At 41.7% G+C, this 144,179-nt stretch overlaps 2 protein-coding genes across 3 annotated transcripts; one reads left to right on the top strand and one right to left on the bottom strand.

Moving 5' to 3' along the window:
• The first annotated feature begins 7,583 nt into the window (after positions 1-7,583).
• CYP1B1 (cytochrome P450 family 1 subfamily B member 1) lies at positions 7,584-11,755 on the top strand. The gene is made up of 3 exons (XM_068409215.1): positions 7,584-7,603; positions 8,413-9,426; positions 11,139-11,755. The coding sequence occupies exons 1-3, from the start codon at positions 7,584-7,586 to the stop codon at positions 11,749-11,751; spliced, it is 1,647 nt and encodes a 548-aa protein (XP_068265316.1). The 3' UTR covers positions 11,752-11,755.
• A 24,886-nt stretch (positions 11,756-36,641) lies between these two features.
• Positions 36,642-93,639, bottom strand: RMDN2 (regulator of microtubule dynamics 2). 2 transcript variants are annotated; one of them, XM_068414158.1, is made up of 11 exons: positions 93,537-93,639; positions 92,522-92,988; positions 84,755-84,947; positions 83,703-83,805; positions 81,540-81,600; positions 59,544-59,619; positions 57,755-57,832; positions 49,875-49,973; positions 47,853-47,906; positions 47,684-47,764; positions 36,642-37,376 (listed from the first exon to the last, which is right to left on the bottom strand). In XM_068414158.1, the coding sequence occupies exons 2-11, from the start codon at positions 92,974-92,976 to the stop codon at positions 37,323-37,325; spliced, it is 1,254 nt and encodes a 417-aa protein (XP_068270259.1). In that variant the 5' UTR covers positions 92,977-92,988; positions 93,537-93,639; the 3' UTR covers positions 36,642-37,322. The 2 variants fall into 2 exon arrangements, with proteins under 2 accessions (XP_068270259.1, XP_068270269.1); XM_068414168.1 differs by lacking the exon at positions 93,537-93,639 and adding an exon at positions 93,287-93,384.
• Positions 93,640-144,179: the final 50,540 nt, after the last annotated feature.

The raw sequence follows: 144,179 nt of genomic DNA, 5'->3' as shown, positions 1-144,179 counted from the left end.
GTTTGAATATACTTTCTCGAAGTCTTTCTTCAAATTAAAAAATGTTCAAATAAACAACTCCCATTTCCCATCCCCCGGGGAAGAGCATGAATAATTTTATAAGCTAGAGTATTACCCACATACATCCCAGTCCCTCGAATTTGAGTCATTTCATTTACCACTGAAATGCAGTTACCGCTGGAGGCAAATACACGAAACCCTTGCACAACAGAGCAGAGGAAGCCAAGAATGCCCTGCTGCAGAGGGATGTGCAACTGTTTCCTCAGCAGAGCTTCAGCAACCAAATCACTGAAGGTCCTGGTTTGCATTCACATGTTTCCATCTGACAGGACACTTCAGCAAAGACAATGGAACCAGAACCACTGTTTCTGGCAGAAAATCTATCACTCTGCAGCTTCTTCACAAATACTATTCACTGTTTTATTGACCTGCAGTAATGGAAGGGAGAAGGGGGGTGAGAATGTTCCCTGGCTCATTTGAGGGAACAAATGTCACCTATCTAAGGGGTGACATTTACAAGCAACTCCTTGACTGGCATTCGATTTCTTAGGTCTGTTACATGAATCTGCCTTTTCCGCTCGGCACTATGCTTCAGCAACAGTCCTAGTGTGACTCCAAAAGAGAAAGCATATATATATATATATGTACACACACTACATTAGATCCCTGGCATCACTTTCTGAAGTACTCTTAGATGTTTGCAGCTCAGTCCAAGAACCCCCCTAAGCAGCAAGATTGGAGGTATCATAACAGGGCACAAAGTAATACTCACACCTCTGTGCGGCTCCCTTGCCTAGATCAGACCTGCATCTCCCTTGCCTAGATCAGACCTGCATCTCCCACTACATAACCAGATTTATTCTCTGAAGGAATGAGAATTCTGAAATTCAACTTGGATTGCTCTAGAGGCTACTAGATTGAAATTGTATTGCTTATTTTAACATTTTGATGAGTTGTTCTGCTGTCAAGGCACCAAAGAATGGTACACATGCAGTACAAACTGAAGAACCCAAATGACCAATATTTGTATATGGGAAATTATTGCTTGGGAAGTGATGAGCTGAACATTCATAGGCTGGGCTAATCAATGGCTAGGACACCTATGACACAAGATAGGAAAAGCCATGTTCTCATCAAAGAACTGTACGTTTCTTCATTCCATCTATCTTCTCTCTCTGTGCAGAAGAGTCATGGTGTCTACTTGCACAGTGTTCCCTTAGCTGGAAACTCCAGGTCCTCCATTACTTATAACTTTGTCCAACTTTAATCATCTGGTCTGAAATTTTCTACCCCCAAAAAATCCATAGTTTACATTGTAATTTTTAGAAATGTTCAGTCCAAAACCAGTTGAATCCACCTATGAGAACAAGGAAAATAAATGTTCCTGTTAAACAGGGTGGTGGCTTTTTCTCTGAAAAGCTTTGTAGCCTCAAGCTCTAAAGTAGGGACTTGACATTCGTCTGGGTAATGTCTTTTCTCCCACATTTGTGTCTTTTGCTCTTCCCTTGACAATTCACTCAAATTTGGACAAATTTCCAAACTCAAAAAAATCATATTTTGCACATCTGTAGTAAAGACTTTATAGACATCCAAGGTAAATCTTCAAAACCTTCACCCCTACAGAATATGCTTCTGCCTGTCAGTGAAGTAGACTTTGCTTTGAGCTGTAGCCCAGGGCTGTTTTGAGCTAGCATCCATCACTACACTGAGCATACAAGTGTGCTGGTATTTTCTAAAATGGCGAATACCAAAATCTTAGAGTTAATAAAGCAATTGCACTACAAAGTTTGTATCACCACTACTAATACAACACCCGACAAAGTCTGGAAAACAAATGAGCAATATAATATTACTGCTTGTTAATGTGTTAACAATATTGGCCCTAAGCAATGTTATCATTTTTAAGCTTTGGAGTGACCTTGCACATCATACAGGCTGTAAGTTTTCTATACTTCAAAATAAAGATGGACCTTGGCAACGCAGCTCTTGGTTCTGCAAACCTCAGAAACAGCGTGAGGATGCAAAGCTGCCAGATGCCCCAGGGAGCCCTTTTGCTGAAGAGGGAGAGTAAGCAGGCACAACAGTTTGCCCATGCATCATATGCTGGGCACAGATACAATAACACATATCTTGAGCAGTGTCTAGACTTTCCTAAATGTTGTCATTTTGTCCGTCTTCTTCAGAGTACTTCTTTCAGAGTACTTTAGTTAAGAGCATTTGTGTAACATAAACACAAAGACAGACACACACAAAACACCACGGATGAGTGCCTAACAGTGTGTAAATTAGATTTTGCTCTTTTGCCTCATAGCAGAAGGCAGTTTAAAAAGGCTGCTCAAAAGGTAGCCACAAAGGGATCAGTTTTCCTCTCAAGAAAGACTTAGCTATGTGGTTTCATCTAATACTGCCAAGAAAAGACAGCAAACTTTGGAAAGAAATATTGTAGGAATTTGGCAATGCAAAATTAAAACAGTTTCATAATCAAGTTTGATGTCTGAATTAAGCGTAATGCTATGTCCTCATTTTCTGTAGTCATACCTGTGTGTTACCTGTGTGGAAGCAGACCACAATATATGCCTTTAATTGGCAAGTAACATGAAAAATGCAAACAGACGGGGAGGCCACAATTCAGACTAGCACTGAGCTGAGCCCCAGCAAGTACTGGGAGGTTTCTTGCCTTCCCACAGCAGCTGAGGGAATTTGGCTTGGAATCGGGAGCCCAATTTAGGCTCTTCAATAGCAAGGGAGAATTGAAAATGTGAGCTGGGAAGTCAGTGGGAATGCAGGGAAGAGTGAAAGTCCAAGGAAAGCTGCAAGTTAATGAAAGTTAAGAATGCGATACGTAACCACAAATACAAATGCTTTAAAAAGCATACTGCAAAAGCTTTATTTTAGGCCACAGTGAGCGGCCTAAATAAATAACCCTGAATAAGGGAGCTGCAGCCGGCTCCTATGTATGCCTGGCACTCTGGGTAGCCATGAGGATGTGGCTCTATATTTTACTTATATCTCATGCCTGGCATGACAGGAAAGCTGCCAAACTGAGCAAAACCAGGAACCTTCATCAGGCATGATCTCATTATCATCCACACTTGTGGTACCCCAGTCTCAAGTTAGTTTTAACTCTGAACAACTCAGTATCGTGTAGATAAGCCCGAGCAAGCAGGCACATCCATACAGTGCAGAGCAGCAAGCGCAGATGGTGGTTGTGGAGCTGGATGCCCCGGGATGGCTCTGTGTCTGGACTGAGTGCCTGGTGCAGATCTTCTGCTCCTGGATCTGAAATTACCTGAAGTGTAGTGGTAACTCGGCATCATGCTGGAGTGCAGTGTAAACATAATCTGGGTGAATTGTTGTAAACGCAGAGGTTTACAGATTCTAATTCTGATTGTGATCTGATTGTTTTAATGGTGATTTTCCTGACTTACAACAGTATTGTTGAGATTAGAGTCAAACTCCAGAGGTACGTAAGAACACCTGTAAAATTGTAAGCAGCCTGAAACAATAGGATATTGCATTTGTTCAACTTCCCAAGTGATTTGTGTTTTACAGTTACACTGCTTGTTTCTTCATCTTATACAGTATTGTGCAACAGTCAGAGACAATCAGAAACAACATTTCCAAGGGATTATTTAATGAAGAATGGCTTGGATCACCTTATAAACTGTAAACAATTTGTACAAGCTCTGTACTGAAGCAACCCCAGCATAAAACATTGCTCAACTGTCATATAATCCACCTTGAGATTTTGTAAAATTAAGAAAGGAGGAAAAGATACATAGTCCCAAATATAAGAAAGAGACAGAGAGACCCAGTGTGGGAGGGCTCTCCATGGAAAGCTGCAAAAGGAAGAGGTAAGGAAAGAAATTGGGACAAGGTCAAGCCCTTGAGAAATTCCAGTTGCTGCTCATCAGAATTTATGAGCACTTTGCCAGTGTCCAAAAGAGAAGTCAACGGCTGCCATAGTTAGAAGAAAAACTAAGAACTGAGTCTGCAAATCCTTATTTAGGTAAGTAATTCTTAACACTTGCAAAAAGTCTCTTAGTGGTTAAGGGGTTTTCTTGGAAAAGGGAGGACTGTGGCAGAGAGCTAAAAACTTCCTCTCAAAGGGCAAATGAAGACTCTCCAGGTTGTGTAATTCCTCCTCCTTTATCACATGTTTATCCTCACAATAAGGACTCTTGTCCATATACATAAAGCACCTTCATTCAGAGTTGCAGAGGTACTGATGTCCCCACAGACTCTGCCAGCCCCTTGCATCTTGCATTCCTGTCAAATCAATCAGGATTTCTAACAGATTAGGCTGAAATTCCTTTCCCTTAATCCCAAACCCACCCACTTCTGCCCCTCCAACTCATTTTCTCTTCCATATCTTACATCAAGTAGGGTTTTCTAGGCCTCAGAAATAATTCATTTTAGGCGGTGTACATTTTCAGTGACTTAGTCTTTGATGCCTAACAAAACTAACTCCGCCTCAGGAGTTTGGGACTGGCTTCAATAGGACCTGCGTCTGAATTAAGTCCCCAGAACTGGGAAAAAAGAAACATGCATTGTCTAAGAGCAATTCAGAACTTCTATGCTTCTAGAAACAAAAGGGAGAAGAGTAATAAAGAGGTAGGCAGGAGGGCAATTTGTGGAATATAACGGAGACCAAGGGTCTGATCATCCATTGCCTGCCTTTTGTACCACACTAATCCATTGGTGCGATAAAATGTTTCACCCAGGCTATGCTTGGTTGTAAGGGAGGTCACACAGAATCAGAGCCTAGAAAATTGGGTGAACATTCATTGCATACAGTCAAAATAATACTCAGGCTGTAAGAGATGCAATAGTAAGCCAAGACTGTAAATGTCCTGGTTGTACAGCACATAGTGCAGGGGAATCAGCTCGTACTACCACAATAGAATAAAACATCTAAAATAGATTTTTCTTTCTCTCCTGTCTAATAGCAACAGAACTCCAAAGAGAAGTGCAAAAAAAGAGAGAAATTAATGTTTTCTTATAGCATAAAAAAAATGCACCAGGACTTGTAATTCCTGGGCTCATGCCTTAAACTCTGAATCTGCAGCTCGACATTCCACGACAGTGGAAATGTGCTCCCTCCTCTGCACTGCCTGCTAGCAGCCAGGGAGCAATCCCACTTGCAGTATGATGTTGAGAAGAAACGTAAGTAGGATGCAAAGCATATAGTGCACTGGACCCATGCTCCCTCACTGCATGGATGAGGAACAGCGAGGTGGGTGCAGGACCACTTGCAACAGAGGTAAGAAATGGCACAGCATGTCACCTCTGGCAACCCCATGCTGAGGTGTTCTTCCTCCTATCAATTGCAAGCAGAATTGGGCCACCTTGAGGACACTATTTCTTTATAAATTCAGATTTACATGGGAGCTGGAATGGAATCTGTTCTGCTTGCTCCAAAGTAAATAGCAATCTCTCACTTTGATTGCAATACAACTAGTTTAAGTGCTGCATCGAATAAAGGACCTAGGGTCTTACTAACAAGAGCTGTAATGCCTGGGCTTTAAGCAACTGGTTACCACGGTCACCAGGAAAAAGGCCAATTTACCTGCTGGCAATGGAAAATGCCCAGCACTGTAATCCAGAGCTCAGGTAAGTGATCCAAGCTAGTCCTTAGCACCCAGATACAACGCCAAGAACACTCTTTGCAGGGAGAAGCCCGTGTCTCTTCTTTGACACGTGACTGACGAAAGAGGGAAGGGTGGCCGTCAGGGTGGGACAGGCCACTAAGCCACAGCTGAGTGGCTACAGCATGTGAAACTGGATTTCAACCTTATGATGGCGATGGAGAGATCAAACTGCCTAGTCTCTCTCCAAGCTTGCCCTAACCTTAATGCCGTAGGGATAGAGCTGTCTCTGCGATGGAGAGATCAAACTGCCTAGTCTCTCTCCAAGCTTGCCCTAACCTTAATGCCGTAGGGATAGAGCTGTCTCTGCTCCTCTTTGAAGCTGGGCCATGTGCTGGGCTAGACTGCAGGATCCTTCCAGCTCACCCCAGAGATGGGGCTGAGAGAAGGGAAGCTCGCTTTTTCTGGCACTGATTGGAAAACTTGGTTTTGACAACTCTGTCACTTGGCAATGGCAGGAAGAAGCACAGGGCGCTCTGAGGCACACAGAAAGATTCAGCTGATGCTAGTCTGAGCAAGAGGAGGACTGGAGGGGCCCAGGACAGTGACAACAGCCAGGATTGCACTTCTTGGTACAGACAGAAGCAGCAGCCAGGCCAGGCCTGGGATCACACCTGGAGCTGTGCTGGCTCCCAGCATCTAATTTTGTCTAATCCCTAAATGCCACCAAAACACCTTCTTTTCTTCTCACAACATTACTGTAGAGAATCTGAAATAAATGTATTTTTAAATTTTGCTTGGTACAGCAAAAACGACCTCCTGATTTCCTGGGGAACGGTTTCCTTGATGCCTGGGGGGTTTGCAGCCCCGGTTCCCCCGGGATTCCAGAAAGCCCGAGGGGGGTGGGGGTGGAGGGAAGGTTGGAGCGCGGCACCCGCGCACCCCTCGCCAGCCCTCCCGGGGCGGGCAGAGGTGCCAGATTTAAGACTAAAAAAGCGCCGTAAACGGGAGAGAAGCGAGCGCAGGGCGGGGGCGAGGCTGGAGGGCAGCGGGGCCGGCCGGAGTGCGAGCTGCCCAGCGCTTCCCTGCCTCCTTCCCCCCCGAGCCGGTGTCAGGTATTGCGAGGAGGGGTAGGGGCCCGGGGAGGAGATGGCTGGAGGCTTTCCAGCCCCGGCTCACGCAATGCAAACTCCGCACGCAACGGGGAGGCGGCAGGCGGAGGAGGGGAAGCTCTCCGGCTTCCTCAGCCCCCAAGATGCAGGCGAGACTTTGCCTCCCGACAGGGAGGGCTGCGAGCCCGCCCGCCACCCCGCTCCCCTCCCGGCACCTCCTCCGCCAAAACTTTTGGCCCCAGCCATAAAAGCCTCCGCGGCTCAGCCGCTCCACTTGGCGAGGGCCCAAGGGCAGCTGGCAAATAGCTGCGACCCCTCAAGCCAGGGGAAGGGCCGGGCAGCCGGCGATTTGTCAGCTGGGCTAACTGCGGCACGCCCGCACCGCACCGCGCCGCGCACCGCGGCTGCCGGCGGATTTAAAGCCGCGAGTGCCAATGCCCGGCGCCCGGATGCGGCTGCTCCGGCTCCGGCTGGGGGCAGCGGGTCGTCCTCCCCGCGCTCTCTGAGCCGCCCGCCTTCGCTCCCTGCAGCGGGCTGGGGTGGCCCCGTCCCGTCCCCGCAGCCCAGCAGCCGGGTGGGAGGGAGAGGGCGGCAGCCCGCTTGCCCCCGGTCCGTGGGGCTGCACCGGCAGGTGGCTGCCGGCCGGGCGAGCTCCGAGGGGTTAAAGCGCGGGGAAGGTGATAATAACTCTACGCTGGGATCGGGTGCAATTGGCATTTGCCCGCACGTGGCCTGCCCAGCTCCGGGTGACGGGAACCGGGGCTCCTAATGAGCTTCCCCGAGGCTGGGATCTGAACGTCGCCGTCGCCGCTCTCCTCCCGGGGCTGCCCGTTAGAGCCGCCGCCGGCTGCCCGGCTCCTCTCCATCGTCCCCGAGGTCTCGGATGGAAGCAGCGTGCAACAGGTCAGTGCTGCTACAGGCGCCCGAGGTGGCCGTTTATTTCACCCCTTCTTCCCCTCGCCGCTTCAGAAAGGCGGGAGAAAACGGTAGGAGCGGGTGGTCCCCGGGAGCGGGGATGGGAAGCGGGGTCAGGCAGTTCTGCCACGCCGGCATCTCAGGCATCCTCCGCAGCCCATCCCCGGGGCTGCCCGCCGGCAGCCTGCGCCGCCGCGACGGGCACGAAGGTGTGGGGAGGAGGGAAGGGCTCGGGACAGAGAGGGGCTCCGTGGTCATGGGAGGAGGTTGCCTCTCCGGAGCAGCGGGAAGCTCCGACGGCGGCTCGGGGAATCCGTTTCTCGCAGGGGCTCTTCGGCCGGGAGGAGCGATGTGCAGCTTTGCCGGGATGAACCTGTCTGCAGCGCACGGCGGCTGCGGGAGGCTCGTCAGGCGAGAGCATCCTCCTGCCTCCCTTTCTGCCACTCTCAGCCGTCACCTTCTGCATCTCCCTCTGCAAATTTTCCCTACCCGGGGCGGCGGGGCGGGGGGGGAGATAGCAGCGGCCCCGCCGCCAAATATGATTTTGATCCCTTATCGAGCGCTTGCCACTTGATTATCTATTATCCCTTGTTTTTCGCGCAGGATGCGGGCGGGCTTTAGGCACACGAGGAGCGCATAGCAAGGACGCACTCTGACTCCGAGCACCGAGACTCTGCCAGCTGCCAGCTCTCCCCCGTCCCCTCGCCCGTCCAGGCTTCTCCTTGCCTGCGAGCGACAGGAGCTCCCCAGCCTTCCCGCAGGGTGGCTGCCCGCTGACCTTTCCCTTTCCCTTGCAGCATGGCCCTCGAGAGGCTCGGGGAAGCCCTGCGCGGCATCCCCCCCTTGCAAAGCTCCCTGCTGCTCCTCCTCTGCTTGCTCGCCGCCATCCACCTGGGCAAGCTCCTCAAGCAGCAGCAGCGCCGGCGGCAGGGCCAGCGCCGGGCGCCGCCGGGCCCTTTCCCCTGGCCCTTGATCGGCAACGCGGCGCAGCTGGGCAGCGCCCCGCACCTCTCCTTCGCCCGCCTGGCCAGCACCTACGGCGCCGTCTTCCAGCTGCGCCTGGGGCGCTGGCCCGTGGTGGTGCTGAACGGGGAGCGCGCCATCCGCCAGGCCCTCGTCCGCCAGGGGGCCGCCTTCGCCGGCCGCCCGCCCTTCCCCTCCTTCCGGCTGGTGTCGGGCGGGCTCAGCCTGGCCTTCGGCGGCTACTCCGAGCTCTGGAAGCTGCACCGCCGGGCGGCGCAGGCCACGGTCCGCGCCTTCTCCACCGGCAGCCCGGCCACCCGCCGCCTGCTGGAGCGGCACCTGGTGGGCGAGGCGCGGGCGCTGGTGGCGCTGCTGGTGCGCGGCAGCGCCGGCGGCGCCTTCCTCGACCCCACGCGCGTCCTGGTGGTGGCCGTGGCCAACGTGATGAGCGCCCTGTGCTTCGGCCGCCGCTACAGCCACGGCGACGGCGAGTTCCTGCGCCTGGTGGGGCGCAACGAGCAGTTCGGGCGGGCGGTGGGCGCCGGCAGCCTGGTGGACGCGCTGCCCTGGCTCCAGCGCTTCCCCAGCCCCGTGCGCGCCGCGTACCGCGCCTTCCGCGACCTCAACCGCGACTTCTACGGCTTCGTCCGCGGCAAGTTCCTGCAGCACCAGCGCAGCCTGCGCCCAGGGGCCGCCCCCCGCGACATGATGGACGCCTTCATCCGCCTGCAGCGGGAGCAGCCGCGGCTGCAGCTCGAGCACGTGCCCGCCACCGTCACCGACATCTTCGGCGCCAGCCAGGACACCCTCTCCACCGCCCTTCAGTGGCTCCTCATCTTCCTCATCAGGTGGGTGCCGGCGGGGCGGGCCCTCCCCGCCTCCGAGGCCGGGGCGCCCCACCTGCCCTGCGGAGGGAGGCGGCGGTCAGCCGGGGGACGAGCGCCGACCTCGGGGGATCCTTGTTTGAACGGCGCTGCACGGGCAAAATCGCTCGGGAAGGCTCCCTCGGCGGTAAAAGCCGGCCCAAACGAGCGCTTGGACCGCTCGGTCCGGGGGGAGCCGGGGAGCGGCGCCGCCGGGGACCCGCCGCCAGCGGCCGCCGTTGGGGCGGGGGTCTGGGGACCGGCCAGCCCCGGTGGTGCCGGGGTACCGCAGCGGCTTCCTATTGACTAATACGGAAGCTCGGGGAGACCTGCCAGAAAAAGACAAGAAAGGAAAAAAAAAAAAAAATGCCCTACTCCGGCGGTCGGGTAACGGTGCATAAAGAGACGCTGGCACAAAGGCAGCCGAATAAAACCTGAAAGTAACAGATTTTACCAGGTCAAGACCAAGGAGATCGTAGGAACAGGATAACAACTGCTTAAGCAAGATATAGAGTTCGTGCACTGGTTTACAGACCCGCTATTATGTTAATTTGCCAGCAGTGTGTGCCTTGGGGAACCCCACCACCAGCCCCCAAAGGCAGACCCGGTGGGCAGCCGGTGGGTGCAGGCACGTCCCCTCTGTGCGCTGCCCTGGCACCAGCTCTTCGAGGGGGGAAAATCTCAGCTAGGGGAGGTGGTTTAATAAAGAAGGCATAACACTGATTTTCTTACCTGTCCCAGCTTTTTCTTTCATTATCTGCATAATCTGTAGGTTTATGCAAACTTCATCGGCTCGGCTGCTTCTTGAAAAATGGACAAATACTTAATGCTTTGAGCTAAGGGTACAATGCCCAGTGTTCACAACCTCTTGGGTTTCTCCCCGTTTCTTACATTTGCCCAGTATTTGATGGGCAGACCTGCTGCAGGAGGAAAAGGCAAGGGCACAGAAGCCAAACTTGAATACTTGAAAAAGCAAATAAAGGCTCCTTTGAGGAATGTGTGCTTTTAGACAAGCAAAAGAAAATAAGAAAAACTTATTCACATTTTGATCATTTAGTTACTGCGTAGTCTTCCACACTATCCAGACTTAAAGACAGTGGTCTTAAAATACATTATAAAGAAAACATATTTTGATATTAATTAGAAAAAGTATATACAAACTACGAGTGGGATGTTCATAAAGCTATTCTGACAATTATTAGCAGGGATTTTTTCAGTTTAAAAACATGCAGACTTTTATATGTATGCAGTATGTCTAGGGACAACAAACTCCATGCTAATACTTAGAAGTCGTAGACATAGCTGGAAAACCAAATTCTCTTTCCCACGGAAAGACCAGTATTTACAAGAGACAAGTAATTTTAGTTGAAATGAATTTTCAGAATTAGATCAGAATATTCAGTTTCAGCACACTTAAAGTTAGTTTCATTTTTTTTGTTGAGAATGAGTTACATGGGATATTAAAGTGAAACTTGAGCAAATCTAAAACAACACCGTTGCATAGGAAGTTTGGATTTTTCTTTCAAAGTTTTCCATCAAGGTCTACATGTTCCTGCAATATATTTAAACTTTGCTCAAACTGCATTATTTAGGGTAAGGGTGAGGTTCTGTGAAAAATGTTTACAGCAAGGATTGTTTTTAAGAAAATCTTTTAAAAAAGTGTTATGTACATACACACATCTTACTTTAAATGACAGGTATCCGAATGTGCAGGCTAAAATGCAAGAAGAAGTGGACAGGATTGTTGGAAGAGACCGTCTGCCATGTGCTGAAGATCAGCCTCACTTGCCTTATATCATGGCTTTCTTGTATGAATCCATGCGTTTCAGCAGCTTCGTGCCTGTTACTATCCCACATGCCACCACAACCAACACCTTCATAATGGGCTACCTCATTCCCAAGGACACAGTGATATTTGTTAATCAGTGGTCAGTGAATCACGATCCAGCAAAATGGTCCAACCCAGAGGATTTTGATCCAACAAGATTCCTGGATGAGAACGGATTCATCAATAAAGATCTTACTAGCAGTGTGATGATTTTCTCATTGGGAAAACGTCGGTGTATCGGAGAGGAGTTATCCAAGGTGCAGCTGTTTCTCTTTATCTCCATACTGGTGCATCAGTGCAATTTTACTGCTAATCCAAATGAGGACCCTAAAATGGACTTTACCTATGGGTTGACCATTAAACCTAAGCCATTTACCTTGAATGTTACACTTAGAGATACTATGGATTTGCTCGATCAGGCTGTCCAAAGACTGCAAGCAGAGAAAGCAGGCAATGAAAATCCGCCGTCAACAAATGCCTAAGCAACAAACCTTCATCTAAAGATAATCTCTCTCCCTCTTTTTAGACTTAAATAAGTTATAGTTTGTTCTGGTTATCTTTTTGGAAAATAGCCAATATTACAAGTTACAAGAGCAGGAAGGAAAACTGCACAACGTATAATTCAGTCCTGTCTTTAATTCTAGAAGGAGAGCCAGGAGAACAATTTAATGTATTAAATGGTAAAACATATGCAATTTGAAAGTAAGACTTTTCTAGCTTGTTCACAGAAGTCACCATTGTAAAGTGCGTTTTATCTACTGACTGGTTGGAGCATCTCCGGGAACTGTTTGTGCAATCCTTTCCATGTCTCCATGCGCTATGCCTTAACTCTAAGGTCGCCTTCGGTGACTCCACATCCCAAAGTGAAATCTCTTGTTTAAAAAGAAAAAAAGAAAAAAAAAAGGTTGCTCAGAACACTGTAGCCTGCCTCTGAATTCGCTCTGCTGGAAACTGCCATAGGCACGTGGCATCTCCTGTGTTGTGACTGCTGGGATGTACATTAATGCCTCAGTAATAAATGTTCAAATGATTTTTGGTAAAATGACAATGTAAAGTCTTGCCTTTAGTATTCCAAAGTGTTTACATAAATGGCTTAAAAAAATAGAGTTGGTTATAAGCAGGTTTGAAAATAAAATTCATATTTTATATGTGAATGGACAGGATGTCCTAATGTAACTTTTCATTAAGTTTTGAAAAATCAGATTTGATATGTCACCAAATGGCAAGGGTGATACAAACCATATGCTAATATGTTCATTAGCATATTCATGAACAAAATAGATATTTTAATTAGAAAGGTTTATAAAGGTATAGCTGAACTTTGTACTTCTCTAGTAAAGAGTTAATATCCCTGTCCCTAGGCACATAAGTAAGTCCAGTAAAATCCACATGGGCTGAGGTATTTAGAAGTGAAAATTTGGAGGTTTTATATTGAAACTTTCATGCCGCAAGCCTCAAGTAAAGCATACAGCAAATACACCCCTGCTCACTAGTCGTTCTGTTAGGTTGAGTTAAATAGTATATCCAAAAATCAACTATGTACTTTTAGCATGATTTGCTTGGAACAGAGTCTCAGAAGGAAAACTAACATTGCATGTCCTAATTAATGTACCCATTAACTGAAAAAAAGTACTTTTAAAATTTTTGTGAGGCAAAGGACATAAAATTAAAAAAAAAACCAACCCAAAACTATTATTTTAAAGTAAACTACACATGTGAAACTTTATGGCCTTGAACGTTTGGCTAATGTTTGCGTACACAAAGCAGCATATATTTCTCTAAAGAGCAAACAACCCTATGTTTTTACGCCTGATTTTGAGCAGTGTTGGGCACTTGTTTGGAGCTGCAGATGACCTTCAATCACATATGAAATCCATCACAAATGAGAGTACCTCACACGATTTGCTCAGTTCAGCCTAGTACTAAATAAGGTATTAGTAGAGCTAGAAAAAGAAGGGTGCAATGCTACACATTGAGGTAGCTCTGCTGAGACCTAAGCAAGTAAAGATTTGCACTGGGTCTTCTGATAGATGGCCGGTCTTAATCCCGTCGGCAGCAGCGACAGAACTCATACTGACATTGGTAAGAGCTGGGTTAATGACACAGTCCTGATCCTCTTAAGTAGAAGCTTCGCTACTGATTTTAATAACCTGAATCAAGCCTGAAAGTGCTGCTCCGTAACCCCACGCAGCAGTAATGTGCCTGTTTAAAGTCTCTGACTTCATTATGGCATCTATCTTCTTTCAGAGCTAAAAAAGCTTTCTGTTACATACACAAGGAGTAACCTCAGGTGTTTTTCTGAATTACGTATGAGTTGTTTGTGATATCCCAGAACTTAGCCTATACCTGTGAAAAGCTTTATAAGATACTCAGCATTTTCATATGGAGATCTACATTAGATCAAATGCTAGCAAGACAATTTTCCTTGTACCTTTGTAAGTATTGTTATTAAAAAAAATATAAAGGATGTAACCTACGACTGAATAGTTATTCTAACGCAAGGATCACCGATTCATATTTTAATAAAAATGGCTTTTGCAATTTTGTACTCTTCCAAAAGCTTTAACTATGCATTGGCTACTAATGCAACTGCTATTCATGCTGCTCATGTCTGTCAGGAGGTCACACACTATATAGCTGTTGGTCAAATCATGCCTCGTATAATCTGTAAAGTTACTCAAATTTAGTAGCACCCATTTAGAATGTGTGCGGTTGTTCAGCGAGCTAACTTTTATGGTCATTTTGAGATGTATCATTGTGTTACCAAATACTAAATAAAATTATTCTTACACTGCCTTTGCTTAGTTTACATATGGCTTTCTAACATCAAGATAAACAAAAATTATTATTTCTGATTTGGAAAGTATTATTATTTTAGATATTTGTTCATACACTTTTCACCTTCTTCCCACTTCTGGATTTTAAGGTTTTTCTCCATCCTGCCCTCACAGCTTCTCAGGTCTGCCTGCTTGTTTACACCTTGTCATCTGTGTTCACCTTCCTCATGTTCCTTGCTGAGAACATTCCCTGCTGCTCGTCTCAGCATCGATCTGAATTCTCTCATGTCTTTTGCTTTCTTCTGATACCTGTTAATCTCTCCTCAGCCTGCACAATCTCCTATACTATGTTCTTCCCTCTGGCATTTCAGTATACTTCCACCTCCCATAATTTCAAGCCCACAGACTGCTTTTCCTTTCTCTTTTTCCCTCCTCTGTTTAGTGCTGGCATCTCTGTGCTCCTGGTACTGGATCCCCACCATTGCCCTTGGGACTAATTTGTGCTGTTTTGGCCTTGGTGTATAGTCAGGAGTGCCAGGAAGGAAATCTCAGGGTCAAACAGGCCTTCACGTGCCCTTGCAGAGCAACCTCTCACAAAATCAAGGCAATCCTGTGGTGAAGGTGGCCGTTATTGCATATATAAAACATTTTGTCATGATGCAGCAGCTCCCTTCCCCCATGCTTTGTCTTCTTTTCCCCAGTTGCTACACAAGCCTGCTTCCTTCAGAGCTGTCTTAGAAAAGACCTTCACATTTTCCCTAGCCCCAAGTAAGTGGAACAGAAGCTGTGAGGGACAGAAGGCTGGGCAGACTGACTGGCAGTAGTTCCCACCTGATCTGGGATATTTTCAGCTGGAGTTTTGCTCTGAGGGGGGCAGGTTTCAAAGTACAGGCTGAGTTGGTGAAGTCAGAAGGAGCACAAGTTGAAGACAACTCACAAAGATCCCTAGAAGTAGCTCAGGACCTGTGGAGTAGGTAGAGTGTCCAAAGATACCCCATGCAGTGCATACGTGTCTGGGGCTGACCAGTGGGACACAGCGTGGATACAGAGCAGGTGTCCTCCCTGGGTAAAACCTAAGAACAGCTTCCTACAGTCAAGAGATGCTGCCATGCTGTCCCTGCTTCCTGTTAATTTCTAGGTATTTTTCTGCTTTAACAACTGTCTACAGCTGAAGTCTAGACTCCCTCTTCAGTGTTGACAGGCACATTTTTATAGCAAGACCTGCTACCTTAGTGCCGAAAGATGCCCTGCAGATGCAGCCAGAAGTTGGCATGAAGAAGGCATTCTTGGAGAGATTCTTGGAGATCACTACAAATACAATATATAGCAGTTGAGTAGGGAACTGAAAGTTTCTGATTGCCTACTGTAAACCGATACCAAGTGTTAAGAAAATAGAATAGGACTAACTCAGCAAATTGGCTTGCATTTTTTTTCATTATTCTGTATTTCCATTTTCTATCTGTTTCATTGGAACAGTTGGTAGAAAAAAACATCATTTTCAAAACTGGGCAAGGTCACACTTAACAGCAAGTCATGCACATCTCATGAGATTTTGTGTTTTCACTGTCACTGTCTCCCTCACCAACCTGTGACTGAATGTCGCCATAGACAACTAGACAAATACATGTTGTTCTTTCTTCATGGAACAAAGCACAAAGAACTTAAGCAGCTGTATTCAAGACAAGATTTTTCCTTTAAAATCTTCATGCCCAGGTTGTAGTGATTTCAGTGAGTTAGGAAAGCCACCTGTCATCTCATGCTTGGTTTCTCTGTGTATATGCGCGCGCACACACACTTAGTCCATCTCCCAGAATTTTAGTAACATCTTTCATTCAAGTGAAGATAAGTGATTAAAGAAATGCAAATCAAACCAAAACCAACCCCCAGAAACCAGGAAGCACAGGGAGAATCTAGGACAGGCATATGTTTCTTGGAAAACCAATAGCTGTCAGACCACCCCACTCCATAATAAGGAGGGGAAGCAAGTAGGCTGAGCTAGCAGAATTGATACAGAGTATGTTTATACTATTCCAGTGTACCATTCCATTCCTTGTGAAGCCAATAGTCAGCCTTGCTGGCTTCAGCAGGAGTCAGTTCAGAGCTGCTGAAATAAATAGCAATAATAGAACAATAAGGAACAAGACTCAACAGAACCTAAGAAACAACCACTGCTAGAAAGAGGAGAGAGGGGTCAGTCCAGGATCTGTGCAACAGCTACCACTACCAGCACAGTCATGGCACAATGTAACTAAATGCGAATTCACAGCAACAAATTCCAACTAGTTTTCCCAGTGTGTTTTTGTGAGTGGCAGGGACTGACACGTAGGTCTGTCTGTAGGAAATTGGTTCAGATTATCCACGCAGAGCAACCAGAGACTGGGCAATTGGGAGCTGACATTTTATCTGAGAAAAGTTGAGGAACTAGCCATGGAAAGTGAACAGTTAACATTTGCCTTTGCTGCATCTTTAGCTTGGTTAAATTTTACTCAGACCTCTCATTTGTCCACACAACAAATTTAATGGGATAACACTGAAGGTGCATCTGGCATTTTTGTGGATGAAGGGCTGGATTCTGAACGGTGCCATTATGTTGGTATACAGTGCCACACAGATACAGTGATGCAGGTTTCAACAACTTCTGTGCTGTTTACCACCCTGCACTTTTGCACCCGAGTTTTCTCATGTTCCAGTCACTTGTACTCAGACCAGGCCAACTCACTTAATTACCAGGTGAAAACAAGCTTAAGTGTTACGCACAAACAGCCTGGAGCATTTAAGATGGCTGTAGTCGATACTTTGATAGCCCTCCTGTGGGGCTTTTGCCAGCTTCTCAGACAGCTCCACTAACCAAAAACTTGTCTGTTTGTTAGCGTTGCCTTGTCCTTCAATATTTAGAGCAGATCTTGCTCCAGCCTGAAAGTACAAACCAAATCAAACACGAGTCTCTCAATTCCCTACTCTCCTTGTCTGTGCTGGATGTCTCGGGACACTGATCCATCAATACAATTAGCTCAGAAGATACAGGATGCTGAGGCATTTCAGCTGCCAACGTGCGCAGAGGGGAAGGGAGTGAACGCACAGGGGACTTACTAAAGGTGCATAAATTAGCTGCAGAGCTGCTTAGGAGTAATTTGCTGGAGTGGCTGAGAGCTAGCACAGGAAAACCTATGTCTGAAGTGTAGGAAGATTCCAGCTAGGGAGGAAATGTGCTCAGGGTCTCTGATTTCAAGGAAAAGGGAATTGGTGATTTTACATTGCTTGCACACACAGTGTGTCAGGATTAGGGTGATAAGAATCCGCATGGTACTAAAGAGGTTCATTACCATCAGCAGCAGCAACACCAAACTGAGAGCACCTGGACCAAACCTTACCTTCACACGAGGCTGAAGATAAAATGAGTGATTATTTTCCTGAAAACTTTGGACAAACAAAGGATGCCCAAATACTAACTCCTCGCTGCCTGTTAACTCAAGCAATATATTTGGGAGGTAGCAAACACGGAAACGGGAGCCGAAGAACTAAACATGATGGATCGGGCTGTGCCATGCAGGTGGCAGGATTTGAAAACAACTGTCCTACAATAGAAAGCCATGGAGAGCCTTTGATTCTCCCCCTTGCCTCAGCATCCCCAACACCTGGGGACAACGGGGAGAAAAAGACAACCCAGCTGCACCAGTCTAAACACCTTTTGGGGAAATTTTCCTCTGAATATTGAGACAGAGCGGTGGAAGGAGCAGACACTACACCACACAAAAACACTACTGGTCTGGAGGTTCTAGTCAGAGCAGGTCAGTGTCATTTATTTGAGCAAGCTGAGCAGGGAGAGGTTTCTATCATCAGAATTGGATATTCCCGTGCTATACAGTTATGTCTTCAGTTGCATCTGGGGTTGCTCAATATCCCCGAGGGAAAGAATGGCGTGTATATTGCAGGATGCTCCAGAACTGCTTTTATCCTCTGATCACTTTTTGTTGGCAAGGACAGTTCTACAAGAGTAGACTTTATTTCCACAATCTCCCTTCTCCCAGCCTGAGCTCTGGTAAGAGCATAACAGTTATCATGCAGAAACAGGCTTCTAATCCTCTCATGATAACAAATGGGATTTCATGTTATCATGTTTTCTGTGCCAAGAATAACAGACCACCTTCCACTTGCTTGGACCACTCTACTCATGATAACTGAAGTGGAGACGTGGTGTGAGACACCCTTGTTCCCAGTAAGAAAGCAAGATTTAAGACAAATTTTGACTTCACAAAGCAAGTATGATTTGTAATCATCTGCAGAACAGCATGAAACAAGACTCCATGCTTCTTTTATGCTTTGTACTCTATGAAAAACTTCCAAGCTGCAGTTTGAAAATTTAATTCTACTGTATATCTTATTTTTAATTATACTTTTTCACTCTACAGAGAAAAATTATAAACTGTGAAGCTATTAATCTTCTGTGGTTCAGGAAATTTAAATAACTCCAGTAAAAAAAAAAAGTGCCACCAGAAATTAAACTCAGACTTCACAATAATTACCCTAATGAAAAATGAGATTCCTAAATGAACCTTTGTCTCATTGTAACAAAACTCCTTTTCCTTCCCTTCATTCATGTATATAGCTGCTGGGACATGGTGTCGTGCTGCAACTTGTTCCAAGACATAACTACATTCATCATTGTGTTTCTGGCAGAAGCGAGGAAGAGCTGTACCTACACTCCAGAACAATATGCCCTGCAGGGAAGCTTTCTGGGCAACCCTTCCAGGTGGCACAGGAACAAAAGGGAAGTGTTTTCCGCCAGCTCCCTCTGGATGAGCATTCTTCCTCTCAGGTGCCTAACACGCTGCCAAGCCTGCATCTTCCAAGTATGTGAGAAGCACTTGTGCCACAGGGAGCTGGGGGCAGATCAGCCAATGGGCTTGGTCAGAAACACCGCAGAAGATGTTTAATAAAATTAAACAAGGATGAATTCCCATAAAGGAGAGGGGGGGAAATAATGAGGTTTAGATAAATATTTAAATTAAGAAGGTTTGCCAGAGAATTACAAGGCAGATCCTCCAGTGACATTATACTTGAACTGAAACCTTGTACAAAAAAAATCTTACTTCTGCTGGCATTAAGACTGAAATACTCAGCATCTGTGCACACAGATCTACAGCACACTGACAATATTGTCCTCTGCATTTCAAGGATAAAGTGCTAATTTCCTTGAAGTCATCAGCAGAGCCAGAATTCAAAGCATTTGGCTGACAATGTATTCACTATACAACACCATTTCAGATATCTTCATGTCTTACTAAAAGCCAGAAAGATTCCTTTCTTATCTTCACAAGCTCTCTCTTATACCGCACTTTTCTGCTTGAGTAAACAGCTCTAGCTTGTTCCCAGAGTTACGTGCATACAGAAGTTTTCATTGGGTATAAAACCAGAAAACTATTCAGCAGAACAGAAACCTTTAGGGAAGTTCTTGGAATAAACAGGTGCTCCATCGATTGTCTGAATGGCTGAAATTGTGAAAGCAGAACAGATACGTAAGGATTGGATACTAGAGATAAACTTTGCTCTCAAAAGAACAGGTGCTTTCTTCTAAGGTTTATGAAAAGCCAATAAATGAAGTGACTGGACCTCTTTAGGTCTCTTTATAGCCCCCAAACTGTATCCCAATTAGACCGCAACATTTTCCCTAGCAAAGATCCAGTTAGCAGGGCTTCCCGCATCCTTACATTTATGTACAGTGAAGGTCTTAATGTAATTATGAACAAATTCTTCCCTGAGGATTTCTCATCCCTCTCTAAATATTTCCCTGAAATGCACACAACTTTACCTGGCAAAAGAATTCTAGTCAGTTATTTCACTGAACTCAAGTCATATGCATTTATCTTTATTTTTCTAAATAGGCACCTTTCTGCCTTTTGGGGAAATTCAGCAAGGTTTGATCATGTGGTAATAGAACCAGTAGTTCTTCAGGCTCAATAGCAAAGAAGATTCTGTACGTATGGAGGAATAAGCATAGGGAAAATTGAGGCAATTGAGAAGTGAGAGAACACAGCAGAGACGGAGAGGCATAAAAATAACAGGCCAGAGAAAATGGAAAAAAATGTTTCATTACGTGGAGGAGAATGAAAATAAGGAAAAATAATGTGAGTGCTACTAATGTTAATTTGCCCCATCCCCAGGTACAATAGCTAGCCAGGGTACCCGAGGGACCACAGGTTGTAATTGATGAAGACAGACACACATGGCCCTGCAGAGGGGAATTCATCCCATCTGCCCTTTTATCTCCACTGACTAGAGAGCACAGACAGCCTGCTTGTAGTGAACACCTACCTACCCTTTAGGTTATTGCTGTGCCATGTCCCTCCTGTACTACTCACCATATGCTAGAGACAGATATTTAGGTCTGCCCTGCTTAGAAACAGACATGTTATCCTACAGAACATCTTCAGTGTTGCAGTTAGATTAGAAAAAACTACTCTTACACCAGTGGGACACATTTCCCTAGGGATTGAGGAAATAAGTCACACTGATTTAACCAGGCCATGTTGTAGAGTCTAACCCAATGTAACTACCTGATGTCACAGAATCACAGACTGGTTGAGATGGGAAGGGACCTCTGGAGGTCATGTGGTCCAGCCCCCGCTCAAGTGGGACCACCTGGAGCCGGTCCAGTCATTCACAGTAGTAATAATAACTACGCACCACACTACAGGTTTTTTCCTTCAGATTTTTTACAGTAAACACATAGCAAATATGTTCACCACTGGTTCACTTCCCTTTCCTCTTGAAGTTAGTCCTGTATGGGCATCGCCCTGGCAAACCCACTGCTGTCCCTAGGAAGTGCTTCTCCTCAGCACTCACACTCCTCCTGGATGAGAAAAGTCTTCCCTTCAGGAAGCATCCCCAGAGGCAGGAACAGGGAAAGGCCATACAAGACGGCCATTACTGCCCATCTCCTGCCGTTTTGAGCTAGATTTTATGTGATTTTATGTGCATTTGCTCCTTGCTTCAGCACATCATGGAGAGGACCCGTCTGCCCAGAATGATCTGTCACAGGCTTTCCTGCTGCTGAACGGAGCCTGTAAGTCATTCACATCTTCCCCAGATGTTTCTGTTTTCTGAATTAATAGGAACCACGTGTGCTGCCGGCTGTCCTTGAAGACCTGGGCCAGCACAAACAGTGAGGGGGCGAATTCTCCCCTTGACTTCAGGAACAGCTCGCCCGCAGGACCAGGGCTGGTTCAGGATGGTTCAGGATGCTTCATGAGCGCAGGCTCTAACAAAACCACTCCTGAACCACTGGGACCAGTGTACACAGGTATGACCCATTGGTGAAAACCCTCACATCTTTGAAAGTTTTTAATCCTTTTAAAGTTCTCAGTAGCACCGCAGCATCTTTGATACTTGAAGTAACAATTAAGCACCACATGCAACCTTACCTCTAGCAGTAAGTGAAGCAGCCATGCAATATAAGACAAGGGTAATTAACAGTGCCCTGTTTGCTCACTGATTGTTAGCACAGAAGTCGATGTTTATTTTAGTGGTGATAAATGAAAGAATCTAAGCTTTCACCCCAGTATTTAAAAATAAATTCCTTGCAAAGTACTGTCATCTGTTCTCATGTGTTTCCAAATATCAAGACAATGATAGTAAATGCACGGCATGTCTTCAGTCAAACTTTGTAGTCAGGATTTAAGAGAAGAAAAGCTATAGAGCAACATGTTTGCAAACACCTAAATCCCTAATCTGGCCATTACATTTTACTGCATATTTTTTAATTTACTGCATGCTGAAAATTAAATTTTAAAGTTAGGACACAAATTACAATTTATGTAATCCAAATCTGGACAGAGGAATTCAGGCCACTGAACAGCACTTCAAAAATAGCTAGAAATTAGAACTCTACCTTTTTCTTTCCAGTGTTTGGTTTGTGTTTTTTTTTCCTTTGCTCTCTAATCCTTGCTCAGCTATTGGTCAAAATCATTTGCAGAAGGCTTCCTTTGCCAGTGTCCAGAAACATTTTGTTGAGTTATCAAAAAGAGGCGTCAAAACTGTACTTCAGATTTTCTAAAGGCTTTTTTCTATCCAATGCACAAAAACATTTGTTTACAGATGTCCACCAAAACAAGATTTATTAAACTGTGCCACAGAAATTGTCTCCAAATTTATTAGGAGGTACAACATGTTTTCAGCTTAAATGCGTGTGGTTTATTGTGTTTTCAGTTTTGACTGCTAAATAGCAGTACTATTAGAAAAGACAGACTTCAGTGAAACAGGACTCTTGAGGAAACAGCTTTCAGTAGTAGCGTAGGCTTACATAGTAAAGATTAAAAAAAGGCCCGGTGTTCTTCCAGAGTATTTCTTCATTTGTCTAGCTCTGGCCAGGCTAGATTTCTTTATAATGCTTCTGTCAAGGGACTGGCCCTCAACCTGTGCTCAATAATTAGCTTGCACTCCTGCTGAGGTCCTATGAATTTCTTTATTGAAACTGTAACTCCCAAGTCAGTTTGAGTCCCTTCTTCACAAAGGCACTCAGACATGATTAAATAACATATTAGAGAGAATCACCACATACCTATGCTGGTCTAAAAAATTAGACCACCCTCATTGTAATCCTGCACTTGCAGTTGTCAAGTTTCAGCACACAACCCCAGGAATCCTTTACACACACTACCAGAAAGCTTCCCTGCCAGTAGCCCACAAGGCACGATGACGCCACTTATTTTGTCCAAGAACAAACTAAAACATGGGGTTAAAGTTCACAATTAACTAAAGCTCCATTCAAAGTCCAGTGATCTTGATCAGTATCGGTAGATTTCAAAGACTGTCAGGTTACTTTACTCCCCCAGACAAGCAAAAGGGCTTCCAGGAGACAAAAAGAGCTCGATCTCTGCCTCCGTGCCCCGAGAATTATTATTATTTTTAATGAAACACATTGAGGGTTCACATTGCTGTCAGCTGTCTGCAACTTGGTTTATTTTTAGCTTGTAACATAGTTAATAAAAAACAGGTACAACCCTCATCCTGCTTTAGATGCACATCTTGGAAATTGGACAGCTCTGCTAAAGTCATCATAGAACAAGATTTTAAGATGCATCTAAAGAGCTATAAACCAAACTGTTCTTAATATGCCATAGAAGCATTGTTTACCCATGTGCATGCATTGAAACATCTGATGTTGCACTTTCCCATTTATAGGGAAAGCCAACCCTGTTCAGTAAGACCACACACTATGTCACATTTAGCACCTGTTAGGAAAGTTTCAGCATGATTTTAATTATTTCCAATCTCCGTAAATCCCCTTCTGCCTCCTTGCTGGAAGGGTTTACACCAATGAAGATGCTGTATCATGTTAACTGTTTAAGCCCCTAGAAAGCTGCAATTTGCACTCTAGCTAGCAAAGTCCTCTCCTTTTCACTCTCCAGCCACAGCCTTGGTCACGTAGAATATAAAATGTAGTTCCACAGGGCATAGTACCTAGAATTTAATCTCAAAATCCCTATACTGCTGTCGATACCTGAATTGCTTGTGCTATTTATAGAGCTATCCTGCACCAACAGAGAAACCAAGCGAGAGCGGACGGGCCACTCAGCTGCAGTGACACCAGACTCCAGGCTCTTTCAGCATTTGTATCTAAAGGGTAAACATCTAGAAAAGCTTGGAACATGAACTTGGTATCTACATCTATGGCTGCAAATCTGCTGAGAAATTTGCACATCCAAAACCAAACAGCTTTGTTCATCTCAGGGTACCATCTTCAGGAGCCAACATGATCTGGGATCCTGCCCACCTGAACCCCCAGGGAGGAGCGCAAACAAGGAGAGACAGGCGCAGAGACCGCACAAGAGGGAGCACCAGCTTCTCTGGAAGGGATGTGGGCATATCAGTGGCAAGGGAGGCCTCGCACTCCATCTTTGGAGGCACTGATTTATCATACCCTTGTTAACCAAGGACCAAGGCACAGATGAAATATTTCCCTCATGTCAGACTACCCATGACATTAGAGCCTATGGGCTCTTTATTTCAGTGCAGAAAAATATGCAGCCATATGAAAAGCAATAACCCTGTAGTAATGCTTGGGCTTTCAGGTGTAAGAAGTCCAGCAACAGAGGTTTCCACACACAGTCACCCCTGCAGAGGGAAAAATCAAGTCACAAACAGCAGAAGTAATTCTGCCGTTGAAAGCAAAGGTGGGGTTGGAGTCCACCAATCTGCCCCTCGCATTTTGCTCAGCTAGGCACGGGGGGCAGCAAAAGGCAGTTACAGGAATATATGAGAAATAGAGTCTCTTGGTCTCCTTTTAAAGAGACCTTGGCATCTCCTCGCAAAGGGCATTCCTCACCTGCAGCCAGACATCCCCCCACTGTTCAATCTGGTCAGTAAGATGAAAGCTGAGAGCTTAATCCGTGGTCAATTAAAGCACCTGTATGTGTTTTAGTTATTAATAAGAGCATTCCAAGGAGTGGCAGAGTTTGTCCGTATAAGCTGGCTAGGAGAAAAACCTTAAAGAACATCCTTGCATGTCATCCTTCACAGCTAGGAGTGGCAGAGTTTGTCCGTATAAGCTGGCTAGGAGAAAAACCTTAAAGAACATCCTTGCATGTCATCCTTCACAGCTAGGATGCCTGCCTTTTCTGACAGAGCTTGTTCTGGTGGCACAAACTTATTTCTTATTCATCAATGAAAAAACAATAGGAATAATAAGATCGCCACTATTATTTTTTATACATCTTTTTTTCTTGAGCAGAAAAAAAAGACCAGATTTATGTTTTATTTTATACTTCACTCCCATCTGGAAAAAGACACACAGATCTTATTAATCAGCCTCCTGCTGCAGTGGAACTGACCAGTGCTCTCCCAGAACAAGCCACATAAGAGATTTTGATTCTACAGAAGCGGGTCACCTGAAGTTTCCTTAGATGTTGTCTCAGCTAAGCTACAGAATATCGACCAAGTTCTTGACTATCAGTATCAAATGTAATCAAAGTATTATTAAAAGTTCATTAAATTTCTGAGGTGATAATTATGGGTTCAGAGTGTTCCTTTAACACTGAATATAGAACTCGTTAGGAGTTCCTTGTCTGCTCTCTTATTAATGCCTTAAGTGCTGTATCTGAACACAAACTGACTACCATAGAAGTTCCCCAGCATAAACTTCATCTTTTCATTTGAAGTATTCTGAATGTTGCAAATAAGCCTAAGCATTCTGGGAGTAGAGGAAGGATATTTGCTAGCAAGGAAGTTCAACTGGTCCTTATATTAACTGAAGATGGATTACATCAGCAGGACAAAACTTCAGGATTATGCCCCAGCACAACGAATATCAAATTCTTCCAGTACATTTCTGCTCCAGCTCAGGGTGGAGTTCTCAAGTTTTCAAGACCATATCCCCTGGAAGTTATTTAGGCACCTAACGTCCACGTACTCAAAAATCTGGACATAAGTAACTCTGCACTTCTCCATCTCTTTTTAAGAAAAAAAAATAAAACAACAAACAAAACCTAACGACCTGCCTGTAATCTTTCTGTGAAAGTTTTCATGTAAAGAAATACAAGTACTTTAGCTGAGTTTCATACTTTTGCAGGAGGAAGAGGAAAGAATTTGAACATAGCCCTGGCAATAATCATTCAACAATGAGGAGTTATCCCAGAAAAACATTATATTGCCAAACATGTTCCACACAGATGAATGTTTGCACTGTTCCTCCCTTGTGCTTCAGGAAACAGTAAACAATGCTGTGGCCAAATACCCAAACACAAGGTCGTTTTAGTAGAAGACCTTGTTTGGGACCATCTCACAGTCACCAACAGCTAAATACAATACCTTAAATTAAAAACTACTGGTAATGTCTGATGAAATGCAAACACATAAAACAAGTCAGGGTGGCACTCGTACACCTAAGCCAACGGCAATGATGGGTCTTAAGGGCAGACAAGTTTCTTCATTCCCTAATGGTGGATATATCAGTTTCTCCAGTAAATGGGCTCATTGCCAGGGTTAGAGTATGGACTGAGAAAACATCACAGGATGCAGGCACACATGCTACCTCAGGCGTTTTAACAGGGAAGGCTCCAGCCCCCTAAGAAAATCACACCTCGCTGCTGCACTGTGAGGTATCTTAATTCTCCCTGTTCATTGCAGGGGCTGGGATCCCAAGCAGGCTCATGAATTTCACTCCCCAACCTAGAAACATCAACGCAGTCAAGCCCATTGTCAAAGCTCTTGCTGGGGATTCCTGTTACCATGAAAGCTATGTGCACACATCGAGCTATAGCCCTCACAGTAAGCCCCCCCCTTCCCTAGGGAGAGAGATGAGTGTTAAGGAGGAGACCATAGGAAAGTGCTTTGCTAATCCAACTTTCTGCTCCAGGAAAGTGTTCATGTCCTGGGGCAATGTTTTCATCAAAATTGGGTCTGAATGCCAAAAATGAAGGAAAGTAAAAATGAGCAAATAGCAAATTAAAATCCCATAGCACTTAATTGTGGAATCAACAAAACATGGTGTTCCTGGAACAAACGCTGTGCCCCAGGCACCTCAGCGGCTGCTGCCCGGCACCGCTGAGACTCCTCAGTGTCCCTCTGTCCCAGTCAAACGGCAGCTGGGAACCTCCAAGAGTCAAAGCAGAAATCCTGGCCCACCTCAGGGTTTCTTCTTTCTTTCTTTTTTCATGTTTGCCCTGCTGTCTCCAATATGACTAACAAGAACTCCAAAAAGTGAAACAACAGACGGGGCTTCCACAAAGTGGCATGTTGTCAGAGAGGGAACTGCATGGCTGGCAACTCAGCGGCAGCCCAGCATCACTGTTTCCCCCACATGTCCTCATAGGGTTATCTGCTTGTTAGGGTAGACCTACAGGCTGCCATGTGGTCTCTGTTTATAGGAAGAATAGTGATTATGCATTCATTTATTTATTTATTTTGAAATTTAATTGATGAACATACCCCTTTGCAAATCAATACTGCGGAAATGTTAAAGCTACTTCCATGAGAAAAAATTTAAATTGATTAATAAGAAAATATAGTTCAAAGTTAACATACTCAATCTGGTTTTAATATGATTTTTGTAAGTTCTTTACTGAATTGTCACTCTGCTAACATTGCGGTGGAGACGTACTGTTTTCTTTCCTACACCACAAAACCTGTTGGCACCTCCCATCTCTTAAGTTTACAGTCAGTTTAGAAACTGTGGCTTTTGTGATGTGCAAACAGTGTTCTCTGAACACTTTCACTGGCTAACTTTATTCCAGGGCATTAATCTGTTATCACTTCGCATCCTTTCAGGGAGCAACAGAAACTCAGAAGATAATTACAGTTAAGTTTGTGGCACCCTACTCACTATCAAACCTTTTGAAATCTGTCAATAACATCTGGAAAATCTATTATGTCACTGGAAGAAAGAAAATGTGGACTTGGGCAATTGGTCTGCTTCATACCCAAGATTCCACATCAGCTGTATTTAATCATAATTATATTGAGTGAAATACTACCTGACTGGAAAGTTTCACAGGTCTCCAGTGCAAGAAATATTTTTTGTAGCCTTTAGGAGACTCTGAAAAAAGAAATGCTCTCTTAGTTGCAAAAGCTTATGCTAGAGATGAGAAGGTGAGAAGGGACCTCGTATGATAAGATAGGTAAGTAATTAGAAGTAGTTTGGTAAGATGATGATTGAGTAACTCAGTAAATATAGCATTACCTCCTCTCAGATGTACATACTGTATGCATTAAGCATTAAATATATTGGAGGCTGTAGGTAGTAATGAAGATACCGACGCAGAAAGCCAACGCTGAACTAAGGTTCCAAACTTGTCCTTTTCTGACTGCCATGTGTCAGAAAAATCAAAATAAAAATCAAAGCCAACTCCAGAGAGAAAGAGTCACAGAAGATCAATGCTGAAGAACAGAGTTTGCCAAAACCCTTGGAAGCTGAAGTCCTGGAGATGTACACAGCTCTGCCGAGGACTTAATTTTTATGGACACTTTCCCTTCTGGCCACGGGGCCCCAGTTGTCTCAGGTCAAACTCACTGACAGGCCTCTGGTTCCTGCTGAATGCCCCACCTGTCTGCTTGGCAGAAAAAGCACTTCACAGCCCCTGCAACACTGGCTCTAAAGCTCACTGGTTTAAGGTTGCATTTTGACTTCTCCTTACTTTGAGTACAACTGAAAATACCACTTGTTTTGGCAAGAAAACTGGAAGAGATCCAGTGTAATACGGGTGAGTGGACCAACCATTAGCGTCTCAGCAGGAGCTGTTCAGGGATGCGCTTCAGTCTCCACATACTTAACATCCAAGATTGCTTCAATCTTGCCTGAAATTCCTCTCCTCTTCCCACTCCTGCAGGAGTTACTTTATTTCTTGACGAATGAGTACTGAGTTCGGGAAACCAAAGAAAGTCAAACATACCACAGATGGGTACTAAGCAAGCCTCCTTGAGCATTTCTCTGCAAACCATAATCCTCACTTACAAAAAAGCACCCTCAAAAGACAAAACCCCACCTCCAGACATATGAGGCTCTCCCCCCTCATCCCTCTCCTTCAGCCACAGATGCCCTAGAAGTAGATATGATGGTTTGGGATACTGATTACAACCATCTCTCTTAGAGACAGGGTTAATGGACTATGAGTTGATTCCTCCTTCTCCCTCACTTCTTAAGTTTTCACTTCACACATTATGGACAGAAATTTCAAAAGGTTCACAAAGTAATCGAGTTGCTTATTGTAGCTACAAAATGCAGCAAATCATATCTATGTTAATTCCTCTATTAAACTTACAGATATATATATTCACACAAATATTTTTATACGTATATGCACAAACAAACCCAGAAACTGTGGTGTCTGTTCAATTTCTGCATGTGTAATTAGTTTGACATTCAAAACAAGACAGGATGAAATCCCAAATCCATAGTATCCATTTAAAAATAAAAACCACTGTAGATATACTGAACATCTGCTTCTGTTCTGCTGCTGTTTGATACAAGAGACGCTCCTTCGTTCAGGTTCCTTCTCTAGCCTAAATTTAAGGATTACTTTTCAACAACCCCTCAATAATTTAAGAAAAACATGCCACCCCTTAGCTTTCAGTTAAGGCTGCTAATTGATGAAACAGATCCCAGCTGCTGGGAATCAGCATTACCCGCCTTGCAGAGCCCTCCTCACTGAGCCCTGCTCATTCGCAGCAGCTGCCAACCGCCTCGCACCCTCCACACCACTTCCATGCGGGTCCATCAGTGAGGATTTTAATTAAGTGCTGTAAGCAGTTATGGAGGAAACTGGATAAAATATTGGCAGTTAAAATATGTCCCACAAAACCAAGCTACAGCAATGTTTTCATGTTAGTGTTCTAGCTTGATATTAGCACTCGTTTGCTTAACAGTAACAAGCTCTTCCCACAGGAAAATGGTGGTTCATAGGTAAGAAGATGGCAGTTCATAGGTAATGCATTTGAAACATCTTTTCTACCTTGCATTTTCCATACAAATTTAGGTTAGAGAACATGAACAAAAAACATTTTTTGAAATAAGGAAAGAAAAAAAAAAATTTAATTTCACTGTCACCTGCCACATGCACCAGTGCCCCGGAGGACACAGTGGTGACAGGGGAAGGTTCTGGAGCATCCCCCAGGGCTCGCTGCAGGTCCCAAGGGGAGACAAACCCCTGCACGGAGGAGTCTTGCATGTTGGTAGTTACAGGCTCAAGACTTAACACGCCTCCTTGTCAGGAGTTATCGAATTGTGTCTACCTTTGGTTAGCTTTCCTAGGGACAGCTTCCAGATTTTCTCTTCTAACTGAACACTGGCAGGTGCCACGAGCAGACAGAGAGGCTCATGAAACACCCACCATTACAGTACCCATCGTGTGTGTCGCACACACTCTCTTTCTGACACAGACACAGCAGCACGAAGCTGGATACCCCGCAGAGCACATACTCACCCCTCCTTTGCCTCCAGACCAGCAGCAGCCAGTGGCTCAGCCTGTCTTCCAGCAAACGCCTGCAGTAACACAGTTCCCAAGTGACCAGCGCACGTTCCCACAGATGGGAAGCAGCCAGATGTGTGAGCCCAGCACCTTTCACGAGCTCTCTCGGAAGCTTTAGTCCAACCATGTCCACCAAACTGCTGATTCTCCACTGCCAGAGCCCAGCCCCAGGCACCCTGGGCCGCTCTCCCCACTGCTTGGCCAGGTGTGCCCGCCTCTGCCCCGGCCTCGCTAGGCTGCTGTCCCACAACTGTGGGGACACCAGCTCCAGCCCCCCGCGCCACTCCCTGCCTGGCGGCTGCTCACCAGCTGGGGCGGCCACTCACAGCCACACTTGCAAATACGCTTCAGAGGCTGGAGGGACAGCTGTGTATCTATTGGTGTATCTGCACGGGCTTTCTGCATGTTCCAGAAAACTAGCCTGAAAATGCAGCACAAATGCTTTCCAAGGCTTCATGTTCCCTGATAGCTCTTCAGGTGCTGGTGGAAAGAGTAAAAGAGGCCTAAAAAATGAAGCCTATTTTACTGCTTACTGCTGTGTGTGCTCTCCGACCAGTTAATGCTTTGCTGGACCTTGGCTTGGCTCTACCAGTTACTGAAAAACCACAGGACAGCCTTCCCGTTTTGCAATGCCAGCCTGGCAAACGGGGGACTTGCTGCCAGCTTCGGTGGCAAGCGGATGGCCCATCCAAACACTGTGATGGCGCCGATTGTGGAGAACTGTGCCTCGCTGCTTGACATGTTTTTCTTCAAACCATCTGCCTGGGTGAAAGAAGCACTATCAATCAGCTCCATTTTTTCAGTTGAGGAAATAAGTTGAGGGGGGGGGGAAATAAATATTATAATGTAAAGGCTGGAGAAAAATTCTGTGGTGTGCAACAGGCTAGACTGATCATAAAACTCCCCCTCTAGAGAATAAACTAATGTCCCTTACAGAAATCATGCTAATTAAAAGTGCTGCTCAAATGGCCATACAGGTCTAGGTCCAGTTGTTTGGGGGTTTTTTTCCCCCCTAACCTATTGTTCTGAATTTTTCCCATGGTAGCTGAGAAGACCCGCTTTCTCATTTCCTCAATCAACATGTTTGGTCGCGTAGGAATGACTTTAAAGGGGCTGAAAGCAGCATGTCGCTGGAACAAGCCAAACCAAGTATCCAGATGAGAGAAGCAAATGTCACACAAGGTCAAGCAGGTGCTTTTAAAAACCTCATCCTGGCACAAAGCCTGGGTCTCACTGATGTGCAGAGGCTTTTTTGCCGTGTTCTCAATGGCACCAAAATGTCACAGGTAGGTTTTATAAGGACAAATCAAGTGAAACTACTCTTTAGTAAGACAAACAGTACTAAAACAACGAAGACGTCAAATGACCGGGGGGTCACACACTCAATTATGGTCTTTCGTGACAGCGTGCACGGGTAATTCTTGCTGAGGGATTTGTGATGAATGCACCAGGAACACTGTTTTGCTTGAAACTGCCAATGCCCATACACTGGTGGTATCAAAACTAACACACAGTATAGCAGTGCTTTTGTACGTACCCCTTGCTGCACTTAAAAGTGTTGCCGTAGAAGCATTCTGCTCTTTTATTTTGAAAAACGTGAATTTTATTACTGCTTTAAGACTTCATACATGATTTTATAGAGGACTATATAAGCTGGCCTAGCATTCTGAAAACCAGCAATCCTTAACCCAGAGCCACAGTCAGGAGCTTTACAAATGAATTTTCATTTCTTCATGAATTATCCTCTTCCAAGATTAGGAAAACACAAGTAAATCGCTGCATCCACTTTGCTGATTTGCCACATTTTTGTGAACAAAAAAACATGAACTTTTCTCTCACCAGGGGGCTGAAATTTCATCAGCCATGATGACTACCTTTATCCATGAACTAGAAACCTGAACTTAGTTTGGTAGATTAGAAAGTCCGTCCACATTCATGCCCATATCCTTAAGGCATGTTTAAGTTACAATATTCCCAGTTAATATAGTGTGGCTGTTTTTTTGGCTCATATAGGTAGGCAATTCAAACCAGCTCATAATTAATCTTAATAAATAAGACATATGAAGAGTGGATAGATGGTGTTTGCATGCATGTAACTTGGGTACGTAGGTAACCCCACAGCCACATCATGGGTCAGTAGCACTACCAAGCACAGATTGTTCATACTCAGGTTCACACTGGACATTGCTCTCACAGATACTTCTAGAATGGCTGGTTGTTTATTTTAATGAAATGAGTAAAATATTTCCTCAAAAAAAAATGATTCATGTTTCACACTTTTAGTTCTAGTGCTTCATTTACCAGCGTCACGCATGCTTAGGTTACACAAACATAGAAGGGGCCAGAAAAGCTTACTTCTTTTTGTATTGTCAAGACAGTTTGATTTGTTTCTTCTCCAAGGAACTTGGGAGTCTGTAAGAATGAAAAGTGCTGGAAAATCAGAATATAACCTTAAGTACAGAAGGAAAAAATAAGCAAACAATAATGTTGGTCCTTCAGAGTTACTCCTACTTGAGTTTGCACTGGATGAATGCTGCAATACAATTTTAATTGTCACATTACTGCAGGATTTTCTGATTTGGAGTAGGTGTAATGCATCCATCATGACTATTGTGCTCACTGAAAGAAAAAAACACAGGACTACCCTTCAGGGTGTCCAGGAAAATTCCAGAAAACCCATGGACCTTGCTGGAATCCACAGTACCTCCCTACAGTTCTAGGTACTTCAGGTGGAAGGTGTTCAGGTAGTGATGGCTGAAGATAAGTAGAACCAGATAAGCTGATATGTTTGGGTTGAACATGGCTGGATCTCTCATAGCCACTTCTTCACTGTTTTTTCTTCTGATGTTATTTTGTTTTTTTTTTTTTAGTTCAGGCTTTTACTACTATAATAATGGGGTTGCAGGCATGGATTTAGTTTGGTTTTTTTTATTTAACTTGACACAGGAATTGTCACTTTCCTTTCTACTCACCACTGTTGGACAGCTTCCTAATTCATTCCAGAAGTCAGTGTATTGATATTACTACATAAAAATGAGTAAATCACCCTAAGACTCTGCAAAAAGAAAGACAGTAATTTAAACAAAGTAGTATGAGAGTGTATCACTGTAACCATTTCCAGAATGTGCCAGTGGCCAATTGCTACAAAAAAACCACAACTTAGTTTGTGATTACTTGCTGTTGCAGGGGGACAATCCCAAAGGGATCAGGATCCAATGACAGGGCCCTCAGCTTCACCGCAAGGAATAAAAATTTTCTCAATTATTCAGGAAGGCAGAGCTAGTAATTTTAACTGTAACGAAGCACAAGAATCCTAATACCAGATCAAGCCCCCCTGAACTCACCTTTTGCAAACATGTAAAGAGACAAATTCTCCTGGAGAATTTACAGTGTAAGTATGGGAGCAGAAACCAAACAAGAGATGCCCCAGTGGAAGAGCTGTAGGAGGTAGTGGGCATCATGGCCAAGGCACCGTGGCTTCAGGCAGCCTGCAGCCCCATCTGCTCCACACGGCTTAAAGGCCCGCAGGGGTTAATACAGTTAACTTCTAGCTCCTCCACAGAGACAAAACTACGGAAGTGAATGTCTGCTTATGGATATTTTAAACAAAAAAGAAAACATATGGCCCTCTGGAACTATGCTTGCTGTTTCTCCAGCTGATACGACACAGAGAACAGATAGCCTAGGCCTAGAACTGAAAGCAAAAGCTTTATTCCAAGGAGCAATTAGAGAACAATTTAGGGAACAACTTCAATTTTAAAAGTTCTCAGATTAGCAAATTGGAAACACAAAAAAGTTGACAATGCTTGTGTACACTGACTAGTAAAAAATGTAAAAAGCACAAAATATCTTAGCTGTATAAAACAGCAGTTTCTTACCCGTGTGAGGAGTATTTCTGCAAACTATGAAAGACAACTTAGAATGAATAATTAAAACCATTCTTTTCTCCCCCAGATGTTATTTTGTGATTCTACACATAGATTAGTAATGAGCAAAAATTAAAACTGAAGAATGGACTTAATTCAGAAGGCTGAAAAGAAAGATCAGTAATTTCATTTATAAGATCAGAGATTTCATTTAAAAATGTAAACATGTGGATTAAAACCACAGGTGTGATAAATAAAGAGTTGAGGGCAGCCATGATGCGCAACTGTAAGTTCAAGACCTGAAAAATGCTGGTAAGTGTTTCACAGTACAACTTCATGAGGTAGCCTTGGCCCAAATGCAGAGCCAGTGCGTGCAGATGCAATCCCACCGACTGCAGAAACCCAGCAGGAGTGCCCATGGCTTGTCGGGGGCTGGAGCTGTGCACTCGTCAGGGACAGCCAGGCCAGGAGGGATCTTAAGAAGTCATCTAGTCCAACCTCTGCCAGAGGATGAACTGTGCCTTAGACATTGCCGATGTTTAAAGTCTTCTTTGTTTAGCTTTTACTTTAAAATATGTGTAAATGATTTTATAATGTTCTCAGGAAATTTATTGCAGGGCTTTGCAAAGTTACCATCAGGATTATTTTCTCCTAATGCCTTATCTAAAGGTAGGCAATTATTTCTTGTCCTATGAACAGGGGATTTGGAGAACAAGGTTTTGCGTGGGGTTTTTTTGCTGTCTTCACTGCAACAGCTTTTTACAAATGTGAATACTCCTTTAGTCATTGCTCCTGCAGACTAAACAAACCAAATTCTTTCAATTTTTACACACAAAATGATGTCGTCTAGCACTCTCATCTTTCTTGTCTCTCTCCACTGGACTCTTTCCAATTATCCCCCAACCTCCTTGAAGTGTGGTGCCTGAAACTGGATATAGTATTCCAGCTCAGACCTCATTAGACCTTATTAGGCCTAATTAGAGTAAAAGGTTATTTCATGTGAATTTAATGAGGAATGCTTATTTATTCAGTCTAGTATGAAATTTGCTTTTTCACAAAAACATGACATTATTGACCCATGGTTAGCCTGCCACTCACTGGAATCTGCATGTCATTTTCCGCAGAATTACCACAACTAGCTAGGTCTTCTCCATCCTCTGTTACTTACTTCAATTCAATACTTTCTATTTGCACTTAATGAAGCAAATCCTACTTATGTCACCTAAATTCAGCAATTAATTTAAATAACTTCTTGTTCTAATCTATTCCTCTGATACACTTTCAGCCTTTATCAGCAATAATTGCTTGTAAATGAAATATTTATTGCATAATCCAATCTATTTTATAAACTATATCTATTAGCATAAAATTGATCTAAGTAAAGGCCTCCTTATTACATCCTCCTAGGCAACAGAGAACTGCTAACAACAACCCTAAGTACAAATTGTACTTAGATCCATTTAAACTGTGCTTCCTGCAACTGGCTATGAAAATGTCAAAAGCGGTCTTTACCAAAAGCCCCTTACCAAAATCAAGACACGTCACCTTTGCAGCTTTTCTGTTCACAAGTCAGTTATTCTGTCACAGAAGGAATTATTTGATAGGATTTATCTCATATGGTATTTCCCATTTTCTCTGAAATCATGTGTGGAAAAAAGAGAACTCTGGAATTGAAAAAAAAAGAACTCTGGAATAGAAAAAGAGGTATAGGAACTATTTTCCCTCAGAACGAGCTTTAAAAACAACTAAAATGCATATTTTGATTTGTGAAGATCTTCAGGATAATGAAAACCACAAAAATAACAGCGAGAACTCCGAACCAGTTCTGAACTTTCAGATTTTGTTCAGGGATATCTCATAGTAATGCTTGCATGTCTGAAAACAAATTTTTTAAGAAAATGTTTGAAAAAATGAACATCCCACTTCATGAAAAGAAATCTCTGTACTTTATGAGGAGTCATGGAGTCAAGCTAAATTCAAATGTAACTCTATACATTTGTCTTCTTCCAATCTACTGCATCCATTGCCTTCTGTTGTTACTAGTTAAAGCTCACTCTTACTACAAGATGCTTCAGTCATATGTATACATACTCTTGTCACATCTGCCCAATTTTTAAATCTTTGTTGAGGTGACTGTAGTTCCTACTTGTCTATAAGCTAACGTCACTGTCCCCCATCTGTCCAAAATTAAAGCCCCAATGGCTAGTTCAATATATTGGTGCCATATGAGTCCTCCTTGTCTTAGCCATAAACTGGTCCATGTTATCTTACACATCAAATAGGTCAAGGGACCACGCAGTTGTCCTGATCCAATTGTATATCCTTTAACAGAAATGCTTACCACGCAGTTGTCCTTATCCAATTGTATATCCTTTAACAGAAATGCTTACTTCTTCCAGATACACTCCCTGCATTTAGATTAAGATCTGGAATTAAAAACCAATGAAAACTGGCCTTTATTTTCCTACACACTTTGGTGAATTCTGGATCAGTCTGTTGGTGAACAAAATTCTTTCCCTACCTGTTACATTTCATTGAAAACACTGCTGTCCTACACACTCAGACAGAAGTAGTAGGTCTTTAATCGCTCTATTTTTATGTACAGGTTATGTTATATAGATGATATAAAAGGTTAGTGATGGCCAAATGCTGGACTAGGTTCTCCAAAGACACACTGATGCCACCATGCTAGGCAACTGTTCAAAGAGCCAGGATTTACAAACTTGATGGAGATCCTGTAACAAATCCATTAAACATCACAGCTGTAATAGATTAATCTAAACCACTAATTTCATTGGTCTGATTTTTAATATTGTACTTGATGTTACAAATAAAATATAACTCTAATATTTAATTTATAAACTTTTAATTTACATTTCCATGTAAAACCAACAGTAGGTTTAAAGTAAAAAGAGCTTTGTGGAGGCAACAGCTTTTTCTTTAACTTCCACAAGATTCTAATTTTATAAGAGTAAAGAAGTGCGTAAACATAAACATTCATGATTTTCTTCTGTACACATCTGTGTAAATTAGTTGATACAAATATAATTTACTATAGAAACATTTTGTTTGTTTGTTTTTGCTACACAGTTCTATGCTGGCATCACATACTAGTCGATTAATCTTTCAAAGAGTGAAATTTGTGCATTTTGCATTCTAACCTCCAGTATGTCCATTGCCAGCAGTGGACTTCACGTTCAGAGAACCAGACTCACAGTGTCAGCAATTTAAAATCAAACTTCAGTACAAGATTATAAATAATCAAAAATGAATGCATCATTTTCATATCATAATCACCAGATGCTTAAAGGCCATGATCCAAGCCAACCAAAATCAATGACAGTTTTCCCATTGACTTAGCTGGAATTCACGTGCAGTTCCCAGTCACTATTGATTCTCATTTTAGTTTTTCAATTTTATCACAGCATGAAGAGTTAAAAAGTGCATAGTATCACAGCTTCAGTGTGAGAAGTAAAGCCTCTAAGTCCTTCTGGGCCTCTTTATCCTGAAAGAAACAGACAATCATGCATCAACTTAGGATAAAGCCCTTCATTTGCCTAACACGTGCCTATCCACGTTTCTTTACTAACAACAGACAAAACACACAACTGTAACAGCCACAGAATGTACAAGACTGTATAGTAAGTTAATTTATCAGTGATTGCAAAAGTAAAGTTTGAAGTGAAAACAAGAGCCAGATGGAAGCCCTCCCTTTCCAGCTCTGTTAAAGCACTTAAAATGTTAGCCACAAATAGCCTCCTCAGCAGACCAGTAAGCCTTTCAGCTGAGGCCATAACTTTTATTGGCATACTTTGCATAAAGTACTGCCTTGCCTTATACTTTACGTAAGCTTGCAACCCGACTGCAGTTTTTCTAAAGATATTTCCGTGATGTTTGCTAATGATTTATTATGCAATTAACAAGAAAACATTGGGAAATGTAATTAATGACAGAGGTTAGATTGTGATTTCACTGCATACAGCCATACCTACCTGTAATAACCACCACGGACTGACTACACCCTCAATATCTTCCATACTGGTGTTGGTGGGTTCTGCCTATGCTACTGGGCTCATAGCAGAGTGGAGCCAATGTGGGAGCAAGAGGCAAGTAATCTGCTATGCTCAGAGACAACACTATTATACCTCCTAGGACAGAAGGGAAAGGCTCCATTTAGGCCGACGTGTAAGTGCACGGTTTGCACGGGGCTTTAAACCAAATCCATCCCACAGACTCTTTCACAGGTAACCAGTGACACACGTTTTGGCTATTCCATGTATAATCTGTTCGGAAAGGGCTACATGCATATAAATGTGTGACCGCAGTACAAAAACTCCATTATTCCACTCATTTTTGAAATGTCTCCTGGATATAACCCACTTGCTTTACTTGCCACTGCAAAACTTCTAGCTTGCAAAATGCACCTTGGTTTAAAACCACATATCTGAAAAGTCAGCACCTCATACCTGCAGGCTGGTAAGGGTCCAAACATCCAATACATGTGCCCATGTGTGCTTAGCAGTGCAAGTCAAAAGCACTTGCACAACACAAATTTTGGGCAGGTATTTCTAATGACAGAGACCAGTATTTCTTTCCCAGATAATGCCACAGGCAATTCTGAAAGAAAATACTGTAGGCAGACAGTGAAGTAATTGCTGAATTTCAGAATCACTTCATTATCCAATCAACCAAAGAGCTGGAACAAAATACAGAACGTTTTAAAATACATTTTACGGGTGAAGAAATTCCTGCTTCCCTTTATTTTGGTTAGTTGTCTATAATGTCATGCAGGAATAGAGAAGAATATTGAGATGATAGAAACCATATGCCAGACATGTCAAACGACATTATATTATTGGTCTGGATTAAGGCATTAATACATTAGCTGGACACTTCTCTTGGAGTCGCTGCCTTGCTCCCACTGGCAACAATAGGCTAAACTATCTGCCTAATCATTTATCAGAGGCCTTAAAAGGCACACGCTGCAAAGCCAGTAAGCTCTTGCCAAAATACTCTAACAGAAGGAAATGTCACACTGAATTCAGCACCCCTTAAACTCCACATCACTACAGGCTGCCTGGAGCACCAGCCCGTGACTTTCAATAAAAATTGGAAAACTCAAAACTTTTATCAATATGTTGATTAATTCAGGAAAAATACACTCTTTTCTGTACCGACTGTGGTCAACTTGTGAAAATTATTCTAAACTCCATTAAACAAAACAGTTAAAAAGCCAGATATTGTCCCATGCTATTAAGAAAATGAAAAAGGTTTTATTGTATCTGGTCCCACTCTTTTCACGCTTTTCTAAGCCGAAAATGATAAAGATGCAGGTTTTCTCATATCTGAATGGTGTTCAGCTTTTCATGGGTTGATGAGATTCTTCACTCTCTTCGCAGAATACAGCATTTAAAAAATATATCTCCAAACAACTTTATATAATTGTCTCTCTCCTTAGAAGCAAAGGATTATATTGGGCAATGAGCTTTAAGGAGTTGCAAAGGCCCCAAAAATATTGAGCAATCTTTCCTGAATCTTCCTTTGGGCTTAGGAAAAAGAATGAAACAAACCCATGATTGTTCTAAGAACTAGCTGGAGAAGAAACTGCAAACGTGCAAAGCGTCCTACCTCTGGGTTGCCAGTTCTAAACAAGACTACATCAGTAACAGCAGGAATTATTATTGTTGCAAACTGCCTAACAGACTGTGTTAATTGAGCCAGCGGCTTCATTAATGCCCAAAGCTTGATTGTTAATGGGAAGACAAAGCCATAAATCCTGTATTTGGCCAGCTCTCCTCCTCGCTCATTTCTGGGTCTGTGGCTTTCTAAAAATGAACAATCGGGTCGGCTTTTTTTTTTAAGACAGGCAGGCTTTGATCTCCCTTTAGAGTGCGGCAGGGAGAGGAAGAGGTGCAAGTTGTAGGAGGAATGCAATATATTTGCGTCAGACCCATTTGTTCACCCTGAGGCTTAGTTCAGCGCTGACTGAATACACAGCCATTTTCAACCTTGACTTTCTACTGTCAAGGCTTACATTTATTAAACACTTCTCATATCATTTTCAGAGTTGAATATGAGTTCAAAATGTTCTGCAAACTGCTACACAAAAGCTATTCAAATTACAGGGTCAGTGACTGTATTTTCCCCTCTTCCTATTTAGTTGCTTTTCTTTTATGTTTCATCATCCACAGGGAATATGCACAGGAAAAGAAGACATGGGAGGCCAGGGACTGAACAAGGGAAAAGAGGGAGTTGAAAACAAGAGCAAGACGGAAGAGATTGCTGGTGGGAAAAAGGGAATGTTGGCTTAACTGGAGGTAGTCCACATTTTGAAAGTTAATTTCTGCTGAAAAATTTTACTGATAAATATATATGCACAGAGACACACACATATAAATGTGCATGTAAAAATTAAAAGGCAATTAAAGCAGAGACAGAAAGATAATGATTTTACCTTCCATCTCTGCTAATTATTTCCTTATGCACTAAACACACTCAACCCAGGCACTGCACATGTGTGCACTTGTTGACAAAGTCCCAACAGTCAACAGAGAATGATACAACCCCACGACCACAGCCAAAATGGTTACACCAGCCAACTATAACATAACTGTGTGTAACCACTGCCAAATCCCAAGCTGACATGCATGCTGTAGGGTTTCATTGAAGTCAGCGGGGCTGCATGGTATATTAAATGAGCTGGGCTGCAAGGGTGGTCCAAAGCTGTACTCTGATACGCAGTAACAGCAATGAGGTACTGAGGGCAACCCCTGATTTTGGGTACGGCTCTATCATTCCTTCACAGCTCCAGGAGAAATCCTGGACTGTAACAGAGGAGACTCCCAAATATGCACAAGGGTTGTTAATTAGAGTAATAGCTCTTGTGGACAACATAAATAATATAGAGCTATATGCTATCCATTCTCAGTTTCATGATAGACTCTCACAGATGGTGTGACTGTAGTAGGCGTTAATTTGCGTACAATTGCATAATGCTATTTTTCCCCTTATATATTTCAATAAGCCAATGCAATCAACCACTTGCAACCTTCTCCTGACTGCTGTATGTCACAAGTTAGGGCATTTTATGTTCTTTCATATTTTTAGTATCTTCCTCTGGGGATGAACCATGACTTCTCAAGGCTTTTAGGATCAAGGCAAGCACAGCTTTAAAATACATAGCTGACAATAATTCCACGTTTTCTGATTATAATTCAAGTAGAGGGAAAAACACCCTTTCACACCCAGAAGACTGTAAATAAACAGTTCATCTAGTTCGAGGACTGCTGTTGAAAAATTACAAAGTGGCAGAATTCAATTTAGAATAATTAACAGCCATGTAAAATTTTCACTCACTAGTTCTTTTCTAACTTAAAAGACTTAAGTTTCACCTGTAATCTAGTTTCTTTTTACTATTGTACACAATATGGAACTTTTAGTGTTCAAGACATTCCCCTCTTCCTGTCCAGCTGCGGCCCCCCGTCACGATGGGACTACAGCCCTACTTTCTGTGCAGTCATCACTGAAACAGCTTGAACACGATCACGCCCAGCTACAGCCCCTTCAGAAAGATGCCTGTTGAGGCTCTCCTTCACCCTGTATATTGACTCTGAGACAATATACTTCAGACTCCTGGAAGCTTGACTTCCCCTGGCCACTCTACAAAAATAGGAAACTAATTGTGAACCTCTTCATTCTGCAGTATTCACCACCTCCGTGAATACTTCTCCCACTCTCCTCCTGCATCGTTCGTGGATCAGTCTCGCCACAATAAAAACTATGCTAAAACTGTGTTACCTTTGACAGGATGTTGAAGTGAATACTTTGTTATAGACTAGTCAATTTAATCATAAATATAATAAGCTCAGTATTTATCAGGATAGACTTTATCCTTACGTATGAAATTACTACACTACAAAAAATACCTTCATCATTTTTTGGAATCGTTTTTGGAGGGGGAGAAAGAATAAGCAGACAATGAAAACAAACCTTTTGGCAAGAACTTCAAAAACATGCAGACGGCAAATCAGTCTGATCACTAAGATAAAGAAAAACAGACTGTATTCTCTGAAGTGCAAAATAATGTAAAATATTGGAGGTCTCAGATTTTTTTAGCAGCTCTTTTACAAATGTCACATATTTATTAGCATTTTACAGTTTGAAATGTGATCTCTTTATAATGAGTTTTTAAAAAGCCCATTCCCTGAGCTTGAAGCACTCATATTCAGTGTAAACAGAATCACTAATTAAGGAATAGTTTTTTAAAGTATATTCAAAAGATACTTTAATTTTGGGTTGGTGGTAGCTATTAGGAAATTCTTGTTCTACTCCACAAACAGTATTAGCAGGAAAACAATGGCCCAGAATTCAAAATGAACACAAATCTGAATACTTCCATTATTTTGTAATTGAAACACCATGGACTTTTGCTTGGCATTTGGAGAACAAATGTGTATAAAATCTAAAGAAATTAATATCCTCTGAAAACAATGACATTTTGTATTGAGCTGATGATGTTGAGAAAATAAAATGTCCTGTTTGATGATAAAACAAAAACATTTTTTATAAGGTTAATCCAAATTATTCACATAGTTTTGATAGGCAGCTTTTTCACAAACAAATCCTAATTTGTACCCTTCACTTAAAAGCAAAAGTAAATTACTTTTTTCTCCTCAAAATCTTACTTAAGTAATCTTAGGACAGATTACCACAGCAGCTTCAAATGAGATCTCTTGGAAATACTACAGCAAGGTCTGCTACATATGACCAATCTATGGTGGCTGGAGCAGGCATTTCTTGGAAAATCTGTTGTGGAAAATTGAAGATATACAAATAGTCTGTTGTAACAGGAACAACTGATGGGTGCTGAAGTTTATACTCTGCCCTCTCTTCCATCTCTCTGTAACTCCCACTCTTTTCCTTACAGACAATATTAAAAATGTAAAGATTGATATCCAGGGAGATCAATTATGGTGATTAAAAAAAAGGTAAGAAAATCTTACGGGCATGATTTCTCCTCAGCAGCTGCACTCTTGTGTCAACATTCAGCCATTGTTCCTGCCCATTATTACATTTACCTCCTCCTCCACATGGGCTTTTCTAGAGTTTCAAATGTCACTGAGGTCAAAGGCAGAGTCTTTAACGACTCTCTGCTTCCTGCCATTCTACACCTGTAAGAAGTGAATGCCATAATGATCAATTTCTGTAATAGCTAAATCTCTCTTACTTGTTAATTTCAACTCTGAATTGCCTTCATTTGTAATTGGAAGGGGATTCCAGTTGTAATGGGAAGGAAGGAAAGAGTGTTTTTGAAATTAAGATAATTTTTTTTAAATCACCAATAATTTTGTAAAATACATTCTCAGCTTCAGGGAAGTTTTTATGTGCATTTTAAGTAAGACTTTCGGCAACTCTCAGTGCAAACAGATTTGCTTTGCATTCTTCCTGCTTTGCTGTCTTTGGCTCTTCCAAGACTACATTTTTTGTAATATAACTGCTTTTTAGATTAATTTTCAAAAAACATCATAGAGACCAGAACCTTGAAATTTTAATCTCTTTCTTTGCTAGGCTGTTAATCCCTTTGTGGTGAGTTTACTGGTCCTACAAGCACAGAGTTTACACTCACGCCCCTGCTCGTCTCCAGATACAAGAAAAAAAAATTTCTTTACTATTATACTTTATAATCCTACATTGAGACTTTAATTTTCTACAAGTTCCAGCCTTGCAAATACCCAACAATCTTTGTTATAAACAAGAAATTAGCGTCTTATTCCCCTTATGTGCAAAGCACTATGTGTTTAATCAAGCACACAAATCCACTCACTTGTTTTGTCTTTCTATATGCAAGATGAATGCTCATGTCTTCAAATATAAATCACATTTTTCTCCAGATTTAAAAAAAAAGTCATTTTTTTCCATCACAGTAGTCCACCACATCTGGTTTCGACAGCCCTTCATGCAGTCACACTCACCAAGGCTTTGAGCACACCACAAAGTAATGAGTCTCAGTAAGGGTAATGCAACATCTACTAGATAAACAGAGCAGCTGTTATGCACTTTACAATAACTCACAGCAGCCCTGAACATTAGGATCTCTTTTACTGAAGGGGTGAATGTTTCCCAGGACCCTGAGGTTATCCACCTGGACAGCAACCAGAGAAAAGCAGGACAATTTAATGTCCCATGCACCTCCAGCAGTGAAGTACCACTCTGTATGGTATGTATGACAGTATTTATGGCCAAAGAAGGACTGTATGATTCGTTGGAGGTTCTTGTTTAGAGTAGAGAGGATAAAGAGAAAGGTCTCTAAAGTAGTACTATAACATCAGTTTTGTTTTCCAGATGTAATTTGCGCCAAATCTCCTGTATTTCCTTTTAAAATAAAAAAAATGCATAGACTGATTAGTTAAAAATGTGCCAAAATATTTTTTAAAACTGGTATTAGGACTTACAGGAGTCATTCAATCAGAATTTGTCTCTTCTTTTATGATTTCTTTGGTATCCTTTTTTAGGTTCATAATAGGGTTGAAACTGGCCATCTGATAATTTTTTTTTCTTTAACAAGAATCACCTCTGTTTGGAAGCCCCTCTACCCCTTGAATTAAAAACATATTCTGTAAGTGGTAGAACAGATGCACAGAAAGGATATTTGGATGTGATACAACATTCAAGACAAAAATCATCTCACTTAACTTGAAACTTTACATGAAATCAATCCTAGACAAACTGTCAAAGAAGTGCCCTGAGTTAGACCAGCTGAGAATTTGACCTGAGGATTAAAATGAGCTATGGGCGATATTACTGATGCCGAGCACCTCTGATTCCCACTGAAGTCACTGGAAACTGTGGATGCTCAGAAGCAATAAAAAGTAAACCATTGTCTACTATTATTTTTCATACTTATGCTGCAGGATGATTTGTATCATGAAATACTATACATTTCCTCCATATGGCACTTTTCCAGCAACTTTGTTTCTCAGTCTGCTCCTGATTTTATGCCTTTATACATATACATGTTTCTCGGTAGGAGCCAACATTTAAAAACAATAAAGGAATTCCCCTGCCTGAAGAAAGAGAAAACTCACATGAGAAACTATGATTACACTTGGGAATGATGGGTTTCACATGACTGTGACAACATACCACGCTGCTGAGAACCTTGAGATCCTGTGCTGTGGCAAACTGAAAGAAATCCTCAGGCTGCTGCTGACCTGCGTTTTCTGTTTCAGACCATGAACCCCATCTTTTACAGGGCTGTAGTCAATTCAGGCACTTTATCAGCATTTGTTTACTACTGTCTCCCCAACGTCTCTTTAGTCTTATTACAGTCTCTTCCCTCCCTTAAACTAACCTGACTAAATGTTATTCCTACGTCCAGCTCCAAGCCCTGAACCACTTCAGTTCCAACATGCTTCCCCTCAAAATCAGTAACAGTCTTCTCTAACACAATAACCAAAACAACACATAATATTCCAATTCAGATGGGACTTGAGGTAACAGCTGGCATCAGCAGAGTTTGTGTTCCAGAACTCCATTTTATAGTAATTGCTTTCAGCGTGCACTCCGTTTTACCTTGTGCTGACTGCTTTTTTTTTTTTAAAAATTGAATTACACACTATTGCCCCAATGCCATATTTTCCTGGACTTTTTTTTCTAAACCTAACTATAAACACATCACAAGTAAACAAGACAAAGCAGACAAATCTATGATATCTATAGAATTAGTCAACACAGAAGAGGACAAATCATCTTGTCCTCTTCAGATGAACAAAAGCTTTTTGGGACCCATTTGCCACTCTTCCTTCTTTTCACAAACCAGTATCATTCTTATTGTCATCACCACCCTGCGTGCCAGAATACACCCACCCCCCCCCTCAGATTGCTCCCAAATTCCTGCTCTCACCTCAGGGTCCCCCCTCCTTCTAAGGTCTGTTGGTACTTCAGAAATGTGATGGGGTGTTCCTTTTACCAGGGACTAAGCCCCTCCAGGTGGCCCAGGATGCGCTGAACTCCAGCTCACGTTTAGACTGATGACACTGGACTTTAGAGACAGGATTCACCTCTCATTAACTGCACAGTCTAGGAGTCAGGTGTCTCAGGTACACATCTTACACATATCTTTGCATCTAGTCTCTCTGTGCCATCAGGGGACAGAGAGAGGCAGGATGGGGCACCTGGATGCATCCATCTCTCTCCACCAAGTGTAGGGGGAGCCTCAGCAACTACTTTGGTCGCTAAAATTTTGTCCAACTACTGTTATCAAAGATGAATCCCAATCTGTGCCATCTCTATACTTTTTCAAGGAGTCTTTATGAATATGTTGAATGACTTCCAGTTTACTAAACACAGGCAGTCTTCTGCCCACCAGAAGTTTCTGTGATATATGTTTGTTTGCAATCTTACCAGATAGCTTCAGAGTTCATTGCAAGATTACCTGGCCTGTAGTAAGTTGAATACAGGAAAAAAAGAAATTCACCAGCACAGTCAGCACAGATATATATACAAAACAGGCTGAATTCAAGCAATATGCTCTCTCCCTTACACCATTGGTCCTACTTTTTATGCAAAGATGTAAGGTAGCGAATAACGGATGATTCATAGCAGTCTTCCCTATGTTCTGTAACAGGCAAGCTGAAGGTACATTTCAACAGCAAGTAAAGAATAAAGCAGAGTTAAGAGATTATTAATGTCATATCTGTACCAATACTTGTTTAAAGAAACACTGAACTTAAGCAATGATTGCTTAATTTATGATTGGTACATACTATAACTTGGGCCAAAAATAAAGACCACCCAGGAGCAGCTGCTGGTGAGGCATGCAGTGGTCTTTCTTCCCAGCAGGAACACTTGACATAAACATGTTAGTGCTCCACACACGGCGTTTATTGTCAATCAAGTTACAGAGCTATTTAATGGTCTTTTTCCTTAACTTCAAAGAAGTAAATGGGATAGGGCCAATTCGTCTCTGGAATCACCTCTCTCTCTCCCTACCACATCTGCTGTGCTCAAAGGGGGTCCCTTAGGCTGACAAAGCTCAGGTTTGAACTTGTCACGCTCTAGGATGGTAAGACGTTTCCAGTCATAGGTTGGTAATTATGGAACTTGCTTCTACACGAGATCAGACAGAGTGAACCTTCTTGCCATGACTTGGTTTATATTTGAGAAATTAAATCACTTAAAATCTCTCAAATATCTGTAGAAATTTTGCATCCACATACTAAAAATACTCTAAAGGGCCTAAAAAGGAATCTAATAATCTCTTAGAATAAAACATATTCCAGCAGATGTAACTGGAAGAACGGTGCCTCCTTAACTGTACTATGGTTGAAGAGAAAGGCAATCTTTAATAACTCATCTACCTCTGTTATAGCTAACACACTGCTCTGGAGGCCTTGACAAGAATCACAAACCAGAGGCTTTCAGGAGCAGAGATAGAGATTGTGGGACAAAAACCCAGAATGCTTTCCACTGAGAAAAAGTAGAGCTGGGGCAAAATCTCAGCACAGCTAGAGTGACACACTCAACTGCTTATGCTTGAGATAGTCTAATGAAACGGGTTGAATTACAGAGTGCAATTCAATTTCTGACAGCCTCTGACACAGACAAGTCCCTGACAGTTCCCCAAACAAAGATTTTTTTAAAGCTGTTGATACAGACAACTGTAATGAGCCAACCTAGAGTGGTGGAAAAAAAAGGAAGGTTCTGTGTTCAGAGGAAAAAGTGAAACATTATGTTGTTACTGACAGTGCAATAACGGGTGCCAAAGACAAGACAGCGGTCACAAGAGAACAAGTTATCACTCTCAATACCCACCTCGTCAGTAACTGAGAGAACTGACAGTGCAGAATCACAGTACTTCAGTGCATTGTTTTTCTGGCCAAGATCTTTATAACACTGAGAAGAAAAAACATTTTGTTTCCAATCAAACCACTGTAAGAATACCAGAGTCTACAAATCATTATTTTTAAAAGAACTTGGTTACCTTTGCCAAATACACATAATTGTATTTGGAATATCCTGGACGCATTTCTTCTGCCTAAATAATAAAAAACAGGAAATAAAATAGACATGAGAGTTGTGTGATGAGATTTATGTGGTCTGCATAACATTTTTAGTAATGTACTAAGCTTCCTCAAACATCAGACTGAATCATCCCTATTGTGTGCACCACAATCTGTTTAGCACTTAAAAAAAACTCAAGAAAACAAGAAAACCCAAAACTCAAACCCTAAACCAGGCACATAAGGTGATGATATTGAACACATAAAAGTGTTCTGTACTGCTTGCTCTCCTCTCTCCCTGAGTGCTTTGTAAAGATATCGGATCATACCATAGAGTATCTATTGGATCATTCACTTACAGAGTGGGTTGGAAGACACTGCTCTCTCTAGATTATTAATATTTATTTCCTCATCAAAGAAATAAACAAGCAACCAACCACTCAACCTTTGTGTAATGTGTAATGAACTGTACTAATCAACTTTACAATTATTTTTCTTTCACAGACCCATCTCCCCTAGTGCTGTGTTCGCTTTTCTTTTCACATTGCCATCTTCTGAAAAGTTCAGGTCGTTAAAAAAGTTCAAGATTGTCTTCCTTTTAAAACACATCAAGGATGTAGAAGCTTGAAAGATGAGTAAAAACCTTACCAATTATCTACTAACCAAGAAGCAGCTTTAATCAACAAACAGCTTTTGTGAAAGAAAAATTACATCAGTGAAATTTATAGTAGCTGTAATCCTTGGACCAAAACAATGCTGCTTTCACCACAACTGTGTATTATCAAACAATTGAAAAAGAAACCCAAACAGTTTGTCTTTTAGAGAGTAATTTAATTTTTATTGCAGAAGATGACTTAAAACCACAGTTACTCTGCAGCCCACCACAAAATACCCTGAAGCTAAAGCGAACATTTCAAATTATTTCTACCACCTTTGGAGTTTGACCTTAAAGATAAAATCTCTTAAACTGGGAAGATGGTAATATATTGTATTGTCCAAAATTCAGGAGATCATTCCATCTTTAAATAGACTAAAAATACAGAAAACAAGCACTTTTGATAGTGAAGAAAATATGCTTGTCCAATTCCTTTGAGAAACTGTCTGAAAGTAATGGCAATGATGGAAGTTTACGCTTAGAATTCAGTCAAGTGAAAAACTTCACAGAATCACAGAATGTTAGGGATTGGAAGGGACCTCGAAAGATCATCTAGTCCAATCCCCCTGCTGGAGCAGGATTACCTAGATCACGTCACACAGGAATGCGTCCAGGCGGGTTTTGAATGTCTCCAGAGAAGGAGACTCCACAACCTCTCTGGGCAGCCTGTTCCAGTGTTCAGTTACTTGTATTTTTCAGTATTATATAAATTATATAAAAACTTGTATTTTTCAGCTCCAAAAGTAGAAATTATTCATATAAAAGACACTGAAAGACAGGTTTATTTTATTACTCATGTGGTGTTTTCTCATAACTGTGCATTCAAGTAGAATGCCCAGGAACATGGATCTATATGACAGAGCTTTCTTTTCTACTTCACTACAAAGGTAATTTCACCTCCACAAAGAAGAAAGGCTTCTACGGAAATTCAACAAAAAGAGCTTCAGATCAGAAAAAGAGAAGTGTCACAATGTCAAAGTTTTCCTTGCTTATGTTAACCCTCTTGCAGAAATGGGCAAATCATCAGTTACTGCTATGGTTAATTTGTTTCAATGGCATATATAACTAATCTATATCTATCTCACATTAAATCAAATAACTACTAACCATGGCAAGTCATTGAATAATTCCCTAAAAGTAAAGAAAGAGAAAAAAGGTGCTAGCCACTCCTCTCAAAACTAATTTGAAAATAGAAAATAAAAAATATTTTAGTAGAGAGCTCTGTGGTATTTAGGAGAGTCCTGGATTTATAGCTACTGAACATAATCTGTTGAGCAGACATCTTGACAACAGTCACATATAACAGCTGGTAAACAGTCACACAGGAAACCTCTTGGCTGGGACTTACCTTAAGGAAATTCTGCAATGCTTCTTCTACTGTTGAAGTTGGTGGAGTCCCAAAGAGAGCAGCAGCTACTTTCTTTTCAACCCAAGACAACTGAGCTACCTATAATAAAAAAATAAAATAAAATAAAAAGTCTCTAAGGTTGCTTCTCAGTTTTGGAGTAAATACTGTCCTGTGCCACTGTACTACTTATACAACCTATTTTGCAAAAGAACCTGTAAAGGAACATTTTATGCTGTCGATTTGTCAACTCAAAGCATAATCTTTTGGATTTTAGATTCTGTTAAGAGGAAAATGTACACATTAAGAAATACATAACAAAAACACCAACATCATTGATGTGAGATTATTCCAATGTACAAAGCTTAAAGTACAGTTTAGATTTCATAAGAGCTTGCCATTTTTTAAAACCTAAGGCTAGAAATAGTGCTTTAAACCTGTTAAGGTTTTCATGAGACAGACAGCTTAGCGTGCTAGTCCATGTACTCGACTGCTTTTCAACATTACAAAAAGCTGTTGCTACAGTCAAAATGTGAGTGCTTTTGGCACTTGTAAAACAAGTTCATTTATTACACAGAAGCTGGTGACAACCACTGTTAAGAAACAGGTTTCATTTTTTCCTCTTCAAATCTGACAAATAACACTTGCCAAAGACCTCTTCTCATTTCAGGAACATGGGCTGCTATGAACGGACTTTAGGGAACTGACATATTGCCACACCATGTCCATGACTTCTTCCCTTATGCACACTGACACCTGACAGAAACTGCGCTAGTTACTGCCATAAGGTATTTGGCTCCATCACCTAACCTGGCAAAACACACCTCACACCTCTAACGAAGGATGGAGCTACTAAGAAATGCAATGTGAGAATGGAGCCTGTTTATGTGGAGGAGTGAAGCCACCCTCCTTTGGACCCTTCTACTACATCTGTAAAGAAAAGTCAGGACTTCATTCCGTCACATCAGTATTTGAACCACCGCACTGACAGCTCCTGTCACAGAGTACATCTAGGTTTAAAAATGGTAAAAAAACAAGGTTCTGTGTTTTCCTAGCAATTTATGGTCTGATCTATGCAGAGGCAACACAGAGAAGGGATACACACAGGCAAAGAAAGACAGCCTCTCATTGGAGACCTGGAGGTGAAATATGAGTCCCATAGGGATACCTCTTTTTTTCAGAGGGAGCTGTGATTCAAATAACAGAGTTGAGCCTTGAACTCCAGCCTGTCCTACTGCTGTAAAAATTAAAATGGTTTTGGATAGCTTGAGATTATTCTCACCTCATTCCCTGGCTTCCCAATCTCTTCAGGTCTGTTGCTGCTCCCTCCTCCTTCTCCAGCTAAATTCAGCAATTATCCAGTAGTTGTCAGTTAATTATGGTAAAATATAAGAATCCATCCACACACAGCTATCCACAGCCATCAACCAGAATGCTTCTCTTTTGAACAAACATCAAGCTCTATGTATTTCTTGTTGCAAACTGCCCTAAAAATACCATTGCAAAGAGTACAAATACAGGCCAGCATGCAACGGGAAAATGCATAGGACCATGTTTTCCCATCTGGCCCCAATGACTCTAGCTACATAAGAGCAACATTGCTTGGAGACAGAAGGCATCCTGCTCAAGTCTTGCTGGTTGTTCGGCAGGGTCCAATACCTTATTTGTTCAATGCCGTCAGTAAGTCTTTCACACAAAACCACTAAAAATTATATTCCAGAGAGAAACAATATTAAGAAAATAAAGTTGGCTTTTTTCATTCTCTGTCTCACATATCCCATTCTTGAAGCTTCTTCTAAGGGAATAGAGTGGTTTTTAGAAAAGCTCTCCAGCAATCCCAGAGTTCTATTTCATTGAAGCAACATGGATGTTTCCCCTCTCTGCACTACAGTGCTTTCACATGGTGTTACAAACTGCAGCATACTGGTTAAAACTTCAAATTGCAGGTATGCATGTAATTCTCTTGCACACTTCATTTCCCTAGCTGCTCTCTAGTTTCTGAGACATATTCTGCAAGAGATATTAAAAGGATTTTTGCAAAAGTATTGTTTTCTTCATGCCAAGCTACTGCTGCAGTGTTCTCTATTGTTTTGGAAGAAGTTTTCTACATTTCTAGGTCCATCACATCAAGATAGAGGTAGCTTACAGAGGGAGGAAGAGAAGGAAAAAAATAAAGGGAATGTATATGCTTACACTGTTCTCTGCAAGACCACACAACACCCTGGAGATACACTGACACTGCACAGATGAAATTACCACTCATGTGTCTGCTGTTATGCAATAGCAAGGAAACAAAATTGCAGTTTTTCCATGGGGAGTTATAATTACCTATTGAAAACACAAGTCCTTCCTGACATTTGTTTTATTTTCTTAGAAGATTTAATCAGAACTGATTCACTGAGGTTTTAGTCCTTATTTTATCTGGCTTGGCTGCTGCTTCACACTATTCAAACTTAAAAAAAGCCCAAACATATATGCACTTGGCCATTTTTATATTACAAATCCCACCAACCTAAAACAATATTTAAAAGTGAAAAGCATGTATGCACAACAGTGAGTTTTCTTTAATGTGCATGGGCTCCAGCACTGTACTGTGACTATTACACAGATATTCGGAGAGTTCTGTAATGTTTTGAGTAGTCAGACATCGCCACTGGCTTGATGAATTCATTGTGGCTAACTCTAGCCATCCATAAACGAAGTGCCTAGTTTATGCCAGTTGTCCAGGTTCCTTGCATGGTCAATACAGAGAGAGGCATTTCCACTAGGCAATTCCTCTCCACCTACATTAGCCTGGGATGAACACTCTTCTCTTTCTCTTCTTTCTTTCCTTCGACTACAAAAGGAACATAGACAATTATACCTTGTGGATGGTTAAAGACAGGTGAGGTGAATCCCATCACAGCAGCTTAACCACGCCCCACCTGAGTCAGTCTGCACCCCCCTGTGACTGAGGTGGGACACGTGGAAAAGACTTGTTTTATGCAAGACACAAAATTGTGCCCTGGAGCAATAATTATGAACAGGAAATTATACCCTTCCCCTAAACACACAAAAGCACAGTCTTTAATTTGAAATAACTTTATTAAGTAAATCTTATGCCATGTGCAGTGAAATGGAAACATCATTCCTACTACACCAACTAACTTTATTAAGCATTCTCTGTGTGTGAGCAAGCACAGACAACAGAAACCCTGGCATAGCATGCTCTAGTGTAGTGCAAATTTGACTTCTACAGTCAAGGTTATTCCAAATAGTGCAAAGCATATCTGGAGGTCCGTACAAAATCAAGTACAGAGAGACTGTAACTGTCATCAACTTCAGTGGAACCATGATTCCACTTAATGTATGTTCCAAGAATGTTATAGGACAGCAGAAAGTAATAAGAAAAACATCTACTGTAGCAAGTGATAGCTACAACAACAACAAAATTAAAGAATGAAGATTGCTCTTGCCCTACAGATTATTTCTAAACATTAAGTGAATTTTGTTTTTTTAGGTCTCCCAAGCCCTGATGTCAGTGCCCCCATCAGCCTGAAAATTCACAAGAACACTGCAAGGAACCCTCTGTTTCCACAGAATATCAAGTTTTAATGTATTGGGTCACTCAAGGAACATAGCTTTCCAGCTGCCATACATGAGGAGAGCTAGTCCCACTCACTCAAGAGCGAAAAACAAGGGCCTGAGGGACCATCAGCCAACTCCTGAACTTCCCTAGGGCTAGAGGGGAGTGGGTCACCATGACAGCCTGGCCTCTGCCAAGGAGAGGAGGCCATTCTTCAGTATCCCAAAGCTAACAGAGATGGTTGTCTCCAACAATCTCTCCTATAGATCTGTTGAACAGCAGGCTCTCATCCATTTATTCTACCCAAATCTCTACTAGTACCAGAGATGGAAGAAAGCCACCCACAGAGTTAAACTGCAGCTGACCATAAAGTTCGTATCCAGCATGCTCCTGTCAGGCCTCTTGTTCCTCTGAAGACCAAGGTAGAAAATGAGGTTCCCCCCTAAATACTGGGAAAAGGGATTTCCTAACATCCCTTTCTCTTCCTTAGCCTAGGATCTGCAAAAATCACATATGAACGAAAACACTGCATGGAGTTTGTTTTTTTTGGTTTTGTCTTCTGTCTGTTTTCGATGAGATGCAAACCCTGCCTGTTGACAGCTCTTTTAGAATTCCAGGATGTTGGTACCAAGGAAACTAACCCACTTGGATTGAAAATTCAGCCAGGATTGACTTGCAGCCCTAAAGGGTTTCCTCCTCCGAAGTTTCCTTGCTAATATCTCACTGAAGATGGATCACACAATTGTCTTCCATAAAGGAAAACCATCCCATTGATCCAGCTTCAGTAAAATATTAATAGCACCTACTTAAATATCCCCAGAGAATTTCTTTTTCTTTTTTATTACAATATATTATTGTAAAATTGAATTAAATAATTTTGCAATGTTTTGACTTCTGGAAAAGATCTAAGTAACTGGACAGCAGTTTTAAAATACTGGCTTCCAACACAAATATTCTCTTTCTTGCCAGCTGAGGAACCAGGACAGTCTGCACAGGCATTTAGGCGTTTATTCAACTTGAATTCCCTGGGCTTTTCAGTTTCCAGTAAGGGGAGCAGACTTACAGAGCACACGGACAAAGGAACTGGGTCAATTTGTTCCATGATGTAACCCAAACAGATAGTGGGATACACCAAAGATGAACCCAACACATGGCATGTAACCTGCAAAAAGAAAATCCCAAGAGATCTAATTTTTAACATATCACTAGCATTTACCAGAGGCTCCGATCCACTTTCAGAAGTATACGCTAACTGTTCTGTGCCAGCCCTGTAATGGCAAGTAGCCATAAGGCTTAACTAGATATGCACTTTGTTTTAAAAGCTATTCTAAACATTAGAACACTAAAAAACCCACAAACACACAATTATAAAGGATTATCAGATAATTGCGCCCAAAACTGTAAGGAAAGAAAAGTAATTCCTACACACACTGCACCACAGATCAATTCACTTCCAATAAATATTTCTTCCTGAAGAGCAAAGTAGTTTTCACTTTTCCTCAACAAAAACAAAGCTGAAATGTGAAAGGCTCTAAACACTGTACTTATTTAAAATCATATGAACCAACCCAAGCATATATTTAAAACATTAAACCTTCCTTAAAAGATATGTACTAAACAAAGCCTGGTTTTGTCACAGAAGGCTGAGAAGAAAAATTTTCGTCCACCACCAAAGACATTTTAAATGAAAATTCTTTTGTTGCAGTTGTCTTTCTTTGGAACAGTAACATCTCTTTGACGTACTAAACACTGGTTTACTTTGCTTACTAGATATTTTAAAATATCTTCATTACAATTATATGGTAATAATCTTTTCCTAACATTATCACTAAAGCTACCCTGGAAAAAATTACCACTAGGTAGAAGTTCATATGAGCCCTGGAAAAAGGAATATTAAAATAACATTTGGTAGGGTTCTGCAGTTATCCATTACTAGTGGTGTTCAATTACATTTGCTCAATGCATAAATAAATAGGTTTTTTTTTCCCCTTGTCATTTCTGCAAAACAAAACCAAAAGCATTAGAGCTATAGGTGGCTTCTTGCATACACAGCAGGTCTCACAGGCGAAATTTTGTCCATCATCACATCTATGAAACAATTGGTGAAAATCTTGCATACCTGATTGTGATACCAGAATTTTCTAACAAAGCTGAGATGATACACACATCAGAACAGAATCTTGCTCTTTTGTCTAGCTCTACTGGCCTTATAATGGTAAGAGAAATAAGACAGTCTACTTCTGGGATAATTACAACAGCATGAAACACCACAGTCTGCAGAATAGGACCAAGGAATTTGCCACATCTTCCACAAACTCCTATGGCTATCTACATCACATGCATGACCAAACCTGCGTTAGTGGATCAGCACAGAAATCTACCCATACAGCCTGCTAAAACTAATGAGGATAAAACCAACTTCACCGGGCTAGGATTAAGATCTAGCTTCCTTAGTAGAGCCTCAAAACTAATGTTCCCAAATGACGGCCTCATGCTGCTACTGGAAGTGTGCAAAAGACAATAAGTTTTTAAGAGCTGATAGCCCCATAATTTAAAACAAAATGTTATTCAGTCCTATACTTGCATTTATTTGTACTACGAAAATCTGTTCTAAGTGTTTCAGGTTACTATTTTGTCATGGCAGTCACAGAAGGCAAGATTTAAAAAAAAAAAAAGAAGAAAAAGAAAAATCAGAAATCAATCCTTAAGTATTTCAGTGGCTATATCTGTTTAGGAGGATCGTTTCACTTAATAAAATGCAGGTCAGGTCATATGCTAAAGCAAATGCTAATCTGTGGCTTTAACGTTCAGCAAGGCAGCCCTGCATAGATGTTGCAAGTGTGGAACATGAGTTTGTAATGATATAGTGCAACAATCCACATGTATTAGTCAGGAAGTGGTGATTGTCAGTAAAATGAAGCAAGAGTAAAAAAAACAGTGCAATAAGAACAATGTGAGGTATACTGAGATTACATGTAAAGTTTCCAAAAACGATAGTTCAAGTGAGAAATAAGCCATGAAAAACATCTGGGAGTGTTCGACATAAATGGAAGCTGCAGTCAGCTGTTGGACATAGCACGGTATAGCAGTGCTTAAGGAAACACTGGCGAGAGAGATGCTCTTCAAAGGCAGGACAGCAAGCATACTATAGGACAATCTTCAGCAACTCAATTTTGCATAGCTAATGCTGGTATTCAAGAATACAGTGTGATGAAAAGCAAAATGAAAAGCTCTTTGAAAAACTTGGTGTCATTCCTTATTCAAATCAACTGAGAAAAAATGTAGTTGCTGAAAGCTCTTTGAAAGTTAAATATAAGATCTGAAAAAACTGCTGAAAGATTACTTTGCTTTAAGTCTTGTCGCAGATAAAGACAAAGTCTGCAATGTATCACAGCAACTCCTTCTTTCCAGTTTGCCGGCACTTTGTAGTGACTAGCATTGGAAGTAGCTGGAGGAAAAAGGCAGGGCTGGAATGCACTGTGCACTAGCAGTTATTCTGAGAAGCCTCTCGGTGATCTTTTACAGCATAGGCTATGCAAGAACATTTTCTTCTGATGAAAGATGCCTCACAGCACTAGAGATGAGCCATGAAAGATGTGGGTTTAAGAGTAAGACAACTCTCATATTAGAAGCACAAGCACCATTTTTCTAAAAAAAAATAATAAAATTAATCAACAGCTAAACTTGTAAACCAATTATTAAAATTTTTCATATATGAGTACTTATCACTGTCATTAACACAATATTTAAAAGCACCTGTTGTGTTGGCATAGCACAAGTTGTATCTCTTGTAAAACTTTTTGGCGAATTATAGATTTTTATGCCTGCACCTTTGTTGTGACATTCTCCTAGAATTTACCAAGCCGGTATGGAAGCCTTGCTGCCACAGACATAATCCCACAGCACGTAAGTGCCTTTAACTTCAGTTGTGTATGGGGAATGAAGTTACCAAAAGGCTATGTTACCAGCCCAAGGTCACCCAGAGTTTGCGGCAGAACGAAGAATTGAAATCAAGAGGTCATCCTTCCTCCCTTCCAAACATCAGTTACTTTTCATTCATACATTCAGATAAGAAACTTGGACGCAACAATGAGGGACATACAAGCACAGCTTGTTTAACGTACGTGACAGGAATGGTCAGCAGTTACCATCACACATATGGAAGTTAATTCAGGAAATGTAAATCTACTGCTTCATGTAGCTCAAAACATCTACTTCAATAAACACCTACTTTGTTTTAAGTACCACTATTTCATTCCAAATGCATTATCATTTTTCAGTATACCCAATTCATACGTTAGATAAAAAAACAACTTACTGAATAGCACCATCTTCCATTTAGGTAATATAAAAAAGGATCTTGAGGCTTAAGTTCAATTGCTTTGTCTAGGTGCTCCTATTAGAAAGAAAATCAGTGTCACTTTAGATGTTTGCTTGGTAAGTGTGTTTACATTCTAAGAAATTTGCTGCAAATCACAAACAAATTCAGAAATTCTCCTCTGTTGCAATTCTTTTCTAACAACCTAAAAATATTTTAACTAGCAAACCCCTTCCTCATGGAGGGAAACCACAAAAAAAATTATTTAGCAACTTTGCACACAGCGCAAGAAGGCACGCTGTATTTAGAACATGACTAAGCAGCTCTAAAGTTCAATCAAAGAACTCAAGAACTTTGGTCTTAAAAAGGCAACAACTTCAATGAAATTCATTTTATTTACAGTTAGTATTAGGAAACTGTCAGACACCAAATCAGTGAGAAAGCAACCACTCTTTTTGATAGATCTTACATGCTAGCACCTATCCCTGAAACATAGTCTCTTCCACCTTGGAATGTGACTGCCCCAGTGAAATGGTACATGACACAACAAATTGTTACTATAATGTGAAACTCGGAAAATAAAATGGTTTTGTTTACAGTGAAGCCATAAAACCTAGAAAGTATCCAATGAGGTGCTTCTTCCAAAACCATTTTCATTACAGGTCATGAGTATCTTTATTTTTCTCTTTAATTTACTAAAGAAAACTCTTATTGCTCAATCTGAGCTTGAAGAAAAAATAAATATGTTATTTTGCTCCTAACTACCATTTGCCTCTCAAAATAAATTTCACTTCTAAGGTTTCTTCCCACCCCCCCCCCCCCCCCCCCAATATCTCTTTTTTTCTAATTAAGTCAGTCACTAAAATATGAGTTATACAGATCTAAGAGCCTATCATTCTATCATTTTGTCCACAAACTATTCAGATAGGAGCTATGTTTTCATACTATTGCTTTCCCAAATCCTTAACATTTCCAAATTATTCACACAGATTTCAGTAATTACTTGTGAAAAGCTCCCTGAAAAGTCTTCTTGCTAACACTGTGGGCTCTTTTTAAACTCCATCCTTAAACAACTGCAGCACTTGTGTTATTTGTTATTTTCCCTTCGTTCCCAGCTTGTCGCAGTGCTCAGGGCTTAGCTCGCTTGGCACAGCTCAGGTGTAATTAATGCTCTCTCATAAGAAAGCTCTGCAACACTCCAAGCCCTAACAAGAACATGATGTGAGAGGGACCCATCCCAGGCATCCCCCGGGAAATGGAACACGTCTGCTGCCTCTCACTGACACGCAGAAAGGGTGGACACCGGCTCGGAGGGCAAGGGATGGAAAGCACCTAAGCAATGCTGAGGACAAGGAGGGGGAGAGTAGCACATGTAACACAAACTGCTAACTCAAAAAAAACACAACTACCTTTGAAAGAACAGTGTTGAAACACATATTACTTCTTAAGGGTGGCATGAAGGATGATTCCAGAACTGTGCTAGTTCATCACTTAAGATTTCATACAGTTTTATTTTCTAAATAGAATTGCTACTCCCTTTTCCTCCCCCCTTTGACTACAAAATAAAACAGAAATCTTAATGCTGTCCCCAGAATCCTACCTCAATTCTTATATTTTGTAAGCATATAATCTATTTGCCTACATAAAAATAACTTTTTCACTTTAACATAGGCACCAAAATAGACCTGTGAGGCTGAATTACTGTGTTGGAAAAACCTATGTTTGACACTATTAAGGTAATGATTTAAAGGAATAGCTTAAAAAACCCCAAAACCCTACAAAAACATACCTTAAAGAGATAACCATTCCTGATTTTGTTTTGTACACTTTCAAACTGAGACATATAGCCACACATAATTGCAAACCTGAGAGGGGAAAAGAAAAACACACACACATACTTTTTGTGATTTAAATAAACCTTTGAATCAAATTACAAAATATTTCAATACCTAATTCACAGATTAACACCTGTTTTTCTTCCATCTTGATGGCTGGATAGAAGTTTGGCATGAGATGTACATATTCAGGAGCAGACAAAAAAACAAACCAAAGCAATACTGGAAGCAAGAGGTTTAAATGACACCGTTTGGGCTGTCAGTGAAGTGAAAAACCAGGGATTTCTCCTCCAAAATTTCTACCATTTAGTTCAGAATGCGACACTTCCAGACTGGCTCCAGCATTGACAACAGTTTAACTGGACACACTGTGCTCTGTGCTGCAGTGAACCGGCAACGTGAACAACATCAGCCGCGGTACCTCACCCGGGAAGGCCAATCCTTGGGGCGTGCTCAGCAGGAAGCTATGCAGACCTCAAGCGCCTTGGTGCGCTCCTGCACCTCTAGCATTGTTTTAATATCTTTAAAATTATTTAAAAACATATACACACATTCTGCTCTAACGGGATCACTACTGCTATTACTAGCTGCCTATTGCTAAGATTATTATTATTATTACTATTATTATTACAAATTGGGGACACTGACAGTGATAAAAGAAATGTGAGATAATTTATATTAAAAATTTGTATTGTTAAGCAGGTATAACAGAAAACATTTTCAGAGGTCCCTACCGATAAAGGTTCCTAATTCCTAAGCAACACTATTGTTTTATTGATACTCCACCTAAACTTCTACTGCTTTTTCCTTACTACTTCAACAGCTATAGAACCTGCTATGCATAAGGAATCTCTTGCACATACGTCAGTTGTACTTTCCTTGAACCTATTTTCATTGGTATTAAGACAACTTTGCATTTCTGTATGAAACTAACAGAACCACCAAAGATATATTTAAGCAGCATAAACTGATACAAATGATTTCTCTAATTTTTTCAGAATTTTACTTTTGTGTTAAAAATTTTACAATGCAACATCAAATCAAAACAAAAATTAATCCTAAAAGAGGGAAATCAAGTTGAAGTCCAGAGGAAAATATGAGAGTTATGCAAGAATCTTATCGAGTTAATTGTGGTAACAGACACACAATCTGTACAGCACACAAAGTTTTTAAGCATTACTAAACCTCAGCTTTCCTGAATTTCTTTATATAATGTAATTATTCAAGCTCCAGTGAATCCTCATTAAAATGTCACTGCTAACATAACTAAATAAATTATTATATTGCTTACAGTTATACCTAATGTTTTCAGTTAGAAATACTCATGCTACAGGTTATTGCATTTTTAGTCTGTAAGTGTTCCCAGGTAAGGCATAACAACAGTAGTTGAATTTGTAAGAGCTCCACACAGACTGTCAAACACTGTTGAGCAGGACGTATGTTGTGACCAATGTGCACTGAACAAAATCCAGCTAATGGCACCACAACTTCTGACAGTTAAAGCTGCAGGGGGAGCGCATTTCATATGGGAATGAGCTGCAATAGAGGGGAAAAGCAAGGGGTGGGGGTCAGGAAAGTTCAGGTATTTACAAAGAGGGGGAAGGTACTGAAAACTTTATTAGGCTTAAGTAACTCAGGCAACATTTCCCCTGGTCCCTTCACTCATTAAGTGCTAATCAGATAAACTCAGCATACCATAGCTAAACGGATTGCTGCCTCAAAAGAAAACAATGAAAAGCGAACAAGCTAATCCAGCATCTTGCAGTATTTCCCTGTCTGTGCGTGACAAGAAAGAGGGCCTTAGTTTAAACCAGTTCAAAGAAAAACTTCTACTTACAGCTAAAATCTCTGAGGAGGGAAATCCCAGTAAAATTTTCAACACCTGAAAAATAAGCTAACCTACTAACTTTAAATACATTTTATTTTTTTTAAGGAAAAAATAAGAATGTCTTTCATGTATTAGCATTTTTTTTCTGTTTTATACTTTTGAACAGGACTAGGCAGGCAATAGGCATAAACAAATTATTTAACTTTTGGAGTTCTATGGCACTTCAGATATCAACTTCATTTCTTAAAAAAAGGTGGTTTTTTTCCAGAAAAGAATTTTTAGGCATTTTAAATAATTTTCAAAGTGTTTAAAAAACAAAGCAAACTTTATTTTCACTGATCCAAAGGGTAATACTAAGAAAATTATCAGAGAAAACGAGGAAGGAACTAACTAGAAATGCTTCCATCTGGTTCTTGTCATTCTATCCCGAAACCAGCTTTCCAGATCTAGGGCCCAGCTGTGGGCAAAGGCGGCAGCCGGGGGCAGGGCTCCCCGCTCCCCGCCGGCCCTCGGCCTTCCCTCGGCCTTCTCACCTGCCCCATCTCCTGGTGACACCCGGACACAGCAGGCAGCCTCAGGGCCTGGCCCTGTCACTGGTTTTTTTTTTTTACATTATCGCCTTATGCACCATTATAAAAATTATGGAGGGGATATAAATTAAAAAAAAAATCACGCAATAATGTGCAAATATCCAATGCAATGGGTAAAGCGTACGTATCTTTTATTAGAGCAAGTGATACTGGTTTTCCTCGCAACCACTGCCTGCTTTACGCCCTTTGAACATCAAGACTAAAATACCACTTACAGTATCTTCACAGAGAAAAATAAAGAGCAAATCGTACCAACTAAGCGCTGCAAAGAAGTGACCTAACTGCTGAGCTACTGCTACTCCTGGATAAAGTAAAAAACCAGCCACAGACATGTTCATCTAAATGAACATAACAATCATAACCTCATTGAGGCAGACACAGTACTTCTGTTAACATAAAAAAATGTTATTTCCAGGTGGAAGAAAAATTACCGAAAACAGTGTAGAAGCATAGAGATTAATCATCCACAATTAATACTCCTTTTCTAAGCACAAACACAATCAAACTAACTCAGTAATAAGTCAGCATCACATCCCTTTGCTACAAATGATGTCACTGAAACTCAGACTCAGAAGAAACTGTAGTTGACAGAGATGGATGCCAAGTGCCTACGTGGCCCTCGTGTAGAGGGGTCCAGATCAAGGTGAATTAATGTTTTCCCTTCTGGTGTTCCAGAATTTCTATACGTACTCAGACAAGGTAAAACTGTAAGGGGCATACCTTACCTGCTGCAAAAGGAAGAACAGCAGGTTGATCCAGCAAGTTTTACCAAGCGTGTTCGGAAGCAACCTGAATTTTAATACCAAAAATGCAGAGAGATGCTACCAAGACTTAGACTCTGGCAACCACAGCTTATCCCATAAGAGATGGATTTACAGAAAAGCTTTAAAGTCTCAAATCAAGCTTAAGCCACATTAGGACATTCAAATGCAGCAAGTTTTACCTTTTCCCTGATAAAATTCATGGAGCCAAAATCAGAAATAACATGCATCTTCCCAGGCTTGTTCATCTCTCTTCTATATACCCTTCCATGTATTCCAACTCCAAAAAACCCTCTTATTTCATGTAGACTTTGGACATGTGTGGGTACAGGGCTTACATTTAGAAGTCTAGGTCTCCCTTTTAGCAGCCTAGTATCAACAGGAAAGGTTTTCTTTTCTTGTAATTGGTATGACTTTGTGAACAGGAGGAGAGTTTGTGATATTTACTAACACCAAAGAATTTAATTCATCTGTTTCATACCTATTTTTCAATCCCTCCTCTTCACCCGAGATACATTTGACATGTAAGGTAGTATGAGAAAAGGTGAATGTGTGGGTAACACATGAGAGGCCCAGTGAAAAGAAAGTTTATTTCCATTCCAGTTCTAAATGCGTTCTTGCATCTCCCTGTCTCTGCATGGCTCAGAGTCCTGTGCATCCCATCCTATTTCTTAGCCATCGACTCCTTCACTCACCAGTTTCACGCACTTACGTATTCTGACAATCTCTGCAATGCAGCCAGACCCTCAGGCTTTCTCTTTAATCTGACTTCAATGAGATATTAGTTCCTACGTAAGGAGATTTTTGCAATTTATATTACTGTTTATGACCCCTGTTGCATTACCCTTCCAGAGATCACAGGTTTTCATACTTAAAATTGTATCACTTTCCTACCATGGTATTTCATCTATAAAAATGCATCTGATACTAAGTTTCTGTGGAAAAGCAGAGTATCAGTTTGGTATCACCTTCCTCATGGTGGTGAGGGTATGGAAGCAGTGGCTAAGAATGTGAAAGACTGCCAATATACAAAGTAAAATGCACCAACGTGCAAAGTGAAGTGTTTAGGTGTTTTTTTGTTTGTGGGGTTTTTTTTGGTTTGGATTTTGTTTTGTTTTCTTTTTTTTTCTTCTTCTTCTTGGAATACAACTGAGACTACAGTGTAGAAATTGGCACAAATATAGTTTTCATATTAAAAATTTACCAGAGCACTAAAGCTGAGCTCCAGGGAAACATCAGATGTAGCACACACTTGCGTAGGTGACACTTGCAAAACCATGGGAAATAAACCCATATTTTGGAAAAAAAAAAAAAACAAAAGTAAGGACATTTAAGAATTCTAGCTTAATAATTTATTGTTAACACATACAATATACCAAAACAAGGAAAAATGCTGCTGTTAATGCATATTCACAGAAGTTTTCCAGTAGAACTTGTGGACACCATGTTCTGCATTTCTGAGGCTGTGGAACCTGCAACTGTGTTAAATTTGTGTGCTCCGGAAATTTAACTTTTATTCTTATAACAGATATCTTTAGTCGTTATATGTGCAAATACAATCTTGAAGAAATTAGCAGGATATAGTCTTCACAAATGTGGAAACAGAGTGAAACAATAGCTTGCAGAGATAGTAATACAACAATTCTCCTTGACAGAAATGTAATAGGGATCACTAGGTTGCCAGTATTATTTCTTCTGTGATCATTCTGGCAAAAAGCTTGTAGTAAATAGATCTTCTCACATTTCAAACCTACCTCCTTTGCCCTTGCACGAGGATGCTGAAGTGTTTCACCAATGCATGTCTACTTCAAGAACCTTCTCCCAGGGATGCATCATACTCCTCCTCAAGGGCTGGACTACAGACCTGAGCTCAGTTCCTTGCAAAGGGCTACTGTCATGCAAGTGCCAACATCTGCTGCCTCCCCTCAGTGGCGAGGGAAATGCACATGAAGAAGAAAGATCAACAGATGGAGAACTTGGAGAAAGGACCACAAATGCCCCGAGGCTTTGCAACAACATTTCTGAACTGAAATATTTCACTGACCTGCCCTGTGGAAAAGGAAAAAAAAACCCAAAACTACCCCTACTAGATTGTGATTTCATTTTTTTTGCACACAAAGCTACTTTTATCAGATCTAATCACTAACCCCAGCAACCACACAGTCCTTAATGCATGACCTTCCACCATTCTCTCATTTAAATGCTCTAACCGGAAACACACAAGAAGTTACGCATCCCTCTGATCCACTTACTACAGAACAAGTTACAGCTTTTCAGGAATGGCTTTTGAATTTGCCTTTCTGTATTTGAAATTTTAAAGTATTTTTACCAAAATAATTAAGTAATTCAGAGATTATTGACTAAGATTAAGCATAATTAACAACAAAGATTTCTGTAAAACTTTTTTGGTCTTCCTGTGAATCAAATACAGGGCAAATAACTACTAACCTGAAACTTTGTTATACCCAGTTTTGACTGAAAGTATTTCAAGGTATCAACTCCTGAAAAATAAGACTGTATGATAGAAACAGATGCTTGTAGCTTGTAAGTTATCTGTCTCTTCTAAGTCTAAACAAGGGATAATTAAGGGCAGGTTACAAGTATTTAGTTAGAAACGTGGTATGTATTTAATTTTAAAGGCTGTCACTAGTATGATAATACCCTACAACATATTCTATAATTGTAAAGAATTTTGTTTCACTAGAGAATTATTTTTATACCATTGCACCCTACAAATCTGACAAATTATCCATTATAATTCTGTTACTGAAATTACATGACATGTTCACTTTTTTTGTGGGAAGTTTGTGTAAAATCCCTTTGCACCTACATGCCACCTAATATAAAAGTTCTTCTTCCATAAGAACTACATTTTTCCTGCTTCTCCATAGCTCCCCACATTTCTGCAAAATAACCAAGTTATAAGGGTTTAAGAACTTGACTTTATCATGCCGGATAGTAATATCTTTTAATCTTAAAAGTTAATCCATTGATTGAATTCCAGGAGAAACTTAATCCTGGTTGGGTCAAAATAGTAGTAGACTTTCTTAGGAACCATCTTCTGAGCAGTTCTTCATCTTATTATGAGGGAGTTTACCATCTTTTGTCTACCAGACATGAGTTAAAAGTTTCTACATTTCTGAATACTTTCTTCGTGTAAGAACACAACTTTCTACACCTCTGAATACTTTGTACCTCTCAAGTAATACAGAACACCTTCTGGCTAGATACTCCACTGTTACATACAAGTCTCTTAGTATCTTTGCAATCTCTAGACTTCCTCACTGAAATATGTTCTACCTGGGACTATTACTTCTTTCATTTTTTGTACACCAAGTACAGTAAGTCCACTCAGAAGTATAAGTCGTACTAGCAAATCAAAGATTCCCTAAGCATCAGTTCTAGCCCAGGCACAAGCTTAGCACAAAATTATATGTGAACACAAGGGTCAACATTTTTAATTAGTCCTAGAAGTGAATAACAAATCTCCACAACTAACAAAAGCTAATATGATTTCTATGATTACATTCTTCTCCATTTTTTGGCTGACTAATACAGGTTTTTTTTTTTCCAGGTTTTCACTTGATAATTTCATTCCAATCTAAATGAGACACGTGCTACATGACTCCTATCAGCGGGTTAATTCTATAGAGTAACCCAAACTTAATGGCAGCACTGTTTGTTTGTGGCAAACAAACCAAAGCTCAATGCAAAGAATGATCTTTCTAAGTAAAAGTCATGAACACTGGCCACATCTAATAACTCTTCTGTTCTTTGCAAAGCCTGTGAACAAGTCCTCCTCAGCAAAAAAGGAGGTGCGGGATTCTGGGCAGCGGCAGAGAAGCCTTCTGGACCTCTTCCAAACTCTTGAAGAAAAAACAGCACCAAAACCCCCACAAACATAAAAACTCACTTTTTTTTGCAAAAGAACTTAAAAGCGATTGTTTAGTTTTAAATAAAAGCACTACTAATGTGACTCTAAATTTTGTTTTTTCTGTAATCGTAAAGTTGTAAAGCGGTGCCATCCGAAGCAACTATAGCACTGAATTGTTTGCATAGCACTTCCAATTAAAACCTGGATGATAAAGATGCTCCATGGTCCAAGATGAGCTGTGAGGATTCACAACTATCACTTGGGAATCACTGACCCACAAAAAGATTTTGTTTGAGACTTGGGAAAAACAAGAAGACCTGCAACTGGCTGATGCTAACTTGTATGTGAGTTCCTTCACAACTTGAATAACTGACACCGGCTGAACAAAGCAACAAGTCACTTAGAATATTTACTCTGCCTCTCTTTAGGGTGGTCATACAAATAATAAAAGGTTAGTTATGTTTTTCCTTTCCAGTGTTTCCATTTACTTCAGTTCTTTAGAGGTCACCATTCAAAAAATCTGAAGTTTTTTTTATCTCATTGGCAACTACAATATAAAGTATGATCACATGTTTTCAAAAAACTGGATTCAGATATGAAAATTATTCACAGCTGCAAAAGTTCATCACCAAAACCAACTGACTACTTCAAGATACTTTGCTCTGTTCTTTCTGCATATATTTTATCAAATTTGATTTGAGGATGAATATTGGTTACTTGTTAGTATTCTGATCAGTAAGTTGGCCAGTTTTATTGTTGATAAATTTTATGATAGTTTCATTAAAAAATATAGGTGATCTACTAAGAAGATATATGGCATTTTTTTGTTCTTAACTGAAGTAAATATGAAAAGTAAGGCAAGACAGCTGAACTCTAGGCCTACATTGGCAAGAGTTTGCTCATGAGACTGTTCCACTAAATACTCCTGGTGGAGACAAAAGATACATTCTATTTCCCAGACAGCTTATAGCAGTTCCACAAAATAGGAAAAACCCTGCTCTGGAAAAGGGATATTTTTTCCAGTATAACTCTGTCTACACTGGGGCTTTACTGGAACAGTTATGTCAGTCAGGGTGTGACAAAAACATATTTATGCAGTACACAGAGCTTTCAAGCAGCAGGGATAGGCTTCCAAATGAAACTTTCAAAGAGGTCTACAGCCCTAATCCTTGCTTGACAGGCATGGTGTACATTTCTAAAGAAAAAACCTAAACAATAGGAAAGTGCCATGTTATAAAAAGTTCTGCAGAAGAATTATTAAGAGACAATATTCAAAATCACTAGAGCAAATGATCCTTTTTGATGCAGAAGAAAGGCAGGACATAGTTTTAACTACTAATTTAGCTCCAGTGAGGTGTTCTCTATTGACTTAAAAATCCAAAAGTAATTAACCCTAAAAGAGAAAATAAGAGCACATGGCTAAGCTAGGGATATTGGATGGGTGTTAAAGATATATATATCAGAACTGGATGGCATAATTAAAGATATATATACCAGAAATGCTAAATACAAACTGAATTGCAACTCACAAGACACATATGAGGCAGTAAGAGGAGGTTCTATAAATACAGCAGAAGGAAAACAAACATAAATGAAAGTACAGAACAATTAGCAATGAGGAAATAACAACAAAAGATGAAAGCAACAAGGCTGAATTCAGTTTCTTCTTCGCTTATACTCCCCCTACCCACCAAGGGTTAACTGTAAGTAGAGAGCAAGGAACAGGACCAGGAAAAGAATAGGCCTATCATTTAATCCTCACTCATTTAGTAAGCCATAATATATTAAACAGTTTAAGAGAACATTAGAAATAATGCATGAGTTTACAATATAGATAGCAGCTATACCAAACGTGAGTTAAAACCTCAGTTGTGCTGATAGGAAATATCAACACCCCTCAGGAACAAGAAAGTACAGATTAATTAGAAATCAACCAAAACTGTCCTTAGTCAAGGTCAGAAAGCCAGCTTTCTCATCAGTAGCTAACACAGAATGAGATAACCTTACACAAAAAATGAGAAAACTGTCTAAAAAACAGATGGGCTTATATTACACAGGCTAAGCTTATTTACCTTATACAGCTTAAGAAAATTTTCTGTTGGCTGTGAGATGAAAAGGAAGGATTTTGGTCTGAGACAGCATTGCTTTCACACTGAGCTTGCAATCATGCTGAGCTGCTCATCTGTGTATCTAATGTCCTATTACAGTCAACGGAGACCCTGTTCAGTTCACAGGATCCCTGCCTGGACACAGGTGCCTACTGCCATTGAAGATGCCCCAGGGTTTCCCACCACTTCCAGCTGCCGGCCTGGAAGGGTACAGACCCCCAAAGGTCCTGTGTGATATCTGCCATGCCATTCAAATATGCTGGCACATCAAATGGCACATGTTGCCTATCAGCTCTCCATCCCCTATAAGCGGAGGACAAGTCCCTCACTCACATGTAAACATATAACAGAGACAGTACATTTAGGTGTCAGTCTGGAGTTGGGTACCACCCTTCATCTCTGACCTTAGGTAAAACTGGTACGTCATTCTTCTTTAAGTGACCACCTGCTAGTGATCCTAGTATTTTTGTATAAATATTTGTTCTATTTTTTCTGTTAAGTTTTGTTTTCTCTTTTATTATCCTTTTTAACTATGGATTTCATATTACTTCACATATTATTTCTTCATACCTTAATTATATTGCACTGTTTTCTGTCCACACACAGTCTTATCTATTTATGATTTTAGGCAAAATTCTGTTTGAATGCAACTTTGAGAGTACAGCTTCTACGGGGAACATTTCCTGAAGTCTTATTTCCTGTTCATGGGGATTAACACATAAAACAATGTTTAGATAAACTGGATAAATTTGCATCATCCAGACTCAAGCAATCCAGATCTGACACACAGCTGACTACCAAAATCTCCTGGGTAATTCAGAAAGATCCAACAGAAGGGAAAAAGGCAAATATAGTTACTATCTACAAAAAAAGGGAAAGAAAAGGGGAAGGGGTGTCCTGGTTTGGCCCAAACCAGGCCAATTAGTCTTAGAGAAACCAAGGTCACTGCTAAATTCCTCACTGCTTACAAGTGAAGAGCCGAAGGGGGGTCACACCTGCAGGAAGGAGCAGACAGGGCAGGTGACCCAAGATTGACCAACGAGGTATTGCATCCCATACACGTCATTCTCACCTTCCTATTTATCACTAACCCACTGCCTCCTGGAGGTGGGGCCCAGGAGGGAGGGGCCCTCCTGTCTTCCACTGATTGGTACCAGCTTTGCCAATTCTCCAGTTAAAAGCCTGCAGGTGTGATAGCAGGGGGAGCTACTGCATTTTCCCCTCTGCCTGTGCTGGGGGAGCAACTCTGCCTGAGGAGGATTTCCAAGCTCTTGATCTTGATCTTGGTTTTGTATATATTTGATTATTTCTATTATTATTATACTCTTTTTCATTATTATAGTTTATTAAAACTGTTTTAACTTTCCAACCCGTAAGTCTCTCTCCCTTTTCCCTTTGGGTGGGGGAGGGGGGGAGGGTTAACAGAGAGCATCTGCCACAGGTTTAATAGTTGGCACAGCTTTAAACTGTGACAGATTTATTGGTGCCCAATGTGGGGCTCGAGAGAAGCTCCAACAGGTTGCTCTGATAAGTTGAATCCTGGCTCTGGTGGGAGGAGACCCGGAGAGCTCAGCTGAGAGAGTAACAGATTTCTTCCTTTGAGATTTATGAGGGGTTGGAAAGTTAAAACAGATAGTGAAGATGGTGATGTCATTTTTGAATGCTGTGTTATCTCGTCTTTTTATAGAGTTTCTTTCATAGTTGAGTATTGCAGTGATGCCTTACCTGCCGTGGGCACTGTGTTATTGCTTGCTTCTTATGAATGTTTACATGCAGTTTAGCAGTGGGCGCTGGTCGAAATGTATTGTTTTGGTATGGGGTTTGATACTGATTTATGCTGTAATAAACTGGGCAGTTAATATTCCGATCTCTTATCTCTATGACACAATGATGGGCAGCTTTAATCGCGAATCAGTAGCAGCAACTTCATCTGCACACTCCAGGCGTCCTTTAGCTGATTCTGTTAATGATCACACTTCCAGTTTTACTTCGGGAAATAGTACCTTCTCCTTTTCTGCCAAGCTGATTCCACTAGATTTTGCGAAATTAGGATGGTGCTGTCTAGGTGGCATGTTTTTATTTTTGGTTGTCCTGAATGTGTTTCTGATGGGGGATAAGATTAAATATCGGTGCAGGGACAGTTGTAGGTGTTACGCAGCCACCTCAGATCCTACAGCGTGTACTGCTGCTACAGCCACTAAACCCACTGAAGCCTCGGCAGCCTGTACCACAGCTGCTACACCCCCCAAGATGGCCACTGCAGCTACTCAGACTCTCAGCACTCCCACGACAGCCACTGCATCTACTCAGACCCCAGCATCTACCGAATCTGTACCAATTGCTCCTGTAACCAGGAAGAAATACCAAAAGAAATCAGCTTGTGAAGAGAAGGATGATGACTCAGAGCCTTCTAAGGCAGAGCCATCATATGACCCAGGTGAGGGCCCTTCTCAGGCAGAGTTAGGGCCTGACACAGATGGGGGTTTCCTTGATCGTCCTTTAAAGCAGACCCATCACAGAAGAAAGGTCCTTCTAAAGCAGAACTATCACAAGAGGACTCGGACGTAGAGATAACCTACCACTCCTTATCCCTGAAGGACCTGAGAAATATAAGGAAAGGCTTCAGCCGTTATGACAGTGAACCTATTATTACCTGGTTGCTCCGATGCTGGGATAATGGGGCAGACAGCATGGAATTGGATGGTAGAGAAGCCAGACAGTTGGGATCCCTGTCCAGAGATGGTGGTATTGATAAGGCGCTCGCAAGAAAGTCAAACACTATCAGTCTCTGGAGGCGACTCTTGTCAGCTGTAAAGAGCAGGTATCCCTATAAAGATGATGTTATGAGCCACCTAAGCAAATGGACCACTATAGAAAAAGGTATTAACTACCTTAGAGAACTGGCTGTGCAAGAGATCATTTATAGACACCCACGGGACATTGTAGATCCTGTAGATCCTGATGAAGTGGAATGCAACCGATCCATGTTCCGGAAGGTTGTGAAGAATGCTCCACTGACATACACCCATACATTGTCAATATTAGTCTGGGGAGAAGATGCTATGGCACGACCTAGTGTGGGCGAAATGGCTAACTGTATGCGACAGTATGAAGATAGTATTTCTTCCCCACTGCAGGCACGCATCTCGGCTGTGGAAAAACTGACTAAGGAAAACAAGGACTCATTTAAACAACTGTCAGACAAACTGTCCAGGATCGAGAATAAACTTGACTCTCTACCTACACAGGCGCGCGTTGCAGCTGTTAGAAAACGCTCTCCTACAGGACCAGCTCAAAGGAAACGGAACACATCACGAGGTATCCTGTGGTTTGCCCTGCGTGGTTATGGGGAGGACATGAGCAGATGACATGGACAACCTACCAGTACCCTACAGGCACGAGTACGTGAGTTGCAAGCTAAAAGAAATACCAGAGAGAATTTTTCTAGAAGGATGGCTGCTCCAGTTACCAATGAGCAGGACCCCAGTCAGGGTAGATGGGCCTCAAATCACTTTTTCCCAAGTGTGAATAGGAGAAATGAAGGTCCAGTCCCTGTGAGCAGCATGAATCCATTTCTTAATTAGGGGGGCCCTGCCTCCAGCCAGGTGGAGGAGAGGGACAACTGAGTTTATTGGACTGTGTGGATTCGATGGCCTGGCACATCAAAACCACAAAGGTATCGAGCCCTCGTAGACACTGGTGCACAGTGCACCCTCATGCCATTGGATCATAAAGGGGCAGAATCTATCAGTATTTCAGGAGTAACAGGAGGATTTCAAGTGTTATCTGTATTGGAGGCCGAAGTGAGCCTAACTAAAAATGAATGGAAAAAGCACCCCATTGTGACTGGCCCAGATGCTCCGTGCATCCTTGGCATAGACTACCTCAAAAGAGGGTATTTTAAGGACCCAAAAGGGTATAGATGGGCCTTTGGTATAGCAGCTGTAGAGACTGAGGACATTAAACAGCTGTCTACCTTGCCTGGCCTCTCAGAGGATCCTTCTGTTGTGGGGTTGCTGAAGGTTGAAGAACAACAGGTGCCAATTGCTACTACCACGGTGCACCGACGACAATATCGCACCAATCGAGACTCCCTGATCCCCATTCATAAACTGATTAGACAATTAGAAAATCAAGGAGTGATTGGCAAGACTCGCTCACCCTTTAATAGTCCTATATGGCCAGTGCGAAAGTCTGATGGAGAATGGAGATTAACTGTGGACTATCGTGGCCTAAATGAAGTTACGCCACTGCTGAGTGCTGCTGTGCCAGACATGCTAGAACTTCAATACAAACTGGAGTCAAAGGCAGCCAAGTGGTACGCCACCATAGACATAGCTAATGCATTTTTCTCTATTCCTTTGGCACCAAAGTGCAGGCCACAGTTTGCTTTTACCTGGAGAGGTATCCAGTATACCTGGAATCGACTGCCCCAGGGATGGAAACACAGTCCTACTATTTGCCATGGACTGATCCAGACTGCACTAGAAAAGGGTGGAGCTCCAGAACATTTGCAATACATTGATGACATCATTGTATGGGGTGATACAGCAGCAAAAGTTTTTGACAAAGGGGAGAAAATAATCCAAATTCTTCTGCAAGCTGGTTTTGCCATAAAAAGAGGCAAGGTCAAGGGACCTGCCCGGGAGATCCAGTTTTCAGGGATTAAATGGCAAGATGGGCGTCGCCAGATCCCGATAGAGGTGATCAACAAAATAACAGCTATGTTCCCACCAACTAACAAAAAGGAAACACAAGCCTTCTTAGGTGTTGTGGGTTTCTGCAGAATGCATATTCCAGATTACAGCCAGATTGTACGCCCTCTTTATCAAGTGACCAGAAAGAAGAATGATTTTCAGTGGGGCCCTGAACAACGACAGGCTTTTGAACAGATTAAACAAGAAATTGTGCATGCAGTAGCCCTTGGACCAGTCTGTACGGGACAAGATGTTAAAAAAGTGCTCTACACCGCAGCTGGGGACAATGGTCCTACCTGGAGCCTCTGGCAGAAAGTACCAGGGAGACTCGAGGTCGACCCCTAGGATTTTGGAGTTGAGGATCACAGAATCACAGAATGTTAGGGATTGGAAGGGACCTCGAAAGATCATCTAGTCCAATCCCCCTGCCGGGGCAGGATTGCCTAGACCATATCACACAGGAACGCGTCCAGGTGGGTTTTGAATGTCTCCAGAGAAGGAGACTCCACAACCTGTCTGGGCAGCCTGTTCCAGTGTTCGGTCACCCTCACCATAAAGAAGTTTTTCCTCATATTTAAGTGTAACCTCCTGTGTTCCAGCTTGCACCCATTGCCCCTTGTCCTGTCAGGGAATGTCACTGAGAAGAGTCTGGCTCCATCCTCATGACACTTGCCCTTTACATATTTATAAACATTAATGAGGTCACCCCTCAGTCTCCTCTTCTCCAAGCTAAAGAGACCCAGCTCCCTCAGCCTCTCCTCATAAGGGAGATGTTCCACCCCCTTAATCATCTTCGTGGCTCTGTGCTGGACTCTCTCTAGCAGTTCCCTGTCCTTCTTGAACTGAGGGGCCCAGAACTGGACACAATATTCCAGATGCGGCCTCACCAGGGCAGAGTAGAGGGGGAGGACAACCTCTCTTGACCTGCTAACCACACCCCTTCTAATACACCCCAGGCTGCCATTGGCCTTCTTGGCCACAAGGGCACACTGCTGGCTCATGGTCATCCTGCTGTCCACTAGGACCCCCAGGTCCCTTTCCCCTACGCTGGTCTCCAACAGCTCTGCCCCCAACTTGTACTGGTACATGGGGTTGTTCTTGCCCAGATGCAGGACTCTACACTTGTCCTTGTTATATTTCATTAAATTTCTCCCCGCCCAGCTCTCCAGCCTGTCCAGGTCCCTCTGAATGGCTGCGCAGCCTTCCGGCACATCAGCCACTCCTCCCACTTTTGTGTCATCAGCGAACTTGCTGACAGTGCACTCTATTCCCTCATCCAAGTCATTAACAAATATATTGAATAGAACTGGCCCCAGAACTGACCCTTGCGGGACTCCGCTAGACCCAGACCTCCAACTGGACTCTGTCCCATTAACCACCACTCTCTGGCTTCTTTCCTTCAGCCAGTTCACAATCCACCTCACTACCCGATCATCCAGACCACACTTCCCCAGTTTAGCTGTGAGGATGCTGTGGGAGACCATGTCAAACGCTTTACTGAAATCGAGATAGACCACATCCACAGCTTTACCATCATCTATCCACTGGGTTACATCCTCATAAAAGGCTATCAAGTTGGTTGAGCATGACTTCCCCTTGGTGAAGCCATGCTGAGTGCCCCTAATGATCCCCCTATCCTTGATGTGCCTAGAGACAGCACCAAGGACAAGTTGTTCCATCACCTTTCCGGGGATGGAGGTGAGGCTGACCGGTCTATAGTTACCCGGGTCCTCCTTCTTGCCCTTTTTGAAGACTGGAGTGACATTCGCTTTCCTCCAGTCCCCAGGCACCTCTCCCGTTGCCCACGACTTAGCAAAGATGATGGAGAGTGGCCTAGCAATGACTTCCGCCAGCTCCCTCAGCACCCGCGGGTGCATCCCATCAGGGCCCATGGATTTATGGACGTCCAGGTTGCTTAATTGGTCCCTGACCCAGCCCTCATCTACCAAGACAGATTCCTCCTCTATCCTGACTTCTTCTGAGGCCTCAGGGGTCCGGGGCTCCTCAGGACAGCCTCCAGCAGTATAGACAGAGGCAAAGAAGGCATTCAGTAACTCCGCCTTCTTTTTATCCTCTGTCTCCAGGGCCCCCACCTCATTCATCAGTGGGCCTACATTGCCTCTAGTGTTGGCTTTACCTGCAATGTATTTGAAGAAGCCCTTTCTGTTGTCCTTGACCTCTCTTGCAAGGTTTAATTCCAAGGAGGCCTTAGCTTTCCTAGTTGCCTCCCTACATCCTCTGACAACAGACTTATATTCCTCCCAAGTGGCCAGCCCCTCCTTCCATGATCTGTACACTCTCTTCTTCCACTTGAGTTTGCCCAGCAGTTCCCTGTTCAACCATGCAGGTCTCCTGGTACCCTTCCTTGACTTCCTACCTGTTGGGATGCTCTGATCTTGAGCTCGGAAGAAGCAGTCCTTGAATGCTAACCAACTATCTTGGGCCCCCTTACCTTCTAGTACCCTGTCCCATGGGATTTCCCCTAGCAATTGCTTGAAAAGGCCAAAGTTGGCCCTCCTGAAGTTCAGGGTTGTGATTCTGCTAGCTATTCTGGTCCTGCCACATGAGATCCTGAACTCTACCATCTCATGGTCACTACAACCAAGGCTGCCCTCATCCTTCACCTCTTCAACCAGACCCTCCTTGTTAGTAAGGATAAGATCCAGCAGCGCTCCTCTCCTAGTTGGCTCATCCACCATTTGCATCAGAAAGTTATCATCAACGCACTGGAGGAACCTCCTGGACTGGCGATGGCTGACTGAGTAGGCCTCCCAGCAAATACCAGGGTAGTTGAAATCCCCCACAACAACCAGGCCCTGTAATTGCGAGACTGCTCTCAGCTGCCTGTAGAAGGCCTCATCACCCTCCTCATCCTGATCTGGTGGCCTGTAATAGACACCCACAACAGTATCACCCCTGCCAGCCTGCCCCTTAATTCGCACCCACAAACTCTCAACTTGCTCCTGATCCGCCCCTGGACAGAACTCAATACATTCTAGCTGCTCACTCACATAAAGAGCAACTCCACCACCTCTCCTTAGTGGCCTGTCTTTCCTGAACAGGACATAGCCATCCATGACCACATTCCAGTCATGCGAGGCATCCCACCAAGTCTCTGTAATTGCCACTAGATCATAGCCCCCCGACCGAACACGGATTTCTAACTCCTCCTGTTTATTCCCCATGCTGCGTGCATTGGTGTACAGGCATTTCAGGGAGCGAGCTGAGCACACCGATTTCACCCCAGGGGGATGGGAGGCCTCCTGGTCTACCTCAACACTACAGCGTTGCCCCAGTGGTGCAAGCCCAGCTACTACCCCATCCCCCTTCAAATCTAGTTTAAAGCTCTCCGAATGAGCCCTGCTAATTCCTGTCCCAGAACCCTTTTGCCCCTACGACATAAACCTTTCCCATGTATCACTGTCACGCCTGGTGTCTTATAAAACCAGCCATTATCAAAGAACCCAAAGCCCTGCCTGTAGCACCAGTCTCGTAGCCAGGCATTAATAGAGAGAATCCTACTATTCCATCCCACGTCATCACCTGAAAATGGAAGGAGGGAGGAGAAAACAACTTGTGCCCCAGACTCTTTCACCAACTGTCCTAGGGCCTTGTAGTCTTTCTTCATCCCCCTCAGACTACGGGATGCAGCTTCTTCCCCACCTGTCTGGAAGATCAGCAGGGGGTAGTAGTCTGTGGCCTTCACCAGGTTGGGGAGTTTCCTGGTGATATCCCTGATTCGGGCTCCAGGCAGGCTGCAGACCTCCCTGTGATGGGGGTCAGCTCTGCATATTGGGCCCTCAGATCCCTTTAGGAAGGAGTCTCCGACCACTAAAACTCTTCTCTTCTTCCTTGTGGAGGAGGTAGCTATACGCCTGTCAGGTTTTTCTGACTGTGGTGGGACCTCTGATATAGGTTGCCTCTCCACCACATCCCCATTGGACCAGCTGTATTCCATTAGGGCTTCATATCTATTGCTCAGAGGCACCTGTGGAGGCAAGGTAGGCAAGGAGGGCACTCGCCAAGGAGGATACAAGGGCTCTGAGGCCAATTACACCCCAACTGAAAAAGAGATACTGGCATCATATGAAGGAGTTAGAGCTGCTTCAGAGGTAATTGGTACTGAAGCACAACTTCTCCTGGCACCTCGATTACCAGTACTAGGCTGGATGTTCAAGGGTAAGGTTCCCACTACCCATCATGCAACTGATGCTACATGGAGTAAATGGATTGCATTAATTACACAGAGGGCTCGAATAGGAAACCCTAATCGCCCAGGAATCTTAGAAGTGATCATGGACTGGCCAGAAGGCAAAGACTTCGGAATGCCACCAGAAAAGGAGGTGACACGTGCTGAAGAAGCCCCACCATATAATGAACTACCAGAGGATGAGAAGCAGTATGTCCTGTTCATCGACGGATCCTGCCGTCTTGTAGGAAAGCATCGGAAGTGGAAAGCTGCTGTATGGAGTCCCATACGACGAGTCACGGAAGCCACAGAAGGACAAGGTGAATCAAGTCAATTTGCAGAGGTAAAAGCCATCCAGCTGGCTTTAGACATTGCTGAACGAGAAAAGTGGCCAAGGCTGTATCTTTATACTGACTCATGGATGGTAGCAAATGCCTTGTGGGGGTGGTTAAAGCAGTGGAAGCGAAGCAACTGGCAGCGCAAAGGTAAACCTATTTGGGCTGCTGCATTGTGGCAAGATATTGCTGCTTGGCTAGAGAAACTAGTCGTGAAGGTATGTCATGTAGATACTCACGTACCTAAAAGTCGGGCAACTGAGGAACATCGAAACAACCAACAAGCAGATCAAGCTGCTAAAGTGTTCCAAATAGATTTGGACTGGGAACATAAAGGCGAACTATTTTTAGCTCGGTGGGCTCATGACACTTCAGGTCATCAAGGGAGAGATACAACATACAGATGGGCTCGTGACCGAGGGGTGGACTTAACCATGGACTCTATTGCACAGGTTATCCATGATTGTGAAACATGCACCAAAATTAAGCAAGCCAAACGGTTAAAACCTTTGTGGTAGGGGGGGCGGTGGTTGAAATATAAATATGGGGAGGCCCGGCAAATTGACTATATCACTCTCCCTCAAACCCCAGATCTGACACACAGCTGACTATCAAAATCTCCTGGGTAATTCAGAAAGATCCAACAGAAGGGAAAAAGGCAAATATAGTTACTATCTACAAAAAAAGGGAAAGGGAAAGGGGAAGGGGAAGGGGAAGGGGAAGGGAAAGGGGAAAGGGAAAGGGAAAGGACAGAGGTTATGGACAAACCAGCCTAACCTGAAAGCATTCCAGGATAAATTATTCTGTAAATGCAGAAGCATACAAAACAGTTAATGCAAGTCTGTCATGAACAAACAGTATCAAACAGAAATATTTTTCTTCTCTGACAAGATAAACAAGCCTGAAATATTAGAGGAATGCAACAAATGGGATATAGTTTGACCTTAATGTGGCCTTTGACTTTGTCCTTCCTCAAACTGTAACCATGGAAATATCATTTAGATTGAATCACCCGTAGATGGTTGCAGAACCAGGTTCATGTGAACCTGAGCATCATTATAGGTGTTCCACAAAGTTTTGTGCTGGGTCCATTATCTTCCAGTAATTTCATTAATGAAGTCAATTTAAAAAAAAAACCCACAAAACAACAAAACACTTAAAATAAAATTGTAATCTGGGAGGGGATGCAAGCATTTACAAACCTAAATGGCCTCAATAAACCTGAGAAATGGTCTGAAATCAACATGAAACCAATGAAATGTGTGTAAAGTACTCTATCAAGGAAGAAAAAAGAAATGTACAGTTACAAAACAAGTCCATCTGGTTAAGGAGCAGCACAGCAGAAAAGGTTCTACTGGAACCACAGACTTAACAACAGTTGTCGGGCTAGACAAAAACATACAAATGTCTGTCTGAAGCATGGAAGTCCATTCTGCCCAGTATTCAAAGCTTCATTTAGAGCAGCATAACCAGTATGGGGCATCACACTTCAAAAATTATGCATCAAGTCAGAAGGACTTCAGAAAAAAAAGACAAGCAGATAAAATATTCAGAAAAAAAAATTATACCAAAGTATTCAAATCTGTGGTGTCCATCCATATCACTAGAAAGCCATCAGTTCAACAGTAGCTGATAAAACCCTCACATTCACTTGCAACCCAGATACAAAAAGGATGGAAACTGTAAACCGTACAGAAATCCATTGCCTGTTAAAAGAAGCAGTAGTTCACAAAACATAAGATTTTCCTCTTAAACCTCTCAAATAGGTTTTCTGAGCTAACCTCTGGAATACGTCTCCTTGCACTCGTAATTCTTCCCTTGTTAGATGTGCCTGCCAGTACAGGATCTCACATCTGAGGTCCAGCAGACCACCTACATCTCCCTGAACAACATGTAAGCTTTTATCAGCGTAGTTTCTGCCAGTGAAGTTGTATTTATACTAGGAGATTTTGTCAGTCTGGTGGGCTGGGGAGGAAGAGAGGGAGGGAGGGGCAGGACTTGTGCTTGCATGTGATTTTGTGGTTGTTTATACCCATAGCTCTAGCTGAGAGGGGTACACGAGCACTACCCTGAAGAAGTGACCATGGCTGTGGTCAGGCAAACAGCAGAAATGTCTGTGAATTGTTTTCAGCAGGTGTTCAAGCTATGTGGGCTTCAAATCACCTTGCACTGAGGAGTGATGCTCAGATGATCCTCATTTGTTAGTTTTGCTGCCACGGTGGTAACCTCCAGCTGATAGGAATTAATAAACAGATGGGTAAGGCCAAAACCAATAGCTCCTATCTTAAACTGCTACATTATAGCCACCTGGGGCCTAGGCTTCACCTCCGAGCAGGCACCATCATTACTTCCAAGACATGGGAAAGAGCAAATACAAATCTGTCTGCAACAGAGAAGCTTAGTCAAGATTCCCGCAGCACATCACTTCTAGCACTCCATAGTTACAAAGCAGGTGTTTGGATCACTAGTTGTTACAAGTAGAAGGGAAAAAAGAATCATAGAAATATGGCAATGCTTACAGGAACACAGTGTGGAACAATAACATAGCCATCTTTGAAGTTTAGGAGAGAGAGACCAAGCCAGAGAGCCACGTAATTAAATGAAAACATCTGTGTCTAATCAAGTATCTAAAGGTGAGCTAGCTGACATGTGCTCCCTTTATTGGCAGTGGAGATGTTGTCAACTGAACCTCAGGAGAATTTCATCTCACTCTAATGCAGATGGGCAAAATGGACTCAGATGAACTGCACTCCAGAAGTGGCTACTTCTTTTAGATTGTGAAGGGAGCCTGGGATAAAAGGATTTGGTTTAGATATGTAAAAGTTAAGTGAAATCCCACCTTACGTGTGTAATGACAAAATTAATGAAAAACACAGAAACCAAAATGGAAAGGAAAAGCTAACAGTATTAGAAACGAAATCAGGAGCTCAGTAAAATTTATTAATAAAATAGTAAGGTGAGGAACTATCAGCTAGAACTCAACAGAATTCTCTTTTACCTGATAATGTTGATTTGATAAAAAATATTTACATTCGCAAAGAGTTTATTAGTCCTGGCAAGGTCTACAAAATTAATCCAAGTGCCAAGCTTGGAGAAAAATTATATGATATGACAAAAATTGAGAAGTTAATTGAAACTTCCATAGTCTCCTCATTGTTTATTTTTAATAATTAGAATTTAGATTATTACAAGTAAAAGAAAGGACAAAATACGAGGTTAAATGACATTATTTTCCAAAGTGTTGAATGAGAAGGTAGATGAAAACTACGGCTTCTTTGAGCAATAATATATGGTTTTAAGCAAATACTCCCTTCTATATTTCATGGTATGTACTGAAGTATGGTTATTGAGTTGTTTCACGTGCTATAGTAAATGCTTCACAAAATATTTCAGCGTAACTTTTAGCTGCAACTGATGATAATTGAGTTCATAAAACTATGAAAAGTCAAACCACAGCATGATAAATATGACTTGCTGTGGGCACTATTTAGAGCCAAAGACAGCTGGGTTTTTTTTGTTGGATTTGATAAATATAAGTTTGCAAAAATGCACACTTTCTCAAACTTACCACTGATGACTCTCAGCACTCCTGGCATCCAGCTGAACAGCCTTTTCAGCTTTAATCTTTCCTGTAAACGGAATACAAGATACGTTAAAGGATTTATTGTACTCTTCCACATTTTAGGCAACTCCCAAGAACGAAGCAAGCTGATATACTCCAGCAGCAAAGAAGAAATTGCTTCCTGTTCTTATAACCATTTAGATGGACAATGTAACATCCTGGCTTTACATCATTTACATACACACACATACATATGTGCACATATATATATATAAGGGTGCAATTTTAGTATTTTCTCTTAAAATCCAATTCAGGTGCAGCTAAATCAGGGAAGGATTAGACTGGACTGCCAAAAGAGACCATGTTGTCTATAAGACTGAAGACCCTTAAAAGCAGGTTAGAGAAGCACCTGTCAGACGCACCAGCAAAGCTGTTTCCTGCCTTGGGTACAGAAAAGAACTAGTTGAAGTTCCTTTCTAGCACAAAGACTTCCATTAAGTTCCACTTCTAACTGAATAAAGATGACAGTAGGTGATTTGATCAAACCCACGCTCCCAGTAAGAAGTTCAGATGAGATGCTTGCTGTTTGCAAAGTCTCAGCTGCAACCAATTAAGCCACACTGACATTTCTGTATTGCAAGTTAACTTCATAAAAACAAAGAACAGTGTACACAGTCCTCCAACCCAGTGGAATGAAAAAACCACGAAACTACTGCCAGCTCCCCCGCAGTCTCAATCCCTCTGCACCACTTCCAAAAACTGAGATGAAAAAGGCTGCCGCCACCCACCACTTCATGGGAATGAGCCAAACTAGGCTGGTTACTCAACACCTAAGACCCCATTTCATTCCATCATTCTTTATCTCTCCCTGTCTTTTGCTATGCCATTATCTGCCATCAGCTGAGGCTACATGTAGTCACTGGTAAAAGCACAGGATCCAACAACAGAGTTTAATGTTGTATTTTAGTTTGTGTCATAATCCTCACTGCACTGCGTGATTTCCAAAAAAAGAAGCCAAGTTGCTGCTAAAGCAAAGACAGTATCAATTAAGTAGCTAAGACAGTGTAAGTCTTCAGGAGTACTTAAACGACAAAAGGATAGGGACAAGGACCTTGGACAAGCTGAGGTTGGCTATGGAATATCTAATGACAGCACAAAGGCATGACACTGCCCTTAAGGATGACAAAGGGCAGCCAAAACTGCTTTGTCAGTGGTGACGTCACTGCTGACAGAACAAAAAGTAGAAAACAGGACAAAAGTCATAAAAGACAAAATAACCCAAACTTGGAATACACTTATAAAACCTGAATTTGGTGCAGCAAAAAAGGGAGAGGCAATGGAGAAACAAAGGAGACAGAAGTATTTCCAGATACAGGCAAAAAGGATTATTGTAAGAACAGTGTGTTGACTGGAGGAGAGTGACACAGGTAGAAAAGATGTAGGTTTTATTGTAATAAAGAGAAGGCGGCCCCAAACAAAAAGGGAAATGTAAACTGTACCTCTAGCCAATATGCATCCAGTGAAAGAAAGGACAATGCTTTTAAAAGCAACAAAGAAAAAGTGCTGTGAGGAAGAAAATCAGAACCTTGTTGAGGTTAAGCTGTCAAACAGGACACATGAGGAGAGATGCCTGGAAGCAACATCAATCGTCACACATGACTTCTGTTTCTGGTCAACAGTTTTTTCCAGATTCACAAAGTTTCATCCCCACCATCACCACAAAAGAGCCTGCTGATGTGCAGGAGTGCTCCTTTGCCACAGGAAAGCAGAAAAACAAGCCTTGATTTTGCCTTGGCATTTATTTATTCCTCTTGCTCTCCAGAAAATGTAATTAAGGAACTGTGCTGACAGCATCCGTCTTTTTTTCACATTCTGCATGCGTCTGATTCTCAACAAAATACAGGATATTAAGACACCATCCAGAGTCAACTGCCTTTAATTATGACCCATGATACTTCTGTTTCACCAATTTTGGATCTCTCCAGTGAGGAAAGAATGGACTGAAGTTGTATACTGTGGCAGTTCATTGCACAAAACATTATTATTACAGTCCAAATGCTCCCATTTATTGGATTGGAAATTCCTTGGATTGGAAAACTTAACCACAGTTCAAAGCATGTTTCACTACATTCAGATGGCATTTTACATAAACATTTTTCCTCTGCTTACCATCAGTAACATATTTCTTCTTCTCCTCAGCATCAGCAGTCATCTCAAATAGATCTCCATAAGCACGTGCAAGTCTCCAAAGAAAGTCCACACAGTTTTCATACTGGAAGTAGAGGACAGCTGGGTAATTAAACTGATCAGAATGTGATTTAAACAGTTTCCTTTCATAATGCTTAAAGCAGGTTATAGGAACACGGCATAAATCTTTGGTTATTTTGCATCCTTCTATACTACTTTTAGTTTATATGAGAACCAGATGACCAATTTTTCATGACCAAAGAAGAATACAGCTTTTGGAAATACCCTGGGATGTCTAAAGAGGTTTTATTTCATAAATCATTTTCAAAGTTCTTTTAATATAAAAAATAAAAAAGTAATCCAGTAAAGCACAACAGATCCCCGAATGATGTGACGTGTATTTTCTTTAGGGATGCTATAAGCACCACACTCACAGTTAGTATCTCATCTACCTTCCTGAGTATTTCAATATGTAAATGAAAATATAATCAGAACTAATGTTTGCCAAACCAGAAGAAACTGATACACTGAATTAAGCACTGCGCATCAAACCACTTTGAAATTTTATCTGGAGTTACATATGTGCACAGTAAAGTCAAAGGAAAAATTCATATGAAGTAAACCAGAAAGGTATAAGCAGACTACAGGCTCACAGTTTGATTTCTTGCGAACACTTGGTACGGTTACTACTTAATTCCACAGGACTTTCTCACACAGACCACTCCAAAACCAGCAGAAGTATGATTTACGTAGAAAAAAGCCCATGATCTTTATTCGTCTCATGCAAGAATACATACATCAAACAAAGCCTCAAAGTTATTGAGCCTGGATGGGGTATAAAATAATAAAACTTCTATGCCCACCCAACATGAATATTGACACCACCTTGAAATATTTCTTTTTAACTGTATTTTACGCATGAAATTTCATCTTCCATTGCTGTGTGCATTTTAATGCTTGTGTTAAGGAAGTTCTCAAAAGCAGTGCAAAGCATAGGTTAATAGCAACATAATATTAAGTTTATCCATTAATACCTCGCAATCTTTCTCAAGCAGCAGTCTGAAGCCCTCCTTTTTATCATCCCCTGAACCCTTGTGCAAATTGTCTGCCTGCTGTAAAAGATTAAATAACTCTTCTTCTTCTGATTTCACAACAGCATCAGGTGATTTCGTACATTTCTTTTCTTCCTCGGAGTCTCCTTCAGAATCAGTATGAGCTGTAAGATAACTAAAATCACAGAATATAATAACCATCTTTTCTAAAAATATTGGTAAAACAGTGTTAAATTCAAATGCAAAAATTTCAGAGCCCAATTTCTTCCAGTGGTCCAACCTTAAAGGAGCTTTTATTCATGGTATCAAGCTTATTATTATTATTGTTACAAAACCTTTATCTTCAAAGGCACAGTAAAACCATATTCCAAACATAAAAGGCAAGTGGTAACACTGTCCTGCTGTCTAATACTGAATTAAAAAAATGCAGATACATATTAGAAACACATGTATCCTTGTGTTTCAATTGCAGAACACTTTAAATCATTAATGTGTCTTAAGACGTGATCTGTAACCCTGAACAGGCTTCTTCAACTCTTTACCTCAATTTCCCTATTTTTTGAAATAGGAATGAGCTTATTAACCCAAACATAAGTTCTATAAGAGTCACTTACAAAATGTTTTGTTAAACACTTTTAAGTTTTAAATATAAGCAATAACATCACTGTTATCAATTCCTTTACTTATTTTTTTTGAACATTCTGAAAGTCAGAATATCTGAAACTGGGAAAGAGCTTATATTAATTCATTATGCTTAGTGCACAAGTACTCAGCACAAGCAGTCAAGGACAAAGAAATATTTACAAAAGCCATAAATACCATGCAGAGATAAGCAGGTGGTCTTACTGTCCAAAGTGCTGAGCATACATTAGGGTACTCCAATTTTATATAGGAGCACCTGAATGGCATTAATTTTAAAAAGTAACTTTTTGCTTATGTACTAAAAATGGACACAGCCTAATCTTCTGCATTTCCACTTTTGAAAATATTGTTCTGATAAGAAATAATAATGTAAAAGTATTAGCTGCCAGGCTCAGAGATTTTTTTAAATGGTAACTATGAGCAGAAAAAGTATGAAATGTACTATACACATTAAGCAAGTGAATAATTGAAGTAGGCCATGACAGTCAAAATTTATAAAATCTATTTTTTTTTCAGAAATGTAACCAGTACAGAATGTTAGCAATATAAATGGAGGTTAATAATTATGGCTTTTAAACATTCTGTTTTCAACATGTTGCTTTCGGAAGTGACCAGAACTAAAACATGAGCAGATACACTTACAGCCTGTAAATGAACAAGCACAACTGCTTATCAGGCTACAGAAGTGCTAGATGTGTCATAACAGGTTTGCTGCAAAATTAACCCAGTAATATGAGAAAGTGAAGCCAAAAATACATTTGGATAAAACAATACATACATAAACCATATGTACATGTTCAAACTGAAAAACAACATGGAGCAGAGCAGAGATGGGAAACTTCATAGATTCCTATGGATTGTTTTACATAATCTTGATGATGCTGAAGTTGATGACACATTCTATGTTGTATCCTGCAGAGTCTTTATTTGTAAGCCACTGAACATTTATTTTGGTTTTCTGAAGCATCTTTAAAAACACAGCATCTTGTTCTTCTATAGTTATTTTGAAGTGGGTGCAGAGCTACATCATATCTAGGCTGCATTTGTAAGAGCACTAACTTGACCAAAAGTGCAAGGGATTTGGTAGGAGGGGGGCAGACTTTTAGCTCCAATACATAATCCTGTGATGTGAAGTATGTTTGGAAAGTACTTTTCCTCACATGGTTTGGATGTCCCACCCCCCCCTAATTAAAAGATAAATGCACTGAGGGTTTGTGCAATTACCAACCTAAAAGAAGGGCTCTAGATAATATAAAATAACAACAACTAAGCAGTGAAGGCAATTTCAAATTCCCATACTGCAACTGTAACTCTCCTTCGTTACAGGAATTTGGGCACTGTATCAAATGCTACCTAAGCAGGGAGATGCGAAAGTAAGGAATCAGTGTTTGGAAGTCAATATTGATGTTGTCATCTTTATCTTTGCTGCATAAACATTGGCTAAAATTTATATGATTGCTACTGTTCCAATGTTAGAAAACAGACAAAAGTGATTATTAGAAAATGTTACTCTCCCAGCAAAAACATGAAGGCCAAGGTCGGGCTGACAGCCAAGCCCTGTCACTCCAAACAAACCCAGCAGAGATTTCCAGCAGCACTGTATCAAAATGTCATGGCCAAACATCATATTGAGGCCAAACATCAAATTCATATGACATCAGATAAGTCATTGAGAGACTCAAATGGAAAAAGTATGAAGTAGGTCACTATCAAACAGATGATGTGAACCCATAAGGAGCAAATTATATAATATTATGGAAGGATAATCTTTTAAGATCAGATCATACTGCATCAAGCCTTTCCTTATCCCACCTCTCCTACAGAAACATGATCTCCAGGCCACATCTGTGCAGAGAAACAGCAGAGAGGACAGGTCATTTCTTCCCCACTCCCTCTCACCTCCGCTGTCCCGGGAAATTCTCTCCTACCTCCTCTATTTATCTGCTTTATGAATCCTCAAAGAATTTAAAGTGGAGCAGACCATCTTAAACTTTGATGAGAATGCCATAAATTTCAATTTACTTGTTGATTGCATGTTTTAAAGAAAGCAAAACAATACCTATAAAACAACCTGTGGGAAGTGAAAAACACAACAGTGAATAAATTTTTTCAGTATAAGGCAATGCCAGTAATTCCCAGGGACTGCAACAAACAATACAACTCTCTGCCTGCTGACAGAGATGAGAAGACACTGAGCTATGCTAAGGGGCAGGAGTTTCTATCCAACAAACAGAGAAAAATGCCATTCTCCAACAAAAGAAACAAAATTTTTAAAATCTTCTCCAAGTGTGGTTTGAAGTGAATAGTGTTTTTCACGGGAAGGCCAGAAATTAAATGTCCTGACAGCAAAATTCCCAAGGGAGTGCAAACAATGGCTAGTGCTTAAGACTGGACATATTAGTTATCCCCGAGATGCATCAGCATTCCTCTAAATTTTTCCTTTCTTTCCTCGGAAAAGTAGCTTCATAGTGCCTTCAGAGGGTTCTCTCTTCCTTGTCTCTTCTTCTTTGGCTGCAGAGCTGACGTTGCTGCCTCCCAGCACCTTCCACAGGAAAAGCCCCAAGGTGACAGCCAAGGGCTTCATGACTTATTTGTGATGAGTTCCCACCTCGCTAGTCACGCACCCCAGGCAAACTCCCACATTGCTCAGGAGTCATGGGGGTAAAATGACAGCAAGGTAATTTAATAAAGTATAAAACACTAAATATCATTTCAAACATTGTAGCAAACTAGGCATAGAGAATGTTTTTCTCTTTTGTTTCTGATGGCATTCATTTTCTTACTAGCGCTCTGTTCGAATCTTATCATAGCTGAAACGTTTTAAGCATGAAAACAAAATATGTTAAGAAGGCAATACGGACTTTTAAAAAATAAACAGCTAGGATTTTTCCTAACAACTTGGGTAAGCTGTACTTTACCAATATGAACTTAAGCCAGTTTTATTACAAGATAGGAAGTCCTTCCAGCTACTTAAGGACAAAATAAGAGTGTAACAGATACTATTGATATAAAACTACAATAAAAAGTGCGTGATAACTGACTTCAACAAAGCAGCTAGCAGGCTTATACTTCTACTCATTCTAGAAAAGCATGTTATGAAAAGCAGTACTATAAAAAAATCAGTACTAACACAAACAGAAGTGGAGATTCTTTTTAACACAGTTTAAAAACTCCAAGAGTCTAAGGGCTGATGACACTAATCCAAAAGAGAAATTAACAAAAAATGAGGAAGAGTCATTATGGTTTGTTTTACAAATATTTCACATAACAACACTGACATCTGCAATTTTACCTGGTGTTTTCCAGCAAGAGGTTTTATCCCGTGATAAACAGAAAAGTGAGTATTTACGTGTGATAAACACGTTGGACAATATTTGAGAAAACGGAAGAACTTTAGAAATGTCTACAGTCAGTGCCAATTTGTTTTCACCTTTATTACCAATAGATTTATTTAAAAGAGAAAAACAGAGGTAAGAATGTCAGGAGCAATGATCAACCAACTGGGCTCAGATGGATCACAAAGGACTCTTCAAAGTTCAAAGAACAAATGGAAACTGTGCCAGAGACTCATCACACTGTGGTTAAGCTGTTCAGTAAATCCAGGCACTTAGTACTGGATTAAAAAAAAAACCTGAGCTACGTGGTATAAAACACCACTGTGGTATAAACTCACTTTGCGGGTTCAAAAACTGTGTTGGATTATCTGCAAATTGACAGACACTGGGCCTAACCATGTATCATCTGTTCATAACACTTTAGCTTTTAGGCAGATCAAATATCATCTGTTGTCTCTTTGCCAACTTAAAAAAATCACAAGCTGACACAAACACAGTCTCATCCACTCCAGCTAATTCATTAGAAAGGTGATTGTACGTCACAGACTGATCTGGATCAAATTTGCACTGTATGACCCAGCAGACTGCATATCCATCAGTAATGACAAGCGGCCCTCGAGGAAAAGTTTGGCAAACCAGATTCTCAGGTCAACTGAGGGCTGTGCTGAAAACAAATGGGCAGCAAAAATAAATGAAGAAATGATAAGTGAAGTGATACTCAGAAGCAGGCAAGGGAAATGTTTCTTCCTGCTGAATATTTAAATTATTTCAAGGAAAAATTATAAATAAAACACCTGTAGGAAAAGCATTTACTGCGGTGAAACTTTCTGCTGACTGACGCCAAATGTAATTTGAAAAGCTTGGATGCCAGGCCAGCTGAAGATCGGTGCCAAACATGACACTGATGTCAATGGCTCATCACTGCTGTATCAGGGAGGAAACAGCTTTAAAATCATAAAGAGGAGAATTAGGTGATACTCTCCAACCCAGGTGATCATCTAGACACAATTTATTGTATTTGTAAATGAACGAGTGCTTGTTACACATTCTCAAATGTTAAAGATTGTTCAGTTTCCAGCATTTACTAATGAAAACAAACTATTAAGAATAGAACACAGAAAAGCACAGACTAGAAACCGTAGGCTCTTCAGCATTCAATCAGTGTCCCATCCATTCAGTGTACCTTCCATTCAGGTTACCTGTTATTATGTAAAAATACATCTCATTTATTAAAAAGCATGTGATATTTTTCCACTTACATAAATATATAATTTTTGAAAGGCAAAATAGAAAGTTTTTCTTCCCAAGGTGTTGAATACCAACAGCGACATTGAGAATATGACCAGGGCAGACAAAAGCAGTCAGGACCATATCAGAGACTGCCAGCTTCAAATATTTTATGGAAAAAACATGTAGTATTAAAAGCTTTTCTGGAAGAAGTGTACAAATCTGAAACCAATGTAGTCACCCAGCACAAGTCCACAAAACTCTTAAGATTACTTCATCTGTCAATTCCAGGCACCTGCCCATTTGTCAGTTAAAACCAGAAGTGCTTAACACAAGCAAAATCCTATCTTCTAGATTATGAAAATACTGCTGAGGGAGTGAAATGTGTTGCATGTACTTTAGATAGAATACAGAAAGTGAAAAAATGTTTGATCTGTAACAAAGAGAAAAATGATTTCTCTAGTGCACAACTAGCAACTGAATGCATTATTGTGTGGGGAATTCACCACAGAACAGTTAAAACAATGCACATGGCGTTATATCTACAGCACATAAAGTGGTGATGCACATTAACTGGAAAAAAAGGTTTGTTGTTATTGTCTCTCATGGCAAACTCTCATAGAACATGCACCACTGTCATTAAAGTTACATAAGACTTCAGAAAAAGCTACATACATTGCAGCTGTACACACATTAGGATTAACAACCTACTTACATTTGCAAGAGGATGAAAAAAAATACAAAAATTATTTAAATGAAATAAAACTATCTTAAATTTAGACGAGATATGCAAAACAAGCACATCAAGTACAAGGTGTCAGTAGGAAAACAACACCTCTTTTGAAAAGGGATTAAAAAATAGCATTGGAAAAGCACATACCCAAATGACTAACACTATCAATAACCTTGAATTATCTTCCTTCCTTCTGACTGTATACAAATACTTGTCAGAGAAGGCCTCTCTTAAGGACACATTCAAAGCTCTTGCACACTGTAATCACTTGTATTGGATCATCTCATTGGCTGCTTCGTCACAAGAAGAACCTGAACAGACAAGTTTCCTTGGCTAGTTCCCAAACAGCAACACATCTCTCCTGACCAGAAAACAGGATCTTCTCAAATGCTGGGTGTGGAATAACCCCTATATTGCGTCTGTGAACCTGATTATTCATAAACTGGTCCTTTAGCCTTATCTCCACGTCCAAACATTTTATGCATAACATAAAGGCCTCTGCAAACCAACTAATGGATAAAACAATCTGAGAAACTAATAGTACTGAAATGTTTCTACACCATATGAAGGGGGAATGTCTTCGAATACTCCTGCCAATACCGAATACTTAAAATAAAAGAACTCGTTCATAATAGAACTGACAGGTCTCAAAATACAGTATCAAAATACGAGACTCGTGAAGCATGTGGGCTGGGATGTAGCATAACAAGAAATTCTGCCCACAGGAACTGAAAATAAATTTGGAGGAACCCTTAAAAATAGAATTCCATTAATTATTATATGCAGTATGTTGCTGTCTTCAGAATATTATAGTTAATTAATATACCTTTAAAGAAAAAAAGTTACTTAAGATACACAATTTACAGACATAATGCTGCCTACCCAGGTATGTATAACACACTGAGGAGATGGTTCAAAAAACTCACTTGCTATAAACATACCCTTATTAAATTGCGTGTAAGTATCTAATCTGATTATATCAAAACAAAGTTGCAATTACAGCAGAGTAATGTCATCACCATTTTTACATTACTACTGGAGGGTATATTAGGTAACATATGAAAAGACAAAAATATAGTCCTTCTCCTGGACTCCAGGTACACCAGATCCTTCAGCGTGTTCCTCAACTCACACATATAAAAGACCCCGTTAACCACAATGGGACTACAAGATGTGATCAAAATCAGGAACTTCCTGCCTTACTGAGTCAGTACCCTACATCCTTCATGATTACTTTTTAAGCCACCAGAAAGTGTCTAGAACAGCAAATATACATAAACATACTGCCATTTCTACACGTACTGCATTCGGACATAGCTTTCATAGCATGTAATACCTTTAGGCAGAACACTGTAATAACTCATCTTCAAGGCCCACAGAAGACAACTCTCATGAAAAGCACAAAGAGCATTCATACAGTTTGAACAAACTCTGTCACGGAGACGAGACTACTTTCTTACTAGAAGCACTTTTAAAATCACAGCATTATTCTGAACTTTGCCTCTCATTGCATAGCTATGTAGCAATACTGCATCAGATTGTTATCAAATGCACCCTTAAAAATCTGTATTATGCTTGGTGTTCAGCCAGCTTCAGCTGTAGTGCAGATTCAGAGATGGTCACACAGAGTTTTCTCTCATCTAAAAATCACCAATTTGAATTTTTGTGGGTTTTTTCCCTGAATATAGAGAAATATAAAATATACGTAAAACTTTAAAAGGGATCCTGTTCAAAGTACAAAGTTTCACACAGGTAATGATGCAATTTGCACTGTATGTGTACTGTAGTATATCCAAAATATTATTGACTCACCCTCCTTCACTTTCGGCCTCCTCAGAGCTGGTCGTTTCTGTTGCACCAGAAGCTGTCTCAGCTTTTCTCCGCTTCGTTGCTCTGTGTGATGGGCTAACTCTCTGAACATCTCCCTTCCCTTGAAGCTCTTTTCGAACAAGCTCTTCAAGCTTCGGAATAGCTTCTTTCAGAAATTTCACCTCTCTCTTCAGTTCGTCCACGCTTACTAGCAAGCCATTCAATTTTTCTAGTATCTGTAGCTGCCTTCCGTGCAAAACCATTACTACCCCTTGCTCATTAGGAGCTTCATTTTGCAAGCCCACAGAATTAAGCCTGTTACCGACATCTAGGAATGCAGGTATACGCACAGCTGTACCGGGTTTTCGGGTCTTATGGTACCAAACCAACATCAGGCTTATTCCAGCAGTCCCTGCCATTATGCCCAGTATTAGTCCTTTATTTTCGAAGCGAGACATCTCTGCACTCTCCTAAAATTGTGAGACAACAATAACAGCCAGAGTTAAAGATGTTTTTCCTACTCTACCCAAACGACTTTGCTTTTAAGTCACAGTAGTGTAAGGCTAGAATAACTGGCGCACGCTGAAGATCCAAAGTTACAACTCCAGCAGATTCTGCAATAAAAGGCTATGTGCTACGACCGCAAGAACTAGCCGTTGTGGGTTTGGGGAGGCGGGGGATGAGGGGCACACACTTCTGCACCGCAGCTTTCACTTTCAACCTTCTCCGCATCTTGGGATTGTTTTTGTTTCAATGCGAGAAACTCACATAATCGGATTTTCCGCAGCTGCAGAGCGGCGGACACCCAGCTGTCAGGCCGTGGCGCAGCCCGCGCCGCCCGCAGGGGTGTCTCGCCGCCGCCCCGGCCCCACCGCGCCGAAGGGCTGCCGGAGACCCGCGGTCACCTCCCCGCGGGGACCGCCCGTCCCGCAGCCCGCCCCAGCCCCGGCCGCCCCGGCAAGGGGGCGCCGCCGGCGGCAGCGCCAGCCCCGGGCCCGGCGCCGCCCCCGTTACGTACCGGCGGGCCGGTCCGGGAGTGGCAGCGGGAGCGGGTCCGTCCCCGGCGCGGCGCCGCGCGGCCCCCAGCTCCCCCCCCGCGGCACAGGGGGCGGTGGTGGCGGCCAGGCCGCCGCGGGGCGGCGATACCCGGATCGAGGGGGACGGGCCTCTGCCGCGGCTGCCGGCAGGGTGACGGGCCACTGCCCTGTGGAGGAGGGCGCTGGGCCGGGCCGGGCCCGCCCTGTGGCCCTGGCAGCCTCAGAGCGGGCGGGCGGGCGGAGCTCCGGCCTGGCTGGGGCCGGGCCTCCGGCTGCGAGCCCGGGTGGGCCGCGGCGCTGGGAATGCCGCCGGGCTGTGCGGCTGGGGGGCGCCTGCTGCACCTGCTTCACACGGTGCTCGAATGCGCTGTTCAAGTGCAAATTTACCCGTTTATGTGTCTTTCTTGAGTCTGCTGGCTGCTTGTTTTCACTAACCTAACCTTTGCTGCTCCTGGGCCCTAGAGAAACAGTATTTCCACTGCATTAGTGGAGACCTGAAGCCGCAAAATCATGGAGAATCCCAACCCGGTTGCCAAGAAGAGGAGTAGCCCTGGCACAAAAGCTTCATCTCAATTTTAGCCATCTAAGGGCCCAAAGCTGATTTCACCAAAGTCCATTATAGATGGCCCAAAGTTATGGAGCAACTTGGGTTTAGCAGAGTGTGGGAAGTATTGCTCCTGAGTCCCATCTGAGACATCACTTTTGTTGGTGATGCTCACAAGACCCTTCTTTCTCCTTTATGACACTATTTCTTTCTGTATCTGCCTTGAATGGAAGAAGGAGCATCACAGACAACCTGCTGTGCCCATTCGTCTTCCTGAAGGCTTCTGGAGGGTGCCCGTGCACAAGATCCTGCCAGAATTTAGAAGTGTAAAACTCATGTTCTTCTGCGTGAGGGCTCAATGAAACCATTAAGGAAACTGCTATATCTGCGCAATGAAAGAAACTGCCCTTCCACAGTTAGAATTTTCCGTAGCCCTATCACTCAGAAACAAAGGAACACAATGTACTTCTTAAAAAACATACTCATTACCTTTAAAAAGTGAACAAAGTGCTGTTAAAAAAAAAAGAAGTACCTTAAATAGGCACCAAGAACTCAAGAATTTTCAGTCTTATTGAAAATTAGCAAATGTAAATCAGTCTAATGACCATTGATTTTCAAACAAAGACTTCCTTTAAAATAACTACAGCTACTAACTAATTCTCTACTAAGAACCTGAGGATGAAATTAGCCTTACATGAGACCAAACTACAACTTGAGAGAAAGGTAGAAATTTGTTAAGATGGAAAAATGAATACTGTTTCAGTATGCTACAGTTTTCCTACTTAAAAAAAAGTATAATCTGTTCATATGTTTGTAAAATTTGATATTTTTAAACTGAGGATGGTAATCTCTTCAATTGTATGGAAACTTTATTGAAATAAAATTATTTTAAAGAACAAATTTCACTATAAGTAATTGTTTTAAGTTACATAATCCATCAGTGTTTTAAAATGGAACAGGACTACATGAATCTCCATGCTGATGATATTTCAAATGTTCAGGAACGGTAATAAAAATTTGTTGGAGAACGTTTATTTTTATTTTCTCTTTTCAATACCGACTGCCAAAAATCTTTCTATAAGCCAATTAAAACAGGATAGGATTTTAAAAAGAGAATTAATTGGAGGGCAAACACAGCACAAAGCTGAAACAAAAGATTATGGATGCAAAAACCAAAGTGATTTTTCCAAAGTGGCTGTCTCAGGCTGCAGGCCTTAGACAAGTGGCCTGTTTTCAACACTAATGGCCCAGGAGAACTGCTGTCTACAACCACCTGGATGCATAGCAACTGTGAAAATTAGGTCACCTCTCTGGTCCCAAACTCTATTTGCTTTTCTCCTGTGGCCATTTTACCCAGGCAGAGCAGCGTGGAAGCACAGAAGTTAATACATGCATGTAGAAACCTGCCAGAACACATCAGCTTTTCAAGCTGGGGAATTAAACGCCAGTTTATCTAGATTTGGCACAATTAAATTGGCCTAAATCTGACATGCATTCTAAAAACCAGAAAGGAACTGTTTTTAGAAAAGTGCTGTTCTTCTGCATGTGGATTTTTTTCCCTAGTTCAAAAGAAACTTTGTACCTGAAGTCCTAAAAACCATGCAAGTCCAGACGACCATCTGTTATAAAATGGTTAGCCCAGTGTATTTTTAGGATTTTTGGTGTATTTTTAGCCTTAGTTCCTAAGAAGACAAAGCTTATGTCCGCAGGTTGTCCATGTGCTGTCCTTCTGTCAGGCAATACCATGATACTTTCTCCACCCAGTAGTAGCTCCTGAACCTGGAATTCAATTTCAGCCAATTTTGACAGAAGAAAGACGTCAAGATACTGAAGTTCCAAGAAGTTTCATGAAGGTCACCAGCTCTGGGGTGGTAAGAGCCTGTGAACATCCTGCCTCCCTCCACCCCCAGCCCCAGGCAGATGCTGGGGGATGAGCTCAGTGCACCAGAGCTGCAATGCTGACACACCTGCACAGGGCACCAGCCTCCTACAGCACTGCATGTGTAAAACCAGACCATGTAGTTCAACTGATCTTTTGGGAAATTTTGAACTTTGACAGTATTGTTGTGTTATATTAGAAAAGTTAGCTTAGTATTGAGCAACGGTGTTCAATGAGTGAGAGAACCATTACATTGTAACAGATGCATGCTATTTCCAGCCAAGATGTAGCTTAATTTACTGGTGTTTTCATTTCTGTATGGAAGGCATTGGTATTTTACAATTGACATAAAATTCTTTAGCTGTAATTCTTCTGTAGATTTTCTTTTGTGGTGTGCTGTTCTTTCTGAAATGCCCCCCTAACTAGAGATTTATAACTACTGCTTGTAACAAATACAGAAACTTCTAATGTGTTAGTAACACTTCATACTTATTACTTCAGCAGTTGTAAGCGTACAATCAAACCTTGTTAATAAATCACCAAATATTGTGAAAGCTGAAATACCTTTGACCAGACTTGCAACCAGCCTGCCAGGAATCCTGCTGTTCTGTCAAGTTGTATTGAGTTCTCCTGAATCTTTTGCTATAAAAGTAAACAAAATGTCCTGGTTTGGCCTAAACCAGCCCAGCTTTAAACCGTGACACAAAATTATATCTTACCTCATAGGGAGGGGAAGAACTCACTGTCAGACTTGTCAATATTCTCTGCTGCTCTTGCTCTGAACAATTGTCCAGTGTTCTTAATGAAAAATTAATAAATTGGAGTTAAAAGGAGATGGGTAATAGCACACTGATCTCTTCTGTTTTCTTCAAATAAATATATAGTGCTTAGCATAGATCCCAGAGAACAATTATTGTAGCTGTGCTGTCTTCATGTCTCTGTGTGTGTAAGAGTAACTGTACCTCTGCATGCTCCCCAGTATTTTTGAGTCTTTGGCCAAACTCAGTCAAATTCAACAGGGAAATTAACTTCTGACAATTTTCTTAGAATTAGTTGATCTTTTAAAGGAGAAAGTCATGAATTAGTGCCCCCACTATAGGGAAGATCGCTCACCCCTTGTTACACAACTGAGAATCCACACAGGAGAAAAGCATTTTGCAAGGACAGGAAAAGCTAAAGCAGAGCTTACATTTTGTTAGATGTGAGGGAATTGAACTACAAGGTATAACCTGATAGGAAACCTGGCTTCATTAGTTCAACTGCACACACAACTATCTGTTTATTTATTTAGTGTGTTGATAGGATCTGGTGCTGCAATTTCAGCTAAGTACATGGTCACTGATGCCATGGCATTTAAAAAAATAAAAAAAGATGTACACCTTGTTCCTTCTTCTTTGTGTTTGTCTTCGTCTCACCCGTAAGCTCAAGGACATTATCAAATATATTTATACAAGCTATGTTAATTTTTTAGGCCAAGGTATATGATTCAATTTCCTTGATGTAAGAGTGAGAGTTGGCAGCTCAAAAGAGTTTGTGTATGTTGTGTTGACAAGAATAGGAAGAAATACTCAAGGCTACATTAGACGTAATTCCACAGCACTGCCTGATAACTTCACAAAGAGAAATGGTCCTGGGAGTGCCTGGATATATACCAAAGAGGAAAAATATATGAAATAGGTACAAAACCCATCAGAGTACGTGTGTATAAACTTGTATTTTACATATATAGGTATATATTCCTTGGGAGTCAAAACTCAAAAACTCAAATTCTTTGTAAATATGCGCGTGTGTGTGTGTGTGTGTGTACACATGCATTCCACATCACCTAATGTTTTTTCTTCTATTTAATTAGAAGGGATTTTTTCAGCTTACTTATTAATATGCAATTTCAGAGCATATTAAAGTATTTTAAGGAGTTTACCATTTCCACCGGGAAATGGTAGAGTGCCCCTTCCTGAACTCCACAGATCTGTCCCTCCAGTAAATATCACTTAATACATGGCCCTAGGATGTCTGCATTTCACATTAAAGAAAACCCTTCATCCGAGTGATGTGGTGTGTTCTTCCATCATTTCTGCCCTGTTCTGTACTAGCACTGGTGAGCCTATCAAAACTTTCCCTTCTGATTTTAACTTTCCACCTAGGCCACTAAGGCTATGTGTATACTAGCAAGCAGTGGGGACTGACAGGCATGTGTCTGTAAGCAAAACAGTTGGTGCTGAGGCCATGACATGACATCCATGCTGTGCCCCGGGTTAACTTTTGACTAGCTGTGGTCTGATCGCAGGGGCTGCAGGCTCGTTTGTGGCTGCAGTGCCTTGGGTGTGCTTCTGCAATGGATCCTCCCAAAGTGCAACTTGTGTGTCCCAAGTCTGCTCCACAGGGTGAAGCAGAGCTAGCCAAGCTGGGAGGATTGGGAGATTTGCCTCGGAAGTGCCCACCTAACCCAACCCAAATCATTACTCTATACATAGATATTTACACTAGGAGGTTTTGATGTGGGTTACACAATTATTCAGGTAGGACAGGGTGAATGCAGGGCAGGAGGTCACCTCCCCTTGGCAGCTTCTGTATGCTGGCAAAGGGGTTCCTCCTTCATTGTAGCATCATATTTGGACAATGTCAACTGATAAATGCAGCAAAAAGCATGAAGAAAAGTGGTGAAACCAGGATAGCTAAAGGGAAGCAGATAGAAACTCCTAACCAGTTACAAGATTTTTGCTATATACAATAACAAGCCAGGGTTTCTACTATATTCAATACACACACACATATACACTCACACAAATATATTTATATACACAGCATTTTAGTTTTGCAGATTCTTTCAAGTCCTCCGATGTGGACTCTTCAGCAGGAGACCGATCTGTTAAAGTAAAATGTAAATGTAGATTTTATTATTTTAATTGCTGTTTGCACCCAGTCCTAGTGTTTTAAGAAGCTTTTCCTCTGATTCTGAGCTGCAGATTCCTGAAGACTCAACAGTAAACAAACCAGGCAGCCTTTCTGAATTTTGTTGAGATGGGCTCACAAGCCTCTTGATCATTCATAGTTCTACTGCTGCTACCTTGTGGGAAAAAAAGGCTGCAGCAACTCCAACACCAGGTTAGCCCTCTTGTAAGATCAATCGTCAAGAATGGTAACGATGGCCTTTTAAATGTCTGCATATTTCCGTTGGATTTTTTTTTTCTAATTTAGAAATTTCACCCAGCCTGTGTTAGTGTGATTAAACCAGTAGGTTATATGGGGAATCATTCTTCAGTGTGGTCCAGACTGAGATTTGGGCTCTTTGACTGCCTAGAATTTTGTACTGTATTTTAGCAGAAGTAACAAAATCCCTCCCAGTACATACTGGAGTATAAGGGGTTCTGCTGTCTGTGAAAGCAGTTAAAATGTTTCTTCTATTGCCACTTCTTATAGATGCTATTTAAAGCTACTGCAGGGTTACTTAGTATGTAGTTTTGAAAATCCAAACCTAACGAACAGCTGGAATCTCAGGCAACATTACACTATTCTTAAACAGGCGGATTTTTGGTCAGAGTAGTTGTTTTAAAAGCATTTCATTGGCATGTGCTTTTATATTCAGACTGAAATATCAATTATTTCTGAGAACAACAGAGTAAGATTCCAGCCTGAAGAAGAAATTGTACCAACAATTGAAACATGTTTTTCTGTTTTCTTCTTTTGTTTTCCAATTTTCAAATGCACATGCAAATACAGATTTGTATGTCAACAGGCACATAAAATACTTGACACACTTCTATTGCATACTGATATAACACACTTTAGCAAGTTACTAAGCAGTTTTTCAAGATAATCCATGTTCATAAAGGAGGTACTTTGTGATTTACTCCATAGCCTTGGATTGGGAAAGTGGGACTTAAGCAAGCAAAACACCTAGAAAAGTCAAAGACAGACATGGAAGGGTTTGCGTCGGAGCCTGCAAAATTAAAAATAATGTCAAAGCAATTTGGTTAAGTTGTTTTCATTTCAATGGGATTATGTCTGTCACTTTTTAAATAAAATGGGGGTGTAAAGGTTGGTTTGGTCTTACAGTTATTTCAAAGGCAATAAAACAATTTCCACATGCATTATAATGGCAAAATATGGTATATCTTCCAGATGTAAAACAATCCTTTTTGACACTTCCATTTTTTAAAATATTTTTTACATTTAAAATTCTTTTAAAGCTTTAAAGGATCTGTAGATCTGCATTCCTCACACAACCGAAAGTCCTACTGAGCAAGAAGTTTGAAGTAAGGCTAAAATCTAGCACTACACTCTGAAAAAGTCTGATACATATCAAGAGCTACTCTTGAAGAGCCAACAGTGTGTGAGGCAGTAAATGATGTAGATAAGGTAACGACTTCACTATTTTGCATCAGATCCTGATTCAAAAATGCAGAAAGAACACTAAAAAATTGTTTATTTTTTAACTTACTGCAGTGTTCTCTCAAATGAGGGTGCAAATGGACTTTGTAAATGTGCAGAATGGGAAACCTATTTGATCTCAGGGTACTCTCTACTCATGTGTGTTAGGCTGCAAACTAATGTTGGGCAATAACATTTAAATCTTCCTTGATATTTTTATCAAAACCAGCACCATGCCAGTATTAAGTGTCATGATGCAATTATGCCTTTTGGTTGTGATGTTTGAAACTGCTTGGGAGTTTGGAGGGCAAGGTGGGGCTGTGCAGCAATGAGCAGCACCAGGCTAGGAAGGTCAGGGCACAGGTCAGGTACTGGTTGGCTCCAAGGCATCACATGAATCAAATGCCTCCCCATAACCAGCCTTGATTGCCTCCATCCCTGACAGAAAACCTTTTTGCAGGCATAGTTTGAGGCATACGTGGCCCACATGATGTCCCCGAGGCCACACACCGTCCTGGGGAGGACACCTGTCTCACAACCACACCGCACCATGCAATTTGCCGCTCACCACTCTCTAAACTCTGTCACCACCACAACACGCAATGGCCAGCTCCTGCCAAGGGGTGCTGGTACCAGAGATCAGGGCCTGGCTGGTGAGCCAAGCCCAGGCGGCAAGGCTGCTACCCCCACTCTGCGGAGGGAGGCAGGGAGAAGGGGTACCCGTGATAAAGCACACACTTGGCACAAGAGCGAGCTGGTGCATGCACAGCCTGGAACTGAGAACTACCTGAGGAGCTGGGTTACAGAACAGCCTTGCAATAAAGTGTGAAATGCGGCAGCACTGCCTGGTTTTCAGAGGGGCTGTGACCCATGTGAGAACAGAGGCATGTAACGTGCCTCCCTGAGACGGCAGGGCACAGGAGCCCGTGGCCCTCGGGTCCCGTTCTAGTTCTAGACCATGTGTTGTGCCATACATACCGTAGGTGCTTCCAGGGCAGGAGGAGCACGGAGCCCCGCCATGGCTCCCCAGGTGCTCGAGTCTCTCCCCACACACAAAAGGCTCTCGGAAACGCTCTGGGCCCGAGCAGGGACTCACCCTCCTCGCACTGACATGGCCGCAAGGCCGCCTAGAAGCGACACGGTTTATTGTCACCTGAGAGAATCCCCGCTCCCGCCTCCCCTCGGAGGGCCCTGAGGACGTGGCCGCGCCGCAATGTCCCCACTGGGAGGCGCGCGAGCGCCGCCGCTCAGCGGCTGTGGGGACGGGGACAGGGACGGGGGCGGGGGCAGAGCGGCGGGAGCGGTCGCCCTCCCTCACGCAGCCCGGCGGGGCCCCGGGGCTCCCGCGGGGAGCGGCTCCCGCTGGCCTGCGGGCCGGGCGGGCGGGCAAGCCGTGTCCCGCGGCCTAAGGGCAGCCCCCCGGCCTGGGCGCTTTCCTGGAGGCTCCCCGCGGCTGCCGCCGGGGCCGGCCCGAGCAGCCCCGCTGTGCGGCGCCGTCTGAATAACGCTGCGTCGGTGCGCAGTGGGGGCCGCAGTGGGGGTGGGCTCCGTTCGTCTGAGGGCGAGAAGGGCCGGGGATGTCCCTGAACACGAGCCTGTTTATACTGAAGGAAAAGTCCACACACGCACCGCCATCCCCGGTGTTCCTCGCTTGTCCGGGTGCTTCGCGGTGCGTTTGCGGGGGGCAAACGGCCGTGGCGGCGTGACTCGCGTTCCTGCTGCCCCGGCGACAGGCAGCGGTGGCAGCCGTGGTGCCCAGCGGCGGCAGCCGTGGTGCCCAGCGGCGGGGAAGGCTGGGGCCAGGTGGTACCCGCTGATGGCTTGGGGAGGACCTTGGGTGAATCTAGGAGCCTGGCTTTTAAAATTTTGGCCTCAGGAGACTGAGATATAATCAAACAGTCATGTTAGGCTTTGGTTTTCACTAGTTTTACCTGAAGAGGTAAAGAAAGAAGATCTGAAGTCTGGAAAAACAAAAAAGTGAGGGAGGAAAGAAAGATCAGTAGAAAACAAATCTGCTTGGACAACAGCTTGCTGCCATCCAAAGCAGGTGTCCTATTTTTCCCTGTGCTTTTACACCCTCTCTTGCACTGAATCCAGTGTTCACTAGGTCGCTCAGCTCACTGACTTGGCTGAAAACCACTTTTTTGTTAAATTTCTGCCAGATTGGTGAGTGCAATCAGCTCAGGGCAGAGCCCAGTGTGAGAAAACAGGCAGGAGCACAGGGCCAAGAGCTGGAGGAAAAAGGTGACTGACTTGACTCATCTCAAGGTGTGCCTTGAGAGTGCACCACTAATTGGGACTGTTGTAGTACAAAGGGTACAAGATACAAATGGAGAAAGGAAAGACATCACTTAACTGCTTGTATCCTGTAGCTGTACTAGGCGGGAGGGTAACATATCTCAGGACTACTTAAGAGAGCAGCAGAGATCTTTGTGGTGTTTCTTCTTGTTTCTAGTGCAGATCTGAACGAGAGTAATTCTCATGGTGCGGATCTCTGTCAGTTGACCCTTAAGGAGAAAGATTCAGCTCAGAACATCGTGTCCTTCCAGTCTTAGAAAAAAAATACCAAAGAGAAATGGAAGCAGCAGAACAGATGCTCAGAAGAAATGTGGAATAATCACAAGTAAAAACTGGAGGTAAAAGCAAAGAAACAAGAAATAAAGGAAGGTGGAGACAGTCTGTAAAATTTTAAATGCCAAGAGAGCTTGTCTCTGCAACAAAAGTGACCATGACCTGGATTCCTTCCTCCTGAATTGAAATGGGTAACCAGGGTACATAGGTATAGGCTTCCTGTAACTTCTTTGGAGAAAAAGGCCCCTTCAAAGGAGAACAATTCTTCAAGTTGGGATTAGTAGTTGTCCATCTGCTTCAGGTTGTAGACTGCTGAGTCTTGCTCTTACATGCCTAGGGTATACCAACCTCTGCCTTATTGCAAGACATCCTTGTCATGGAAGTTATTGGAGACACGTGTTTGGATTGCGGTATATGGGAGGCCAGCCCATGTGATCATCATTGTTTCTTTTGTCTTAAAAAGGTTGACTTCAGTTTCAACCTTTGGCAAGCTGTCCTGCAATCTATTTTGAACTGAAACAGGAGGATGAGCAGAAAATCACGAAGCTGTGATAGTTTCCCTGCTTATCTTGGCTGCCTTCTCCCAAAGAATTGCACTGAGCAGCAGTCTGGTGCAGCAAAGAAGCTTGACCAGTATTTCTAAACAAACATGGGTTTCTCAGCGCATTTTTTCTTATCTGCATCTTTTTTTTTCATACTTTAATCTCTGTGAGGCAATGGCAGTCTTTATCTGTGATGGCTCTAAAACCATAATCAGTGTTTAACAGTGAAGCATAATAAAAATTAGCTCAAACCAAGCTGGAAAACAGCATAATTTTAGGCACTTTATTTTAAAAAGTCAGGTTACTACGTCGATTATAGTTCATTTTCTTTGTAATATCTACATCTAAATACCATGAGAAGGTGAAAAACATGCACTAAGCCCAAGCTTCATATTTTCATCATGTTTCACTTTCTAATATATGGAAAAGAGTAGTACATGGAGAGTTGCAATCTAAAGAAATAACATAATAATTGATTTGTTGCTTAAGCTGAGCCAGCAAAGTCACAGTAACACTTTAACAATATTACTCATCAGGAACAATGTCCCAATTCATTTTAAGTGCCTGGCTTCAGTGGTAGTAGTTTTGGACCAAATAATTTTGGTAGTTCTGCATACTTCAGATAGATGCCATTGTCCAGCTTAGGTGTAAATGCATTTCAGTCAGCTAAGGTAAGAAGTACAAGTTATTAAACAGCTGGGTGTTTAATTAAAAAAAAGCATACACTTCTTTGTGGAAAAAAATAGCAGGAGAATTGACTTTCCTCTTAAATTCAAAGAATATTGACCAGGACTAGGACTCTAATAAGAAGCAGAACTTTTTATCAGAGGACTAGAGTGTTGCATAAAACCCTTTATTTAAAGTCCCTGGCAAGGCACATGCACTGATTTAGCGGTTAGACTGGAGTGAATATGCATGCTTCATTCTGGAGGGAATATCTGACATTTCGGAAGTGTATTCGTGGTCGGGCTGTGGCAGCCAGGACTGCAGACCCGCCATAATGCCAGGTCCCCCAGGGCCCTGCTCCTTTCCTGTGCGAGGCTCTCTGGGCCTTTTTGCCTTTCTCATTTGGAGCAGCAGTAGCAGCACAGAGCAGAGCTGGCTGGAAATTTCTGACAGAAAATGTCTCCATTGGGGAAAAAGACCAAACTGTAACTGACAGATTTCTGAGCAGCACATTGGCCCTGACAGAAGCCAGGCGGGATCCCAAGCTGACTCCTTCCCCTGCAGGCTTACTTGGCTTTCTCTATCAGCAGTTTACATGCTTTCTGGGCTTCTTGACAGCTCAATAGGGAAGCTACCATGGGTCAGGGAGCCTGTGAACCTGAGAGGTGGGGCCAGGATCAAGCCCACATTTCCATTGTAATCCCACTTTGGACAGAGAGTCTTTTCCAGAAATGTGGGAGAGAAATTCTTGTTCTCCCGGGGTCCACTGAAGGAAAGAGCAGTCAGTCTCCCATTCCAGAGCACCTCAGGCAGTGCCAACAGCAGAAAGAACATCTATCCTTCAACCTAGAAGCAGCAGCATGGATAAGGTGCTCTAAGGAAAAAGAGGCATCCTCTCTTTCATTTTTGAGATGCAGCAGCAGAAGGAACTCATCAACTTTTAATCCATCAGCTACATGGGACTATTGCTGCTGTGCTTTTCCATTCCTGGCGCATGACATTTTCCATGGGGATACAGTTAGCGGGCATTTAACCTAGACCAGTGAGTGTGTCACGGTTTAAAGCTGGGCCGGCTCTTAAACCTGTGGCAGACGCTCTCTGTTAACCCCCCCCCACCCCCGAAGGGAAAGGGAAAGGGAAAAGGAAAAGGGAGAGAGACCTATGGGTTGGAAAGTTAAAACAGTTTTAATAAACTAGAATAACAAAAAAGAGTATAATAATAATATTGGAATAATCAAATATATACAAATATATACAAAACCAAGATCGAGCTCCCCCGATGTCGTCCATGTCACCACCGGCACTGCAGGGTAGGCTCTGGGAAGGCCCTGGCTGGGCCCAGCAGTGGTCGAGAACTGGATTCAGGGATGCACCGACTGGGATCAGGAGCAGCAGGAAAATGGACAGAGTCCTCCTTGGATACCGGCAGTAGCAGAAGAAGAAGGGAGAAGGAAGGGCCAAAGGCTCAAGCAGCAGAAGCAGCCCAAGCAGGCAGAGGCCCCCCTGCCTCTGGGGCCGAGACCCTCGTGATCCCCCCCACTTTATACCGAGAATGACGTGTATAGGATGGAATACCTTCGTTGGTCAATTTTGGGTCACCTGCCCTGCCTGCTCCTCCCTGCAGGTATGACCCTCCTGCGGCTCTTCACTCGTAAGCAGTGAGGAATTTAGCAGTGACCTTGGTTTCTCTAAGACTAAGTACAGCAAGAGCCTTTCTGCATAACATCCCTACCGGTGCCTCGGCGATAACTACAAGCTTCGAGCGTTATCAGTCCTGGAAGCAGACACTGTCTGCAAAACATGCAGTTAGTTTCAGAAAGTGCAGTTACTTAGAGGAGACTTAGCTGAAAGTAAAAATCACTGAAAGGAAAATTGGCCTGGTTTAGGCCAGACCAGGACAGAGTGAGGGGAGGAAACACAAAGGGGGATTAATAGTTCTCAATTACTGTTCTCAGGCTGAGAAAGGCACTAGTGCGCCCTGGCTGCTACCTCAATGATGCTTAGGTCCTGTTTGAAACTCTCCTTTATAACTGCTAGGCATCTACAGTTTTTTAGCAAGCAGTGATGTGCTCAGCAACTGTTTGGCATGAGTATTTTTAGGCTGTCTACCTGTTTGTAGCCATTCTTCAATATAGCTCTGAGCATCTACATTTCCTTTACAATAAATGCAACATAATAGATTAGCCAGACGACGAATGGTGATTCTGCTTCTCTCCAGTGTAGGTTAGAAACTGTTCTCTAGTGAATTTAACTTAAGCTCAGAACACCCTGTGTCACGTAGACTTCAGAACAGCTCACATTCTGAAGTCTTTGTTTATGCCCTGATTAGATGAACTGCATAAGCATAAATCTGACTAACATCATGGCTTGCGGAATTTCAGTTCCAAGTCTTGCTCCAGCAAACCATTCAGGGAAGTTAAAACTGGGCTGCAGCTTTTAATCTGTTCCTTCAAGTCAGAATCCTTACACCTGTGAATAAAACCTATTATCTTTTTCTCTTTTCATACCTTTTAGTTCTCTTCAGTTTCTCACAGTCATCTGTAATTTATTTTCCCAGTTAGAAGCACTTGTAGAAGAAAACAGAGCAGGACAGCCTTGTAAGACATCTGGTCAAGAGACAGAATTAAACTTGTCATAACTAAGTGATTTGCCATAAAATAGTGAAAACCACATTAATCTTTCACTGGTTCCATTTTAGGTTGTGAGAAGCAAGGTGAATATTTTTTTAAAATGTCTTCTGTAAACAATACCAGAAGGTTTAACGTGTATTTTCTTCTTTGTAAGCAAATCCAAGCTTCTGGCTACAGTCCGGCAGACGTTTTTCTTTGTCCATTAAGGCAATCTCCTACACAGTTTACCAGGGGAGGATGAAATTCCTCAAGCTGTGTTATAAACATTCATCACTGAAATCACGCTCTTAATAACAAGAACAGCAGACAAAGTTTAAGATAGCTCTACATTGCATGTGCTTTACACATGGAGACTCTAGAATCAGGAGTGAACCAGTAAAGCCAAAGACCAAATAAGCCACTGTGAAAAGATTGAACAAGACAATTTTCCATCACTAAAAAGTTTTGCAGCTCAGTGAAAGTAGGAAAAAACTGATTCTGTCGCTTCAAACATGACAAAGTAATACTTAGATGTCAAATGAAAGAGTCTGAAAAAGGATCTTTTTTTCTCTTTCGAAAAGTCTTGGTTCTTCCCTGTAGCAGGACTTGACAGAGACAAACTGCAAGTATTTCAAAGCCATATAGTCTATATTTTCTTCCTTGGACAAACTTTTTAAGAGCTCTAAAGAATCCTCCTGTTGTTGTTCTGTCTTTCTCTTGCTCAAGTTCATTCCTCTTGAGTAAAGCGATGACAGCTTAAATCAGGGTCCTGTCGAGACTGTGGCACTCAGTGGGCAGCTCTGATTTTAACCTGGCCTGCAGTTCACCATGGGACTGAAAATGGGCAGCGGTGAGAGCAGCACCCGCAGGGTTCTGGTCAGGGAGAACCAGGTCTGGTCACTCTCTTTATCGGCTTACCTTCCTGTCTTCGTTTTCAGATGCAATTTACTCCCTTCTCTGCCAGTCTCCCTAATTAGTGCAGAGGCTTTGTTCGTGTATAGCCCTAATAAATTGTAATCACCTTAGATATAGTGCTTCCCCAGCCTCAGACCTTTTGCTCTCCAACCACATCCCGTGCCAAGTAGTGGGTGGGAGGACTGGGCAAGGATTTCCTATGTACTGCCATCACCAGCAACAGGGAACTCAGACTTCCTTTCCTCATTTAGGCCTGTGCTAGGGGCTATCACCGTTAATGAATTATTTCCTTTGTGAAAGCATTTCACAAAATTCTATAAGGATAAAGCCAGAAAGCAATCAAAAACCTCAACAAATTACTATAGAACTTCTAAAGCATTTTAAGAGAAAATGAAAAGTTCTTAGAGTCTGTGTTTTTGTGACAAAACCTATGCAACTCCATGAAAGACATGTTTTTCTAGAAAAAATAATAATTTATAGGAGACTCCAGAAAGGTCTTAAAATGCTGATGGCAAGAGGCTGATGGGGTGGGATTATCTGGATGTTCTGTGAGTGTATGAATACCAGCCTCTCTGCCACTGCGGGCTGCCTCTGGTTTTCAAAGAGTTACATTTTCTGCGGCGTTGCTGGCAGGTTTCTGATGTGTGAATCTAGTATATCTGGGAGACCCATCGGGCTGTAACTTATGCAGAAGGCTGCACTGAGTCCTGGCAAGCCCAGTCCTCTGGAATTTAATGGTGCGATAGAAGGAAACATGCCAAACCATCTACCTGAACTACTATTCCCTCAACACATTCCTCTGTGGTGTTTCTTGGCTGGCTGCTTGATCCCTCAGCTCTAGAACTGAAAAAAAACCTGGTGCCTGAAGTTATATTTCTCACAATCCTTTACATAGCATATGTTGCGAAAATACTTCTGAATACTATAAAAGTTACGTTTTCCAAAATCAAAGAAAACACGAGAAATAATTGTCTTTTCCTAATATCATTAAGTTGATGTATTTTTAGTTAATACTTAAGAGTAGCAGATGGGTGCTCATGAATTTAGATACAAATATGTGAAAATCAGAAGTGCATCTTTAGACATTTATTTTTTCAATTTTTATTTTGAGTAAGATATTGCAAAATTCAGACTTTGAATAGGTTGCCTTTTAAAGCAATCTTAATTAGAAAAAGTTTTCTGGACTAATACTACAAATCTAAACTCACAAATTTGTCCTGTTTTGTCATAACCACTCACAATTCTTTCTTCACTGTGGATGATTTGGTCAAAATCCCATGAACTGCAACAGTCCCCTCTTCTCCCTTGCGAATCTCTATTTGTGTGGCTGTTTAAAGCAGATGATACACAACTAGCGTGAAATTGTGGTCCTATGGAAACAGAGGAGCTTAGCACAGGAAAAGATCCAACATACAACTAGCAAAGTATTATGGGAGTTATTTAATTTGTGTTTTCATAGTTTACATATATAGATGATTACAATCTCTGCTACAGAAAGTAGAGAGGTTTCTGTGTTTGCCTGCTTGCTGTGTCACAAGAAAACAGTCTGGGTTAGCTGGGTCATGAAAGTCAGTCATGTCAGTCAGCGGGAAAATGTAGGGCAGATTTCCTGGAAATGATGGAACCAATATTTTTGTAAATTGTGGAGTATTTCAGGTTCCAAGTGTATGGAATTGTTGTGTATTTGTAATTCTTTTAGTGACTGTCATAAACATTGAAGGTTGTTTCCAACAGAAATAATGTTTAGTGTTAATATTTCATAGCTATATGCTAGAAAGTTTTAACAGGGCAGTAGTCACAGCACAATGGTTGATGTGCACAACATGCTACTGTATCTATTGCACGTACTGTATAAGCATCAGCTCAGCAAGGAAAGACAGGAATTTGGAAGTAGTTTTGCCCTATATATTTGTGGGGTCTTTCCATTTGTCTTGACCGACAAACTAAAGTAAGGAATCCTATTACTATTCAACTAATTGTTGCCACTGGTAACTTCTACTGTCCCACAGATTTGTCAAGATAGTCTCACATATATAAAATTCCAGCTTTGTGTTGTTCTTGTCTATAAAGATATTCCTTCCAAATGTCCTGTGTCCAAATGACTGTAATATGTCATAAAATTTGAGTCACAGTTCCCTATATTTCATGGTGCTATTGGATGCAGTAGAGTCCTTAGGCTCCTACTGGAGTGAAAGGATTCCTTTCACTGTCCTCAACAAGCCTTGGATCAGACTCTGGCTTGCTTAGCACATTATTTTGAGAAGTCAGTGACCCTCCTAGACTTCACCCTCTCTTCCTTTTGGAAAGCTAATTAATTTATAGTCCTTTAGAATCTCAACTATTGTCTTAGGAGAGATTTGGGCCGGGGGGGGGGGGTTGTTTGTTTGGTTTTTTTAAATCCTGGCATTGCAATACGGGTTGTTCATAGACTAAGATGACCCTCATGTTTATAGGCCTCTTGAGAAAAATGAATCACAAGTCTTCAAAAAATATAATCAACATTTTAAACTACTCACAAATAAAAGAGTTTAACTAAACACAGAAAATACCCTGGTGTTCCACCCCACAGGGTCTTATCGTGGTCAGCTTGGCTGCTATACTACAAAAACATCCTCAGCTCTTCAAATATGCCAATAAACTTCCCCTGAGAGGCAGACTCCAGCAAATATAGCCCTCCACTCATTCTACATCACCAATGTTTTCTTGTTAGACTTTGGATGAAGGAGTCAAAAATTTCTCCACTGAACCAACAAGCTGCTGGAGGAGCTCAGACTGGTATAAGCAAGGGAAAGCTGAGCAGCTGAAACCATAAAGACAGGATTTGGGACAAGGTGGTGTCACAGCCTAGCATCCAACATTTTTTATTACGCAAACAGGAAAACATTCAAACTCCAGAGTCCTTCTAGCAGCCAAGCAGTTCTACTGTAACGTGGATGTCACAGGGGAGCTTTTTAATAGACTTGCTATAGTGCGCCAGACTGAGGTCTTTAGAGAGTTAGGGGAGGAGCGGAACATGCACACCTGGGAACTAAACCAAACCAATACTGATGCTTTAATCTTACAAGGCTTTTACTTGCTATCACATACAAAGGAGGTTGTACATTGTTTTAATTCTTTTTAAAAGTTCACATTGATTCTCCAGACAATTGTATTATACATAGATATATACAAAATAAAAAGCTTCATTGATGGATATCAGATGATAGCATCAATAACCAGAATAAAAGAATGTTGGTCCCTAAAGTAATATATTATTTTTCTTTGAATAAGAGCAAGATAGAGAAAGTAGTATGTTACTAACCCCTCCTTCTGAGGTGATAAAAAGGTGATTGAATACATGTGCAGTGTAATGATGTTCAGATGGGATACTGGGAAACAGAACTGGTCAGGAATGATCAATTAGTTCAAAGAAAGGAAACATAAAAATGAGGTTATAAACATAGAGAACATTTTAAAAACTTTATTTGTTTTCTATAAAAATTATCTTGAGAAAAAAATATTTTCTTTTTTAAAACAATGTATTTGGAATTGACTAATAAAGCAATAGTTCAGTCTAAGGACAACAGCTATTAAATTTCCAACAAAGGTGTAATAGCACATGCATATCTGCTATTAGATGCTAAGAAAAATAAATATATGATAATAACAACAAACTAATTAATATTTCTAGGGACGGAGAGCTCTGCAGGCCCCCTTGAGACTCAGAGAACTTCTGAGGTAGAGGTATGCTGTGCCCACAGTCTCTCCTTTCCACTTGTACCCTGTGCTGGCCATGACACAAGTGACATTCTGCCATTATTCCTTGTTTATCAATCATAAAAAAATTATTTGAAAATTCCATCAATTTCACTTTTGGTTTAGAACTGCAGATATGTTTGCTCCTTATCTCCAGAGATGATGATTTGAGGGATTAGTGAGCATATGTCTTATGGCATTTGGCTTTCACATGTGAATCCTCAAAGTTAGACTAGATGGTCTTTGAAGGTCCTAACCAATCTAAGTCTAAAATTCTATGAAAATTTCTAATTATAAATAAAATTTGAGGAATGTCTGTACAACTTATAAACAGTCATTAGATTTACAAAGCTGTTGAATTATGAAAGACCTCAGGATTTGCGCTATTCTGCATTTGTTAGTAGGGCATGTACCATGTGTCCCCGGACTTGCTGAATCTATTTGTACCCAAAACCAAGCATTGCACCTTCGTGTTGTCTCCTGACTATTTCAGCCTTAGGGCTGACTTAATACTCTGGAGTGGACCATGGCCCAGGCAGCCAGCACTTGCCTGTCTGGGTCAGTTCCAGCCACCAGGCAAATCTGTGCCCCTCATACATCACGCAAAAATACTCAGCCAGCAGATTTTAGTGGTAACTTATTTAGGTCAAAGCAGGTTTAGACAAGCATTTAACAGAACTCCTTCTGACTTGCCACTTTGTAGAGGGGCTGGTGTTGGCAGAAGGAAAAAAAAAAACCAACAAATTCAGAACAAAAAAAGAATGCCTGTTTTCTTCTGGTGCTAGCTTTTACAAACCAGAGCCACAGGCTGCCACAGTGATGAGAAAATTGGAGCAGGAAAATGCATCCAGAGTTGTGTATTTGAAAAATTTCAGTTCCGTACTCCATAAGTAAAAGAGGATGAGAGGATCAGTTCCCAAAGGGGCTGAGGCCCCCCACCTGCCCACTTCAGCTACCTGAATTCAGCCCTCAAATCCCCAAGCAGATTTTCCAATGCACCTGCCTGGGGAGGCACTGGAGTTGTCTGTCTGCCTAAATTACTGCCTCTCAGCATGTCATAACTACTGAGGTGCTGATATGTCCATACTGTTACATGTTTAAGCCCTTCTCAAACAAGCTATTAGCAGATCTACATTGCCTGCAGGTCTGCTTCTCCAGGCATTTTCTGTTCATGCTGCCACAGAGCCTGACACACAGTGTTCCTGGCAAAGGTGTTTTGTCCTGATTTGTCTAACTAACTAGTGCAATCTCTGGAAGATAGAAGATTCTGCCCTACAAAAAAAAAGGGACATTCAGGGTATGCAGAATAACCAGCACCCTTCTCATAAAGGGAAAAAGAAAGACAGTACTCTCTTCTCATGAAAAGGGGCTGACTTGCTTTTGGTACCTGTGCTGAGGAAAAAGCACGTGGTGATGAATATTGAGACGTAAATGCATCCAGCCAGCACGGAGTTAGGTCCCCACCTGCCCCAGAGCCTTGCCCTGCCCCTCAGCACCTTCCACTGGCTTTGCAGTCAGCGTTTTGACTTCCAGAAGACTCCCAGGACTCCTCACACAGCGTCTGACAAGATATCCAGGTACTAATTGGGAGCAGTGGATCCCCTCCGTGCCGTTAGCTGTTAGCGTGGGACATGAGAGGAAATGTGGGCAAGGAGAGCTGGGGGAGCACAGACCACCGCTCCCAGCCTGTTTGACAACCTGAGCTAGAAATCTGCAATGTGTGCTTTGCAAGAGACAGGTTTCCTTCCTGCAACGTTGGAATAAAGACCTCCTTAGCAAAGGATTGCATTTAATGCAAGTACTTTACTAAGGCTGTGGTGCGTACACTGTGATGAGTAAATGCAGCCTTTTGTGTGTACACATGTGTGTGTGATAGTTATCTAAGTGCATAGTGGCCGAGCCTCAATAAAGGTCTATTGCAATTCCTTTAACCCAGGTGAAGTTATAACAGCCAGTGTTAACAGAGAATTTGCCTACACTTGTTTTCCCAGGCAGCAACAGACAGAGGCAGCATATCACAACTCTTCTGTCATGAAAGAAAATACTCCTTTTTTTCAGGTCAAAATCAGGACTTTCTTTCCTCCTGTATCTTCTTTAGGAATAGGCTCATGCGAAGAATTTCTTGAGATGTTTGTATCCTGGAGGCTGGTTCAGGCCCATGGTGGGACCTCCTGAGAGGAGATTCAGAGGTTCTCTTCAGCTTCTCATAAAAATCTTGTCAAGCTGAGAGGGGAGATGAGCCGGTCTCCTGTCTCAGCTGAATTCCCCTCTTTCCTCTTCTGCATTCTGGGGTTATAGCGTGTTTCCTAAAAAGATGCTCTTTGTTTTACTTTTTAAGTGGTCTGGATCACATGTGACATGAGTGTGCACAGCACTCAAGACTAGCCTGCAAGTCAGGTGCCCCCAGGTATTTATTTGTGCAAATGCTGAACCTGTTCACACCTGGAGAATATTTTCCATGCTCAAGACAGACACATGCATGTTTCTGGAAAACCTGGCCTTTCATCTTTTCCAAACTATCGATAATAAGCATCAAAGGATTTTAACCTACGTTTACTGAGCCACTATCTCACAAATGATTTGTAGGTCAGTTTACATGCCCTTCATACAGTCTTAGGGCTTTCTAGATGGAAGCAACCCTGGCCTTTCCAACGGGTGTTATATGACATGATGGGTTTGTGATGTTGGGTTAACCTTCAAAGAAACTGGACTGAAACCCTATAACTATTTTCATTACAGCCTCCACCTGGACTGACATCACAGTCTCACATAATAAACAAGAGCCCTGTCCACTAAACCCTTTCAAGCTTTATGTTTTAATGAAGTTTTCAGTTTATGTAAAGATTTTGGTGAAAATCCACTTTGAAAAAAATCACACTGTGAGTGCCTTTATGTTTGTGGGTTTCCCCTTCCCTTGATCGTATTTTGGTTTGTTCTGTTTTCTTTACTAATTTTGCCAAAACTAACTTATACAGACCTTGGTTTGCTTTACTCCCAGGTTTCTACTTCTAACATTTGATTTTTAAAGGTTTTAAAATTTGGACTCAAGAATAAATGTCTCAGGTTTTCAAAGCCAGAGTAATTAGCTTTAGTGAGCTGGTGTATTACACCTGTATCAGCTTAGTGGCACAAAACTTCTTTAGGGAATTTTTCATTAGAGATTTTTTATTTTATTTTCATTCAGACATCAGAACAAAAGCCTAGCCAAGAACTGAAAAGACTGATTAAACTTTAAATAGTTTTACTAATAATACTGAGGAGAAATGGGCTACATAAAGGATTTGCTTGCTCTGCATTTGGCCATTGTGAGTGCTCTACCGTTATTACCAAAATTCTTCATACTTGTGTTCAGCACTTAGTGTGTGCAAAGAAATAAAGTATCAGAAGTTTTAGCAGATAAGGCATGGGTTCAAACTATGGCCTGAGGGAAAATATGCCACTTTATTAAAGCTGCAGAACTGGCTGATACGTCCGAGAATCATGATTACCAGTGTTTTAAATCACAGCCATATTTGGTGATACCTGCTGATACCCTTATGTGCTATGATGGTGAACTGGGTGTAGTATCTTGTGTGCCCAGAGTCAGAGATCTGTCCTGTGCACTGTACTTCGTATTTCTGCTCATGACCTCAGCATGGTTTCGTATAGGCAAAAACTGAGATTTGTCTAGTTGCTGCCATTAGTAGGAATGGGTCATTATACAATTGTGTCCTTTTCTTTAATACACAAATTAAGCTAAATCAGCTTAATTACATCATGTGTGCCCAGTCTGACTGGGCCTTTTGCCTAACAAAACAGTCTGTCACGTAGGAAGAGCTATCTGCTCTGAACTTGTTATTTCCCCACTCCTGCTGCTCTGCCACAGCTTTTGCTTGTATTGGGAATGCAAAACAGGATGATGATCAGTGTGCAGTGGTGAGAGACAGTAATGAACAAGGTCCATATTTGACAGCTTAAATGTGCTGAAGCCAGTCAACACCTGAAATCATCTTCTGATGCCAGTTACAGACATGTCTGTGACTGAAGCTGGGGAATTTGCAGGGAAGATGCAGGTCTGGAAAATGTGCTCACAGCCTGTCAGGTTCAGGCTCCTGGCAGAGCAGTGAAGCATTTCCTCCATGCTGATCGTGAGCGAAGGAAGCACACACATGCCTCCCTAAGAGAGAAATACAGCTCTTAGCTACAGGTACAGTCCACTGCTAATTAGGCTGGAAGCTGCAGGTACCCTTGTCACTAGTGGAATGGTATCTCACTCCTTTCTTTAAGCTACAACATGGCAAGTTCATGCAAGTAGTGTACGTTAACCCTGTCTTGTCCCTTTTCTGTAGACCTCTGTGGTACTATTTTTCTGGCACAAGGACCCAAAACAGACAAGGGAGATGGATTTGCTTCAGCCCATCCTTCTGCCATCCTTATGTTGGGTAGTACTTTCCAAAGCTGTTCTGCTTGAGGAGTATCTAAGTCCTTTTGTCATGATTATTTGGTAGGAATTGGATGATCAGCTAAAGCCAATTAGGAGGAAAAGTGAGAAAAGCAGGTGATGAGCAGAGCTGAATGAGAAAGCACTCATGCCAGACCCATGCCTGTTCTCAAGCCGAAGCTCAGCATCCATCTGGGCTTTACCCAACCCTGTACTCATTCAGGAGCACCAAGAGGACTGAGGCACACAGTGAGAGCCAGCCACATCCCTACCAGCTACTGTGCCAGCATGTAATCCCTCTCCAAACAGCATGCTGAGACTCCACCTGCACTTCTTTTCTCTCATCCCAGAACCCATGAATTTCCTCACCGACTGCTTCCTGGTGCAGGCATCTGTAGTGTCTGGTGGAGAAAACCTCAGAGCACTCCTTCAACTGCTTGGTCCCTGCTAATGTCAGCTCTCCAGTCACCTCCAGAGTACTGTTCAGCGCATCTCCTGCTTTTTGGGTACCTTCAGAAATGAGGTAGTCAGAGGTGCTCTGCAGAATATTCCCCTTCTTGTCCTTCACTGTGAATTGACGATCATTTGATCTTCAGCCTGTCATTATTGTTTTTTAATTTTACACAATCACATAATAGTTGACGTTGGAAGAGATGTCTCATGAGCATCATGTCCCTTGCTCAAAGCAGGGTCAGCTAAAGTAGGTTGCTCAGAACATTGTTCAGTCAGCTTTTGAATATTGCCAAGGGTGGAGACTCCACAACGTCTCTGGGAAACCTGTGCCAGTGTTTGATCACCCTTACAGTAAAAATTTTTTCATGTGTTTACATGGAATTTCTGCATATCAGTGTGTGCCATTGCTTCTTGCCCTTTCAGTCGGTACCACCACATTGCTGGCTTACAGCCAGCTTCTAGTCCACCAGGATCCCTGGGGCCTGCTTTCCAGCCGGTCAGTGTTCAGCAGGTACTGAGGCATGGGGTTATTCCTTCTCAGGAACAGGACCTTGCATTTCCCTTTTTTGAACTTCATGAGTTTCCTGTTGGCTCATTTCTCCAGCCTGTCAAGGTCCCCCCAGAATGGCACCAAAACCATCTGGTGTATCAACCACTCCTCCTGGTATTATACCATCTGCAAACTTTCTGGTGGTGCAGTCTGCCTCATTATCTAGGCCATTGATGAAGAACAATCAAGTATTTAAAATGTTGCTAGCTTTTATCCACTGAAAGCTCATTTTCTCATTTGAGCATTTTATTTAGGAATATTCTATTTGTAGAAAGTAAATCCAAATGATACTCCATTATTCACCTTTGTGTTTTAGGTGCAACATAAAGCCATGGATTATTAGGTGAATCATAATCCAATAAAATTTTTGACAGAATATTTCCAAGAAAGTAGCTTTGTTTTCAGGATGAACCTCATGGAACAATGTTTAGAAAAACACTAGGACTTATTTTTGACTAAAGTTTGTCTACAGAAACAGTCTGTTTTCTAAAGAGGGTTTGTGGCTAAACCAGAGAACAAATATACAAAAAAAGAACAAAGGATACATTAAAGGATACTCCCTAGCCCTGAAGTAAAACCTAGAAATGCTGAAAATAGAATGTTCCCACAGAAAGAAACACATACATATATATATATAATATATGTATATAAAAATTAAATAAGTTATATTTTCGCTTTCCATCCGGCACAAGCATAGCCTAGCTTTGGCAACTGCTGAGTATTGTACATATTTTCATGCTAATATAGCTTCATTCTGTTGATGTAAACACGTGTGCAAAAGACAAGGGACAGATCTAAGATGGGGTGGTTACAGTTTCATACACAGACAAGCTTGTAAAACTCTCCCATGTAAGAGGTAGAACAGCAGCTAGAGTTTGCACAAGGCCAAGAGCTCCCATCCTCTTTCCTAGCAATAAACAAGGCCTCAAAATGTCTCTGGTAATGCTGGTTTTCATTTCTGTCCTACCACAATTGTCTCTTTCTTTCTTGTCCTGTGCTTTGTCATACTCGTTATCGTTCTCAATCCTGAGCTAGAATGGGGCAAAACGTAACTCTTGTTTGTTCCTTTTTGCATTCCCAGGCCGTGTTCCTGTTTCATTAGTAGCGTTTCCTTTTTCCTGTCCTTTGTTTATTACTGTAACACATTTCCTGTTTATCAGTTTATAGTAACCAGACAAGAACGATGTTGTCTACAACTTAGAGAGACCGTCTGTCTTGGAAGTGCTGGAGGTTCAGCAACACAAAACATTTGAGTCTTACACTCCTTCCTGATGTCTCAGCTTCCTCCTCCTCCTCTCCATTTCCCCCACACACTTCCCAGTTCTGCCCCTTTTGTCATCACATACCCCATCTTTGCTTTTCACTCACCCCAAAACCCTTCACTCACCCATCTTCTTATTTCGGGAAGTGGAAACTTAAGTATTTTGCAAGAAGGAGGGAAAGAACCACAAAAAGAGGCCACAGTGCAGCCAGCGTAAACATAAGCTTCACGGTGGCAAACCCTCTCGCACCAGCATCACTGGTAAGAGAAACAAAGTTAGACACTACTCCCGAGTGACAGGACATGTGCAGGGAAAGCCAAACAACTGAGTGAAACTGAACCCATTGCTGGCCATCCACCAAAAGCTGGATTAAAAATTCTAGATCTAAAAACGCAGAAGTATTGCTTTTGTTTCCTCATGGTTTGAGGACATTTAGGGTTTACATTTTCAAGCTTCTCATTGTCATATTGAAGACTATTGTTTTTAAATTACTATTTTCCTTTTTAACAAAAGCTCACTTTCACAGGTATCATCCTAACAACAGCATCTGGGAGCTTTAAAAAAGCAGGACAATACAGATACAGCCCCAAATACCAGAGGACCCCATCAGCAGAGAGCCCTGTCTGCCTTCAGCACAGTGGGATGCCACCGTTGACTCTGTGCCTGCACTTGCCATGAATTAGCTAGAAGTCTGGAAGTAAGTTACAAATATTCAGGTTACAGTTACCTTAAGAATTGATCTAAATGTAGATTGCACCTTCATACTTAGCTCCAACAGGACAGTGTATATTAGGAAAATAAATGTGTCTCTTCATGCCGTCACGAAGGTTATTCCTTCCATCCACAGACAGTTACACTGTGGGGTGCAGAGCCACAGACCAGCAAGCTGTGGCCCCCTGTCATCAGGAGCATTTTGGTGACCACTGGCAAGTAGCTGCTTGCTGCTGCTCTTGTGGCCCTGGCCACCACAGGCTGCTTCCCACTGCTGCATAGTCCTGGAGAGCTGCCTCCAGTATATTGCTGCTGTTTCTCCTTCACTCCTGGCTTCATCCTGAAAGCAGAGTCCTGTCTGGTCTGGAGGGATTACTGGAGGATTTTGCAGCCTGGAGGCTGGAAATGCAGAGTAATGTAACATTTAGCAATGAACCTGACAGTTCATTGCAACAAATGAGGCCTCATAACCAGAAGGCTTAGGTTGTTAAGGGGTATCAAGAGCCATAATTTTCATTTTTGGTGGCTGTAAAAATAGCTCTCCTTGCTAACCACTTACAGTCTGTATAAACAAACTTATTAGCAGCTTAGGGCATTATTGAGAAAGAATTATGTTTGTCCAAAGGGTGAAGAAGATGCCCTAAAGACAGAATTTAGATCAGGTGAGACAAGGAAGGACCATACCAAGGAAAAGAGACATACCCTTCCATGATGGCTTTTGTTATTCAAACATTCAAGGAAATCCTTAAAAGAGAGCTTGGAGAAGCTAACTGCTTGGGACTAATGATGTTTGCTGCAAGTCCATTATGGACGTAAGTCAGAGCAGAGTGCCAAAAAACTATTTCCTAATTAATAACCTGACTCCAGCATGCGGAGCTTTACAGTGACAAAACAACAGCTGCAGCATATGATGTCATGTAACAAGTGAAGTTTTACAATCCTTCCAGCTAAAGTAACTGATGGCACAGGAAGGTTATAGACAGCATTGTCAAGCTTTGGTACCTGTAAATCACCTAAATAAGCAACTTCAGTTAACTTTTCTAAAGAAGTGTCCCATTCATGTGCTTATTAGCTAAGATAATGATGCTAACTATTTAGGTGCTTAATTATAAACTTAAGTGTCTACCTTGAGGTGTAAAATGCTGTCCTAAGTTCCTTGTCAGGGCTTATAGTCAAGCACTGAAAGAAGGGTGACTGCAATCCAGAGCACTGCATTCCTATCACTTGACTGGATGTTCAAGAATACAATAAAAAATATAATTGTAGGGTAATAAATTCTTGCCTTGAGTGTTTTCATTTTCATAGGCGTTCTTGTTTTGAGTGTTTTCACAGGCATTGATTTCCCTCAGGTAAAAATGTATTCACCAGAGTCATATTTACATTTTTGTCTCAGTGTTGCCACCCTCTGTTTTCCAATAAGATTTTATGCCTTTGCTTAACGATATGTAATTTGTAGCAAGTTTTATTCTTCAAAAGAAACACATAAAATTCTGTTTATTATCCCATTCTTTATTTGTCACTGAGTTCAGCTTGTCCCACCATGGCATTGACTAGTCATTTGCTAACAACTTAGATAATTACCAGTTTCATCTCCAGGACTTAGAATAGTTCAGGGTGGTGCTTGTGAGTTTTTGCATATACATGCATATCCTTCCCCTGCCCCCAACAAGCCACAGTTAACCACAGACAAATCTCCACATATCTAAATACCATTTTTCCTTGCACAACAGTGGGAATATGTCCTGAGTCACCCCAGCACGCTCTTTTTCTTTTTCTCTGGAACCGTACAATTAGCATCTGTTTTTAGTACTTAGCATTCAGATAGAAGGGGATACAGAGAAGTCCCTGTTGTTAGTTGTTGCTATGGCCTAGTCGGTAGTAGTCCGCAAGATTGTAGCCAGCAGAAAGAGCTACAGGGATCTTCCAAATACAACCCCACATTTTTTATCTATTAGCTTCCTTTTCCCTAGGCAGAAATAAAGCCTTTCAGAGATGGAGAGTTAAGAGTCCCAGTAGAGGGCCAAGCAGTGCTCTGTCTGTAAGCCGTGGATGGAGAGGAGGATGGAGAAGGTATGAGAAGACACAATATTTGTGTGTTGTATCCCTGCATGGTCAGTTATTATAAACTCAGGGCTTGGGTACTGAATAAGAAAGGAACCCATCACCTCCACCCCAGCACAGAGGGAACACGCTTCATGGAAAGACTTCGGTTTATTTCTTGGAAGTTTCCTCTCTGTTCCCACTTGTAATGCACCTGATCATTGCTGCAGGCAGGGCACCGCAAGCACTCTGAGCTGGTAATGTTTTGCTACTCCGTTTCTGAACTCTTAGAAGTGTTGTTTATGGGGCTGCACAAAAGACATGGAGAAGGACAAGGAGAAAAGTAACATCTTAGGAAAAGGACATATCTCAACCCTTTTTAAGGTCAATAACTTTATGTCATCTTCAAAGGACTCAAAAGTAAGATACAGTTCTGACATTGCATCTAATTATCACCTAAAGCTCAAGTTTGTTCGTGCTAGTTATGAATTGCAAAAGTCAGATTAAACAACTCCTACAACCATTTGCTGGTTTCCAGCTAGGTTCTTTGAACAAGTACAGCTCAGGTTGCTGAGGCATTTGTGTACCTCATTTCTTTACCAAATCAAGCATATTATGCAAGTGTTTCAGTATGGAGACAGTTACAAACATTGCACAATCCAGTGCACCCCAGCTCAATAAGAAGTTCTTCCTGAGAGAGGTGGACAGTGAGTCATGCCCAGAAGTAACGTGTGTGTAAATGTGTCTGTGAAAGGGAAGAGACAGTAGTGGACTGGGGAGCGAGGAGCCAGATCGCTGCGCTTTGCTGGGGTTCCCTGGTGCTGCAAGCAGCCACAGAGACATTAGCATATCAGCCTTGGTGCTCCCAGGTCCTGGAGGACAAGTCAGATGTATGGGTTGGTGAAATCCTGGCTGAAATCTGTAGACAAGTTCTCATACTTAAAACGGGACATCATCTTATGTTTCTGCAATATGTGCTAAGGAACAGGGAGGATCATTCTTACAAGTACCACATCTTTCCCTTCACAACATCCAATGCAATAATTTTCAGCTATGCAACCACTATGACCTTAACAATGCACCGGTGACAGCTGGGTTTACATTTTTTCTACTCTTCCAGTCAGATATACCCATGGTTTCATTGCAGCATTTTGCATAAGGATTGAATGAATGATGATTTTACTTTACATACTCTCTTACATACAATACTACAGTTGTGCAAGTAATGACACATGAACGTAGTGCCCCGGTTCTTTCCAGTTGTTGTAAGGTAAGCCTAGACCACAGATGCCCGTATTTTCACAGATTGCAGCTATTGGGTATATTGCTTTGACTCCTCTCTCACTGTTTAGTCAGCCATTTTGTCACTGGCTGCAAGGTTTGTATGTGAAGCAAAGTTTTCCCCACTCTTACTTCTGTCAAGGCAGCCAGAGAGGCAATGATAAGGAGGCTCAGGGGAGACCTTATCGATCTCTACAACTACCTGAAAGGAGGTTGTAGCGAGGCGGGTGTTAGTCTCTTCTCCCAAGTAGCAAATGATAGGATGAGAGAAAATGGCCTCAAGTTGTGCCATGGGAGGTTTAGATTGGATATCAGGGAAAATTTCTTCACTGAAGGGTTGTGAAGCATTGGAACAGGCTGCCCAGAGAAGTGGTGAAGTCACCATCCCTGGAGGTATTTAAAAGACATATAGATGTGGTGCTTAGGGACATGGTTCAGTGGTGGACTTGGCAGTGCTGGGTTAATGGTTGGACTTGATGATCTTAAAGGTCCTTTCCAACTAAACGATTCTGATTCTATGATTCTATAAACAGCCCAACTTGTTACACACAATTTCATTAACAGAGAGCCAGATTGGCCAAGCATCTCTTAGACTGAGCAAGGAGGAAGTGTTTGTGTATTTGACTACACATCCTTTTCGACAGGATGAGCTATTTTGGTGTCAAACTCCGTTATCAGTTAGACCAGATGGCATGTCCATGATTTTCTGAACATTCAGCCCTGAAAATTGTGAAACAGCAATTCTAATCCTGATTAATTTGGGCCATACTGGGCCTATCTCAAACATATGTGCAAATTCACATAGACTAGTCTTCTGCATATCTTGTGGCAGGAAGAAACATAATCACAGACCCTGAACTTCTAATGCCTATTGCTGTGTGAAAAGTAGGAGAAATCAAGGTCATGTCCCATTGCTTCAGTAGGCTCCCTTCATAGAGGTTGCCGTGATTTTCATTGAAAAAACAGTGCATGATTATAGCATGTCAATGAGAAAGGTGTTGCCTATAAATTTTATGACCCACAATTAAATTACAGGTGTAACTTGTTCCAGTTTGCTGCTGAATTCCAAAGAAGTGGAATCAGAAACTGCACACTGGAGACTAGTGAGATCCAGCTCTAGCATATACTGTGTGTCTGGGATTTTACTCTTGACATATGGTTTGGTGCTAGGCTTTAGGATTCACCTGTTCTGGATCTGAGACCAGTCTCAGGGTCTGATACTGCACTCCATTGTGGGGTCCAGTCATGTGGGCATTGGTATGATTCTACACTTTATCCAGTGAGTTCAATGAAAATTCTTCAATCCAGCCAGTAGTGCAAGACTGAAATGCAGCTTAACAGGAGTGTTTCAGCAATCTTGGAGCCTGTAATGTGGTGGGTTTTATGTTGCAGATGGAACGTGGCACAGCAGATAGATACCCACATCGCAAGCAGCAATTGCAATCTCAATTGCAATACAAGTAATCTCAGTGTGATTTGAACCCATTTCAGGTTCAAATCAGGATTTCAAAGGATTGTTGTCAATAAAATGGCTGCTTTATCTACTACAGACATGGCCTAACTTTAAAACTATTTATATTGAGGTAATTTTTTATCCCATTTATCTGAAGAATCCTTCCCAGAGAAGCTTAACATAGCAAAACTACAAGCAACCATCTATTATTTGAGTGGTTCAGAAGAGCATCGTTACCAAGAAAAAACTTAATGGTGACTCTGCTAATTAATAACCATCTTTCTGAAGATCAAATAATGGAACCTGAACAGGAACAGATGCTGTTATGTATGGTTATTTACATTTTCCTGTCTGATATCCTAACATGCTTTAATGATTTATCTCCCTTTTGCAAAGGGTACTCTCATGGTTTTATGAAAGAAAAGGGATGTGTCTGTTCTTGGCAGTTGACTGCATACCTAAGATTGTGCTGCCCTTGATCCGTACATGGAATTTTCCCCAGTGTGAATGGGTATTTCATATAATGTGTATGACCACAGTCCAGGACGGGAAAAATCCTACTGTCCTCGCGGAGCTTTTCCTGAGGAGCGATGGGACACTAGTGATACTCCACTGAGCAAAAGGGCTGCAGGACTCAGACATAAAGACTGGAGAGCACTTGTAACACAGAGGCTTCCGTCTTCCCCCTCCTGCAAGGGTTAAGTTGTGGACATTAGCGTGGTATGTCCCTGCTCTCCACATTTGGGTCTATGCAGAGAAATCTGGTATTCCAGATGCTTCAAGACAGTAGGTGCTGTTGCTAACTCAGGCTGGCTAGATGACATGCCCAAGCAGTAAGAACCTCTTATCACTGTGTTTATGTCAGTAATCCAAGTTCAGACATGCAGCCCCATTAAGGAAAAGTAAACTCTACTTAAGCTGAAACTGGACAAAAACGCTGTGTTGGTGAGATCTAATGGTACTGACCTCAATTTCCATTTAGAGAAACTGAAAATAATGACTTCAAATATATTTTTAAAAATATGGCAATTGATAGCTCAGAGAGAAGGCAGAAAGGTGACAGAAATTATGGCAGGGGAGTAGGTGGGAGAGAACAGATGGGGAGAGAGGAAAAATCTCTTACTCTAAGCTAGATTTTGTGTGCATGCATATCCTGTATATAGACCACCCACCCATGACACATGGATTTTGGAAGGGTGTTATTCTACCCCTTATACATAGCACTGGCTTTCCCTGTAACTAGGAAAACATTTATTTTAAAAATTGAATCAACCCTGTACTAAAACATGGGTTTCAGTTACAGGAAGAATAGGTTCATGAACTTCAGCTAGATTTCTGAACCCTACCGTCTTAAAAAAAAAAAAAAAAATCACATGTCTGCAGAACTCTCAAGCTCCAGGAGGCTTACTTCTCTCTGGATCACCATGCAAATTACACAGTAAGGGGCTTCAAACTGCATAGGTGGCAAAATAGCTGCTAATACAAACTATTAACCAATATAAAAAGAAGAAAAAAAAGGTAAAATGGGGGTTGTGACTGTCCCAAGTAGTAGAGCTACATCATTCTTCTGCACTAAGGCAGTAGTTATAAGCATGGCATCCAAAAACTCATGGTATTCTAGACAACTATTAATGCTAAACTGGGACGTGGTCAAGTCTTGCAAAGTGAGATTAAGAAAGCTCTTCCATTCCTTCCATTCCTTTGCAATCCCTAAGAGTCGAGATCTGTAGTCCCGTTGTGGCTCCCTCTCCCTCCTTCCTAATAAACGAAAGGTTTTGCCAACCAATGCAACATCACTGGCCACTGCTGAATATCTGCAGCAGCTGGGGCATGGTGTGAACTCATGGGACACTTGGGGAGGACTTTTGCCCCTTCATGAGCCCTTAGAAGTCCTACCCTGGCAGGGCAAACAATGTTAACAATATAGTCTCCGGATAAGCAAGTGGACATATGTCTTCCTCATTGGTATCTGTGACCTTGACAGTACTCTTTTCCATACTATTGTTTGCAGAGTACAGCTTATGTTTTCCCTATTGAGTGTAGCTACTTTAGCGACATGCTCCTGCTTCTACACATATGCATGGCTGTTCCCAGAATGGGGTAGTCGCTGATTCATGAGGGAGGAAGGTTGGGTTCATAGAAACTTTTTACTTCTGCTGAATGTTTTGCAGCTTTCTGAAGACCCATATCTACATAGCCAACTGCTATTAAACATTGTGTGGGTTGTTTCAATATAAACCAAAAATAAAGCTCATTTCGGTCTCATACCAGTTTTACATCACTACAGCCTCACAAATTCAAAGCCCTGAGTGACTTGAGCTGTAAATGGAATCAAACTGTTGCTTCAAGTCTATATAAATTAAAAGATAAGGTTAATAGCTCTGATCTTCATGCAATTACTTTCGATTGCACCTGAGAATAAGAAAGAATAAGTCTTGCCCCCTACATCTGGATCTTTCATTTGTTGTAAAAGTTTTTTTCAGCTTTCCCCCAAACCTTGAGTTACAACTTTTGACAAGTTCACTTCTTCCACCTCCTACCTGCACACAGTCATTCAGTGCACGTGTAGCTTGACAGTATATTGGTTTGACTAGGACATGACCACATCTGAGAACATCTGGCACTTGGGGTACCGCTTTCAGTATTGTTTGTGTCTATGAATTCAAACATACCGCTGCGAATTCAGCATATGTGGCTTCCCTGCATAGTGAGACCCATCTCCTGCATATATAGAGGGACCTCGGGAGGTTTGCCACGTTCAAGAGCAAGGCTGTTCTGTTTGTTGTGGATGTTTATGTGACCAGATATACTCTGCTGAACAGTACTTGAAAAATATCTGTGGCATGTGCTTCATCCCAACCACTCATTCCCTTTCCTTGACCTGCCCTTTGTGGAGAGCGTGGAATGTTAAACATTTCTTGTTGGTCTGCCCAGCCTCTGGTTTTTTTGCGCTTACTCTCCCATTCCCTTATGCTGGGGCACCTTTCAGGATATTTTCTTTCCTGCTCAATGTAATGGAGTGCTGGTAGGGCCAGATTCTACAGCAGTAAGGAAGTGGACCTTGGCTATTAAGGCTGGAGTCTGTACCCACCGAAGCTGCATGTAGAGTTCGAGGTAAAAAGTAGTAAAGAAAATTAGAAATTAATTAATGCTTTGTGACTTGCTGAGCGTTTACTTTACAACACATCCCTTTTTCTGCTGCTCTGCAAAGAAGTATTTTTAAAATGGTGAGTAAAAATCAGTTCTGCTGAAACTTTTCTTCTCAGTGTAAACAAGTTTTGGGCTCTTAAAACCCACTAGCTCAGTAATTGCAGAACCATCTCTGCTGCATGTAGCAGAGATTACATAGCAAGGAACAATCTAACAGCAGAACAGCCAAGAGCCTGCCCTTTCAGTCAAACTAGTTTGTGGATTTTATTTTAAACTATTATAGCGAAACTAAACTGTCTGGACACTTTCTTAAAAGTCAGCCAGGTTTATTCTGGTTTCAGTAAGATCACTTAGAAGCTGCTTTAAAATAAAACAAAACAAAACAAAATAAAACTCTGTGCCACTTTTTGCATCAGATTGCCCGTAGAAAGTCTTGTACGTATATGAGGAAGGTAAAGAATCAGAGAGAAGCTGATGGACAGGAAACAGCGCAGTGTCCATCACCCAGAAATTCTCAGTTAAATAAGGATTCAGGTCTTCCTGCAGACTTCAGTTATTGCCTCAGAATTCAGCTACTTTCAAAACCTGACGTCACCTCTTTGTGAGATGCTGTAATGCCAGAGCTCCCTTATATGTAGCTTATTTCCATTGTCAAATGCTGTGTATTTTAAAAGCAGCTGCCATCTTTCCTTCTTCTGAGTTATTCTTTGCATTAAGAGCAAGCTGTGAATGAGGAAAGCTGGTTTCAGCAATGAGGCTGCAATAGAATGGTAATTTTAAAGGGAAATCAATAGAAAAGTGTGGAGTAGCTTCCATAACTTTTTAAAAGAGCTTTTCTCATCATAAGTCATGTTAGATTTGATCTCCAGTAAGCCCACCATGATAGTGTCTCATATATAATGTACAAGATGAAAAATAATGGTGCTGCATGGATTATAATCACACCTGAATTACTTTTTAAAGTTCATACTTTTATCTCATACATTATTAATACATTGCTATTGGTGGATTAGGTTCTGTTATCCTTATTCATTTTGAATAGAGCTTGCAGACCAAAGCAATCCTATTGGAAGTAAATAGCCACCTGACATAGGAGCAGGGGTAGAAATGGGACCCCACTTTGTCTCTGCTGGGTACAAATTAAGTCCCATTAGTTTTAAGAAGTTTTCAGCCCAGCCCCTTGTCTACATTAAATGTTATGCATGCCACTAACTTTACAGTGGATCAAACATTACTTTCTCAAAATAAGACCCTGGCCCAAATTTTGAAAAGTGCCTACTAAGTACAGATGCCCCCATGTTTAAGGTACTTCGAATGGTCCAATTTACAGGACCTGCTGAAAATGCTGACTTTCCAGCCACTGTAAGAAGACTAGTTCAATACCCAAAGATGCAAGTGTGGTGTTTAGCTGTGGAGTTTAAAATCCAGCTCAAGACCTAAAACTCGCAATTATATTTACCAGCTTGGTAACAGTGACACCAAAAATAGGCACACATGCCAGTGTCACAGTGGCTTAGTATGTTCAGGGCCAAAATACTGCCTGTCTGCCTTGAGTGGTCATGAGGTTTAGATCCAACTGCTGACTGCCTGCTGAGCTCTGACCTGAGCTTGAACACAGCAAGTCTGTGCCTTAAATCTTAACCAAGTCTTGGTGTGTTTCTTGGCGATAAAGGGAACATTTGCCTGCAGTGAGAGATGCAAAGCAGATCCATAGATTCCTTGTCCTTTCATCTACAGAGCAGGATAAGAAGGATCTTGGCAGTGGCAAAGGGCTGCACAGTTAATTCATTCATGTGTGCCAGAGGGAAGCCTGAAGGTTTCATGGTGAGGAAAAAAACTATCTGAAAGATCTGGCCAGAAAAGAGTGCCATCATATTTTTCCTCACCACTGAACAGGCGATCGACAACATTTCTTATCAATAAAGCTATTATTCATGATCTCAGCAATCTGATTAAAAGATTCTTTGGGGACATCTGAAAATAACTTTGTTTCCAAGGATTTACTGGGGGACAGGGCAGAAATTCCACGCAAAGCCTATGTTCAAAGAGCTCAGATTCCTTGTGGTTTCTCATCTTCCTGGAGGTAAGCTCATAAGAGAAAAAATGTGTGCCAACTTTTATGTCATTGCGCAAGAGTACTGTAAGATGATCAGAGAGATTTACTCACTAAATGCCAAGAAGTTTATTTAAGGTAGGGCTCTGCCCTGCATGGAGGTACATGAGGCAATGGTGGGGTTGTAGGGAAGGAAAACAACCATCACATGAGTAAGGCAGAAGAGCAGCCCCAGAACCACTTCCTTGCCAGCAGCAATGTGAACACAGAAGAGGGGGAAATCACCAAGTAGGTTATGGAAGCAACCTAGGATGTGGGAATTGGGGGTTTAAGTCCCCACTGTGCCATCAGCTTCTTTGGTGACCTTGGATAGATCATTTAGCCATTTTGTATATTGATCCCAAACTGATTCCAAATGTACAGTATTTACTGTGTGTCCAAACCTTGGGGGAATTGCTGGTGCCTGTATGAGTGCTCTGCACCCATCAAAGCTAGTGGTGGAAGTCAGGGTAATGTCACCTTCACACCCAAGAGTGTGCAAATGGATTAGGACTGCAAAGGCAGCCCTAATCGGGGGAGCAGGAGAGCAGAGTTGAATGGCAACAGAAAAAGCAATGCTGAGTGGAGAAAAACAAAGTCACTTGCTGTCCACCTCAGGCATGAGGAGGTGTCCCCACCGTCAGGGTGGCTCCCATCACTGTCCCCAGCGCAGGGCTGTGGTCCCAGCCCTGAACCGGCCTTGGAGCTACTTCGTGCCAGCAGCTCCATGTAGCAAGACAATGTCTTTTGAACCCACAGCCAGGAAGGAAAAAGCAACTTAAAGGTGGATGAGGTGATGATATGGATAGAGATTTAATTGGCATTATCATGTGTTAGTATTCTCATACCTCCTGTTGTCCATGCTGAGAGCCTGGGAGAAGAGTGTTTTCAATTGCACAGCTGATGAAATAAACTAAAATAAGAACTGGAGGGTGGAGGAGAAAAATCCAGACAGACCCAATTCTCCCCACTCCTGTCTAAATCAGGAAACAGATGGAGGCTTTTACGGGAGGGGGAACCCTGCTCTTTATATCATAGTCTCTCTCTCTCTCTCTTTGTTATCTGCAGACTGAAGTTTTTGGAAGCCAGTGATTAGAGAGCCTCAGAGACAGGAACGGGGCAGTCACCTTAGCTGGGAGCAAATGTGATTTTTGCAGTTGCTTGGATAATAAGCCTTGGAAAAGGACCCTGAATAATCCACATATGAATGACAGAGTATCCATATAGTCAACATGAATTCACATTGTAAATACAGCATTAAACAAGAAAAAAAAAGGAGAAATAAAGCACAACAAACCCACAGCTTTGGCATTTTGTATTTGTTTGATAAACAGTTCTTGAAGTGCAATTTGTCTGTTCCATACTACCAGGGTTTGTACTTTAGTTGAAAAACCGCATCCAAAGCAGTCATTGTGAAATCTGAGATACGCAACTTTGTTTACAGAATAATACAATTCTGATAAACCACTTCCATGTCACCACATGCCTGCCCTTTGGACTAATAGTTTTTCAGTATTGGCCTTAATAACTGCCTTCAAGGAATGGATTTGATCAGTACTATGTACTATTATTATTCTTTTTCTCCTGATAGCTACAAACTGTATGAATACAGCAATGCCCAGTTCAACCCTTACCCCCACGAGCCCATAAATTGTTCTCCAGACCTTTTGTGGCTAATTTTATCTGCTGCAAGGCCTGGTGTAGGCTTCTGAGATATTTCCTTCCACTTTGCATACTTATACCACTGCACTTGCACAAGCAGCCTGTCATTCTCCATTATATAAACTTAAGCTTCACAGCAAAAATAGCAATACCTGTTCTTTGTCTTTGCAGATCTGACACTTCCCTAGAACATTTGCAAAGACATTAATCCAAATATGAATGTAAAGAGGAGGAGGTAAGGAGAGAACACACAAATCTAGTCCTTCCTTTAGGACTGATAGGGAATTGGCCTCAAGACAAAAATTTATCTGAGCTACAGCTATCCACACCAGGAAAGTATCAAACTGATTTACTTTCAGCCATGGCTTTGTTTACTAACTCCTATTAATTCACAGTTAAAAAAAGAGAAAACCTTGTATTACACTAAAAAAGAAAAATATTCACAAGCATACCCTAGTCCTGTTCAAAACTAAGAACAATATCAAAACTGCTGTAATTAAATGGTCAAACCACTGTGGAGTGTATAATAGAAGCATCTTTGTCATTATCATTTTGAGGTGAACTAGAACAAGGAATATAAAATTCTGATCACTTTGAAACATTTGAAACTCAAAGACTAGTGACAGCTCTACAACTGTTTCACAGGAGTGTATTTCACTTTGTGATTAGCCATTTCAGAATTTCTTGTATACATTTTTGAATCATCAGATACTAGATGTATGTGGTCAGCCTAGTTTGGTAATTCCTTAGCAATCCCATACACAGAATGGACACAGTCATACCTGTCTTCCTGTGCTTACTGAAATTAAAATACAAAATGAAACAAAAATACTTTTTCAGATAAAGAAGATTTAGGAAGGAAAGATGAAATTAGATTTCTAGTTTTAGAGTTCCTCTGATCTTGTACATCAGTCAGATTGGTAGGCACACACTCCAGAGAAGTGTGTTGTAAAAGTGTGGAAATATGCTGCAAGTTATTTGTAGAAAAATTAGAAGTGACTAAATCTGATTCAGAATACACAGTTCAATGTGCTTTTTTTCAGAGTTGCTGGATTCTTAATTGTTCTCAACAATTTAAAGCTACATCAATAAGACAATGTTCCCTTTTTGCCTCTCAGACCTTCACTTTTCCCATTTGTAAAATATGTAACTTTGTAAATTTTTTTGCTATGTAAAATCATGATAGCAGCCTATTGAAAGACAGACTTTTTGCTCAGGGGATGATGTCCCATCAAAAGGTGAAACAAGAACTGCCTCTGAAGAAGGGAGTTTGTTATTAATGCATTTGAACTTAATTTCCAACTTTAACAGCCTTTTCCCTGCATAAACAGAATCAGGAGTTAATAAAAGAATTTCCAAGTTAAATTCTCAGTTTTCCATATCAATAAGAGAAATTCTTCCAAACCCACAAGCTCCATATTTTCACTTTGTGTTGAAAGACTGAAACTGGTAGCCAAACCTCAGTATGCTACACATTCAACAGAATAGCATCCGTTACATGAGTAATAAATTGCCTCCGGAGGAAGAATTTTCCAGCTGAAATGATCTTCCAACAGCAAAACGCAGGTGTTCCAAAACACTCCTTGGTTTAGATGTGGTGAAGGAGTTTTACAGATGATAAATCATACCTATTACTTTAGAGCAACTACCTAGTTTTTATTTCTAAATTACCCATTTGCATTACACCTCCTCACCTCTGTGTATCTCTGAATCACTCTTTTCATTTACCAACATCACTGGCCACCCAGTGATTACAGAGAGTGTGTTCTGAGACAGAGAGAGATACAGGGAAAGAGCATGGGAACTGCCCACCACCAAAACGAGCACCCTTGATTAATTTTCCAGAGTATGGCAGTCAGTTCAGATAACCATCAAACTGAAATACAAATCCATTTCCCTCTTTTAGATACCTAAATTTATGTATCTAAATATTCTCACTGTGATACTAGCATCACAGCAAAATGAGGGAGTGTGATTGCAGGCTGTGCTGGCAGACCTGGGCAAGCATCAGCAGGCAAGGACAGAAGGCAGCCAAGAAGAATCAGTGGCTTGGTCTTTGGGACATGCTAGAGAGCAAAATACATGGCCAGGATTCTTGGAGAGTTTTAGCATAGTTGCTGGCATGTGCTAATGTGTTGGACTTTTGAGTCTTCATTATTATTGTCACCCATGCTACTGGATTTTACTGGCAAGGTAGTCCTACCCATATAACAACAATACTTTTCTTTTCCTGCATAGACATACCAGAAACTGTCATCACCAGAGCTTGAAGTAGAATTCAGGATCTTACTTTGAACATATCAATCACATTCTTTAACTTCTGTGAGGTTTCCTGGCATTAACAGATGCCACAATGTTTGGAAAGAAATTTTTGTGGCACCTTGTTGCTGAGTCGGCATTTCAGGTCAGGTTATACTCTGAACCTTTTTTTTCTGCAAGAAAATGAGCCTCTATCTACACTTCTGCTACCTTAGATTCCACACGTCTTGTCAAATTACCTTCAAATTCACACACTAGAACCATTCAGGTCTCTAAGGTGTAATAACAACTTAATAAGAGCAAAAATTTGTTCAGATGACTGCCCTTTGAGTTTCCAGATCAGAAACAAAACCAGTTAAAATCAGCACTTTTTTAACATACACAAATATATGTTTAGTTTAAAGAGAAAATAAGTTCACACTGCGTGAAGTTTTTCAACATGCAAGTTTGAAATGAGCTTTTCCTCCTCTCCAGCACATCTGCAGTTCACCACATGCAGACACACAATGTACGCTTTTGTTGAAACAGAAAAATGCAATAAGATAATATGAGAGAAACCATATAGCCACAAGTGGCTTTTGTGGAGTCACTAGCTGTTTGAAAATATCACTTCATCATATTTTCTTCTGGGCAATTTTTGTTGTCTTCCACAAAGAAGACCACCAAAGACCCCACACTCAACAAGCAGTCCTCCTCAGAAAGCCGAGCTGCTGTTGGATATACCAGCCTTTCTCTGGATAATCATAGTCTGGTTCAATGTGTTTATTGATGAACATTATACAAACATATTTTGGTTTTATTGTTCCCTGGTTTATACCTCTTCCAAGACCTTGTGTGACACCAAGCCACCATCGGCTGGAACTCAACTTTTAACTCTTCCAGGTGCTTGTGCATTGGCCCAGGGTCAGCCAAGCACCGTACTCTTTGACCAAATGCCATGCAAGTGAGAGGCAGGGGCACACAAATTTTGTTAATCCAGCTACAGACCTGCTCAGCAGGAGGACCTGCATTCATTTTTAAGCAGATGATATTACACTTCAGTCTTCTACCTTGCATACTGGAAACCATCAGTTGCTACATGGCCCTTTTGGAAGACACGAAAGTCAGAGCATCTGCTTAGGATGCAGTGGATGACTGCTGTGGTTAGGAGAGTGCCTTTAGGCAAAATAGAGAGAGGACACCTTGCTTTTAAAAATGCACTAGTCTCTTTCCTTCCCTCAGTTAGTAGGATGAGAGACACATCTGTCACCGTTGGAAAATTTGCCTGTACCCTTCTGGTTTGCAGTATGTGTCCAACCCTGCCAGTCTCTATCAGAGTACCTCATCAGTTATATTCCTAGCCAAACTGTAACTGCTCAGGTTTCTTTGTGTTTCCTGTCCCAGGGAAGGCAGCCTTTTAACTGGCTTTTGGCTCTCCAGTCTGTATGTGAGATATATAGACCATATCAGAAGTAATTTTCTCAAATAAAAACATGATACGCATGTAAGTAGCCAAGGGTTGATTGATGATCCTCTCTTCTTTCCAATGAAAAATAGCTTCCTTCTGACTAAACGTTTCAACCATTAGCACTTTTGTTACTGGTTTGTTTCAAGAAGACTCTTGTCGTTGGTTTGCAGACTGACCATCTACATGTTAACTTGGCTAATAACCCATCAAGAGCATATTCTAGCCATGTATTGTGTAAGTTTTTAATTAAATGGCCTCAGTAGGACCACTCTTTGAAGTTGAATCTATCCAACGTCATTAAAATTTACTCACATGCTCTTACTTTGGTATTAAAATCTACTGAATACCTCTGAAAGTCTTTAATTCTTCACCCTTAGCAAGAACTGTAATTACCTTACTATAACAAGTAGAATAAACAACCTAGTCTGCCAAAATTTGTTTACTTACCCATCCCAGCAGAGTAGCTCCCACTATTATGCACATTTTTCCAGCTCTCTAGAAATACAACAAAATGAAAAATTGTGTTCTTGAAAATGCTCAATAGGACCACATAATTAATGAGAAAATTTTTTGCTTCTGACAATTTAGATACTACTTTTTTTAATAAGTCCTTTTGGACTTTGCACTAATGTTGTCAGACAATGCAATACTGGTTTTATTGTTTTTTTCTAGGATAATATATTCATTTGATTTTAGTGCTTATTAAATGCTGGATTGTCATTCCTTTGAGACTTAAAGCTCCGATTCATAGTTAATGAAGCATAGGCAATAAAGCTCCTATTCATGGCTAATGAAGCATAGTGAAAAGCAAGGCAAAAAGCCAATCTTTACAGGTAGCTAGGAAATAAAAGCAAACCAAAACATTCTCTAAATTCAGAATTCTTTGAATTACCTTGACCAGTTGCTATGGTACACTAGTGTCAGTGTGCCCTAGCTGTACATTGGATGGTGTGCTTGAATGCTTAAGCAAAAATTTCAGCTGAGTTGGTGGTTTTTAAATATAGGTTTAAATGCTTCAGCTAAGCCTACAGGCTCATTTTATATAGATCTTCCATACTTTCAGGCATCATCAGCCTTACACAGGCTCAAATACCTGTTCTAGGAGTTACAAGCAGCGTTGTACTGAGCACTGATGTCCTGCACCCTATTGCTATTATTGCACGTAATTTTTATGCAAGTATAATAATCTAGACTCTTGATTTCCACAAATGCATTATTCTTTTTGAATTACTTCTCCTCTGTTCCGCCAAATATTTTCCTATATAGATGAAACAATTGCAGGTAAGACAAAACTTCCATTAGGTAACTTATTTTATAGTTCTATTGTATATGCCATATGCAGGAGAGATATTTGCCATCATTGTATACTGTGACTAAATTATATATCACAGCATAGTTGCAATGACTGCAAGAAACTCAATTTTCTTTGTGACTGTGAACAGTCCTCTGGGGTAAAACTATCTGTTCATTAAAACGTAAATAGGCAATGCCGCTGAATATTCTTCAGCTTCATAAAATCACACTTGATAGCACTGTTGATCGAAGTGGGCATTACATACACTTTTTATTGACTCTCGTCTCCCTGCCGAGCCCCAGATGGCATTCCTGTGGGCTCCTTCGCCTCGGAGCAGGAGAGCATGTGGGCCTGTTGAGAACTGAGAGGCAGATCTGTAGACTAACAGAAGGATATATTGCTGTGTTGAACCACAAAATCACTAGTTAAAACTCAGTGAATACTAGTTTATTGAATTCTGGATAGTAAATATTATAAAACTACTCCACAAATATTCCAGACTTATCCCTTTACCCATCACTCAAAATACTAATTTCAGACTTCACTTTCTTCCCAAAGGCAATGTTTTTCATGCTCTCCCAACAGGATCTCCTCGATCACTCTCTTATTAATGCCGTTTACTAGAAAACCATTCCAGTTGCTCTTATATCTTGTCCATCTGCAACAAATGCATCTGTCACTAGGACGCAGCTGTAATTACGCTGCATCATTAAGCAGTGTTCAGGTACCTGGCAGCAAGACAATGTAGTTGAATTACTCAGAAATTTGGACTTTTCTGGGCTTCTGCAAACAGGTGACGGGATGCTTGGTTCTTCTCATTTCCTCTGGAGAGTCATCCACTGTTTCATGTTTAAAACAGAGCTGAAGTGATACGGGATACAGCTACTAGCATGGTTACTTCACTGCTGTAATAATGTGATTTGGTTACTGAGCTGTAGGACCCTACCCATCGGCAGAGTCTTCTCTCAGCGTTCCCCGTCCATCTTTTCAGTGACCACTTCAGCAGTAGAAGCAGCTTTCACTAGAGCTGGGGTGTGTTCACTGCTGACGGTACTTGAGTTCCTCTGAAGGGACACATGAGGCAGGCTCTGGGCCAGGGTCTGAGACCTGCAACCTGGTGGGTGTGGACTGCACCGAATTGCTTGTGGGTGTGGGCTGGGGCAGGAGGGCAAATACCTTCATGGAGACCTTACTGCAGGGCAGCAGAAGAGGTGGGGAGACCTTGGGCGGGCTGGGCCTCTAGCGTGGGACGAGGATTGGCTTGGACTCCTTTTCCTCCTGCATGTGCATCATCCGGGTGCACAGATGTCCCCACACAAACTGAAGGTAGGAGTCTCAGCACTGGATTATTTATAAAGACTCCTTGCCATGAGTTTTTGGCCTTATTAACAGGAAGTTACATTCCTTTCATTGTAGTTCTTGGACAAGTTTGTTGATACGCATGGAAAAATCCTGTGCCTCGCGTGTGCATGTGGGAGGCATGTTTCACTCTTCCTTAATTTTATTCTGGGCTTTGCTACTCTGCACTTGCATACAGAACATATTATGCTAGTACCAGCAAAAGATACATGTGTGCCCTGTGTGAAGCACTGAATGGAAAGGGAATAGGAGCTAAAATCTGTTACTACCACAGCCATCTGCTCAGGTATTAACTCTTCAAGTCCTCCAAAGCTATCTTTGATTACCCTCAGATCAAGGAATAACACCTTCCTTTAATGTCAAGTTTTGACTTGTCCCTGGAGGATGGAAGACATGGTAGTTTTGAATCAGCACTTCGAATTGTGCTTGAAAACCAAATTGTAACACTGACTAACACACTGCCTTGCAGCCCTTAGAAGGAGATATGATTATCATTACATATGCAAGTCCTGGCCAAACTCCAGCTCCAGCACTCCAGCTGTGGGGTTTCATTGTCTTATGTTTTTGTCCCTAAGTTGTAGGATTTGTTCTACCTCAACTATAGATGCTACTAGGAAATTCTTTGGTGCACATACTACACTCTGTCCTCCAAGACAAACACTTGTTGAGGCTTTCATTTCTTATAAATGGGAACAAGTAGTTTGTGTTTTGCCAAAAATGTGATGCTATCAACATCTTGCAAAATCTACAAGCAACTCACCCATATGTTCACCAAACGCTCTTCAGCTCTATCTGGGCATCCTGGATCTGTCTAAAAGCCATCTGGAATAATGTGTTGCCAACTTCTGATCTTCAGTTAAGTACAGTCGCAACTTTGTGAGCTCATAGTTGCTAAAATGACTAAATTTGGAAACATCATAAAATTGCACTGCAACAGAGGAGCCTGTTGGATGCTTTATAACCCCAAAAGCATACTCCAGTGTTTTCTTTTAGTCTTTTAAAACAAGTATATAAATAGTAAATCGCTTGACCTGCATCAATTCCAGAATAACTTTGGGGTCAATTTTTCTATCATTTTGACTTTTTCTGAGTCTGCCTTTGCCCCTTCTTTACCAGTTGCCTTTTCAAAGAACATTAAAGACATTTGTCATTTCAAGCCTTTGTCTCCTTAACCTCACATATCATCCAGTCTTTCTTTACTCTTGGTCTATTCTTCCACTGACTTCTCCTATATTAAACTGTTGCCCACACATATGGCCATTCCTATCAGAGCTGGAGTCATTATCTTTGGAAGACATTTCAGGTTCTTGTAAGGACAGAAATAACATCTTCCAAGAAGATTTACAAAACTCACAAGCCTGTAGATATCACCGATGTCCACGCTTGCTAGAATTGCTAGCTACAGCTAGTAATTGAGTTATCCTGTCTTTAGCAACTGGAGACATTTGTGTTTGCAACAATAGCATAAGCAAGCACTGATGCTAAATGAAATTTTGCCTAAATTTTGTTCTCACAAGGCCAAGCTGACAACTTTGAAACATCTTTCAGAAAGTGTTGCTGTCAAAATAGATACTGCAAACTGATACCGCAAAATGTTAATTTTGTCAACATTTTGCTGATGTTGCAATTAAGTATAATGTTAATCAGAAAGATTTTAAGAAGAAAAGGTTATGAATAGAAGGTTATGTATAGAAGCCTTTTATCAATTGATTTCTATTGGACTAGATGACTTTGAGGTCAACTTCCACACTGAGGAGAATATACTTTTCTCTCTGTACTGATTCACTGAACTGTTATAAATCTGTGAAGATAGAGCTGTAGATAAAAAAACCCTCCAAATTTAGACAGGCTTAATGAGTATTTATCGCGATGTGTCAGTAGCACATTCTGTTATGCTATTTTGCTCTGTTCGTATTTCATGTTCAGAAACACCAGGAACAACTAATTCGTGGCTATCTGGAATGCCTTTGGCACACCATCTTTCGTCAATTAAATAAATACTGAAATGAACACTAAAAATTGATGCTGAACGCTATTCAAGTTATTGAATATATTTTAGGGCTCACTCAGTGGCTGTGCTTCAATTTGGGTTTACTCCACTGTTAGAAAAAAGCATTGGAGGGGAAGGTTCCTCCACTGCAGCAAATCAGTAAGTGCTTTTGATGTCAGTAGTTGCACTGATTTACAGTGTCTACAAGGTGTGCTCCAAATTTTGTTTTCATGTCACTGTTTCTGAAGACAGTAGAGACCATCAATAAACCCAGATCTGTCCCACTGGAGGGGTATGTAGAGCAGGTCTCATCAGAGGGGTCAGAGCTTGTTTATCTAAAGTCATCTTAAAAAAACCACAGTCGTCCCTCCCTCTTAATCAGTTTTATATTTAAACAGGAGTATTGCAAAATTGAGAATAACAGTCCAAGCCTGTTCAGGAATGCCATTCTTAAGGCACAGATCTCAGGAAATACATACTGTCTCCAGTTTCTGCTTCCAAAATCTCTTTTCCAGGTTAATATCATTTTACATTTCCTGTAGATTTTTTCCCTGCCCAGACAACCTCATCTTGTATTTTCACCACCTCATGAGTTTTGTTTTTCTCTGAGTTGTCTTTTTGCCCCTGGCCTCCATTATGCTTTTTTTAGGGGACATGTATGACCATTAGCTCAGTTGCCCAGGTTCTGAGTGGACTGATTTGTACTGTGTTTCTTATTAGTATCCAAATCTATTTAAGCACCAATTCAGCCAGGCTAGTCTGTAGGTTAACTATGTATGAACAGTCTTTTAGAGGATTTTATTTGTTTTCTTTGTTCCTGTCAGTGTCTCAAGGGCTGTAGGTGATGCAATGCCCAAGTGGTGGATAGGGAAAGTGCCAGCAGATGGTGCTGAAGAACATGCAGCATGTTGCCGAGTTCGGATTGCTGCTCTGAGAAAGTGGCTGCTGGTATTCGGAGCACACACAGCTAAAGAAAAAAGCAATCTGTATTTTCATCTTATTAAAGCTGATTAAAAATCATAGAATCATTTAGGTTGGAAAAGACCCTTAAGATCATCGAGTCCAACCATAAACCTAACCATGTCAAGTCTACCACTGAACCATGTCCCTAATGCTATTTTCTTGCAATATTGAGCAAAGAACTTTCAGCAAAAGGGGACAACTTTGTCATCAGAGACATGCTATTTCCTCTACTGCGGATCTTATGTTAGAACCTTCTCCAAACTCTTCTTGCTTTAAAAATTCACATTTCATATCCTGTCATGTCCTTTATTCAACTACTGTTGCTTCCTTTTTCATTTCTTTATGTTTCATTACAGGATATGAGACTGCTAAGCATGGAGCAGCCACTGTGCACAAAATCATTTTGAGAGATTCACTTCTGCCAAGCAGTCAGGAAATATAAGTCCACATTGGTCAGATCCCCATCCCTTCCCACTAAATTAACACTGAATCTCTAGGACATGGTCTCCCGTGTTTGTACAACTTTCACTTTGTGACCTGGTCAAGGCAAGGGGCACTCTGTAAGTTTTCATCCTGTACTGAGTTGAAGAAGACCTTCACTTTGCCAAAGAACAGAGAGCAACGCTTTTCTCACTTCTCTTCATTCAAAACCCAGAAGCCTTGAGGTAGGAGGGTAGGTTTTGGATGGGGGTGAACGGAAAGGTGGGGAAGGAGCACACTTGAAATAACTTAGACTGGTGGTGGTTAAATACATAAATTTGGTGAATGTGATTGAGGCAGTTTAAATGAGTGAATCTTGCCTTGTCTTTTGCCATATTAAACTTCATAAATAAGAGATTCAGGGGACTAATTTGTCTGCCTGTGTCTGTTTTTATCCCAATCCAAATCATTCTGAAATGAAGGAAGACAGAAATGCTGCCAATAAAATATTCAGCTCCATGAGACCTTCCTGTTGTCATTTAGGGCATGGTCTCATTTGGCAAATTTAGATCAGTTAATTTCAGAGAATTCCTCTATGCCTGTCTGCCAGAGCTGGTCCCCCCACCAGGGAGACAGCACAAGGGAAAGGGTGTCATTACCTCCCTAACAACTCACATACTGGCTCAATAGCACAACTCCTTCTTCACCAGCAGTTTAACGCATTACCCAGGTTTATGATGTACTGCAGCTGAGACCAAGGCACATATTTATTTCTGCTCCAGGGGTGACAATATCTGGCAGATTCCCCAAAATCTTAGTAGTACAAAGATCTCAAAGGGCTGACAGTGCCTAGACAGTTTTCTTTACTGCCTTCATTTCAGAAGACACGTTCAGCTGTAGGAGTGAGGATTAAGAGGACAGATGCACAGCTAAGGAAACTCTTGTTTAACTCCTCCATATGAGATGAACCAGCTCCACCAGCTCCTGCCTGCTGGGCACAGGGCCCCACACAGCTGCTCTTCTGCTGCACCACCTGCGCTAAGCATGCCATGAAGTACAGAGAGGTTTTATTTGAGCCTCAGAGACGCATCTGCACTGCTCTGCTAGAAGATTCCTGGGTGCCAGGGCAGTGAGGGTACCTAATATTGAAAGGCTGTATTTCAGCACTCAACCTTAAGGTCCTGGGATATCTCCGGAGTGCTTGCGGGATGTTGCGGCAATGCACGTGGCTCCTAGTGCTGTTGGGAATGGCACATTTCCCAGCCCAGAGCCTGCAGCCTTCCTGGAAAGGCTCCTCTAACACTTGACAGTGATTTGTCTGCACCACTCACATCTGGCAACCCTTCTACGTAGTTCTGCATCTGCAGTGTTCATACTGTTATCCTCCATCTTATAGTCAAAAGAAGGGGAGGACTTGTACAGGCCAAAGACCAGACCTGCAGGCTAACAGCCTCCCACATTCCTCCCAGTTTTGCAACTGCTAAAATGCCTAGGATTTTTTGAAAATATGTCATTTATGCCTTAAAGGGAGGAAATCTCTATTTCAGCTTTTGTCTAATGAAAGTGAACTAACTTCGTCTGTCAAAAACAGTCCTCTGGATGTATGAAAGTTTCTGTTTCAGTCCATTTTGTAGTGCATAGTTTGTAAGAAAATTCTGCAGTGGCAAAAAGTATGGTCTTGTCCAGAAACTCAGCCCATTAATAAAGCACAAAGATGCACTGTACTCTGCCAAGCAAAAACACCAGACAAGCTGGAAGCCAATATGGAAATATTCAATGATTTTTTTCAGTAGAAACACCAGCTACTGCATTTCATTAAAAGGGAGGAGGATTTTAAACTAAATAACACATAGGTTTTGTAAAATATGCATGTCATAATTTACAATGAAAATAATTTGGGTTTGGGTCACTGTAGTCACTGAAGCTAAACTGTTATTAAAAAAATGAACTGATTTTCAATTATGGTGGCTCAGAAAAACATCTCTGGAGAAAGCTCAATATATAATTTTTCTTAAATTTATATATACATGTGCTCTGATCATGTTCTCATTTTGCAATTTATCTAAAAACTCAGGTAAAAACATGGGGGAGTTTGGTGTTATTAAGGAGGAAAAGGTATATTTGTTTGGGTTTTCCTCCTTGACTGGATTTTAGAAGATACTGTAGTTTAGCTAGGAAGATCTACTGAGAGCTTTTCTGATCTTTGACAGTCACAAGAGATACGGAGAAACTGAGCCAATACTGTAACTGAGAGTTACAACAGTAATCTGAGCCAAGTTATGAACTGTACTGGGTTGCATGTATTGCCATCAAAGAGGAACTGTTCAGAAGAGCAGAGACAAAATCTGTGGGAATTCCCTGCGTTGATCAGATGTCTGAGTAATCAGTAAGAAGTGATGACAAAATGCTGCCAAACCAAAAGATTTATATTTCATATCTGCTTTCTACCACTGGAAGTGACCAGATGATGGAGCACAGTGGCTCTTGGAGTTACAGAGCCAGAGAGGTTTGGCTTTTAGAGCATTTAGGACACGTCTTTAGAACTTGATCTCCAAATTCCACTTGCACTTCTGCATGTACACGCACAAACATACCTTGAAACGTACTTGTGCAAACAGTCATGTATCCCCACATGAAAGACTTCTCAATAATACATGGAATGATGCTGGCTGCATGATTTGGCTTGGTTTATATAGCCAAGTGGTCTAACATTACATTAAAAAATAACCCATATACCTTTCTTACTGAAGGAAGTATCACTGAAATGGAGGATAATTTTCTTTTCACGGATTCAATAGTATCTTACCTGTTACAGTGCAAGCTGAGCATACCTTTTAGTTTTAATGAGTATTCTTCTGTTATGTCTCAGGTACACTTCTGGGCTGAAAACATGAGTGATCTTTCTGAACATGATTTTCTCTCAGCAAATTTATTATACATTTTGGTCTTTGACAAAAATCACTCTTGAAAACTGTCTGAAAGGTAAAAGTTATAACTTCAGGTTAACATGTGTCAAACTGATTTGTCTACAAAAATGAAATAGGCCCATGAAGTAAAGGAAGAGGATTTCCAGGCAACCAAGTGTCATGATAACTGAGTGACTTACAGTGTTATGCAATCTTAGGGGCACTAATGCACTGCAAGATAAAATCCCACCCTTCACAAGACTCAGGAAATGCATATTATATGTGCTCCACAATCTCTGTCTGATTTAATGCTGATATTGTAAAGTGCTCTGTAATCTACATCCAGGCTCCAACTGTACTTTAGGAGTACCATCAAGGAAATTAGCATTAATTAGATAGAGGAAAGATGAAAGACTCTAGGAAGCATTTAGGACCCAGTAATCATGTTTCCTGAAGAGCGAGACAGAGTGTGGTCAAATAAAGATGCTGAGTGGTTAGGTCAGAGGTTCCTGCCTTGCAGGGGCCAAATGCAGTGAAAAACACTGAGCAGTCAGAGCTGAGAGGGGAGGGCAGTTCCACACTCACTGTTTCCATCTGAACCTGTTCCTCCTTCCTCCCCTGCCTGTCCTTACCATAGTCACTGCTGTGGGCTGTGAATCAGAGGCACCGTCTCTGGCCCAGCCTGGCACTCCTTGGAGAAATGCTTTGGTCACACTTAATCTCTGAGGTGTCCAAAACCTGGCAAGTAAACAGTAGAAGGACTGAAATCACAAAATCACACAGAATCACAGAATGTTAGGGATTGGAAGGGACCTCGAAAGATCATCTAGTCCAATCCCCCTGCCAGAGCAGGATTGCCTAGACCATATCACACAGGAACGCATCCAGGCGGGTTTTGAATGTCTCCAGAGAAGGAGACTCCACAACCTCTCTGGGCAGCCTGTTCCAGTGTTCGGTCACCCTCACCGTAAAGAAGTTTTTCCTCATATTTATGTGGAACCTCCTGTGTTCCAACTTGCACCCATTGCCCCTTGTCCTGTCAATATATGTCTTGTCCCAAATAATTGCTCGTACTAGGGT

This window comes from Nyctibius grandis, chromosome 1, assembly GCF_013368605.1.
Source record: "Nyctibius grandis isolate bNycGra1 chromosome 1, bNycGra1.pri, whole genome shotgun sequence".
Taxonomy (NCBI): Eukaryota; Metazoa; Chordata; class Aves; order Nyctibiiformes; family Nyctibiidae; genus Nyctibius; species Nyctibius grandis.
This window is presented reverse-complemented; position numbering and strand designations above follow the sequence as displayed.

Bases quoted from the DNA above. Each gene is read 5' to 3' on its own strand.
- CYP1B1 (XM_068409215.1), top strand. From the start codon at position 7,584: ATGGAAGCAGCGTGCAACAG. The intron at 7,604-8,412 runs GTCAGTGCTGCT...TTTCCCTTGCAG, and splicing joins ATGGAAGCAGCGTGCAACAG to CATGGCCCTCGAGAGGCTCG. The intron at 9,427-11,138 runs GTGGGTGCCGGC...TTTAAATGACAG, and splicing joins CTCCTCATCTTCCTCATCAG to GTATCCGAATGTGCAGGCTA.
- RMDN2 (XM_068414158.1), bottom strand. From the start codon at position 92,976: ATGTCTCGCTTCGAAAATAAAGGACTAATACTGGGCATAATGGCAGGG. The intron at 83,806-84,754 runs GTATTAATGGAT...CTCTACTTCCAG, and splicing joins TGCTTGAGAAAGATTGCGAG to TATGAAAACTGTGTGGACTT. The intron at 47,765-47,852 runs GTAACCAAGTTC...TTTTCTTCTCAG, and splicing joins ATTATGTGTATTTGGCAAAG to TGTTATAAAGATCTTGGCCA.